Here is a 144179-nt window from a genome sequence, read left to right as displayed (position 1 = left end):
AAACTGCTATCACGCTTCGACGACTAGCATTGAACTTCACCTATAACTCTTAGAGAGGGGAGGCTACTTCGCCTCCTTGATTACCAGCGTGTGTGAAAACTTCCTACAAAAGATAAAAAATTAAGGCAGCACAGGGGATGATCAGCGAGAAAAAGTCAAAAACCAAAAGTTAAAGTGATACCTGACGTACACAAGGTGTGGCATAACCTTAAGAAATAGGAAATAAGTACGATGTCGATGTTGCTTTCTCCGCTCAAAGTAAGCTAGCAAACGGTTGTCCTAACATGACTAAACAGAAGCGTGTTCAATGCTCGAAGAAGTACGTCGCTCAGTACACAGCTTGTGCCTGTAATGTTGTTTACAAGATTCCACTAATGTGCGGGCTGCATGTAGATTGGCTGGGCGATGTTTTAAGGTAAGGGCGCGTGAACATCGTCTAGCAGTGCGTAACGAAGCGGGAGGACACCTTTCAGTACACTGCATTTGGTGCGGGTGTGAGCCCCTGTTAGAATTAACAAAATCACGCCACCTCTCGATGAACTTTGAACTTACCCCTACTGATTGTCTAGGAGATGTTTTGAGCTAAGTACAAACTGTCGCATTTTTCCAAGAGTCTCATTTTACCTCAACTTACCCTAATACCTGCACAATGCCGGACACAAGCACAAGCTCCCTCCCTGCGTTCAATGTCGCTCCGGCTGCACGAGTACTCGTCGGTGCGGGAGCAAAAGTGTGAGCTTAGCGCGGGCGCCACTTGCACATTCCGCGGGCTCGGTGCAAGAGGATTGAGAGTCGGGCTAACAATCTCGAGGTCCTGGGATATAATTCCCATTGAGATTTTGAGAGTTTTGTTCTAATTCTTTCAAGTTATCCACCTACCACTTTTTCACGCATGCGTGCTCACTTCTTGAAACAGAACATACTTTTCTCGAGGGGGCTGTCGAAAGAAGTTCTCTCGCATTTAATATATTGTACGAAATAGGCAATCCAGATTATAATTTAGATATTCGCTTTTCCTGTGCAATTACCTTATTATTTTGCACGGCCGGTAGCCTCGATGCGCCTTACTTAGTCACAGGTTGGCATAGCGGTTGTAAAGAGACAAGAAAGGGACATGCTCGCGGACATGTTATAATATATATTAGCTGATTAGTGCATATTTCCTTGGGACTCACTCACTGGTCTCAAAAAACATGTAATGATTACACAGTGCTTATGGGGTCTGACTTTGTTGCGACCGTGAAAGCTAGAGCGAGATCTAAATTGCCTCCTGCCGAGCGAGCGAAGGTATTGTTCGTAGACGATTTTCTGAAGTGCGAGCGGAAAAGGTGGTTTGGGGGGGGGGGGGGGGGGGGGGGGTACGAAGCGTCATATAGTGCGAAGCGTCATTTGCAATAGGAAATAACACATAAAAACACCGTACATCGTTCGTGAAGAAGAAAAAAAAAAAAAGAAGACGCGTCGTCTACCACAATCCGAGCGCCGTTTCGAAGTGAGATTGGACGGAGGCTGTTTTTGCTCCTTTATGTCGTCTGCTATTTCACGATGGAAGCCACTGACAACCCGCGCTTAATTTACAAATCTCAGGTTGTTTTGCTGCCGTACACAAGCTGATATTTACTGGCTGATGAATAAGTGCTAAAAAGAAACGCATTAGAGGCCTCGAGGTTTATTTTGTTATGTTTTGTGGGTGTGACGCTCCCTCCAAAATATTACCCTATATTACCCTCACGTACATCTCAAAAATGTCCTATTGGCTGATTACGCGTCAGCTGTGCCGCCACGTACAACCAGCAACTGAGAATGCTCTGGCTCCCACTTTGAACAAACTTGGACCCTAGGAGGTTTCTTGGGTCGCCAAATACCTGATACTGTTTCGTCGTACTGAAGAATTTAGCGCTTCCTTCCCCGGTCGAAACATCTCTTATAATAGTGCCACCAAGCCATTCTCTTAAGAACTAATTTTTTTTTTTTTTTTTTTACAGTCCAGAATACAGAGTGTGCATTAGTCCGAGCTTCTAGGTGCCTGCTTCTCGACACCTAGTCGCAAGCCGGCTGGGGCTTCGTATTTGTTTAATAGCGTCCTGAACGAGGCCGATTTAATTGTTAGCCGTTGTGACACATTGTTTTAGTTTGAAGGGCCTGATTAAAGAGGTACTTGTCTGCGTTCCGATGCCCATATATTTCCTTCACATGTTATGTGCGTTGTCCAGAATTACTGAGCGCCGTATGAATATCTTTACCGCTCCCTCGTTACTCGGCGATGAATCTCAAAACTGGAGATACGCTAAAATTGCTTTAGCTAAAAACGAACTTCAAATCGCACGTTTTCTGTCTGGGCCCATAGACGTCAAATCGTGAGTCGCCGGTCATTGTGAATAAACCAACCAGTGATACGGTGGCCATCTCTTAGCCAAGATAAACACCATTACTCCGAAACGTTGCACAATAGGCAGACTCACATAGACACAAAAAGTTAATTTTTGCCCACACTGATCACGCATGAAAACATGATTCGTGTGAGGGGTCTGAACATGCGCCGTACCGACAGCAGAGCCACCGCTGCAGCCTGGTATCAGAGCCGCACGTGCGTGCAAATATTCGAATTTTATCTATTTATTAAACTTCGACCGACACTTTCGGGGAGGGAGACGGGGAAATAGGCGCCGCAACGCAAATTTGATGGCGCACGTTTGCAAGGGGGTCAGAGACTCCACTGCAAATGTACTTATATTGTAACAAAATGTCGGTACTTTTTGTGTACTCCTGGGATCCTTGATTACTTTCTGCACGTGAAGGGAATATAAATGTACGTAAATGACGCTCAAAAAGTTGGGTGAACAGTGTTTCAGTTCCCAGACGAACAAAGTGACATTTCTGAGATAAGTGAGTCAAAGCATTTCTGGGGATCAAGTCCACTTTATGTCTCACCGCGGCCGACGCTAAGATTCGCAATGAAGCCAATCGATGCAGCGCCAGAAGTGTATTGTTGTGGCGCTCATTGTCTTTGTGCGTTTGCCATCACCGACCAGACCAATCACGCACAGCGATTGGACCAGGACTGGGCAGAAATACTCAAAAATGTATTTGGAAATACAAATACTGGGATACATTAAAATAGTAGCTAAAATACTGGTACTGAAATATATCTGTAAAAGTGTATCGCGATACGTATCGGAAATACCTTTTAAATATAGGCAAAGAGTATTTGGAAATACAAATACAGGAATACAAATGTATTCCTGTATTTGTATTGCCAAATACTCTTTGCCTATATTTAAAATGTATTAAAATGTATTAAAATGTTTAATTTAAATTAAAATGTATTAAAATTAAAATTAAAATGTATTAAAATGTTTAGGGAGAGCAGAAATACAAATACAGAAATACTGATACTGCAAAACATTTTTCAAATTTGTTTGAAACGCCAAATAAGATGAAGCTTGAAGTTGGCAGTGGAAGTTTTTGATCTTGAAATTACTTTCCCGTAGGCTTGGCACTTTGCCTTGAAGGTAGTGATTTCGGACGACGAGGAGTCTTCGATGGGCTCAAGAAAACGTTCGATCATGGAATGACCGCGGTCCTTTCCCTGACATCCTGTTTGTCGGATGACGGATTCGAAATTACTTGAACATCTAAATAAATTCTATGTCATCCTAAATCCCATCAAAATGTCACCATGCCCTGTCCAATAAGGACGCCCGTGTCAATATTTATCACATGACGTCACGGTGGAATGAACTGGTATTTCTTAGTCTGTAGGTGTGGCCTTGAACATGAAACTTTACCACGCTGCTGTCTGAAAGGACAATACGTACTTTCGTTGCAGGTTACCCCGTTGAAGATCGTGCAGGCAGTGTCATTTGGAATTTTCGAGAATAGTGAACCACCTGAAGCATCCTGGAACACATGTCTTATATTCTGTTTGTGTTGAAAAAACGATACGGTGGCATCCCTGTTGTGAAGGTCCTTCCGGCCGAACCTCCACCACCGACGCATGGACTGAATCCTCAATTTTCGTCTTGTATTTTCCACATAGAGACCTCGTGGACTGCGACCTGATATTGCCGGCACAGGTACGAGCTCTCCGAAAACAGCGCGCTCGAGACGAGTCGCTGGTGTACGAAGTCTGGGTCGGCACAGCAAGCCACGTCTGCCCTCCTTCCTCGGTTTCAGGTCACCAGAGCAGCGGGTCACTTTCACGTCGACTGATGACGTACCCTTGTGCCGTGCAATATTACGGGCGCAGCCGCAGTCACATTCAAATATGTGTCGAATTTCACTGCGTGAGTCATCCTACTATATTAAGTCAACCACCGCAAGGCTCGTGCTGCAACGGACTGTGAATCAGCTTTGCCGGCTGGGAGGACTGTGTACGCTAAGGCAAGAGAGACGGCTAGCAGCGGGCTTTGGATGCCAGCAAACAATGACTCAAGAAACCTTTACTTAAGGACCTGCGGTACAAGAGGCTCTCACTCCTGGCACGCCGCCTGGTTTGAGTCCCCGACTACGCAACATTTCTCAGAAGAGAGAAGAGGACGCATAGAAAAATAGTTTGGAGAATCGGAAGGAACCTTGGTCAGTATGGTAACAATGCCCCAGGATCTCCTTGACCCCGGTGCCCCCCCCCCCCCCCCAAAAAAAAATGCGTAAGGATTTTCTTTTTTCTATTTCTCAAGAAATGTAACGAAATACATTTCACCCTGATTGTATCGCAATAAAAATGAACATTCAAAATGTATTTCGATACAGGAATACAGATACTGGTGAAGAAAAGGTATCGCAATACAGAAATACAGATACGAAATGTATTTCTGAAATACTATCGCGATACTGCCCAACCCTGGATTGGAGTACGAATCTGTGCTTTCTTCTCTACGTGATTGGCTTTTCCGACGAGAGAAAACCCATTAAAAAGACACGCCCTGTGACGATCACTTTTGATGCTGCTTGATTGGCTCCATGAGACAGTTGCGACTGCAGCGCTCGGACTATAGATACGCTCATACGTATAAATTGGTCGCAGTAGAGATAGGCTCGGCTGCTCTGAACTTACACGAATTTTTGCAGTGCACATCATGTAAACTAACGCTTTTATGGTAATTTAGATGGCCCGAAAAAAATCGGTGTCTCAACCTATCGCGCTGTAAGTTACTACAGATGTGTAAGCAGGTAATTTAAGTTTACACTAAAAATAATTGAATAAACTTACTTTGTTTGGAAAGAAGAAAAAAATATTCAAGGCAATATACGCCGCTACTTCGCAGATGACACACGCATAGAGAAAAGTGCAGCCGTCAGATGGCGCACGCCTCGTCGAGGGAGCGCCGGCCGGTTAGCGTTGATAGCACATGAGCTCGCAAAATAACTGGAATCGGTCGGTGCTCGCTAGACGCGGCGCACGCCACCTGTCGGCATCACGTCTCTCTACGCGTGCTTCGCCTTAGAAGCGTCGACGCGAATTTCCAAAAAATAAATCTGTTTTTCTTTTGTGTTTTTTAATGCAAAATAAAAAAACAAATTTCGCCAAAAATTTTTATTATTTGTTTGCCCATCTGCAGTAAATTGCAGCACCACGCGCTTAGAAACCGCTTTTCTAAATTTCTTTAAAAGCGTTAGTTTACACGCTTTACACGCACAAATAACGCTTATGAAAGCAGCGTGAAAACCTATCTAAAAAACCTACCTGTGTTTGTAGGCCATCTTTGCATGGCTGCACCTGTCGTGCAAGTCATGCCACGGATTGTCTGGCTGGTCACTTGACACCATGATGTGATATTATCCCGTCATCTCACGCTGTCACAGTGTCAGCATGTTCATGTTTCAGCGCGCTTCACTGATGACGTCACCTGAACCCCATGACGTTATAAGCGGAACACCACCATCCAGGATATATAACCCCACGGACAAGAAAGTGTTAAAAGGTGGCCCTAAAATTGTAGTTATTAAAAACCACAAAATGCTAAATTATGCTTTACTTCAGATAGGCGATGCCTCTGTTCACATCCCAACCTTGCGGTGGGGACCGATTCATAGCGACTCTTTAAACGTGACATTTCCAAGTTTACTAAAGTGATGCAATGTTGTCCTCAATAACAGTCAAGATTCGTCTCGATTGCGTGATAGAAAGCCCCGTGCCGCATGAATATAAGTATACGCTTGAAAACCCAAAACGAAAAGGCTCATGACTGGGAACTTCAAAGCGGCAGCGGTCTCGTTTCGAGTCCACTTCAAAGGGCGTCTTTTCGCAATCCACTTAGCGAGTGAGACCTCCTTATTGATTGAACGGGTGTCCCTTCACCGCTCGGTCAACATTGCTCATTCCCTTTTTCTCTTTAGCTCCTTCTCTCTCACTTACTTATGACGTACGCCGAAGAGGTGTGAAGCTCGTTCCAGTGCGAAGCAATTTTGGTCGATAATAAATTTAAGTCTACTTTTATGGTACGCTTCCCTAAAGGGAAGTTCCCTTCGTGAAATAGAGGAACTGAAATCAAATGCTCCTCATGCAGGCAAGCGAAGCTAAGCATGGTTATAATTTCAACGATGCCTAACTCTCTCAACTGGCGGTACTGAAACATGCTTCTGAACATGCGGTAGTTCTTTTTAGAGGTTAACGTTGCTCTTTTTTCGTTATGCACGTGGGACTGTTTTCTAAGTAATATTCATGGCCTGAACTTTGTGACAGGCTCTTCTACTTCACGTATCTGGCTACACTGACGTATTCGCCTTTGGCTTTTATAGCATGGACAAATTATGCGAAAACAAGATGTATGCCGAGCAAAAAAAAAGCATAAAAAATTGTATCTTCTCAGATTAAAAAAAGATAAGATAATGAGTGCCTGGCGATTGCAACCTGCTGGAAAGTTTATCATTCTCCGTTACCATTTCCCGGCGATACTGCGATCGAATGTAGAACGTCACGAATTCTATACGATTTCGCAGAAATTATCGCACACATTTCCATAGTTTTATTGTTGACTTAGAGTTCGATATACTTAAGTAGCTTCGGATATAACTGTCAGCAAGTATAAGTATGAAACATAAGCTATTATGAGTGGTTGATTTTGTACAAGACGTATCTAAGGATAGATTGTCAGATTTTGTATTTGAGGCACATAATCTTTTACTTCTTGATTAATATCTAGTTTGTGCCTGGTAGAATGTTGTCAGCAATATTAAAAACAATAAATTAGAACGAAAAAGAAACGTTTAATGAGAATAACGTGCACTTACAAACTTAAAGAATGGTGGCACGCGTCTTGCGTCGGCGAGGAAACCTGACTCACACGAGGCAGAGCGTTACCGCTACTTTCATACACCCGGCACGCTCAGGAATGTTCTCAACAAGAACACTGCATGACAGCCGTGACAAGTGGTTTTTATTTATGATGCTAAACTTGTACCAACTCGCTCAGCTTATCGCCTTACTACAGCTCATTACTTTGAAGTAGTGCGGGAGAAGAGAATAGAAGAAGACGGTGGCGGAAGGCACGTGACAGGCGGCCGGCCGAGAAGACACGAGCAGGCACCAGACTGCGAGCGGCGCGAGGCTCGAGCCCGGCAGGAACGATGGAGCCGTTCTGGCTGGTCTGGCCTATGGAAATTTCCGGAGCGGTCCACCAGCAAGGTTCAGGCCAGGACTGGGAAGAATGGCGAGCCCTGGCCGTACCGGGCTCGGCCATGACGATCCGGGAGTGGTTCCGCAGCGAGACTCGGGCTATGACACCCCGGGATAGCTAGCCTACGCAGCGCTGGCGTGTGAAGGACGACCCGCAGGCCTGGACAGGGACTTCGACTGGGAGCTCAACACGACGGGAGAAAACCAGGGTCGCCTGGCCCGGACTGCCGTCTCTCAAGGACGGAAAACCAAGAGGTACAGTAAAGCCATTCGCTGTTTTATCGGTGTGTTGTTCCGCTCTCTAGAGAGACGAGAGAGGCAGAAACCGATCGGCCAATCGGGCAGCACTAATTATAAAGCAAACCCTCATAAAAATGGCGCCCAACGCGGAGCCCGGTCGGTATGCCTCTGCTTCTCTTCGTTCCCAAGCAGTCGCAGATTCGTTGAGCGAGTTTTTCACTAACGCTAATGATGCCCATTGAGACAAAGTCTCTTGGAATATTGGCGACGTTTCTCGCAGCAGGGCTCAGCAGGTGTCTCCTCGTGAAGAGTACCGAAAAGACTCGAAAGAATAGGTGACGAACGCGCTCTTTCGAGCACCCCACAATAGCGGTTCGGAAGAGATGATGCAACTGTGGGATTTACAAGGAGTGCGGGTAAGACGTAAGTAAGTCGTCTTCGGAGGCAGAGGAGAAGCACCGCCTGTTCGCTGGAAGGGAGGATAACGACTGGCAGGAGGGGAGACAGCCAGGACTCGTTGCAGATTTAGGATTTGTTTATTGTAGGATTTGGGATTAATAATTTAAGACGAGAAGACAGATTTATGATTTATTTTCATTTGGATTTAGGATTTAGTATTTAAGACGAGAAGACAGATTTAGGATTTAGGCTTGGGGTGATGCGGTGAGCAAGGAAGCGCTTGTTGAGGCCCAGGGTGCACATGGGTGTCTGTCAGTGGGTGTCGGAAAAATTGAGGGAACAGCAGTTGACACCGGGAACGCTGGCGGACGAGATTGTTAGCGGGTGCCGGAAACATTGCGGAGTTGGCAGTTGACACCCGGAAGCGCTGGCGGACGAGAAGGTCTGCGGGTGTCGGAAAAATTGCGGCGATAACAGTTGACACCGGGAACACCGATTGGCGAGTTAATGACCGTTACGATTCGTATGTATTGGACCAAGACGCCTTATTGCTTTGCATCATCCGAACAATCGGTGAACGGCAGAGGGACGACTCTCCCTTCAACGGGTCCATTTCAAGAAAGCTACTGAGGCGATTTGTAGGATGCTTTTTCGACTTAAATCTGGCCGGTCGCGGAAGTGACAGCAAGAGTTTTAATAAGTTATGTCGCGTCACGACCTGGTCGAGGATCAGGTGGGAGACATTTAGGTAAGTTTGTAGCTGTCCTGCTTGCCTTGAGGCACGAACCGTTCAAGCGGACTTGCTCGCTGAGCTGCCGCCCCTTCGAGGGCCGATGATTCCCTAAAGCCCTTATGGAGGTGGACGAAACGGGACGCTGACGCTTACACCGATTCGCACACGGTGTACGCGGCCATTGCGAACGCGGGTATGGTATGGCCATCCCGCCGCGGGCTTCGGATCCCTTCGCTTGCGCAACAGCTGGACTAGGTTCTCGCCATCTTTATTTGTCCTAAAGGAACTTTACGCTTAGAGTAACGCGGCTAGTGGTTTTGCCACATCACTTGCTCCAAGAGAAGAAAGGTTTCCGAGGTGAAGACGCGAGAGCCGCGTCGTACTTCTAGGATTCCTCGACGAGATACAAACGAGGAGTCTGGTCCGGTTCACATTGGTGACTTGAAGGAATGCTACCGTCGCGATAGGGAAAGTGATTAACATGAGGTTGCGGTAGGACACAGTAAATCCCCTGTTCCTGGCGATTCAGGGGTGAGCTCCGGAATGCGGACAAGCCGAGTCAGTCGCGCGGTACACAAACCCGATGGCGAGCAAATGGGCGGTGGAGACTGGCCACTGCCACAATCTGCGGCAGAGTGTTTGTTCGTTGTGTGTTTTTATAACACTTTGTTCTGCGCAGAACGACTTCACGGAAAGGCTGCCAGAAACGGCGACAACCATGAAGTCCATCGGGAGGAAACACGGACCGATCCGTTTTCCCCAAGTGCTCAGGGTGGCTGACACTTGTTCGGCTTGACGAACGGTTCGAGCGGGCAGTTCTACGCCGGCGGCGACCTGTAAGCGGAACGGGGGAGCCCGGACCGCGTCGGTTGACCAGCTTAGAGCAGGTCCCCTGCTGCATCGTGATGAGTGAGACAGCGAGCGACGGACAGGTCGACAGTGTCTGCCGGCTTCGCTAGAAGAGCCAGCTGAGGACGGCACCAAGAAAGACCGATGCCAAGGGGCCCATTACTACCTATGCCGCGTTTGGACGCTACAACATGGTCACTCCGGCAAGTCTAACAACAGCACGCACTCTCCGACACCTCGCACGGCCCACCACAGCTTTCACCTCTCTCTCGAGTCCATCGGCGTGGAAGAACTGCTCCCTGAGTTCCATGGAATCCCGAGTACTGCGAGTCCTCCAGAGTCCGGGCCTCGAAGGGGGGAGAGTGTGGGAAACGAGGGTTGAAGGAGACGGGGCGGAGGGCACGTGACAGGCGGTCGGCCGAGAAGACACGAGCTGGCGTCAGACAGTGCGTGCAGCGCGACGCTGGGGCCGGGCAGGAACGATGGAGCCGTTGTGTCTGGCCTGGCCCATGGCGATTCCCGGATTGGTCCACCAGCGAGGTTCTGACCAGGACCGGAGAAAGCGGCGAGCCCAGGCCATGCCGGGCTGGGCCCTGATGATCCCAGAGTGGCTCCGCAGCGAGACCCTGGCTATGATAGCCCGGGACAGGTGGCCTACGCCGCGCTGGCGTGGGAGGACGATCTGGAGGCCTAGACACAGACTCCGACTGCGAGCTCTGAACGACGGGCGACAACGTCGACTGGCCTGGACTGCCGGCTCTCGAGGACGGGCAACCGGGAGGTACAGCAAACCCATTCGCTGTTTCCTAGGTGTGTTGTGTCGCTCTCAGGGAGCCGACCGAGGCACGAACCGATCGACCGATCGGGACAGTAATGATAAAGCAACTCCAGAGTGTACATAATTAAAAAGTAAAGATCCGGGAAGATCGTGATCAAAACCCCACTCCTCTGCGTGACAGGTGCATTCGTTGCCAACTCCGCCGTGCACGCGGCTTTCTTTTTTTTCCTCGGATTTTGACGATGACACAAGGCTGTGAAACGCAATCGCGATGAAACGCTGTAAGACTACCAACCATTTGCCTAATGTCAAACATGATAAAAGCCTTTGAGGGCAAACAAAAAGTGGCCGCCACTCAGGCGTAGGTTGTTGGTTCCTATGGAATTCGTACGGAAAGCGCATGTGCCCCGGAAAATACTAATGCACGGGGCGAACGTCGATATTCGGGTGGCGCACAGCCATGCGGCACGCAAGATGCTGTACAGGCCCAGCTGTAGAATAATGTCTAAGGGGACGTCGTTTCTATTTTTCCATTCTGCCACTTACAAACGTATTCCAAGGTGCGTTAAGAGGAAGCTTTTTTCTGAGGGTCGTTTGCAGAACGCTTTAAAAGGAGACTGCGTCCCAAAGGTCTAGGAAAACGTTGTCTACCGTTTCATGCTTTCTGCACAATATCCAGTTACCAGACCAAGCTACTGGGGTAAGCTTTTAACTAACGAGGCTTTAACCTGGAGCGTTTGATACGCAACTTGAATCAAAAAGTATTCGTGCTAGCGTGTACCCTTATTCGCTTAGATCGCTTTAGGATATCCCGCTCTGCGATTGCACTGTAGAAAAAGAATATAAATATATAAGAATAGATAATCAATTATGAAATATTTCGTCAGTCGCTTGCTCGAGACAAAAAACATATATTAGTGAGAAATACATGAATAAAAAAAAATAAAAGCCGTTTACAACTCCCTGTAATGCCGGATTAGAGCGCAGCTCTTGAGGAGGAGGAGGGGAAGGGTACTGAGGGGAGGGTATACCCTTCCTCCCTCCTCCTCCCCTCCTCATCCTGTCTGCTACTCCTCCCTCTGAGCGGCGTCGCCGTCGTCTCACGACGGTCACGTAACCTCGCGGGGTCGCATGACGTCACAGGGGTACCGTGATGTCACGGGGGTCACGTGACTCCTATGAGGTCACGTGACGATGACGTCATTAGTTACGTCATCATCACTAGTGACATCAGCAGTGACGTCATGATGACGTCATCAGTGACAATGATGATGCTGACGACGCCATCAGTAACGATAACGATGACGATGCCGATGACGTCATCAGTGACGTCACGCGTCCCATAATGCACCGCGCGGTTACGCCGCGCCGTCGGCGACGCTAACGCCGCTCAAGCCGGAAACCGGCGCCTAAGAGCTGCGCTATAAAAATGAAAGGCGTTTACAAATTCCTGTAAGGCCTAATCGGAGCGCAGCTCTTTGAGGGGGAGGGGGGAGGGCATAGAGGGAAGGATATGCCCTCCTCCACATCCGTACATTCTCCTCCTCCCCTCCTCTTCTTCTCTTGAGGTATTTCGATTTTGCGTTATACCGTGCTAAAGAATCTCTCTCCCTTTCTCTCTTTCCCGCTTTCTCTCTCTATATATATGTGTGGGTATTGTGGTATCCTCGCTCACCGCTTGTCCAGAGAAAGAAAATATAGTTCTCACATCTGCAAACTCCGCTCTGTCTAACCGCTCACTCACACTGGAAGCGGATCCGCGTTCGTAAAGCGGTTGTGAACGCGGTTGTATAAAGATACAGTAGAAAGGCACGCGTACTTGATGTCATCGAGTGCGCGTGCAATTGTACTGAATCCTTATAAACCGCGTTCGCAACCGCTTTGCGAACGCGGATCCGCTTCCAGTGAGAATGAGCGGTAAGTTCTACTGGTGCCCGGAAACAGGAGAGCAGGGGCAGGGCGGGAGAACGAGACAGGGTTAGAGTCAACATTTTGACGAAGATCGTGATACTCTCAATGTCATCCTACTTGCTGTCGGCTCTGCGAAGACTGCTCGGCGTTTCTGATTTTGTTACCATTAGTCTTGAGCGGGATCCCCCGGGATGCACAGCAGAACAGCGAGTGCACGTTCCTCGGGGACAATGGAATGTTTTCCTGCATGACTGGTATGAAGTTCTTTGTCTTGCACGAAATATTTGATAAGTGCCGGAGGCAAGAGATACAGAGCTACCACGAGAATCCGTTGTTGACCTTGGCGGCACATAATTTACCAACTACGTTTGACGTGCTGGAGCAGCTTTAAATGCGGCAAGCACAGACTAAGCCGGCTATGACCACTATGACATCCACCCAAAGGGGAGCGCTAATAATATTAAAAAAAGTAGTCACAATCTAGCACTACAGTCGACATTTGGCGCATTCACTAGTCTTGTTCCTAATTCCATCAGTGTTTTTTTTTATATTGACATTATATTAGTTTTGAACGTAAAATCTTACTCGGACTACCCTCGCAGATCAGCTCAAGTGACCGATCTGTTGAAGATGAAAAGTGACAGGTCTAAACGGAGTTCAAGTCTGAGTTTAGACATGGCAATCCACACCTTGCTATTCCGTTCTGGTATTGCAGAGGTTTATGGAACATGTGTTAAGCTCTGTTTATATACGTTAGAATCTTTGACTGGTTTATTAAATGGTTGGCCTGCAATATGCTCTCACTGAAGAGGTGGTGAAAACGCCTCAATTTATTTTATTGCGGAAAACTATAAATATGGCTGAAAAGTTTTTAAATCCGTGATACTATTAATGTCGCGAAGAGAGAGACATAGTAAATTTACTGCTGATGGAAGCTGTTTAAACCAGAACTGAATTAAAAATATATTATTATATTGAATCACATTTTGCCAATGTGCATTCGTATATTAGTTTTCGATCGCGTTGCATTCTACTCCGGCAATAAAAAGTACAAATATGTGCGTTAATATTTACTTGGTTAAGTTTTGCTGAATTATTCTTAAATAAACATTTTATGATGCATATCTGCATTTTATGCACATTCGTATCTTCGTGCAACTATATTTTATTTGGAGGTGAGTCCTCTACTTGTGTATTTTATGCGCCTCTCATATACCTTGATGTCTGGCTTGGTGGTTGTGCAGTTCTTTTAAGTTTCATTTTAGCAGGATCTTCACGGACCTGCCATCCGACCACCGCAAGTGCAGTTCATTCCATTCAATATGTTTGTGTTTTTCTACATGTGTTACGTCACAGTTCGTCACGGGCCTTTTCGTCACTTTGGAAGGCGATCAAAGTACGCGCCACACGCACGTACGCTGAAAATGACACCGACCAGGACTTTTCTGGAATGGCCTATAGCATTGGCGGCCAAGCTGCGGGAAGAGATCCGCATGCTGCTTTTTGAGTGTTTAAGTGCAGCTCGCGGCTGCTTTAAAACCTCTCTCCTCTCTCCTACACCCAGGTGCACTTCGCCAAAAAGGGAAATGGAACACGACTTAAATTGAAAAACAGGTTGCCGTTTCTTAGTATTGTGTTTACCTATAGTTGAAGTGCTTTTGAATTGGATATATTTGGAGTAGGTCAACTTTTATTTACTACTGTGGACAAACGTTTGCCGTCTCCCACCCCCTCCCCTATTTTTTATTTTTTACTTTCTCCTTCAAGGCGGCTCTTGGAAATTTAGTGGCTTTGTTCGCGCCTCTTAGGCCAGGTCAGTATGGCCACCCCGGGTCTATAGATATTTTGCTAAATTACACCAAGGAGCATATCGATGCTACGGAAATAGTTGCAATTTCTGGCGTCTGCAACAGTAACTTTTCAAAAGAATGCCTAAAACAAACAGCACGTTCATTCAGGTAAGACCAGCGTGTGGAGCCCCGCTATCGGCGTTCCGAGCATTATCCATGGCGCTTGGGTAATTTGTCAGAACATTTATTGCGTGACTCTTCGACATTTCTTCTCCAGCGTAGCATCAAGCTTCTGATAGAAGGAGAACAAAGTTGCTAACAATTTCATAAAACTAGCGAGGCGTGGCTTGAACGAGCGTGCCGAGTTGCAAAAACGTTATTCTAAAAATCTTAGTTGCTTTTGTTTTTGTTTTTTCTACTTCCTCGATAGTTCATCACGCAAGCTAATATCATATTTTGTGCAACTACAGATTATTATGAAATTCGGATAGCACGAACGCCGCATTTTTTTCGTTGCAAGACGCGAAAAAGGTGGGCGCGAGCGAGATCGATTGGCGGGAGCTCACCTTGCTGCCCATACAACGACGTCACGTTTGGATGGCGGGGAAAACTGGGGCGAACCATTTTTTGGTTTTGGCAGTGAACACATTACCACTTTTAAATGAACTAAAGTTAATCTGGGGAAACGAGAAAGCATTTCTGAAAAAACATTCTTCCGCAATGAAATGATGCCTTTGAGTTACGTAGTTAAAAAGACCGCATTTCCACGTGGTGAATGATGTTGATTGGGGCAAAGCTCGGGTGGTGCTTGTCTGCGTAAACGCTGAGCCGCTGCAAGCGGAGCCTTTTGTTCGTTTTCATTCATGTCAGAAAGAGAATGGGTGGTATGGAACGTAGTTATATACGCATGTGAACATTTGACCGCAGGTCCCTCTCGTCTATAAACGTTGAGCCAATGCACGTAAGTTTAACGCTATTATATACGCATTTGACCGCAGCGCCCTCTGCTGCATAGACGTTGAGCGGCTACATGCAACGTTTTAATCCATGACATCCCAGCTCTTGAGTTACTATCACATCTCAGAGCCCCTACTCAGACTTGTACGTAATCCGTTACATGTAACGAAATTACTTGTAATCCGTTACATTTATGGGTAATTTAGTAACGGAATAATTACATATTTTCTAGACTAATTTTAAACTAATTCCCTTACCTATTTTACGTAACGGATCCCTTGTAATTCGTTACATTTTTTTAAGACCAGACCCCCCCCCCCCCCTTCTAAAGAAAAAGTCGTTTTCGTTTATGTAAAATTGAGTGCAGTGACACTGTCACGCGAATTGACCAGCGCAAGGGAGGCTTGGTTCCGCAGAGCCTTTTTTTTTTTTGCAACACGGAGCGTCTGAACCTAACCAACAATGTCAAAAATCCACATAAACATTTCTACAAAAAAAAAAGGGGGGGGGGGAAAGTTATATCAGCTTTTTCTAGTGTCTTTGTTTTTTCTTTGCGATCGAAGGCGGGGAGAGGAAGACACCAAGTGATTGTATGCCTCCTCGAGAAGCTCAAGGCGTTAAGTGCACAGACACGAGACAAAGCGCCGTCTACTCTAAAGTCCACTAAAAGAGATGTGATAATATGTGTAGGTGTTATTGCCAAAAGCATAGTGGTTCGTCGATTCTCACTTATCATCTGCTCTTAGAAAACAGGATGTATTTTTTTTTCTGATTCTTTCACCTTATTTGACCATGTTTTAAAAGCTATTTATTTTTTTTGTAGCCCAACTTTTAGGGTTGGCCCACTTCATTTGTGAATTCCAGCCAGGTTATCTGCATCTCAGTTACTCTTTTTGTGAGTCAGCTTTTTGCGAGCACTTCGAAATGGTAATAGTCTTCCTTTTTTCTTGTTGTTTTTTACCCCAGCAGGACGCATCTTATCTCAAGCAGATAGTTTTACAAATAAAACATAATGGTGGCTAACGTAGGCTCGATATTCTGGGCTTGAGGAGAGAGTGAAATTCGTGAGTGGGGCCATTGCGCGGCTTACTTAGTTCTCTGCTTTTCGCTGCCCATGGCATCAGCGGAGGTCTATCTTGAGAACACTGGAGTAAACTGCAGTCGGTCCGTGCTCCATGCGTTTTTGAACGTCACCAAGAAAGGTACACATGGCAAACGTGCGTTCACATTTCCTTGTTTTAACCAACGTTCTAATTATTTGTTGTTATGAGTGTCCTGTTGTTTTCTTCTTGATTACTTATATTTAAATATTGGAAACTTTTTTCTAATTCACCAACGTCTCAACCGAGGCTCGACCTGTTCAGAACCAAAGGAAGAAGAATATCGAGCCAAACTTTATTTATTATTTAATTATCCCTTTACTGCTACCAACTCTACTAAAACTCTCGTATATCCGGCAACGGCTGCAACGGCGAAGCTTAGCTCTATCTTCGAGCTAAATACTACTTCCATTGCTTCGATGAAACAACTCAATGCAGAGCATAAAACATTCGTGAGGCACAATATGGCACTCACATCCAGTGCCTCAGCTCAAATGGTGTTCAGCGTAGCAGTCGACGTATTGGGTAAGAAATAACGCAAAATGTCTGACGAGACTTTCGAGAGCCAGCTGTTGCTCAAAATACTCAAGGTCATTAAATGGAACACGTTGCAACAATAAGAACTTGAATAACCTTTTTCCCTTTGTTTCTTAATTGAGGAAAATATTGTTGAAAGTAACGCAACGAAAGTAACGGATTACTTTTTGGGGTAACGGTCAGTTACTTTTATGGGAGGGTAATTGTAATTGTAATTAATTACAATTCAGCCTCGAGTAATTGTAAATGTAATTCCTTACTATTTTTCAGTAACGTGTACAAGTCTGCCCCTACTCGTCCCGCAGTCGTGGCCGAGTGGTTAAGACGATGGACTAGAAATCCATTGAGGTCTGTCTCCCCGCACGCGTTCGAATCCTGTCGGCTGCGCACAGATTTCTCTTCATACTTTTTTTGCCTTACATGAGCACGTGAGCACGTGTTCACGTACTCGTGAGCACGTGAGCTAACGAGCGCGATCACAAGCACAAGCACCAGCAAGATCGATGTGAGCACGGACGCCGGATGGACAAGGCTAGACCCTAATGAGCTTCGCCCCTAAACATTGGCCGAGTTCCCCTTTAGGTGCCCATTGATCATTTCGTTAAGTGCTTCATGCAGACAGCTAGTCAGCTGAATGGGTGGTAGATGGTTTGGTCATTTCGATTTTTGCACGTCTTCATGATAAATATTACTGTAGGTGTCCTTCAATCAGCGAAGAAATGGGCCGTCTCCCAGATGCGATTATAAAAAAGAAGCAGCTTGTGTGCGGAGGAAAAGAAAAGATTTTTTAGCCTACTGTAATAAATATTGTCAGGCCAAACTGCAGCCCCAGGAATTGATGGGCGGTTTTTCTTGTGTGGTGGTATAGCGCTGTAAGGTAGCGGAATAGCGTTTGCTCTCTGAAACATTTGTAAACTTTCTGGCAAGTAGTTCAGCTTTTGCCTCAATAGGCGTGTATATGTTTCCTCCGTGGGTCATAATATGTAGAGAAGGTGGGGTGCCACTTCCCTACAATTCTAGACACATTGTACCATAGCTCTGGTGAGCAATCCGCAGTTATAGATCATGTACACTGACCCCAAAATACTTTTTTTTTTCAAATGTCGCGTTATAAACCAGGTTCTTACCTTTGCCGATTTGAAAGCTATTTTATTAGACGGTCTAGAATATCTACGAAAGATGCCCGAAGCACGGTTTCTTTTTGCTTCGTCACATTCGGCATTTTACCAACGTTTGGACCCCTGTTTTGGGACGAGATCAGAACTCAGGGACTGAGTTCACGGCCGCTTTAAAGAGCAATGTAGTGATGTTACTCATGACAATGTCAATAGAGGCATTGAGATAGGTCGATGATAAGCGCTAACAGGGCATAGTTTCTCCAGTCTGCCTTTCTAATTTTAAAGCGTGGCAGTCGATTAGGAAGTTGGGCGTTCTCTTTTTCTCAGAAAATGGGGAAAATGATAACTGCTCAAGGGGAGTCGTGGACAGTTCATGCACATGCTGTATAGCTGCTACAGCTGGTGAGTAGAGTTTTATTTTAATGGATGAGAATGAGTTATTTACCACATTGAGGTGAGTTGGTTAATCATCAATCAGCAAGACAATGTCGTTACACAAGATAAAATTTGTTAGTTTTCGTCGTAGAGAGTTGGGGCCACTTCCCCAAAGAAAATCGGGGAATTCTTGTGTCCCATGATAAGAGATAGATGGTACATTTTTGCTATTAAGGCCTCAAGCGCTTGTAGACTAATGTATAAGCAGAGGGAATGTATAAAGAGCTTAAAGAAAGATGTCGAGGTCGTCCTAAGCGAGCTGCAACTACTTCAAGGTAAGAGCTTAACATTATATGGTGTCTAGGGATGTACGCTCCACCTAATATGGCTACGCCGCCGCCTCGTGCGTCACTACTCCTATCGCTGTTAATCTAGAACTATCTGCGTTTGTTTCCTTGAGCATGAGTTTTTTTTTTTTTTTGCTTATATAATGTTACCTTGAATTGGCAAACGAAAACATATATTATTTGTTAAATACAAAATTAGATGTTTAATATTAAATTACCCCATTTAAACAAACGATAGTGTTTTTGCATGATTCAGTGTCAATTACTTTGAAATATATAGCATCCTTTGTTTGTCTTCTATGACGGACACTTGAGCATGATCTTCGTGCACTAAGTTTTTCTCGGACCAAGAGCGACTTCTTCACGCTCCGCGACCTTACGCGTATAACCAAGATGGCGCCGCCTACGGAAACGTTGCGGAGACGAATGGTGCAGTTGAACTGCTGTCACCTTCAGGTGAATAATACTGAATCCAGCAGGTAAAATTAGTTTGATCTGAAAGGCAGGAAGTAATTACGCAATGTTCTGGAAAAGGTTTGTTCGTAAATCTCGCCTGAAGGAGAATTGAAAGTGGGTTAAAATAATGGTGTGTCGGTGTGACAAATTTGACAGCTTCCTACGTTGACAAGCATGTTAAAGTTTTTTTGCTTTTAATTTAAATTTGAGCGTGATGCTTGGTCGATAAATAAATCGACCGAGGCAACTTTCTGCACATCTGCTGAAAACGAGTCATTCAAGCTTTCATGTGGGTTAAAATAATTGTACAAAATTCATGACGGTGACCAACCCCTACTGAAAGAAAAAGAATGAAATTCTTACGGGTGGCAAACCGGTCGATCCGTTTTAATTCAACGGATGACAAGCTTGTCGACCCGGTTGGATAAAACATGATCATGGGATACGAGTACCCATTTGATAAGGTACCCGTTTGATGCGGGCGCCCGTTCGACGTGGTGCGTGCAAACACCGTTCAACGTGCCGTTGAATATTCAGGCAAATTATTCGTTAGTCCTCAGTGGTTACCGTATGCAAAGTTGGATGTCTCAAACTTATTTAAGACGACTTGAATTTGAATAAACTTTTATTTAAACATGAAAGTAACCCGTAAAGAAAATGTAGTCGCACAGGAGTTTGTAGGCATGCAAAAAAGAAGACACTGAATATTGCTTTCAAATATCCTAGAGGTTTATTTCACACAGCCTTTTCCATGGACAAGTACGAATGTGCAGGCGATCTTCAAAATGTGAAGAGGTAATAGTAAGCGTTTCTAGAGCTGAGAGGACTTCAAAGCAAACGAAAACCGTGGTAATTCTAGGCTATAGCGTCAATTTTCCCTGCAGCTGGAAAAACGATTTTGACAAAATTTTAAGGCAGACGCATTTCATTAGCGGTGGCAATCAGTTCAATGAACAACGTTACATCGACAGATTGTTTCACTGACGCGCTGCTTGATCAACTGATTGTTTTACAAAGAACTATGATTCGCTTTCTTTTTTTTTTTTTTGATAACAAGTCACCCAGACTGTCGCGGCAAATTGCATGTAGGGTGCGCTAGGTGGATTAGCATTTTTATATTGAGCCGCCGCAGAATGTCGCCGTCAAGCTGCCTGGACGAGTCGGCCGGCCAGTGATACACTTGCGACGAAAGGTCCATGCACAGGGTAAGTTTTGCGCAACGAGTGTCAGTGAAGTTTTAGTGTCGACAAAACGTGTTATTGAACCGTGAATCCACAAAATGTTGTCAATGAAGCACGTTTCCATCAAATGCAGGGAGAACAAGAAAGTCAGTATTCCGCCTGCCGATGTCACGTGATTTTAGACAGCTAAGGGGAGGCGACTATTTGTAAACTTCTGGGGAAATTATTCGCCCCGCCGCCGGGAGAATACACACTGCCTAAATCTATGGATAGCAGTGTTGCCTAGTTGCCACTCCGGAGTTGGAATCATTCCGGAACCATTCCGCATTTTCACGACCCCGGAATGGAATGGGAATGGAATGGTGGCAACTTTGAGGGGAATGGAATGGAAATGGAATTATGTGCCTTTTGCGCGGAATGGAATGGGAATGGAATAAAACACGGTCCCTCTTCTTTTTTTTTTTTTTTTTAGTGTTTATGGACAGCTAGTTCGAGCCAGTCAGCGAGTCAGTTGCTCAGAAATAAAATGAGCGGGAAACTGCTAGCCCACGAGGTGCCCTAACAGAATTTTACGCCAAAAAAAAAAATGCAATTGAAAAAAACAAGCGTCAAAGCAAAGGGCAAAGGGGCAAAGGGGGGTAGCGTGGCGCCTTTCACGGACGCGCAGGCGTCGATGCTTCGATGGCGTTACACGATTGCGAAACAAGAAATTAAGCACCAAGCAAAAGAAAACGGAGCGGCAAAGAAAGAAACCGCCATGCACAACTCATCGTCCTTCTAGTCATGCATTTTTTGTTTTGTTGCGACGGTTTGTAGAATGCACGCGCGCGCACAGAGTGAGTCATGGGGGCGGAAGCGACCGTTGACTCGGGCGCCGTCGAAGAATGATCAGGTATTGTTTTCGGGTCCCTATCATTTCGTCGAAATCGTTTCGTAGAATTACGTTTTGTGGACAACTTTTCGTGGACACACGTTTCATGGACACATGTTTCGTCGACACTGTGACGTTTCGTCGACAAACGTTTTTTTTTTTTTTTTTTGTTGTTCCGAAAGAAATGCCGGAAACTTAAGGTACAAGCGGTTGTAACAGATGACAAAGACGATGCCTAGCGCAGTTGCTCTCCAAGGTGAGAAACTGCGCTATCCTCTCGTTCTCATTCGTGTCACATGGAATAAGGAAGAGCGGGCAGGGCTTCGCGCGTGGTTTATTCGGATATGTGCAAGTTCCAATGCCCGTTTATGGAACCGAAAGTTACTGGAAGAAGAAAAGTGGTAAAGAAAAATATACGTAGGCGCAAAACGAAACTTCGATTCAATGGTGAATTGCGGAAAAGGGCGAAAACACTGATTTGTTTTCTTCATATTGGTTATTTTGAAGCAAAAATACAGCTTGCAGTCTTTTATTGAAACATTGCAACCCTAATATGTCACTTGAAATTGAGCGCGCTCATTACCCTTAATTACTCAAAAGGAAAAGTGATGCAGTGTTTTACTGGCTACTGCGACTTATACGCGAAAAAAACTGTTTAGTCGTACTCGTTTCATCGTCATTTATCCTTAAGGGCCGTTTAAAAAGGACATTACATAAGGGGGCTGTAAACAATGTCAAATTAAAATAAATATTTAAATGTAAACATTTCGGCGGAACTCCGTCGTTTCTGAATCAAATGAAATAGCCAAAAGCACGAAAACCAATAACACTCGCAATACCGCGAGCACGCTGCCCGCGAGTAAACCTAAACAAATCTACATTACAATGCAAAAACAGAAAAACACGAGAAGTGGTAACTTATAAATAAAACATTACACCAAGTTTAGTCTTATTACACAAAGTAAACCATAGTTGATATCAAAAGTGCAACTTAAGGCATTATATAGCTTCTCTCGAGCAGCCGCCACATGCAAGGCCTTGGCGGCGGTAGTACCACTAGACGAGATCTGTCGGCAGCAGCCGACTGGTCCTCACACGCAACCATCAATTGTTCTTTTATCGATGCCAGCAGACAGATACCTCGGGCAAGTTCGTAACCCAGCTCTTTGCATAAAGGAGCGGCTTCCAAATCTCATGTTCTTTGGTCACATTTTGGTTTATATGCATGCAAAATTTTAGTACATGCATAACATATGCAGAACTATAATGCTATTTAATATCCAGAAGCTAAATATGCTGAAGTCTAAAAATCGCATGCGGTCTGGTAAGACAGTACGTTGAATACCCGGTGTTTTGAGGAGGAATCAACCGTGTTTTATCACCATAAAGTAAACTACGCGTAGCCGAACGCTCAGTTTCTTACAAAGTTTATTGCTTGCGGCTAAGACCAGATGCCAATTAGCTTAAAAACCGATTTTATGCAATTTCCAACGGTAGAAAGGCTGTGTGCACCGCAAACAGGCCTCGTTTTTTTTTCATTCAAATTTTTTTAAGAGCTTCAGTGTTTTGACGTGTGGACTATCTATGTTATGTTCAGGTGGCTCTTGAGGATTCTACCAAAATACGCGACGCGCGGAATGATAGACTTGCTCTGAAAACGATCCTGCCACTTTTTTTTTCGGAACAGTCGGAGTGCCGGCGGCCAGCCCGCAAAGGGTTGCATTCGATGACGTGCAGACACCTCGATCACGTATGCTGTCGAAAGCGTAGCCCTCAAGAGAAGCGCATAATGTTGAATGTTTTAAGAATCTAATTTGAGAAAGGAGAGTGGTCGAGAACAAAACTTCCCGGCTTTGACAATGCTTCCCCAAAGGTTCGGGCAAAGACACGAGCGAAACCATACAAATCGTAAGTTCCGAAATCAGTGCGATCGGTGCCCAGCCCCCCCCCCCCCCCCCCCCCCAAAAAAAAAAAAAAAAAAAAGAAAAAAAGCAGGAAAACAAATTGCGATAGTTTAAGTCGGTGAGGCAAGATGGCTGTGCATTGGCCCGCCATACTTGGCCCAGTCGGCCATCTTTCATTTATCCAACCATCCATCCATCCAACAGAAGGCAGCGCGCCACGCAGGCGCAGAGGTCGCGAGGAGGTGCAGCTGGCGGAGCTGGGAGAGCGAGCTGTCGACGAAACGTCGCAGCATCTGTCGATGAAACGAGCGGGTGCTCGTTTCCACGAAACGATCTGTCGATGAAACATCGCAGTGTCGACGAAACGATTTGTCCATGAAACGTCGTTCGACGAACTGACTGCCACCAATTGTTTTCTTATAGTTCGAGGCGCGTTGTTTAGCAGGCAGCCAACCCTGCTGCCTTCCACGTTCATTTGTGCGCACTCCTTTGAAGTGCGAAATGTGCGTTTGCTTCGGCATTAAAACAAAGCGAGATTCACTTCCCTCTTCTCCTCTTGCGCTTTGCTCCGAGGCTTGTTTTTTTATGCTGCATTTGTAGTGTAAGTCCGCCGATTACTTGGTCTTTGTTCCGATGCTTGTTTTCTGTGTTATATATTTTAGTGGGTTCGGGTTACAAGCAAGCTAGCGGATTCCCGCTCATTTCCTTTGACTTTAGTCTCTGCATACTTCGTTTCACCTTGCGATGGACCGCTGCAGACGCTACGAGTCACCCTAGGCAATCCAGCACAGTGAGCTGGACTGCAGGGTCACGCGACACTCAGAAAGCACTTTCGATGGCTCTCGTGCTGTCTGTTGAAGTCCATCGTAAGGTGAAGTAGACTATCGTCACCGCTCTTGGTGTGACCGAACTGACTAGGCCTGCAGAAAGATCGTCCCGCGCCAGACGAGGCGCGACCGTTGCTGTGAGGGCAACTGAGAAGGAGAGCTGGGTGCTAGCTGCCACTGAGGTTTTGGCTTCCGCGCGCCTCGGCTGTTCGGTCTGCATTCGTGCTCCTTGTCCTGAACCCTATTTGAGGCGGTGAGAAGTGAGTTGGACGGTGTTGTTGAGGAAACACGGGGTATGTCAATTCGAACGGTGCGGTATTACCCCGTTAATTGTATCTTGATGTGAAGAGCTTTGTCAACGCTGACTTCCCGACCCGTCGCCACAACGCGAACAACCGACAACGAGGTAGAAGAATGAATCGGTTGGTACCGTCTGCCGCCTGAACCCGCCACTCGATCAGCGCGAAGAGGAACATCACAATTCGGACGAGAAGACAAGATAAATACAAATCGAGTCATGGCATCGTAGAAGACATTTTTCTACATTAGTCGCGAAGAAAATAAACCAGCTGCCCGCTGAAAGTTGCGCAACGAAACTATACACGGTGCAGTCGGCGTATATCATCGAACTTTATTCGCCATCTGAAGAGGAAACACGAGAATGAGTATGCGAAGAGTGGAAAAGGGCAGGCGAACCAGCCAAAAAATTAAATTAAATATGATAAGAAATATCGAGATTTGTAAAGCAAGCGTGAACTTATGCGTTTTAAAACATGTTTCGTGACATGGTCTATACGGTCCCTCGTGCTGCGGCGCAGAGGTTTTATTTTGTCAGAGGATGTGTTCTTGCCGCTGTGCATGGAGTCGCTTCCAGCAGTGTACTAGCCGTGTTGCTGTGCAGGTATTTAAAGAATACAGTAATATAGCTTTGTTCTGCGCCACGCACGAACTGGATATTTTTATGCTCTTATCAAACAAACACGGTGGCCGTACGTGTATGTCCTAGAAGACAAATGCCAAAAAGTTTGCCAAACAAATTAGTGTATCTACGTTTTGCTGTTTGTTACGAGCCACGCGGTCGCGTGACTGATGTCTTAAACAAGCGTCGACATATCAAGAGGCTTTCTCGATGTTTGCAGTACATTTTAAATAAACACTTTCTGCCACCAGCGGTCCGCTTAGTAAAAATCGGTGCTTTTTTGGGGGAATTCAGCTTTTTTTTTTGTTGCAATTGTCTCTGCATTTGGTAATGTCAGCTTTATGCTGCTTATGCCGGCAACAAAATGTAGCTGTCAAGTGGCAATTTTTACGTTTAGGAATTAAAGGAATGAAATAAAACGATTCAGCCATTCCAGGAGTGGGAATGAGCTCAGTGTCTCTATTCCTATGATTTGAAAGGAATTGAATTATCGAAAACTCTAATTCCCCGGAATGGAATTGGTATGGAATGGGGGTGCCCATTCCGCAACACTGATGGATAGTCCCGAACAGTAGACGTAAAACAACGTTCACTCGTCGCTAACACGTAGGTTGCAGTGCACTTATAATAAAAATGATGGACTTAAACGTTTCAATCTGAGATACACGTCAACACAGGCACAGCAAAACAATCGTGGAGATTCAACAGAATGCGGCATAAGCTATTTTTTGCCGAACCGAACCTTTAAAGATATCGCTTGTTTCCGGTATACGCGAAGGACACTTCGAACAGTGAAAGCTACAGTACACTCCGAATGTGTTTTCACGTTGACACTCAAATTTACGGCAGAAAGGCTGGGGAGGAGGAAGCAGATAGATTGCAGGAGAGGAGAAGAGGAAACATCCCTCTCGCTCCAGAATTTCGCCTGCCTCCTCCTCCCTAGACCGAAAAGCAGGCGCTTCGTTAAGGTCGGCAAGGAGGATGCGCTTACAAAAACCTTATTTACAAGGGACATCCTAACAATGAGCACGGAAAGAGGATTTGTCACTTGGATCCCTACGTGAGTTCGTCCCAAAGACGGAAGTGCAGTAGATCCTATACGAGTGGTCTACCAAGCAGTGGCCTTCAGGCAGGTGAATTGCTTTGCCTTTTCACTCGCTTGGTGGTTATAGCCATGTGACCATAACCGTAACCGGAGACACGATTGGCCTGAAATGCGCATAGCGTCTATTCTGCTGTCAATACCTAGTAAACACCTTAGCTGCGAAACGGCTAGTTTTGAAGCGCGGCCACGAGGCTCCTATTGGCCGCTGCGCGCGTCAGTTTCAACGACCACCGCCAATTGGCGCTGCGTGATCGTGCCGCCAGTGCGCTAATAAAACTAACCGCCGCAACCCCTTGCCACTAGAGGCCCCGCGCCCGTTAAAACGGACACGTTGGCGCGCACTCGGAGGCTTCTGCTCGTCTCGCCGCCGACGAACATACCGTCGCCTCCATCATCCACATCGTCGGCGGTGCTTCTGCTCGTCTTGCCGCCAACGAACATGGCGCCGCCTCTAGCATCCACATAGTCGGACATTAATGCTTTCGCATTCACAACTCATAAGAAGTGCTTAGGTATCCCTTAGCGAAAACTAATACGTTTGAAATATACCACATTCTAATTTGAGTGTATTTGAAATACAATTCATAATTGTAAGTACACGAAAAATATGCCGAAAATATAAACTTCTTTTTTTGTTACTTAGTACTAAAATATACTTCTAAAAATCATTTTAAAATACCTTTACTTAAACTACATTTGAAGTTCCCTTCATGCGTTTTGAAATATGTAAATACTAAATTAATACTAGGCACAAAATGCCTTTCACATATATTTCTTGAAATATTTATTTAATTCATGCAAAATATACTCCAACACTAAAAAAATGGAGCAATCAAGAATACGTGCAGAATACTCTTAAAATACCTGAAAATCGTAAATACTGTTGTGTTATACTCTAAGTACCTTTTGACTGCAATACTTTGGTAGTTTGACCTAAACTACAAAAATATTTAAAAGCTCCCCTTCTGAAGTTCCCTTCAAGCAGATATGGAGTACACTGAAGCGCCTAAATACATTTGATTAGTTTGGCAATTGAATTGCGCAGCATCGCACTGATAAATCAGCCCAGTTTATGTTGTCGTTTCCTTTTTTCTATCAAGAACACACCTGATCAGTTCCTTGCACACCAATCACAAACGGGGTTCGTGAACTACAACCGCAACATTTGCTGATGCTAGAAAGCTTCAGCAGGTGCTGTGAACAGATACGTTTGGCGTGGTTTTGTTAGCACAATGTTAGTTCACTGAACGTGTATACTCACCATTGTACGTGATGTGAATAGTGACTTTAATACAGTGACATTAACTACCATAATAAATAGTCAACTACTAAAAAGGAAAGGCAAAACAACTACTGTAAAATATTTATTTTTCGCGGGCTCAATATTTCGCGATTTAGGTCAAAGTTGGAGTTTTGGAATAATTCGCAAATTCTACTTTTCGCGACGCGCTGGGATCGCAATATAGATTTTAATGTTTTTACATTTTGCCGGAATTGTTCACGGGACCTATTTTTCGGAATGGTATAGGCGATTCGCCAACTTTGCGAGAATTAGGTCCTCACAAAAATAAAGTCGTTTACAGTATTTTAAAGTGAAGAAACTGCCTTGATTCGCTTCGCCCTGAGTGGTGCTACGCAGAGAAGCAATAACATGTATTTTATGAGCCGTTTGCGTGGATATTGTTTTAGGGACTGTGCCGAATTGTTATTAGTTGTACCAATGCCTTTTAGTAAGAGATATCGTCCACGAACTTCAAAACACTGTTTCCCCTTTGACAGACTCCCGAGGAGAAGATCGAATACTTGGAACCTTAATAAGCGCAGAGGTGGTCACCGAAAAAATTATTACCTTCAATATGTAGGCTATATAAGGCTCTAGAGCAGTCAACGGGACTGTGAATGAGCTGTTCAGTGCGTCATGGTGTTTGTGTTTGTGTTCGTTTATAATGTGGCTTGGTAAGATGTATTTAGTAGTGCCTTCAAATACCACAGGGACACCATTTGCTGACAAAATCGAAAATAAAAAAAAAATTGTGTAACCGGTTTTTAATGCACAAATGGCATCTTGAGTGTGAAGGAATAATACTTTTGGTGTATCTAAAATATTTTTTGATTCATATTTATAATGTATTTTGAATACATTACGCGCGTATTTCGAATGCGGCCAAAATAATACAGAATAAATACAAAATGAATATTCGTACTAAATATATTTCAACTTCGTTTGAAGTACGGCCTCTTTTTGCTAAGGGATCTTTCAACTTTTTTTCACGAACTCCTCTCACAGTGCTTTCTCTTCACAGACTTCCTACATTTTTCGACCCTTTGCTTGCCTTTATTTAATATTGGCAGCGTCCAATCTTGCTCTGCTCCCGTTACGGCGATTCTCTAAATTTAAAGCCCTGTAATAAAAAAAGGGAAAAAATAGTGCATGTTGGCCATAATTTTAAACTGATTTTCCAATTATTGCGAAATCAATAACCTGTCTTCATTTCAGTGTATTTTAGTATGAATATCGTTTTTAAATTTAATGACAAATTATGCGAATATGGAAGAGGCGCGTCCAAATCATTTTTTTTTAAACTTGAATTTCTACCCTCTTAAGAGGGGGCGCACCTCAGAGCCCCATAGAGAATACATGAGGTTTTTCACCAAATTAAAAACATTCTCACATAATAACGGCTGCGCGGATCTTCTTGAAAATTTTGGCTTTAAAGACATTGAGTCATTATCGAGACACTAAACGCAACAGATGTTTCGTCATAAATTTAATTATATTCTTTAAAAAATCATGAAAATGGTCAAAATCGGCTAATTCGGCACTCTTGCGTTCGGAGCGAATTTACAAAATTATCTAAATTCAAACATAAGAAGAATTGCGTTTAATGTCTTCTAAATTTATTACGGAATCGAATAATATTCAAATTATTCATGTAAGTCGATTTGTTCCGTAACTACAGCAAATATAAAGAACCAAGGTGTCGGTGCTTGTTTTCGTCGTTTTTAAGGTACCTCTCTCTCCCGTGCGGTGGCGCTCGCTGTCCACGAAATGCGAAATCGTCCGTTCGGAGATCGGCCGGATCGGCACTGTGCGAGGTGTTCTTCCGCGGCCGTATTCCGCGCCCGCATCCTGTTTCATTCTGCACGCCGAGGCGTCAGTGTGCGTGTCTTGCTTTCCTGGTTCTCGCTGGGTAGGTCTCCGTGTTTTCGCAAGTGGCAAATTCACCTTGGAGCTATGGGTCGAAGACAACCGTCCTGTGGCAAGCGGACCGCGAGGTGTTCCACAACCTCGCGGTCCGTCAACGCGTTGTGCTTGTTTCTACTTTTTTTTTTCTTTTAAAAACGGGCTTTTTTTTTTTTTTGACGCAAAGTTTTATTTTATCGTTATCCTTCACACAAACGTCCTTCGGCCTTGGGGTCGTGGAAATTGGGGATGAAGCGTGCACAGAGTAGATCGTTGTTTTCCTCCTTTTTATTTTTCACGGACGTCCTGTGACCTCCGTACGGTTCGTGGACACCACAATCTAACGCGGGGAAAAACGGGTCGCCTGCTCTGTAGTCAGGGTATTCCTAGGGGAGGGTGATAACTCGCTGTTCTTCTGGAAATTCACATATCACCCAAAAAGGTGACATGGGTAATGATTACGGTATGTTTTTTTCCGGTGTTTATTTTTGAGCGAAAATCGGTGCATGTTTTTCGGTGCTTATTTTTTAATCACCAGTGTATTATGGGTTGAACGTCTTGTGATGACGCTAAAAAGCGTTGATAACCAAAGAAAAATGCGATTGGACAAGAACATTTCAAATTTCCAATTCTATTCACATATCCATTACGCTCTTCTCGTGGGAGCATCTATCCTGACGAAAAATGCCAAAGTCATTGAGCTGTGAACGCATACTCAGTGTACAATCTTTCGGCCTAGAGAGGTATTGCGCACGCTCGAACGCGCTTCACAGCCCAGTAGACGAAGTTGGTGGCACCCAGAAGGCGAGTTCTTGAATGGTCTGTAGTAGGCAAAAGAAACAAATAACAATCAACGCATATCAGCTCTTCAAGCGAAGAAGCGCGTTTCTAAGGTCAATGGTTCCGGACGGCACTAATGTTGTTGGCGTTGTCGTAAGATGACGTCAGTTCATACGAACTGACGTCATCTTACGTGATGACGTGACACAAACACGTCATCTTACATGATCTCGTTACACGAAATGACGTCATCTTACGTGATCACGCTGCACGAAATGACGCCATCTTACGTGACCACGTAACACGTCATCTTGTAAGTCAACCTCTCCCCACAGCAGCGCTTTCCGGGCCCGTGCAGTGCTGTAGTCGAAAGCAAGCTCCCTATGGCAAGCGAAAGCTTCTGAAGTCTCACATTGAGAATACTCGCTAGCGACCGTCTGTGGAAGCTTCGCACGTTGAGGTTTTTGTCGAGATCGAGCCATCGTGTTCCATTAACTATAGTTGAAGTTATCGTTCAATAAAGCCCTAAAAAATATGAATGTAGTTGGTGTAGACATCAAGATCTAATCAAAAATGCGGTTTGACGTCAATTAACGTGCATATACAAGTGTAGAAAAAAATGAGTTATTTGTGCATAGATGTTTAAAAAAGTGTTTATTATTCGACATAGGACTTTGGGAGAAGGATGTGTTCAGATTTTTCTTCATGAGCGCAAATATACCTGACGCAATAAATAGTGACGATTTCATCGTCCCAGTGGTGAGCAGGTGATTTCTTGCTCGAAACAATGATGCCATTTCATAAACCAAGTTCTGTGACATATGCTTTTCCAATGTCTGGTCACTATTTTGTAAACCTTTCAGTCCAAACGAGTATACTTCTGTTTGTTTTTGTTAGCTTAGGAGGGGGTCACAGAGCCTATCTCTTTGTCTTCCTCTAGGACAGACGTACAGAGTTATACCGCAACACGCATCTGTGGAACACACAGAGCTATCGCTCTCCTGTTGGCGGTACAGTAGCAGACGACACAACGCAGCTCCGTAGTCTATCGAGGGCACGGCTAGCCGCGGCCCGTAGCGCGACCGTTCAGACTTGGGAAATGGTTTTGAAAAACCGAGAAATGGTATCTTGTGTACAATAATCACATGTCGTTAGTATACTAGTATTCTACTTGCTAAGCCAAATAAATATTTGCAGATTGTGAGAATATGTTTGCGTGACGATTTACCGTTCACACTCCTGACGGATGTTAGCGAGTCCTTCATGTTCGTGGCTCGCAGTTATCGGTACCCCCTCGGAGTGACTTCACCGTATATATTTTTTTCTTGCTTGCAGGACATCATAAAAATCCCAAACACGCGAGAAAAAAAAAATCTTATGAGTACGCGTGATTTTGAGCTTCGCAGCTCTAAAGATGCCCGGTAAATGTCGTCCAGTCTGTTTTGTCTATACTCCGTTTCACCGTAATTTGGCAACCCTCAGTCGCGGAGCAAAGCACGTGACAGCTACTTTTACGAGCAGTACTATGGCACCTGCAGCGCGTCTCCGACTGGTGTGGTTAGCGTCTTATGCTGGCCATACATCAAAAGTTGTCCCGAAGTGCAACAAATGACGTCACAGAAGACGGAGTGTCACGCTGTTGCATCTCGCGATCCTGGCAATTCATCGTAGAAATGCTGGCGAAAACCACGAGGGAACACGAGTGTCGCTGTCGTCATGGCGTCCCAACGAAAAGCAATTATACAATTTCGACGTTTTTGTAATTCGGTAATTTAAATTACTGTATATAATTTTTAAGAAAGTAAAGACATCATAACCAAATAGGAACTTCCGTGCCAAAACATGCAGTGCGAAGTGAAGACAACTACTATCTTTTTTTTTTTTTCTTGATGTCCACAAAAAAAAAGGCTATGCAGCATCGATCCTACCGTTTTTTTTTTTTTTTTTTTCGCACATTAGGTGATGTCCTCTAACACGAAAGTACCGACGTAAAAGCGCTGTAGAGACAATATAAAAACAAAAATTTAAGGGAATCGAGCTTTGTAGTAAACGGAAAAAAATAAATAATTAACGACTTTTTACGGTAAACACTTCACCTCTAAGTAGAACTTCAAAAAAGTGACGGTTACGCGCTTTCATGCCCATTTCAACAAAGTTGGGAGAACGATGTATTGCATCTTGTGAATAGACATGTGGAGCAGCATGTTTATGTTAGAGGCGTTGTGTGTAATCGCTGCGCAGTACCTGCCAAAAGAAGATATTATTTGGGCTGGGACCGGACATTTCATCGAACGCCGTTTCGTCGAACGCCGTTTCATCGAAGCCGTTTCAACGAATGCCGTTTCATCGAACGCCGTTTCATCGAACACCGTTTCATCGAAGCCGTTTCATCGAACGCCGTTTTATCGAACGCCGTCTTATCGAACGCCAGCGTTGCATTCCCGCTTCCTAAAGCTGGTCGGAGGTGCCCATCCCGAGTTCTGGAAGTTTTTGACTTGCATCGCCGCAGAACATCAACTGACGGAAGACAAGCCGGAGGCGATGCTGAGTTCCCAAGAGCCTCTCGCCAGAAGAAGGCCACAGCGGCAAGAATTGAGAAGGCCCGCCTTTTTTATGAGAACCGACGGAGCGTGGCTGTGGGGGACTTTTTGAGAGCAATTGCTCATCATTACAAACGATGAATAGCTGTCGCACGAACACATGAACCCCCGAAAGTTTTCAAATAAAATTTGAAGTGACGTACTTATTTTTGACTTCATTGAGTCTTAGAACTAAAAATACAATGTTTCGTTGTAGTTCTATAAATAGCACTATAAGTAGCTTTAGCTACTGCACGCTTCGGGCAGTAAAAAAAGTATCAATAGAAAGACATGAGAGGCTATAGGAGGCTCACATGGCTAAAGTTGTTGCGCCTGCGCAAAACCTAAGTCGCCTTCTGGCCTCCATTAGTTGGAGTGCGCTATTACCGGGAGTGCGACTTTTTATTTATTTGTTACAATAGCCTCAAGGCCCATCGGGTAATACAGAGGGGGTGAACAGATAAGCACAATGTTCAAAACAAACATAAAGATCGGTACAAATATCCTCATGGGTTACTTGCATCAAAATAAATTGTAACAGCTACAAGTTTGGACATTAAAAAACCTGACGATGAAATGGGGGAATGACACGAAAATGCACTCGATCCATGCATAAAAGAGCATCTTTCACACTTTTTTTTATATAAAAGACATTCGATGAAACGGCCGTCAGCGATTCGATGAAACGGCGTTCGACGAAACGGCGTTCGATGAAACGTCCATTTTTTCGATGAAACGGTGTTCGACGAAACGGCGTTCGATGAAATGTCCGGGAACCTATTTGGGCAGTCTCAACCGTTTCCGTCTGTGTGTGCTACGAATACAGCAACTCTTTTCGTAGAAGAAGTGATGAGGAAATGGCGTGCCCTTGATGATACGATTGTGATTATGAAATAAAATTTTTAATCAGCCAATAATTGCGACCTGTCCGGTCGCCTGGAACCCCGACAACAACTATCGTTCTCTGGAAAGTTCATTCTAATATTTACACGTTTTGTGGAGTTCATCGAGCGAATAAGAATGTTCCAAGGATGAGCTAAACCTACACGAGTTCCCCAATCCAACTCGGCGCTTTTGAATTTTAGCGCCGTAGATAGTTCTGCGAACAGAGTATACTTCTGTGCAAATATTCGTCTAACAGTTTTGCAATGTTGGAAAGCATCGGAATGATTCAGAATCACTGCGGAGTTGATACTCGGGAAGATAAGACGGGCACTTGGGAGAAACGGACCGTGGCATTTGAGACAGGGGCACAACCGGGGGACAAACGTGCTACAATCGCATACCCTTCCAAGGTCATCGCTTGGGCGACCGCGCGCGCGCCCAAGAAACCTTTCTTTTCTTCTTTTTAGGGGTGGTGGGGGGGGGGGGGGGGGGGAGTGGAGGGGAGTGGTGTAGGCGCTGATTGTCTTCCTCCTTTGTGGCTTTTGACAGACGCACAACGAGACTGGCAGAACAAGCGCATGATTCATTTCTTTCGATGGAGGCGTTCTGTCTGTGTATGCGAACATGATTTTTTTCCCCTTTTAGTAGTTAGTTGTTCTTGCCTTGACTCGGGTCCCAGTGGGTGCGTTGTCGTTGTATGCCCACTATTTTTTTTTTTTTAGTTTATGGTAGTTTTTGCGCTGATGGGGTATCAAGGTAGACAAAAAGTAAAAAAATGAAATAGCGCCTCGACAAAAAAAAAAAAAAAAAGTTTTTGCGATCAGGAACGTTTTCAAAGCCATTTTAGGAGCCTGCGGTGTTACCACAGGTGCAGGATTGAGAGCGTAACCCACGCACTTGAAGAGAAGGGGAAGCTCTCGTCTTATTGGAACTCTCTTTTATAGGTTTCCACGTCGCGATTGTCCTTCAAAATCAACTGTCATTTATTTCTCGCTCGTGGCTTCCAAGTACTGGAAGCCACGACTCGAGCCACAATAGTTTTGCGAAATCAAGGTTTCGCTGAAATGGATAACTCTCACGTACAGTTCGACGCGCAATACCTTTGCCGTATTGACTCGCGAGAGATGCCCCCAACACGGCTGAGTATGGCGGTGCTCCAGACCTAACATCTAAATTTTGTTGCCTTACCTGTTACTATTTCGCGCCCATTTTGAGCCATATCAAAATGAAAGCGCATGATGAAATAAAAGTCACACTCGTTTTCCGCTCGATGGAAATTTCACGCCAGCTCGCTGTCTTTGCTGGTACCTTGAGCGTTTCCCAGCAATGCGGAGAGTTAAAAAAAAAAAAAGAAAAAAAAAACACGCACGATGGCATCCTTTGCGGGATGAGGACGATTCGTCACATGCGCATTCGTCACAGGACGATTGGTCACAGGATGATTCGTCACATAGGAACATTTGTCACAGGATGACTCGTCATGCGGGCAACTGGTCTCATTGATCGAGCAGGGGACGATAGTAAATTGTAAATTTCAACATCTGCCCACATACCCTGATGAGGAGTTTCACAATTTTCCACTGTCACGTAAACCAATGGTTATATAAACTAATATTACAATACTCATCCGCTTTTCCTTTCATTATATTACGGGTCTTCAGCAGGTTGATCTCAGTTGCAGGCTTGAACGAGCAATAATCCGACTGGCAGCCAAATTAGTTTTTAGTTTTGCCTTGCATACACCTATTCGACAAAACCAACAAGTATCGGAATTCCTTCTGCCGAATGTGTACGAGTACCCCTCGTGCAGCATCATGGCTCTCTCTGTTGCGATCACCTCCATCCTTTTGAATGTAGTTCAAAAATAGTCGCTCTTCTATGGCCTCCGCATTCACCGTTCAGGACGGACCCAGATAGCTAGAACGTCTGTTACAAATTCTTTGACCTCGAGAAGCGAAAGACATGCTAAGATAAGAGGTGACCGACTTTCTGAGGCCCAACCAACATTCAATGTTCGGGACCGAATCAGAAGCTAAAACGTTCCTTACAAATTCTTCGCCTTTGTCCGCCCGAACCAAATTGAACAATACATTTTTGGGGGGACGAACTATTGTGAGACCGGTTGGCCGCGTGACGAGTCATCCTATGACGAATGTTCCTGTGACCAATCGTCCTGTGACGAGTGTGCATGTGACGAATGGACCGTATCCCATCCTTTGCACACTCATTACTTCTATAACACTGAGCCACCTCGTATCCTTTTGTTTTTCTTTCATGGTACTAATTTCTTTCTGCGCATTACGGCTGTTACGACGCTAAGTCTGTCTGCCCTTCGAATTTAAACTTAGGCTCAGATCAGGGACGAACCAGTTTAAATCAGGAAAATATAATTAACACTGTGGCAAAGTAAATCTATCATATCGATCGGAAATACGATTTGGCACATTCCATCTGAACACATATTGTGCACAGCGAATGCAATAGCGAGTCAGCGTGCAAAACGCCGCCACACTGAGCTACCATAACATCTCAGCGATTTTTGCATAGCACCGGGCACGGAAAAGAGAAAACAGTTATTCATTCACATAAACGAAGCAAATTTATTTAAAGCCCGGACACTCCGTACGTCCAATCTAGCTAAGGTTATCAATAGACTCGACCATGTCATTTGTCGAAACAGATAAAAGACGTTGGCAAAAATGATTAGACTGAATAAGTGAATCTAACGCACGTATTTTACCAACCGACGGTCGCGCGCCTTCAATACCCTTTCCAATTGTCAATGCGCACCTTGGACACACTTTGGGAAGCAATGCATATTTACATCGCCGCCCGAGGTCTCCATTAAACGTGTAGTGCTGACCCAAATAAAATGCTAACCTGACTCTCAATCGCTCACCGCAAAGGACGATTTCGAACAGGCGGTACTGTAGGTCACTTGAGATAAAAAAAAGAAAAGAAAAACAAGCTATAGAAACGAGCGTCGTAAAAAAGGGGACCGGCATTTTTATTCCTACCTCCGAACAGAAACGAGCGCCACCCACTGCATCACACAGCGCAGAGGCCGGACTCGGTCACCGCGCGTACATACCAAGCGCGCGCGAGGGATGCAGAAACTTCCTCCGCCGGGAGAACACGGCAGATTTCGGGATCTATTTCACGCAGCGGATAACGCGGGCCTTTTCACACCTCGATACTGGCGCCATCTAGAAGTTGCGCGTTCAACCACGTTTCGAGCCGCGCGCCATCTGGTGGCTGAAACGGACGAATAAATAGAGGTTCCGCGCCCTCTTAAGATCCAGATTCATAAAACTTTGAATCTCTTTGTAATAGATAAGGCATGTTTACCTCCTTTTATCTTCTGTAGAGTGTCTGCACAAAAATGTAAAACCTAAAAAAACAACAAACATGGAACGAGGCGTTGCCGTACGTCACCTTTGCCTACAACATGGCCGTGCAAGAGACCACCGGGGTAACACTCTTTCGAATGGATCATGGTCGCAAAGTGACAACAATGCTGGACGTGATGTTACCCCACGAACTGGCTGTCGATAGAAGCGACGACGCCCAGGTGGTTTCACAACGGGCAGAAGAAGTCCGTCAGCTCCCAAGACTCCGGATTGAAGACCGACAACGTCTCGACACTGGCCGCTACAACATTCGTCGTCGGGACGTCCACTTCCAGCCCGGAGAGATGGTGTGGGTGTGTACACCGATCCGCCGCCGTGGTCTCAGCAAAAAACTACTGAAGCGCTACTTTGGACTTTACAAAGTGCTTCGCCGACTCGGAAATCTGAACTACGAGGTGATACCCGATGGAACACGGACGTCATCACGCCGCCCTCCACTACCGGAAGTCGTCCACGTCGTGCGCCTCAAGCTGTATTACAATCAATAGGACTGTGAATTGTGTTTCGTAATACGCTCGATAGGATCGTTTTGCAGAAGTCCACGTAGTTTGCCATTATTTTTGTTTGTTTTGCTGTTTTTGTGTCTCATCGAGACGATGCGCTTTTAAAGGCGGAAGAAATGCCACGCGCACCGGCGAGCAAGCGCGTGGGTGGCCGAGTGGTTACCGCGCTTGACTGTCGCTAGGAATGTGTAGGTTCGATTTCAGTCAGGGGACTGTCCTTTTATTTATTTTTAAAACTCGGTCTTCTCGTAAGGTCGAGAACATTCTCGTCTGATCAAGTTCCGAATCTTCTACGTACCGAAAGTTCTACACCGAATGATCCAGAAACCTACGAGGGTACATAAGGGACCCCGCATGGCGAGCGGAGTCAGTTTCGCCCCAGCGTTTGACACTGCTGTTACGCAGACTTCGACGCCCGCGACGCTCTGTTATTATCGTTTGTACCCTTTTATTTTTGGCACAAGTTCGCCGCATTAAACGTTTAGTTTCCTCCTGTTTATTTACTTTTTTGGTCAACACCCGTGACAATATCCAAAAGGACGGTTTCCCGCAAGTGGCGAAAACGTGCCCGTATACCGACAGTGACTTTGTGATTTTCTTTTTTCTGAAGAGAAATTGTATTTTGAGCAAAAAAGTTTGAATATGTTTGCGCTTGCACAACTAGTAAAAAAATATATCTTTTGGTAAAAATAACTAATGTCTTCCGGACATGGTCGTTCGATCCTATCTCGAAACGCCCAATACAAACAATCTCAAGCATTCTGAACTTTTATAACTTATCTTTTATATTCTATGCGTTGTGCGGCCCTCCATGGCGGCGGATCTATTGGCGATCACAGGCGGCGCAGGTTCAGGTTCAGCAGCGCCCTACCTCCTATATCATGTTACCGCCAAGGTTCTAGCCGATCTGATTGCAAAGTCGTTCCGGTTGCTTCCTTTACGTCGCGTATACGGGGACGCTACACGCCGGCTGTTGAAACAGGCACCGTGAAGCATGTTAAAGGGTTTCACATCGATCGCAGTGGCCCCCGGGCATTTTTGGGTCGGTTGTACGAAAATGTATTAGGAATGTTCCCTTTAAAAATACCGTCCATCTCTGTGCTGTCAATTTGTCTTTTCCTGACCACCCCGTAGCATCTTTACGCTTCTCAATAATAATTAAACTGTAAAGAACGGGTATGTGAACGCCCCTTTATGGCAACCTTGTTAGCGTCAATTTGGCCATGCTTCTCGCTTTATAACTTAAAAAAAAAAACACAAATGTTGCATTATATTTTTGCACTCTTTTAGTACATATACTAAACGTCAATTTAGAGAGTTAAAAGAATCTTGAAAGTGGCCTTTTTCTTAAATGATTATAAAAAGAATGCATTTTTAGTTAAGTGCCCCTGTGTGAGCGATTCTAGTAAAGGTCTCCCGCTAACCAGGGGTGCTATTCTTTTCACAAACGGTCACGTTCGTGTTTCTCGAAAACTCCTCCCCCCTACGAACCGCGCGCTCCTATTGGTCACAGCCCGCGTGATAATTCCACGCGGTTCCAATGGGGATGTTCGCGAAACACGAAAGCAACCGTTTGCCATAACTGTCGCTCTTGGAGTTCGGACCGTGAAGACAAAGTGACGTATGACCACGTCCGACCTATGTAGCACATAGCGAAAGTAGCGTAGCTAGATTAACTGCGGTAGTACTCGACACACCCTACTTTCTGTTTCACTATGAGTGCGAGCTAGTGCGGGTGTAGGAGCTACAAGAACGTGCTCCGGGCTTTCAACGTTCCTGTCGAGCAGGCGCGCTTTCGCAGTGCAAGCCAACGTTCGTGCAAGCATCGTTCGGGGTGATGTGCTCGTGCTTTTAACTTCTGTTTCTATTGCACGAATGGGAACAAGCTTTGGGCAGGATTCTAGAGCGTAAAAAATGGCGGCGATGCTTGTTGCGCAACGATGGCTCGACCAACGCGTACAATGACGGGTTTTCCGCGAGCACCCGGTTGCCTTCGCGGTGCACGACGACTGTTTCTGACGACAGTACCGCGTGTCGAAAAGCACCATGTGATCGCAGTTTGACCAGCTGCGCGACGAGAGACGGCAACGATGAGAGATGATGACCGTCGGTCAGGAGCTACTAATTGAATCGCACTGACATCTTTCGCAGCGGGGAACTACAAGAGCGCGGTTGCCACCGATGATCACATAGCTAATGCCCAGTGGATGGTGATCAGAGCCGTGACTGCCGTCGCGAGTATCGCTGCCAACCGGCTGGGAAGAGACGGCTGGGTCGACAAAACTCCGGACCGGGGCAGCTGAGGCATGTGCGAAAGAAGGCTTTCGTCGCCACCACGACAAGCACACCGACGTCGTGGGGTGCGTTGACGGGACTTAGAATCTAACAGAACCTTCGTCACCATCATCATCGGTCTGAAGGAGATCGTCACCGTTCTGAAGGACTCGAACACTTTGCCGCAAACACCACTTTGCCATTAACAACTTGGTGGTAAGTTGACGTTAAAACTTCAGGGTTTCTACCGCTTCGAAGTTAGTGCACGCTTAGTACCTATGTCTTCAGTTGACCATTTGTTGCGGTTTGTAGCTACTGTCAATTACGCAATAAAATATGAATGGGTTGCTGATGGTATTTTTTTGTATCAATTAGATATATTACCTTTTCACGCCAATCTTCTGGAATTGCATGTCATTCATCGGACAGTCATAAGAAACATTTTTCGATGCCCTGCAATGAACTACGAACAGCTGTGTCCTAAAATAAATCGTGAGTTGTTTAGACAGCAGGAGTTTAGTCTGAGAGAGTATGGTAACATTGTAACGCACTGTAGACGAGAAATTTAGCCAGTGCAATCTTGTGGATGGTCGTCATCTCCATGACCAAGAAAAATAATAATGACACAATTGTCCTACATTCAACACGCTTGTGTTTAATGTAAAGGTTATCATACCAATTAAATAGATTGTCGTTTCACAAGTGACAGTAACTAATTGAAATTAAAGAGTAGTGTGAGCTGGATTTTTGTTTTTTTTAATCTGCCTGTAATGCAGAGCAAATACGCGCTGTTGACTTATCACCATGAAGCATAAACGACAAGCGGAAGCAGAGTAGATGTGTGAAGGAAAAGCGAGCATATGTGCTAAAGAAAGAACCGCTACGTAATCTGAAGATTGTCAGTAACTATCTTGCCATTGTGGTACGAGCTCAGTGGCTATGCACATGCTTATGGCTGCCTGCGAATGTAAGATGCTCCCGTTATGGTATCATCCAGTGGCAAAGCCAGGGGGAGGGGGCGAGGGGAGGGCTTATGGGGCTGCGCCCCCCCCCCCCCCTTCCCCAAATCCGGCGGGCCCTAGGATATACACACAAATTTCGACACCATTCCCCCTTCTCCCGCACCCCAAGTCATGAGCATCCCAGCCACCTGAACCCCCTCCACCCTCACCCCCTTAAAAGTTCCTTGCTACGCCACTACTATCAACAGCACTCAAAAGATAGTCTACATTATCAAGATATGCGAAATTTTCTTTATTTTATGCACCATAAAGGCAGTGTTTCTGTCTTTATATGCGTGCAGGCAAAGCACACACTGTAGAAAACACTTGTGTGAAGCCTGCGTTCAAAATGCAGTCCCCGTCAAACTTTCAAGGCGTTAGCGAATTCCACAAATTAAATTTTCAACGAAACGCATTAGTTTTGCAAAACGCTGGCAAACTTACGTTGCGTTTTGCATCATTCACCTTTGTCGTCCGATGAATGATCAGTCAGCACTACACAAACCTCAATGAGCTTGTCGTTCGGCTTCTTGTCGTTGGGGCGATCGCTGGCGGTCGTGGCGGCGGCACGATTCTTTCTCAGACCGTTGGCTGCTGCCTCCGTGCTCGCGGAAACGTGGTTCCCTTTGTGTCAAGGTGAGGTTTTGAACCTTGATGCATTGCAACGCGGAATGAAGGCCTATTACCGTCTTCATAATCTCAGCAAGGCTACCGTACGAGCCACAACAGCACCATCACTTTTAAGCTTCATAACACCGGCAGAAATAGAAGCCCAGTCTTGCATTTCGCCAAGTGTTATATCGAAGAGGTTAAACGCCAGCTCACTGTGCTCTTCGACCCGGTCCTGCCGCCGAATGGGCTCATCCAACAGCACGAAATCATTCGTGTGCGCGTTGATCAAGTGACCGATCGCTTGTGAAACCCCAGCCGCGGTCGATCCGACGAGCACCGCGGCCATGTTCTTTCAAGTTTAACTCGCCGGTGGTACGGCTGTCGAGTTAAAACAATGCAAGTAGTCCGGTGCATTCTTGTTCTTACGTCATTTTTTCGTCACAACCCGAACTTGAAAAATGACTGTTAGCGGCAAACAGAGGCTTTCTAGTTTCACGAACGTTTCCATGGCAAATAGCGTTGAATTGTCATGCGCAATGGAGCCAATGGGATAGCGAGGTACCTATGTAGGGATGTGAAAAAAGGTAAAAACCGTTTTCTTTTCTTTTTTTTTGCACGAGCTTTTTTGCAATTAAAAAATCAGTAAAAAAAGACTGCCCGAGATTAAGCGGTCGCGTCCATTTCTTCAGCGCCGAAAGATAAGAGCATAACTTATGGGGACTAACATCGTAATCACTGCAGTGAGCAAAGGCAGCAAAGCATTATTAAAACCGCCCGAAAAAACTTTCCTGCATTCTCCACAGCATGTTCACAACCTATGCACTCTGCGTCGATCTCATGACTTGTCATATGTTACCACAGATTCGTCGTCAGCTGTGTATCCCTTTGGAGTCTCCTTCACAGGCAAACAGGAAATTTCATTTGCAGCTTATGTTCACGGCGGCCTCACAAAGGGTGATCGGTGTCGCAGCGTAGCTTCACATAATATTTTCTTCTCGTATTGCCATCTATCGTACAGAAACAGGGAAAGCAACGACGCAAACGTGACACAAACACCACAAGGTCGTTACCGCGGTTTTCGCCATGTTTGTTTTCAAAGACCGTACCGAAAGACTTCGAGAAAACAGGCTGAGATATCTTAGCTAGATTTACTTTACATCGAAATTATTGAAATAATCTTTCGTATTTTATAAAAGGATAATATGATTTTTCTCCGTTTCCTTCCATTTTCCGGAAGGTAGCCTTTTTTCCGCTATTCGCTCCTTCTAACTCCCGGAGGAAAGAAAGAAGATAACAAAAAGAACAGGGGGAAATGCGGATATTTCTGCGCCCCAACTGCGTGGACACGTCATCGCGACGTAGGGGCATCGTCAGATTCTAGCTGACCGCGTGCGTGAACCCGAACGTTGGGGCGGAACCTCAAAAAAGAATCATTCTAGTTTGAGGCTCCGCTCCTTCTTTCTCGATACGTTACAACTCGAAAGGTGCCCGTTTGCAATATTTCATGCAATATTTCATGCAAAGATTAGATATATACAGGGAAACAGACTGGCAAAGTTTCAAGACCTTAGCCTCTATCGATACGGAGAAACATTTTCTTTAATCCAGAGGGTGATTGCGTAATCTGTCGTTCTCCGATTTTTTTTTTCAAACTACCCTAATACTCGGTAATTAATCATTTTTGTCAATCCTTCCTATGCATAATTTGTCCGCGAATATTTCAAGGTTTGTAGCCAGAACTGTTGTTTGGGGGAAGCCGCCCGAAATGTCAATATCGCGCGATACGCGAAACGCGCACGTGCATAATAGGGTGCATACACATTTTTTTCGCAGACAAAAAGTTTCTTTTCCCAAAATAATTATTGGCTGTTTTCTTCTGGGCATAAAGCCAGCAAATAATATTTTTTTCGTCGAAACTAAAAATGATCACCGGGCATGGTTGTTCGATCTTATCTGAAAACGCCTACAGTGAAAATGAGTTCGTGGATCACGTGTCCGAAGCGAAGGTGTACGCCCTTATCCTGTGAAAACATCTGCCGTAGCCGAATTTCCCCATTCATAGAATAAAAGGCGGTTCAAAAATATCTTGGATTTTGTGCGCACTATTTATGCTTCGCTAAATATTTCGCCGAAATTCCGACTCTGCTGATACACCTCCCAAAAGATGCCGCAAAGTTTGAGTGGGAGGAAGAGCAGCAGCAGGCTTTCCACGACCTTAAGTGACACCTCTCTAGAGGTGTCACTTGATGTGTCACTTGAGACAACTCCAATCATCGGCCGCTTCAACCAGTCTGCGAAGACGAAAAATCACACGGCGACAGTAATACTGGACTGGGTACGGTACTCTTCCAGTGGCACGCTGGAAGAGTACCGTTCCCTGTCAAAGGTGGAAAGCAATGATTCCACGACGGGGAAGGAATGTCCTGAAATCGTCTGGGCAATAAAAAAGTTTTGTCCATACCTTTAGGGAAGACCTTTTCGCATGATTACAGACCACCACTTGATCTGCTGACTCGTGAACCTGAAGGACCCATCAAAATGTCTTGTGCGGTGGAGTCTCCGATTCCAAGAATTTTACGTGGTTGCGGCTTACAAGTGTGGCCGCAAGCCCTGTGGCGCCGACTGTTCATCGAGGACTCGTGCCTAGCTGGCGTCCGAGCGCACCAACGACGACGACGGCGTCGAGGACGTTTTCCTTGGTGCGGTGAACGTCAGAGACATGGCAGCCTTCATTGAAATGATCCTAACCCAAGCAGCACCAGAAAGTGAATTTCGATCGGCCGACGGTTGGCCAGTGTCTGGACAGCTTGGCCACTTTAAGTGCTTGGCCACCGGAGGCATAAACAAGGCTGGCAAGGATCCGGCCACAAACTAGTTGTTTTTAGCTTGTCCGCCGGAGACATAAACACTGCCGGCAAGCGCCTGGCCAAAAGTGCTCATTTTCAGCTTGGCCGCCGGAGACATAAACACGGCCGGCAAGTGTTTGGCCAGCAGTGGTGATTTTCAGCTTGGCCGCCGGGGACATAAACACGGCCGGCAAGTGTTTGGCCAGAAGTGCTTATTTTCAGCTTGGCCGCCGGGGACATAAACACGCCCGGCAAGTGTTTGGTCACAGGTGCTGATTTTCAGCTTGGCCGCCGGAGGCATAAACACGGCCGGCAAGTGTTTGGCCAGCAGTGCTGATTTTCAGCTTGGCCGCCGGAGACATAAACACGGCCGGCGAGTGTTTGGCCAGCAGTGCTGATTTTCAGCTTGGCCGCCGGAAACATAAACACGGCCGGCGAGTGTTTGGCCAGAAGTGCTGATTCTCAGCTTGGCCGCAGTGGACATAAACATGGTCGACAAGTGTTCGGCCAAAAGGGCTGATTTTCAGTTTCGCCGCAGGTACACCCATAATCTAAACTTTCATCGCGTTGACGAAACTTTGGCATAACGACGGGCACCGAGAGAAGCATCATGAGCGAGTGGTTGGCAGGATATTAGTGCGTGCATCGCGCGAACACTGTTCGCGCGATGGAACATTACTAGAAGTGGGAAAATATTGTGCCCGTCGTCGTTCTATGAAAATAAAATACGAAAGCAGCTCCGACGTCATCTTCGCGCTAACAATACCGCTCTGTCGCTGCGCGGCACTCTTAGCGCGAATACCACATCCGCGATTTTTCGGTTAGCGCTCCACATATATACTTCCCAACTGCACTCGAAGAAAAAAAAAAGTTGTAGTCGGGTGCATCGGGCGCACATGCTCCCCTTTCCTGGAAGACGCACCCTCCGTTACCCAGCCAGTGTACCTGTATACCGACCATAAGCCCCCTTTTCTACCTTAAAAACCTATAGATGTATCAATGCACTCAGCTTAGTAAACCACCACGCTAGCCACGCACCCCGATCAGCTTGTGCTTGAATCGGATAAGATTGGATATTTCAGGCTTTGTGTTTTGGAAGAGCCTAAACAAGACGTCCCTCATATATTGATTAAACTTAAGCTAGTCTCAGTAATGTTTTAATTAGGTGCTAGGATATTGATTTTCTGATCCAAGGAAAGCTAACAGCTTCGGTTAAAACCACAACGGAAACGTTCAAAATCGAACCACACGTAAAAGAAAAAGAAAATGAACATCTCGACCTAGATGTGCAGGACGCTGGTTTTGTTGTTAACAACGTGGTTGTTGGCGGGTGGTGGGCAACGCCGTGACGCTATCGACGCTATCGTGGTGATTGACGCCAGTGATGCTCGGCCGTACTACACAGTAAAAGCTTTTACACCTTTAAGTGTGTAACAGGGGCGTTGTAGCAGCTTACACCCTCGGCTACACCCTTTTAACACCCTAAAAACTAGGAATACAACCTCATATTTTACCGAAAATTTGCTGTTTCGTGTTACACCCTACATTTAGTGAACAATGTGAGAAGGGTGTAGAGGAGGGTGCTAAATAAATAATGTGAAATGGTTTTGAAAAGCTTATACATGGCTCTGTACATAATGTACAGGTAAGATTTCTGCTTGAAAAGCAACAGTTGTTAGCAGTCTAGTTTCTTATAATGTCAGTTGTAATTCATGCAAATAGCTGATAATAAAGTGCTTGTTTTGCATACAATTTTTATGTTTGCAAACAAAATTTTATATATGAGTTTATATTTAATTTTCTTACAAATCATTCCATGCTCAGAAATTGGAAAGTAGGGTGAAATGCTCTATACTAGCATTTTTTACAAATATTTATTGATGGAAGTGTACAGTAAGAAAATCAGTTAGTCTCGAGTTAATATCTGGCAACATGAAATCAAAATTTCGTGAAAATGTTTGACAAATATTCATGACATGCTGCTAGAACCTGTCCCATGACCATGTCAACCCCAGTAAACTATTCATTTGAGAGTATGGTGACATGCGCAAAAACTCACACACATAAAGAGGCAAATCCCATAATAAACCAGTCCGAGACATCCCATAAAAAATGGCCTATGGTCGTCTATGAGAAATTCAATGGGAGGCTATCACCCCCTGTAGCTTTGCATGGTCGTACTTAAAAATTTATAGATACAGCTACAGCCAGCTATAGAAAAGTTTAGGGCCTTGTGTCTAAAGTCTCAGGGCTATGTTTCAATAACAACAACAACAATAATAATAATAATAATCAATAAGTTAGTGTTTTAACAGTGTCCAGGGACATCCAATTGTTCTTCTTGCGGGCGCAGTGCCATAGAACGCACAAACAGACGCTTGCGCGCTCGCAGTCGCACACATACACGCGCTCACGCACGTACACACGCATGCACACGCGCAATTCCACGCCCGCGCGCAGAGGCACACGCACGCACAACCAGAAACGCACACGCGCATGCACGGGGACGTATCCACACGCGCGCGCACCAACACACGCACGGGCATGCACACACACACACACACGCAAACAATTACGACGAAGGAAACGTTGCTTAAGTTAGTTTTGGTTTCGGTTTACACAAAAAAGAAACAACCTGAAGTTTAAATAAAACCTAAGATTTACTCACTTTTTGTAATATTTTACATTATTATTTTAGTGACATTCTTATTGTTACTAATATAATAATACTTTGCTTAGTATCGTTCTAAAAAATTTAACAATAAATAAAAAGGAAAAGAGACTCTTAAAGGCTGCGCAAGACCATCGCTATCGCAATCAGCTTCCGTTGGGCTCGGTTGAATGATTGTTTTGGCTTCGGAAATTTCCTTTTTTTTACGTTTTAGCCGTTTTCGTGGATATTTTAAATATCTTCCTTACGAATACCGTGTTCAAGAATAACAATCGGTGACTGAGAGCTGAGAGACGCTGCCTCTTGCCAAGGCCCGTAAGTTCAGAACCGCCCATGCACGACTCGTTCAAACGCCGGTTAGCAACTTTCTTTTGTTTCTGCGAAGTGGGCTGCTGTCTCAAACTTTGTCGTGTACCGTGCGCTTGCTAAGCTATGCTTGATTCTAACTATGCTTCTGCCCTGTGTTATTTCGTTATTTGAAAAGAGCGTATCTTCTTCAAAATCTGTGGCTCGCTCCGCAGTGTGAGAAAGATTCCCGCGCGGCGGAACCTTGAGCATGTTCTTTGCGCCGTTGTGCGGCGCTCGTCCGACGACGCTTGTGCGGCGCGTTCAAGTGCCGTCTGACGGCAGTTCAAGCATTCAGTCGCCGTCCCAAAGTGTTAATCACAGGTCATGCTAGTTCTGACATCTTGTCCTAACAGCCGCTCGCCACCGATTTGTTTCATAAAGCGGGAGCGAGAAAAACGTTACAAGAGCGAGCATGCAGCATGCTTTTTGCATATGCTAATGCCTGTGCGTTGAGACGCGCGGTCTCTTCGTCATATTTCCGAGGGTAAAAGCGCTAAAAACAAAGGACAAACAACGCCCTGTGTTGTTTGTTTCTTTTACTTGTCCGTTGTTTTTAGAGGTTTCACCCTCGGAAATTAGGTCTCTTCAAATTTACCGAACCGGCACACTTTTTAAGTTTACGATTGTGTGATGCAAAAAATAAAAGGAGTTTAGATGTCACGTTTTTTAGTAGTGGCGAAAGCCCTTACAAAAATCGGAGCAGCTAGAAAAAGCAAAAACATGAAAAAAAGGCGGAAAAAATTAACTAATGTCAAACCTGAATATTTCATGGAGTTCAAAGACTACCACCGCACCAACTCGCCCGGTTATTCTTTCTGTCAAAGAATAATAGCCAATAGTAATAAACAAATAAATGCCAACTATTAATTAGTTACAAAGTCGTAATTGGTGCAGTGCAGCCCTACCCTACTCCACTCTTTTGGTGATATCAGGTAATGTGTAAATGTATAGGGCAGTTCATAGCAACCATTTATGCCCGACCCATTATATTGAGATTTTTCTTTATATAAAAGTTATATGAAAAAAGGTGCTCTTCCTAAATTAAGCCGCACCACTGAATGTACAATAGCGTGTAACGTTTATGTATGTTCTCAGGAAAAGGAAAGGATGCATTAAAAAAAGGCCAATCATTTTGTTTCCTCTCTGTTGGAGCTTCTTTCACGTACACGCAAAATGTGGGTGTCTACGTCTAAAAGAGTGGAATTGACATTTCCCGCAGGGCTGGAAGGCCTGACTCAGTTTGGCTACCAGCTTGAAACCTATGGGAACCTGGGGAACTGAACCACAAGAGTGAGAGTGACACCCGCCTTGCACTTCCTGAACGATGGCACCATGAGGAAGGGGGAGCTGCCCTAAAGTGAATGCAATAGCACATGGGTCGTTCCAGCGAACCCCTATACAGATGATACCAAGCAGAAAATTATTAATAAATGTGTTATTAAAAACATGGAATGTGAATGGCACGGACAAGAAGGAGGAGATCAACACAGCGCTGTGTTGTGTTCATATCCTCTGTTCCGATATTCTTCATGATTTCTTTTCAATAATTGGCTACTAACTAGTCTAATCATCAGCACTAGTCAATAAAAGTATGCTGCTATTTATTAGTATGCATTAACACGGTGCTTGAATCCTACAGTCATCCTACAGTTGAATCCTACAGTCATTTATTAATAAACAAAACCGAGGGTGCAAGCTAGCCAAACAGGCAAACAAATAATTTATTAAAGACGGGTTCTCTGAAGGATGACACAAACGCAGAGAAGTATCAAACACAGATGAGTATTAATGGGCAAAAAATGAATAGGCGACCCAAAAAAGAAAACGTAGGGGAAGACATGAAGTCAGTCTTTACAATTTCTCTTCTGCTTGCCACCACTTTACAATGGGAATTCCTTCCTGTGCCTTACAGCGTTTTACTGTTCACGACCCCTGACATACCCAAGGACAGTAAACATAAAAAAGCAACCTACTAACATTTGGGTAAATGTGATTGAACAAACAACGAGGAATGCCTTGAGCTTTCAACCTAGGAAATAAAAAATATGCACAACATCAAGATTTAAAAAGACGGACGCATCACACCTGTTTCTAACAAACATATAGGTCAAGAAACTTCTTCCACTCAATGGCGAAACACAGGGAAGGCACTAATAGATATCTAGGTTTCATCATTGTTAGTGATTCTTTCAGTATACCTTTGTGGTCACTCTCTTTCGTCAAAATTATTTCATCATCATCATTCATTAAATCATCATCACAGTTGTGTTCTTTAAGGGGTACGGAAACAAAAATTGAAATATTCAAATTTTGTTCGGAAGTGAATCAAGTATGAGGGATAATAACCGTAAATGATAATCGCACGTTTGTATTTTGAACGACTGGTTATATTTTTCGTTCCAAACGGTGCACTCGAGCAAGCGCTCGAAGAGAAGCGAACGGAGAGCGCGATGCGTCATGGGATATCCGGCGCAAACAAAACCAGAAAGAAAAGATTCCCCGCGTTCGTGGAGTAGCTAGGCAGGCGTGGTTATCAGCTTTGCCCTGGGTGGCGCTGGCAGCGTTGTGGTGGTGTCAATAGCGTCAGCGCGTTACAACCGAGCCGTTCGAAGTACCCGTGGCGTGACGAGCGTGTGGCTGGCCCACGTGGGCTGGCCCAAGGAGCACGTAGCTTTCACAACACTATCAGCTTAGGGCTGAACGGGGTGGGGAAAGCAACTTTTGTTCGAGTTTTGAGCGACGGGCAAATCTTCTAGGGGGAGAATGACTGTTTCCGGTTGCACGAACGAGGGTCCGAGAATGAGGGGAGTCCTTCCTTTCCGCCTTCTTGGACCGTTTGGTACAATGCGCGATTTGTGTGTTGAGCCAGATGCGCGTAGGAGACAAGTGATAAGCGAAGCGTGGGTTGCCTGCAATCCTCTGAGACAAACAAAACATGTCACTTGATCTCCAAAGAGGAAAGCTTTACATGCTTCGTTTGTGGCAGACCATGATGTTCACAATGGTTCAGCCATGCAGTGCGATGCTTGGGGCCATTGCTTGCTCACTTAGAGTTCGAGAAAGGGGGGTGCCGTAGCACTTCCCAATTGCCCACGGGGTTATGATGTGGCTTGCAAGGAGCTCTTTTGTATTACTTCATGAAGTGAGTTGTGTTTAGTGTGACTCAATATTTCTTTATCACATGCCTCGTATGTGGTGATGTGGCAATCCCTCTAAGTGAAAAAAGTGTAAATGTGTTCAGTAAACATGATAAGCTGTAGATCACGTAATAATAATATAAGAATGTGCAATACCATATATGATTTTTGTACAATTTACAAGTTCTGATATGTGTATTGGACACATTCCAATGAAATGTTCACTGGGGTCTATACTTCATTTCACCCTTCGTCCGAGCGCGGCGGACGCTACCAGCCAATCCAGCGTCGAGAGAGCGTCATGTGACCTTGTACTCCACATAACCAAAACGTCGCATGACACCCTCCCGGCGCCAGATTGGCTGGGGTGGCCCAGCATCCACTGGGCCACCCCAGCAGGTGCTCATTTCATGCCAAGCACCCTTTACCAAGGGTGTTAGCAAGCAGCCTTCATGAAGGGTGCTTGCCTGAACGCCATAAGGGTGTTAGCCCAGGGACAAACTGATTTACACCCTTAAGTGCGTAAGACCTTTTACTGTGTACTCAAGGCTTCTCTTTCCCATTAGTGCCAGTAAGCTTGTGTAAAGTGAAAAGTATTGTAACCGAACAGTAGAGAGTTTTAGTAGATCGCTCCCATGACTCCGATAACGATACCCGATACTCCGCTACCGCCTCCCTTGCGCATCCATAGTACCGTTATCGGGGCTATCGGAGGTATCGGAACGATCTACTAAAACTCTCTATTGTTGCACTGTCCCTTCACCTAAAGTTACTTCTTTTTATTTTTTTTTTACTGCTGCACTACCGGGGGATCTTAATGGTGGGACAACATAGCATCCCTGAACCCACGACGACTGGAATGGTGGTCGCAACCAGCGTCGTAAGACTTAGTACTCAAAAAGTCCAATAAATATTGAGCAGCCTTGCATCAGCTTCGCGTGTCATTATTATGTAAAAGTTTCTGGGGTTGAGTTCTCAAACTTGACCTCCCGAAACTCTTGACAGTCTTCTGAGCAACACCCAAATTTTCTGGCGGTCTGTGATAAATTATGTATTAAGTGTATAACTACAGCCACTTTCGGCCAGTGACTGGCCGGAAGTCAATGGCTAGTGACTGGCCAAACGTGAATGGCCAGTGGCTGGCCGAAAGTGACTGGTCTTAGGTGAATGGCAAGTCACTGGCCTAAAGTGAATGGCCAGTCACTGGCCAAATATGAATGGCCAGTCATGGCCAAAGGTGAATGGCCAGTCTCTGGCCTAAAGTGAATGGCCAGCCACTGGACAAAGGTGAATGGCCAGTCACTGGACAAAGGTGAATGGCCAGTCACTGGCCTAAAGTGAATGGACAGTCACTGGCCTAAAGTGAATGGCCATCGACTGGCATAAAGTGAATGGCAAGTCACCAGACGAGGACGAAAACACTGCTATTGCCGAGCACTTTGGCCAAGCTTGAGCCATCGAAAATCTGGTTGGCCATATAGTACACTTGCCAGCGATGGCCCATTCACAACGTGCTGCTTGGGAAGCTACGAGTTCTCATCGAGCACCTGGAGAAACAAGGAAATACAGTTCCACGAGTATTTTTGCGAGCTGTGACAACCTTTCCGTGCATCAAGGTACACTCTACAAATAAAAATTCGGTGAGAACAACTCAAGCAGGCTGCCAGTTATTCTTCCAAGTCTTCGAGCGGAAGACTTCCAAGCCTGTCATGACGACCCGACGGCTGCACACCTAGGATACAACAGATCAGTCTCAAGGATTCGCTAAAATTACTACTGTCCCAAGCTCTCGTATACCCTCCATCTCTACACTCTAAAACCGGTCTCTCCTAAAAAACGCTGTCCCTTTGATTTGAGTAGGGACAACGATGCTTTCAGGGGGACAGTTCTTTTTAAGAGAGAAATGAAAAAAAAAAAAAATAGGAACATCTAGAGTGACACCAACATATTAAGGGAGGCCAAGAAAACCGTTTCCTTAATCCCTCTGAGTAGGAAAGACCGACAGAAATATTCACACGTGTCTTTTTATTTTAGGAGGGGACTGATCCCTTTTAAGTGGACCAATGTAGTTCGGTCAAGAGGAGAGCTGCGACTCTCCGGCCACAGTCGTGGCCGGAGAGTCGCAAGCGTTATTGGGTGAGTAATCCTGTTATATTGACGCTTTTGTTTTGAGTACATTGCAGGTGGGAATAGCGAGCAATCAATATTTTCACGCTGGCTGTGAAATGCAAGAGCTTTGCACGTAGAGTGAGAGCTTTCAGCTGTAGTCCGCGGTCGCTTCCTGGATCTGCTCGTTCAGCTATGACAAAGAGTCGCTAATCGTTTGCTCTGTCGTGAGCCGCAGGGCTGTCTTTAGCACAAAACACATTTAGCAGGCTAGGTTTTCCCAATGTGTACGCGTCTCTCTTAGGCTGGTGATATGAGACCAATTTCTGACCGACGCTTTTGACTACTTTTAGTTTCGAACGCGCGTTCCTTCTGCTCCCAGCTCGAGCAGCTAGCTTTGGCGCTGTTTCGCCGGCATTTTATTACCGGCAATTTCCTTGTATTTTATCCGTGAGCGTGCACTGTCAGCATCGGGTACTACAAAGGATGGCATCACCCTCCCTAAGGCAAAGCGAACATAAAGGCACCCTAGTTCGGGCAGTCAATGTTCGTAAGCTTGGCTCACCGATTTCTTTCTCGGTGTGTACTCTAAATGCTTGCGGTAGACCGCCCGAGAGCGTTGATTGACGGAGACAATCTTGGCGATTTTGCGTTTGTTTGCCCTTAGAATTCATTATAGCAATTTAGACCGCAGGGCTGTATTGTAGACATCGTTAGCGTTGCACTGATTATGAACTTTTGCTTCAGGTGGGAAACTAGCAAAAAGCCATAGTGTGTGTATGTGTGTGAGGGAAGGGGGGAGGCGGGGGGACGAGCTTCTAATTCAAACTAAACAAAAAAGAAAAGACTTTTTCCTCAGCGCGTTCGCGTTACGTCGGCGTCGCTACAATCGCACTGTATGCGGAAAGACGGGAAGGGTGCAGCGGTGGCCCGGGAGTGCCTTTTGTTTTTCCTCTGGCGTACTGTTTTGTTCGTTCGTTGTACTCTGTGGGTCGCGCCAGCAAAGCTACGGTCCATTTTGTTTTTTCGGCGCCGATTATGCTTTTTTTTTTTCAGATTTTGTTTATGTTGTTTATTATCCTCTTTGTTTTCTGTGGCTGGTTGAATTTCTTTTTTCTGTGTTGCACACCTGCGAAAAATATATAAACAGAAGCTTGCTTCTTTTTTTTTTTTTAATTTACAGGCGTTTTAGGCTAGGTAGATTATGGGCGTTCAACGACCGTAAAAGTTCTTGCTTTCAGAGGGAGGCAATGGATACGAACGTTGACATGAAGGGAATCAGACGGGTGTTCTGCACGGATTGCTCGTGAAAAAGCTCTACCGGGACCCTCTGCACGGTGACACGCACCACCCTGGCCACCCGCACACCATCCAAAACAAACTCGGTAATTACGAACTTTTTGTATTCTGGTATGTAGGTAGGCTCTACTTACGTTCTGTTGGCATATGCGTTGCTTCTGAAAAAAAGAATAAATGAACGGCTTGCGCTGGAATGTCTACAGAAATATATTTTTTCGGTGATTATGTTGCTTTCTAAAACATGATCAGATCTCTTCTGCAGCTTCAAGCCACAAATGGAATCCATGTTTCCGAAAGCACATAGGGCTTCTAATGTTCCGCTACTACTAAGTGCGTTCTCGTTTTGTCTTGGTAATACAAAAAACCATTCTCCTAAATGAATTAAAACAGCAGTCAATTCTCGTGTCAAATATTAACAGTCGCAGAAGTTACATCATAATCTAATATCACTCGCTATTTCATTCTATACAGATTGGATTTCGAATGTTTTAACTGTTTGCATTTTATTTTCGCATTTGTTTCCTACCGCCTGCTTAAAAACAGGTGAAAGCGCTTTATTACCTTCATTGTAATTCCCTCTCTGTATCTATAGGAAAATAATATGGTCTCTCATTCTGCTAAAGGTGGATGCACAGCTTTGGTTCCAAAACACAATGGTCACTATGCTGGGAAAAATGCAGGAGGTAAAAGGGGCCTTCTATGGAGACAACCCAACAACATTCTTCAACATCGAAGACCATCCTCCTGTTTCGATTGGTCAGACGTTCTCTCATCACCTATGGTACGTGATAAAGCGGATGCAAAAATAGAAATGTAATTTTGCCGCTGACGGAATTTTGAACAATTGCTGCTTGCAGGAGGACCCTACCCCTGACTAAAGAGTTCCAGGACCCAAGACTTTCTTCGGTTCGAAGAAACAGATCGTTTCTTGGAACCGGTCAGTGAAACTCTCCGCTAGCAGGACTCTGGAGGAGGCACTAGTTATGTTGTTATGGGTGTATTACTTAACGGAACTGTCCTACTTTGCGGCCTATGGACAAACAGTTCGACTCCTCCAGTGCCTGCTCATTGAAAACGACGAGTTTCGATTCAGTTCATGTCGAAGAAGCTCAGAAAATGTGCTCATGGCCGTTCAAAAACAACAGAAATTCTGAGCTCCTGCTGATGGCAAGGCACATCGATTAATTTGTTTTTAGTGCTATGAAGCAGGTAACTACCCTAAAAAAAGCACAGGAATCTACTTTCCCGAGCAGCACTTGGATAGCCAATCACAGTAACTTACGGAGGCAGCTCAGCGAATCACGATTCCGAAGCATAAGATTACACCAAAAAACACAGTCTGAGTTGCGACATTAAGTAATGCAAAACATCACGCTCGTCTTGTTTAGTGTTTAGGCTTTCATTTTTTATATCTTTTTGTTTGTATCGAGTTTTTTTTCGAATGGCTGATTGAAGAAGTGTACTGCTCTCAAAACGGTCTTTTTATTTTGTCAACTTTATTGCCTTTATCTCTAGAAGAAGAAGAAAACGATGGCGTGAGTCAGCGCTGCGTTAGTCTTTTGTGCGCTGTTTTTTTTGTTTTTTTTCTCTTAACAATATAAACCGACTAGCCCAACTTCAAACTCTATTATAGAAAAATTTCAGTCACCTACATGCATCTTTACGTTTTAACTTATGCCTCTGCCTAGCCTTCAGATCTTGATCAAGATGGCGGCGCAGGCGGACGCCTGCGCGCGCTGCTTCGAGCCTATTCGTGGCAGACAGCAATTTTTGCCGTGCGTGTCCTGTGGGCAGCGGTTCCACTGCAAATACTTGGGCATGCGGTCCGATGAATACAATTTCCTCATGCAGTCTGGGTCCAGCAGCTACAAATGTATGAAGTGTGTGAAACGGCCCGACCCGTCGACAGTCCAGCTTGCTTCCGCTGTCGACACTGCGGACAGACCCGCCGAGGGACCCGAGGCTTTCTCGGAGCTTGCAGGCGGTGCCTGCGGCTCCGTATCTCCGAACGTCATGACGTTAATGCAGAAGATGGCAACTCAGATAGACGCTCTGACGTTTGAAGTGCGACAGCTACGGGCCGAAAATGTGACCCTCCGTGTGGAAATACGCGATTTGCGCGAGTGTGTGGTGGGGCAAACGGATTTTCCGCCGCTCCGCTACGCCAAACAGCCGGCAGCGCTGGCACCGCCAACGCAAAGCTTCGCCTGCGTCGCTGCGACGGGTCCGGGTTTCTCGGGTGACGGGACGCGGTCCCAGTCATCTACTACTCGTCCTCTGCGCAAGGTCACCCACCCCTCAGCAAATCCGGTGAGCAATCCAGCGAGGCCCCCAGCCACGTTCGGTACTGCTAAACATTGCACGCTCCAGGTCGCGCCAAAATCGCTGGCGGCCAGAGGCCTTTTCATTTCTCATCTGGCTCCCAGCACCAAGGCGTCCGACGTGCAGGAAATGCTGGCGGGGCGCGTTGGGGACAGAACGGTGTCGTGTACGAGACTGAAGACAAGGCATCACTCGTACAATTCATTCCACGTTGCCCTAGACGAAGGACTGCTTGATATTGTTAACAAACCCGAGGTGTGGCCTTCCGGCTGCGTCTTCCGTCCCTTTTACGGTAGCCTGTCGCCCTCGCGGTTTTTCGAAGAGTCTGACGTCACCCTAACCACTACCAATGATGTCGCGGAAAACTAACCTTTATTAACAAAACGCGAGGGGCCTCAGAACGAAAAGTGAGGCGTTCTTTGCTAATGTTTGCGAATCCGAATATGATGTAATCTGCTTGACTGAAACCTGGTTAAATGCCTCCTGCACCAATCAGTCATACTTCTCAAATCAGTATTCCGTTTTCAGGAAGGACCGGAGTTACACAGAGAAGATTAAAAATGGGGGCGGTGTCCTCATAGCGTGTAAATCATCATTTCGGGCGGTCAGAAGGGGAGACCGTGAAACGTATGAAGAGTGTGTCTGGGTTGAGGTTCCAGCGTCTGATGGCTCAAATTGCCTTCTTGGCTGTTACTACTTCCCGCCTAATTCTGATACTCGCGTTTTTGTAGAGCATTTCACAGATCTTGACAGCAAGGTTCACTTTTCTAACTACAAGGTACGTACATATTGATGGCGACTTCAATCTTCCGAAGGTCGATTGGTCAGCTGACTTAATCCAGAGTGACTGTACTGGCACTCATGATAAGGCACAACGCCTATTTGAGTTTATCAATTTCAATCGACTCTTTCAGCATAATACGATAAAAAATGTGTCCGGAAACATTTTAGATTTGATAATAACAAATGCGTTCGATATCGATCAGGCATGCGACACGCTTGTGCCAGTCGACAAGTTTCACCCACCGTTTTCCCTACATTGTTTCCTGTCATTCCAAGTGCACAACACACAACCAGTGGCGAAGTTCAGATATGCTTATGGACGAGGGGTTATACGGTCGTCTGCTCAGCCATGACTGGTCTGGCTTCTTCAGCATTACGAATGGCGACTCTTCCAGGATGCTATGAATGAATTTATACCCAAATGTTGCCCAAAAAGGTCAAAATTCCCTAATTGGTTTTCTGCAGATTTGAAATATTACATAAGCAAAAAGCGACGTTACCATAATCTCTATAACAAACTAAATTGCGAGTATTGGTATTACAGATTCTCAATCTGTAGAGCAATAGTTAAAAAACTTCTTGGACGAGACGAAAGGCTTTACCAGGATCGTCTGGAGCATGACTTCAAAGGACAACCGCATCGTTTTTGGCGTTACGTACGAACAAGTAAAGACAGTGTCAGCGCATCGGTGTTAAAAGCGGACGGCAAGCTTTGTTGCACACCGCAAGAAGTATCCGGGATGTTCGCTCGGCATTTCAGTTCCACTTTTCTGCAGTCGGATAGCACGCCTCCGGTTTTTAACATCGAAGAAAGTTTTGACGGTTTAGCTTATGAAAGTATAACAGAAGATGAGGTATTACTTTCTGTACGTAGGCTCAAGTAAAAACTTTCCACAGGCTGTGATGGTGTTCCAAATGTTATTATCAAGGGATGCGCTAAATACCTTGTTCCCGCTTTAACTCATGTGTACAATTTGTCGCTACGGCGCGCGGAGTTTCCTTCTCGATGGAAAATGTCTGTGGTCGTACCAATATTCGAATCTGGCGACCCCTGCGATGTCAACAAGTTTCGCCCAGTGTCACTGTGGTGTGGTTTTTCAAAAGTTTTCGAAATGGTTATTTATGAACGTCTCTATTTTTATTTTAAACGAAAAATATCACCATTACAGCGTGGCTTCCTGAAAGGTAGATCGATCGAGACTAATATGAGTGTCTTCCTTGGATATACCGGCCCTTTAGTAGCCAACCGTGGTCAAGTAGACACTATTTATTTTGACATGTCAAATGCTTTCGACAGGGTTTCGCACAACATACTTTTGTCAAAATTAAAAAAATATGGCTTATGCCCTACTTACTGTTCATGGTTTTCCAGCTACCTGGGAAACCGCCAGAATCAAGTCAGTTTCTCAGATTGTTTGTCCGGGCCATTTTTATCATTATCTGGGGACCTATGTTGGACAAATGTTTCGTTTCTCCTAAAAGAAACGGAAGTGACGACATCGCGTCTGATTGGTTGAGGCTCGAATGACGAAAGTTCCCTACGAAAATGTGGGCGGAGACGGCGAACCGCCCCCACCGGAAGTGACAACACTTTAATGTATTGTTTCCTCGGTGTTTCGTCTGAAAAGGGAACGAGTCTGTCGATGGTCTCTTCGCGGTAGCGAAATTGGAAACACGGCGTCTCGGAGGCAGAGCGACAGTCTTTCTATTGTTCAACTTTTTTTTTCCCTCCGGAAAGGCTCCACCGGCAGCACCGCGACACCGCGATGCCTTTGAACTACCGGAGGAAGCTTTTCGGAGGCAGGACCGTCTCACCAAGAATGTGGTCCGTTGATTGTGCGACGAACTGCGCGAAGAGCCAGAGCTGAGGCTGCGAAATTCGTAGACGGTGATGTCTGTGGAACAGCAAGTGTTGTGCGCACTTCGCTTTTAGCCACGGGGAGCAAACTGTGCGGGGAGCTTTCCGAGCATGGGTAGCGAGCGACAAGCACATAACAAGGAATCAGGCTACAGTCGGCATCGTTGTGCGGGCTGTGTCCCTTGCTATTGTGCAGCCTCTGGGGATCCGGCGCGGCTGGATCGACTTTTCCCAGACAACCGGCAAGAGGGAAGACGTCGAGAGGGGCTTCCAACTGGCTCGGCAGGATACCCGGCGTCATCGGTTGCGTCGACGGGACGATGATCGCCATAGTCGGTCCGTCACAGAACGACCCCACCGTCACGAAGGCGGCGTATTGGTGCCGCAAACAATTCTACGCTCTGAACGCGATGGAGGTACGTATGATCACATATATACTACGTCTCACCTTAGCATGAACTAACTAAGATGACTGCGAGCGCGAACGGCTTGACTGGAGCACTCGGTGCACGAGCGCTCGTGCAGCCGCCGGGGCTTTATCCAAAGCAGCTAGCTCGCGCTTTTAGTTATAGGTCAATGCCCGTTCTGAATGGGTTTGAAAAAGAACGTCACGCTAATACGGTGTGGATATGCCATTTTAGAGAGTTATGAATTGTTAGTACTCGTTCATCCTCCGCACAAGCATTTGTTCGACGAAGGAAGGGAGGGTTTGTTAGCTGAAAAGCTTTCGATCTCGTTTGTTTTCATGTCGTGTTAGGCTTTTAAGCATTAGTCCCTGTCCTGCATGATAAAGTGTAAACTCTCCTTTGAAGAAAAAAAACCGAATTTGCCTAAACTATTATGTGGATCACAGGTAGTGGCTATTTATCATATAATTTTAATCTTTGTAACAAAGGCAGCGCTCTGTCTGCGTCCTCCTTCATCCAATATTCCGTCGTTTTTTTTGCGCTGTCTTAATATTTTAAGTTTGTAAACCATATAATTTATGGTGGTGAGTTGTTCAACATGTAAATAGTGTTTGACAGGGCCCCATGACAATGAGTGCAATCAACTGTTTGTGGATTCAGTTGAACTAATGTCTACATATGTCTCACTATTGCAGGTGTGTAACGCCGACTGCCGGGTGATGAGCATCGACCCACGGTATCCTGGGTCGGTGCACAACTCCTTCGCGTGGCGCTACTCCTGGCTCCGGAGAAACTTCGAGCAAGGCCGGCTGATAGACGATGGCAGGCTCCTGCTCGGTAAGCATACTCCATTTGTTGGTTCTGTACATGATAGCTCTGCACCACTTATAAGCTACAATATCACACATATTGTTCCTAATTAGATAACTGGCATGCGCTCTGGCCATACCTGTGACACGTCTCCTTGGAAACACTCCGACGCAGCTGTCAACTACAGGGGGGAGAGGTTGCAAACAGCAGTTTTACCTGCGTAGTTGTGAGCAATTTTAAAGGGATACTACAACGAAATTTCGGTGCTTATTTTTGGTCTATATACGTGTTCAAAAGAGCAATATCACATCGAACTCATCAATATCTTGTTAAAAAAGGCACTAAAAGACATTTAAATAAATTAGGCAATTAGCAAAGAGCATTTTCTAGATGTCGCTAAAGCAGTAATGCCCTTCTAGGAACCTTGACAGGTAGGGATGATAACTGTCTTACCTAGAACTATACATGCTTTGAACCTGACGCCATCCCGACAGCTCTACGGCCAGCAGAAGAGAAAAGGGGAGGGAGGAATTCCACACTCGACGGGACTCTCTTTTGTGTGTCCCAAGATGATAGAAGATTAACCCGTCACTCAAAATTCACACAAAAGCAGCTTTGGGGTTAGCTGCGGTGGCCCGATCGCTGGCGTGCTTCGAACGCTTTGGTTGCTGGAACAGCTAGGGCATCCTGACGACGTCTGCCTTGCCGCAGCTTTGCTCATCCCGAGATAAACTACATCACAATTGCTCTGGATGCGACGTCCTCTCAGCTGGCTGCTCTCCGAGCGCTTGCCAGTGTGGGCTGTTTATAACGAAAAATACAGCCATCAAGCTCAAAATACAAATGTGCAATTGTCATTTACGGGTATTGTGGATCATATTCTGCCTATTTCTGAACACGACGGGTATATTTCAACTGTCGTTGAAGTATTCTTTAAAAAAAAAAAGCCTTAATATCATACATTTCCTTCTCCGACTCTGCAGGTGACAGCGGCTATGCCTTGGAACCTTGGCTCATCACCCCTGTCCCTGGATTCCACGCGACCTCCACCGCTTGCGGCCGGTTTAATAAGGCACATTCTTCGATAAGGTCCATTGTGGAGCGCTGCATTGGGCTGTTGAAAAGCAGATTCCAGTGTCTGCAAAGACACCGGACTCTGTATTATCATCCAACAACAGCCACCGTCATTATATCGTCTTGTGCAGTGCTCCACAATATGTGCCTTTCATCGAGGGAGGCAGAACCGGACCCTCAAGAGCCAGGGTTGGAGTCTGGGCCGAGCTCGGAGGGGTCAGTGGCGGATGACGAGAGGCTAGCTCCTGCCCACCCTCGGGTCAGCCTCTCGGACAGGGGCAGGACTCTGAGGCATGGCCTTGTTGCCCAGTTCCGAACCCGCCACAGCCGTGCCTCCCCGGAGCCCCACGCAAGCCACGATGGCAGTCGCGCCCACCAGGGACACCACCAGTGCCAAGGAGTCCGTCGCCACAATGGAGGTCCCGCCCATCAGGGACACCATCGTCGACAGGGAGCCCCTCATCGTCCTCGCCACGGTGGCACTCCCGCACACCAGGGACGCCACCGGCGACAGCGCACCCCTCGTCGTCCTCACCTCGACTGACACCCTCGCCACCAGAGAAGCCCCCCGTGGCGTTATGTGCCTCACGTGTTGTTCCACAGTCAAGGCCGTCCATAAGCTCCACAGTGTCAACTCCAATGCCTTGCGCAGTTCGTCGCACAACCACCGTGTTACCTTTACGGACATGTAGTACCGCCTCCGAAATGCTAATCGGTGCATCACGGTGATGTTGATAGAGCTTTTTTTAATTTGCAAGCAGGGTGCATAAAATGCCTGGAACTATAACAGAATGTTTTGCGGGTTATGTAGCTAGCCAACAGGGCACCTGGCTCGCCCTTGCAGGAAACGGATAACTCAATGAGGCTACTGGTGAGACCCGTTTTGCTTCTTTTACTGCAATATATTGTTTGTATCGGGTTTGGACATCGATTCATTTTCTCTACACTTCCATTGCCCTGTTCCATTTTACAATCTATTATGGTTACCACAGGGCCAGGTGTATTACTCGATAATCGCATATTGGATTTGTGTCAGTTTGAATGTATAAAGAAGACAACAAACAGTGTCTTTGAAAGTGCTTTCTTTTTTTTACAACAATGCCGTAACATGAAAAATAAATATGTTTGAAAGCACAGGTTGCAATACTTTCTTTAAAATTGAGCATGGACTATTAAACATCGTATAAATTCTTTGTCATTATCCAGGATATATCACAGACATTATTTCACACTACACTTCACTTAATTCAGCACACTGCCATTTCGTGTGTGTTTTGTCACACATGGAAGCATGATTGATTCCATAGTAGAGGAATGTTGAGATCAACAATGATATAAGAAAACAAGCAAACGAAAAACACAGGGACACAGACGAAGGAAACAGGACAAAATGCACTCTTAACTGAAGTTTATTGAAAATTTAACTTCAGTTGAGAGTGCACCTTGTCCTGTTTTCCTTCGGCTGCGTCCCTGTCTTTTTTTCGGCGCTTTTTCTGTTTGCAATGAACGAGCTGGCCGAAATCTCCACTTTATTTCGATAAAAGAAAAATGGCAAACCCGGAGGCCAGTTTCAGGCGGGTGGCAAGTTGTGGCTAGAGGGCATACCTCTTGGTTTCAAATAAAGAAAACCCGGGAGCGCCCAGGGCCGAGTCCTCGCCCACCAGCGCCAAAATATGTGAGTATACGATGACGCCAGCGAGCGCACCCGGGCGCCTCCGCCCCCTGTTTGCCTGCGGGTATAGGAAGTGATTCAATAGCTTGGTCCACACTATGAGTAAACTACGCAAATTACCTCGCCTGTTTCGCCACCTCCGTAGCCCGCGCCCGCGCCTTCGACACCCGCATGGTTCAGTAACGTTTCCAACCTTCCGCCTCCTTCCTTGGAGGCCCGAGGAAGTTGAGCCGGGAGGTTAGCTCGTTCCAGAGACGAACTTTGTCGTCTCTGGACAGCGCCGGGCTCAGCTTAGTTGCGCCGCGTACCAGAGAGGCCACATATCCTCCTGTTTCTTGAGCAGTCATTAGCGCCAGTAATTTGAACTAGGCGCTCATCCGCGTCCCGCATGCTGTTCTAGCCTTCTATGCGAGTTTACTCTATCTAATATTTTCTGGAACGGCTACAAAATCAATTGTTTATTTCAATAGAACACGTGTATTTTTTTAGTTTGACAAGTTTCTTTAATATAGAGCCGATGTGAAGGTCGCCGCCGCAAGGGATTGGCTGCCATCGCTTGACTAAAAGCAGAAAATGCTCCTCCGGTTGCCAGAGAAACGGACGCTTGCGTAGGGACTAGGTTCCAGATAGGTACCACCGAGAAAGCGTAGGTACGGCAGGGGGACAGCGTAGCTACTTCCGCTCTGCGGGGGTTGGATCTTGACGCCTCTCAAGTGAGTGACAGACGCCAATCTTGCAATGTCGTCACGGCGTCAAAGAGGGCGGTTACGCGGTGCGCGCCGTTGCTTGGTTACGCTCCTCCTGCCGGTACGTCACTTCTGTTTCTAGTTTCTCGAAAGTCCAACATAGGTGCCCGAGGGCTCTAACCTTGGGCCGTTGTTATTTTTAGTGTTCATCAACGACTTGCCGTCGCAGGTGCTGCACTTTAAAGCATTATTGTACGCAGATGACTTGAAGCTGTTCAGGAGGGTGGAGAATGTACAGGATTGTCTGTTGTTACAAAACGACGTATGTTCAATTGAGCAGTGGTGCATAACAAATAGACTACAACTTAATCTCAAGAAGACTTCAGTCATGTCAATCAGCAGGAAACACGAGAGCATAGTGTTCAGCTACAACCTTTCCGGAGGGCACATAAAACGTGTATCTCTTGTACGGGATCTTGGTGTTCAAGTGGACTCCAGGCTATTTTTTCATCAACATGTGTCACAGATAGTTAATCAAGGCCAGCGATGTCTTGGTGCGGTGTCACGGATAACTAGAAAATTTAGAAGCCCTCATTGTGTTCTCTCTTTATATTGTTCACTTGTCCGGCCGCGTTTAGAGTTCGCATCCGTAATATATGGAACTCTGTTTCTCTCGGCTACAGCAATGTAATCGAAGAGGTACAGCGGAAATTTATTCATATTGTATACGATAGGCACATTGGTCGTCGGCGTTTTTACAGCTATAGCTCGGTATTAGCAGACATAGACCTCCACTCTCTTCACGACAGGAGGCTTGCACATGATATGAACTTTTTGAGAAAAGTTGTGCATGGCACTCTTGATTGCGACGAGTTGTAGTCATCATTGTGCTTCCGTGTCCCATCTGGGAAGGCGTGTAAATGTATTCACACATTTTATACAGATATTCATTCAAAGTGTCCAATGACTCGGCTACAAGAGACATACAATTCAATGTTTTTACAAGATGACATATTCACTTGACTTTATCTTAGTGTGCCCGTGGCAACCACTTTTATTTTTAACTAACTAGGATTTGATGACGCGTCAGACTGATTTCTATTGTGCTCCTCGGCAACCACACTGTCCTATGTAATACCCTTTTTATTGTTAGCGCCACTGTGCGAAACATGACAAAGCGTACTGTCCTGTAGGCCTCATGGCTGTTGACCGGCACTAAATAAACTATCTATCTATCTATCTAACTCAGAGTGCATTGTTTCGGCATCTACATCTTCTGAGCTGCCTTCGTGGGTTATGGTGATTGCCTTTTCAAGTGTTGCGCGGTAAAGTAGGCGTACGGCCTTTTTTCTTTATTGTACTCTTATTTTTTGTGCTATCCGCTGAAAGAAAAAATTAGCACGGTTCTATTGTTATTGCTTATGATAGGCAAGAGGAGTAACTTTGCACCACGAAATCGTTTGTGTGATATTTCCATGAAACGCCAATTTCTGGCGTCGCTCCAACGTCTTTTTTATCCATAAAAGCTACCGAAATTTCGTTATAAAACTACTATTTTCATGCAGACATTTCAATACATTTTCTTGTGTCATGCCAAATAAAACACATGTTCACTTTTAAAGATTGTTACTGTTTTATTTGACATATTGATTCCGTTTATCAAACATGATGCAGATCAATTTTCAATTCCGTTACGCAGCACATAATAACTTTGATTAAACAATAGTAGGGAAAGTGCGAGAACCGCATCACTGCAGTGCAGCATGTCAGCTGACAGTCAAAACACGAAGGAGCAGAAATTCTACGATACAATAAGACAGATCACCTAAAGCCGGAGTCACACTGCTTATACATCATACAAAATACAGGGTGTCACAAAAGAAAATTTACACGGTCTTCTTTACCACAAAAACTAAACTAGGCATCGCCGAACGCTCATTTTCCGCCCAAAGGTAGAGCTAGAGGTCACAACCATATGCCAAAGTTTCAGCCCGATCCGATAACTTAATCAAAAGTTATAAGTGATTTTCTCAAAATTTCAATGGGAAAATGGCGGCCGACGGAGTTTTCAAACACATGGGGTTCTATTGCACCCGAAACCGAAAATGGGCAAAAATGGGCTCCATTTTCCCATTGAAATTTTCAGAAAATCACTTATAACTTTCGATTAAGTTATCGGATCGGGCTGAAACTTTGGCATATGGTTGTGACCTCTAGCTCTACCTTTGGGCGGAGAATGAGCGTTCGGCCATGCCTGGTTTATTTTTGCGGTAAAAAAGACCGTGTAAATTTTCTTTTGTGACACCCTGTACACTGCGCAGACATGTTCCGAAACGAGCCACCGCGACATTCGTGCTTCGTATGCTATGTGACAAAGCTACGTCTTGAATTGGTTGCCTCGTGGCGACCAATTCAAGGCACGGATGCACGGATGTTGTGATGACTCGTCTTGGAACATGTCTCGTAATGTATTTTGTATGATGTATAAGCAGTGCGACTTCGACTTAAAGGGGACTATACCCCTGCATTTTAAGCGGGCCACCGTCCCTCCAAATTTGAGGGGGAAAATATCTCAAAAATGCCCCTCTTACTAAGTGGGACAGACCTCGAATTTAAGGGAGGCGCCGTATCGCTTACCTTAAGAGGGGTGGTGTCTCACTTAATTAAGAGGGAGCATCCCCATGTAATATTAAGAGGTCTGTCGACCCCCTTAAAGCTAAGTGGTAAAAAATCGAAGAAATTTCCCTCTTACTAATAGGGAACGGGCTTTGAGTGTACGTCACATCATGCCACGAGTGTCAGTAATGAGGTAAGAAACCACCGACGCAACCAGCAGGACTCTTGCAACCAACTACTCCCCCAACTTTGCCTTTCAAGCAGATCGAAATGAATTTGCTTGGTCCCTTTCCAACGTTGGCGATGAGAAGCCGCTGGACAATCGTCGCAACCGATTATGTCGCACCGTACGCCGAGACAAAATACCTTGCGTCAGATGCTGCTTGCAAAATTGTCAAGCTCTTTGGTAAATCCATCGTCCTTCGGTATCGTGCTCTCGAAGTGCTGATAACAGGTTGAGGGTCGTTATTCTTGGCGCCACTGACGCTAAACTTCTAAAACTTCTCCACACAATCCACCGTCGAACGGCTATGTACCACCGACGAACTAACGGGCTGACGAAGCAGCTAAAGAAGACCGTCGCCGACATGATCTCGATCGACGTAGAGCGCAAAACATGGCATGAAATTATACCGTACATCACGTTCGCCTAGAACATCGTAGTTCAAAAGACTAGTGTAGCTGCACCTTTGCAGCTGGTGTATGAGCGGGAGCTAAGGAGCATGCTCGGCGCGATGCTGCACCATGATCCAGCTGACGATGGGAGCGGCAACGCCCCGGTGGTTCCTCAACGTGCCGAGGAAGTTCCCCACCTCGCTTGACTCCGGATCAGCACGTGTCGGCGCTTGCCGCTACAACATTCCTCGTCGGAACGCTTGCTTCGAACCCGGAGACAGGGTGCAGGTGCGAACACCCATCTTTCGGCGCGGCCTTAGCGAGAACCTGTTAAAAGGGTACTTCGGACCTTCAAGGTGCTTCGTCGCCTTGGGCAGCTCAACTACGAAGTGGTGCCTGACGAAATGCAAGCACCATCACGACGCCGACCACGACCCCGCGTGGTTTACGTCTTTCGACTCGAACCATTCTACACTCTATGGAACTAAGGTATTTATTTACTATTTATAAACTATTTACGGCGTGGTCAAAACCGCAGTTTACTGATTGCTGATTTAGCTTCGTGTTAATTTACTTAAGTTTGCATCGGAGCAATGCGCTTTTAAAGGGGTGAATAATGCCGCGTTCATGAACAGAAAGAAAAGTTTCTGCGTGCATCTATAAGTTTCTTGTTTATTCCTATTCGGAGTGTAAACGATAAAGAAGGTAGAATGACCTTGCCTATTCAGTCTCACTCTAGCTTACTTCCGGATATTCTAAGCCAAATGTTCAAGATCACGAGTATGGTATATAAGAAGCCGAGTGAGATAATACCCATTCCTTCATTGGGTCCCTCTCCCTATGGCGAACTCGCAGCGACGCTCGCTGCGGTGAAAGAAAATAAATAACGTTTGTTCTTCCTTTTGTTTATGGCAGAAGTTCGCCGATTAAACCTTTATTTTCACTTCATCATTCATCGTCTCGTCGCATTCATCTTTGACATAATATTTGTTGAAAACGTTCGAACCTGCAAAAATTTTAGACACTCGTAAATGAGGGTAGAAGAATTTGTTAATAGTACCAAAAAGAAAGAAAATTTAAAAAAAATGGCACCACTGAGCGAGCTAGCGGTTGTTATGAAGGCTGACCACAGGGCCGAGATAAGGCTGCAGTGCAACTATTTTTTTTTGTCAATATCTTTATCTATAATGGTAGCATGAATCCTGCACTTTCGATTGGTGAGAGGTGCGGAACCGGCCAATCGCAGCATGCGACAATAACCCGATCCCTTGGTCCCACCAGGTCCTGCCATGCAGATTAATGCCCTTGAACACGGCGGGTGCCTAAGAATGTTAAGTGCTTCACTTATTCACGGCCTAAAGAAGAAAGGTGGCTTCCTAATTAGCATTTGAAAAACATACTAAATGTATCCCTCCGATTCTTTTCTTTCTCTTTCTGTTGCGTGCGTATTTGTATTTCAGTTAATTTATTCTTATGTTGCTCTCCATTAAGCCATAGCAGCCCTTTCTATATGTTTTGAATACGCACGAAAATTGGTCCAGTTATCCATCCAACCATCCAATACAGCGCCTAGAACACAATAGGACACAGTGGGAAGTCTTTTGTGAAAAGCCGGCGCCGCGCGGCACAGAGGAGTTACATATTATGCTCCAGATAAAAAGACGACTCAGGAAAGAAAGAAATGTTATTCATGATGCCAGCCAGACAAAACCCATTCTATGCGACTTCCAGACGGACGGAATACGTTTCGGATCACGAATGAAAACTCGATACAAAAGCAAATTACTTCGCTCCGCGCGTCTACGCATATGATGGGAAATATCTTCCTTTGTGTCTGCACGCCATTATCTTTTCTTTTTCGAAGCTCTACTTTGCAAGGACCGAACAACAAACTCAACATTGAAAATTTGTTTTCGCTTTCTTCCTTTGTCCTCCGTGAATCCGTCGAATGGCAGTTGACAACATTGAAAACCTTTCTGAAACATCGCTGAATAGACAAACAAATAAAACGTATAGAACCCTCGAAGCAAAAAGCAATATAAACGGCTAAAATGCAGTAAAAAATATGGCAAATTAAATCCAGAAGAGGATTTACAAATACATTTTTTTTGGAGCATCATACATTCTATAGGCGCGCTTATCCCGTCTAATACAAGAAGCTCGCTAAGCGTGCGTGCATTCATTCATATATATGTAAATAGTCAGCCTTAAATAAAATAGCAGGGGATCCTTTCACAGCTTAGTTCTGTGGGGCTACGGAAGCAGAACACCATTGATGGACCGACATTGGCCGCCACTGGCGAAAATTGGCTTCAGTATTGGCCTAACGTTGGTTTCGTTGAAAGCGCTACCCCGATCCAATGTTGGATCATTCACTACTGCCAATTTGGAACACGATTCGACTAATATTTAAACCAATATTGGACCGTAATTCATGCCATCGTAGAACCGCTTTTTAACCAACATTTAAGCCAATGTTAGGCCACAATTCTACCAACTAAGCCATCATTCGATCAATATTGGTTGTGGTTCTTACAACAAAAATTTCGAACCAAGTTTAATCATTGGCTCATCCAATAGTCGCTCCCAACCTGCTCCGTGTATTTAAATTTCGGCATCCGGTTTTAAGCGCGGGCTGCACTGTTTTCGGAAGCCATTTTAGCGGGCATGCAGCTCTCTTTCCAGATGCATTTATAGTGTTCAGTAGAACCCTATACTATATATATATATATATATATATATATATATATATATATACATACATACATCTGAAAAAAGCTGCAGTAGTCAAGCGGCATTTACTGTTGAAAACCTTAAACGTAGAAAATGTATGAACAGCAGTAGAGGCTTTATTACACGACGTTTCGGGAAGAGATTTCCCGTCTTCAAGTGTGCCGGATATACAGTTGGGTGGTTTCAACTCAAATCGAGCAGGCTAAAAGAGTCAAATTTTTAATTTTGACAAAAAAAGTTATGTTTCGGGGGCATTCCTCAAATCGACGAGAGCACAAACTGCATGTACCCCCACTTTTTTGCTTTTGAATTACGAAGCGTAGAAGCCGCAGTGGCAGAAACTAGTGTTTTTGCCCGTCGTCACATGTCGCATGTTTGACACCCTCTGCTGGCACTAGTGTTTTTTTTAATACTTTTTTTAACCTTTTCCCTTCATTTGATAGGTACTATCGTAGGGGTTGGGAAAGACGTCCGTCGACGCAAATCAACAAACTTTATAACCACACACACAAAAAAAAAAAAAACTGAAAAAAAACACATAAAAAGTGGGGCTTCGTTGAGACCGCCCTGCTACACCATCGAACGCTGCCAGTCTCGTGCTGTTCTGTTCGAGCCCGGAGCTCGGTCCCGTCAGTGCTTCTCGTGCGCGCGCTAGTAACGTCATTAGCTCTTGACGTTTCCTGAGCCACCGCTCTAACTGCTCATTCACACTGGAAGCGGATCCGTGTTCGCGACCCGGTTGCGAACGCGGTTGTATAAAGATCCAGTACAATTGCACGCGCACTTGACGACATAGAATGCGCGTGCAATTGTACTGGATCTTTATACAACCGCGTTCACAACCGATTTTCGAACGCGGATCCGCTTCCAGTGTGAATTAGCGGTTAGTTTCGCGCTTCGGCGCAACGAGGGCTGCCCCCCCCCCCCCCCCCCCCCCCCCCCCCCCCCCCCCCCAGAGGAGTCGCTGGGGCGGTGTTGTGCCCAAGAGACGGAGCGATGATGCTGACAATCCGTGGCTGGTAAGGATAGTGCCGATGGCTGGCATGAAGGCCGCCAATGGACCTTTTGGCTAGAGTGCCTTCATACACACGCGCGCTTTTGCTTGAGTGGTGACATCTCAGCCATTTTTCCGCCCAATCGTTTTTTTATGCATTTTGAAGTGCGCGCAATCCGGTGTCACTCAGCTCGAGCCCGTAGCTTTGGTTGATGCATAGACGCCATCTTACCGCCCAAGTCACGCACCGAGTGCGCGAGAGCGTCACGCGCTGACACATTCCGGACAACAATGAATGTCTTCACCCTGAGACAGACAGACATCTAGGCACCCTACTTTTGGCGAATATGTGCTGCCACCTATGGGACGAACCTGAGGCGCATTGGTTTGGAGAGTATTTGTAGAGAAAACAACGTCCACGTTAGGCTTCTTGTGTGCTACTGGTTCGTTTTCTTTTTGCTGCTCTTAGTTTTCTTTCGCTGCTCGCATTTATGCATCGGCCAAACTGGCCGATGTATAAATTATAGAGCAAGGGAGCACGCAACCTCGGTGAGAAGCACATCAGCAAGACATTTGTCAGCTCATTGCCGGACCTGTGGATGCGATGCCGAGCTCACCAGCATAACCGTCCTTCATAGGAACAAGAACTCCTTCGCGCGTGAAGTGCTGGAGGCCTTGGCCATCGAAGAAAAAGGAGAAGATTGCGGTCTGCCACGCCCCGTTGAATACTAGGCTAAAAGGTTTTTATAAGTGTTTATTCTGCCGTTAGACGAAGAAAAAGAAAAAAAGAAAGGGCGTAGGCCGGGAAGAAGACAAAGTAAAATTCAGTTGATAGCGTTGTCTTTGTCCAGTTCTTTCCTTCGTGCCCTTGTTTCTTCGTGTTCACCTGACCTGATTGCCAACAAAAGGTTCTCACCTTGGGTTGATGATCTGGAGGACCAGCGTTGAAACCGACCGAGGGCTGACGGCCGTGGACGCGGGTAGCTAAACAGTGTAGGAACATGGTCCGGGTGTGCCTTGTCTAACACCGGCTGTGATCATCGCCGCACTCCGCAAAGCTCTATCGCTTGCAAAAATTACAAGTCAACTTACCTGTAATAAAATACATAGTCTGGACAGCTGACTCGGCTTCCAGTTCTTCGAGGGGTCGGACTTGTCAACTCTCCTGACGGCACGAATCCAGGCTGCCCGCTTAACGGGATGGAGCTTAGCACACGGGAAGCGAAAAAAGCTAGTTTCACAACCCGGGCGATAATAGTTCTGACAGCCGAAGGCTACACAGTTCACCGGCATGATTGCGGTGCCCGTCGTAATCTAGAACGGGCGTCGTCAGTACGATGACTCGTGTTCACCTTGTTCGCAACATCAAAACTTGAGTCTCGATGGTCTCCAAGGCGCGCAAAGGCGAGAAAAGCAAGATGGCGGATTGTTTAGAACTAGATACTCTCGAACCCAGGCGCATCAAATACTCCGCGCATGCGCACCGCGTATCTCTACAAAAGGTCCATTTAGGGGGTGTAGGCTCGATGCGGACGACAGTTCAATGTGAGCAGGCTTCAGGCTGTCGACGCGGATGGTCTCTTGCCGCCCGTTCAACTCCAGAACGAAATACTTGTCGCGCCTTTCCAGGACCTTGAAAGGGCCATCGTAAGGATGTTGCAGAGGTTTCCTGACTGCGTCTCGACGCAAGAAAACATATGTGGCCGAGGTTAACTCGTCGCATACATACGTCGGATGACGGTCATGATGCCTTGTTGGTGTGACACGCAGGTTGTCATAACTTCTCGAAGCTGAGTGGCATAGCTGAAAGGATCGGGCACGGTAGAAGTAGGAAACGTCACGAACATGTCTCCTGGGAGGCGAAGTGACGGCCCGTAGACTAGGTTTGCGGCAGTGCATCCCAAGTCTGGCTTGAGTGTTGTGCGGAGGCCTAGAAGCACGATGGGAAGAAGTGTGCTCCAGTTGTTCGGGTCATTGTGCGCTCTAAGTGCGGCCTTTAGGGTACGATGAAATCTTTCCACAAGGCCGTTAGCAACGGGATGGTACGCTGTTGTTCGAATTCGGAAGGACCCCATAAGAGTTATGATCTCGTTAAACAAACGAGATTCGAATTGTGCGCCTCTGTCGGTGGAAATAGGTGACGGAACGCCAAATCGTTATATCCAACCACTGACGACTGTCTTCGCTATGGTTTCCGCGCGAATGCTGCGATAGAGAAAACTTCTGGCCAGCGAGTAAATCTATCTATGCAAGTGAGCATGTAAATGGCTCCCTCGGATGGTAGCGAAGGACCGACGATGTCCACGTGGATGTTGTCGAAGCGAGCGGTGGGTGTCTGTATTGTGGCGAAAGGTGGAATGGTATGTCGATGAACCTTAGACAGCTGACAATGCCGACACGTGCGAGCCCGTTCACGCACATCTTTGTTCATCCCGTGCCAAACGAAGCATTGGGCGATGAGTTGTTGGGTCGCCCGAATGCCGAGATGAGAAAGGTTGTGCAGTGAGTTGGAAATGAATCGCCGAAACGTTAAAGGTACCACCGGTCGGGATGAACCCGTGGAGATGTCACAAATTATTGTTCTGTCGCAGCCTGGCAGTAACACGTCACGCAGATCAAGGTTGCTAGATGCGGATCGTAGCTTCGGGATATCTTGGTTGCCTTTCTGTGCTGCTGCTAGAGCGGCGAAATCCGCAGCGGCGGGAATGGCTCAGCAGCAAGGTATCCGTGACAACGCATCAGCAGCCGAGTTGTCTGTGCCTTTGATGTGGCGGATGTCACTTGTGAACTCCACAATATATCAAACGTGCCGAGTTTCTCAAGAAGAGAGACAGTTGCTCGTTGTTTGAACTGCGTAAGTTATCGGCTTGTGGTCGGGGAGGATGTGAAATTCCCGACCCTCGAAATAATGCCGAAAATGTTTGATGGTGAGGTATATGACTAGTAGTTCCCGTCCAAAAGAGGTGTACCGGGACTCGGCTGGCGTAAACTTCTTGGAAAAATACCCAAGGGGTTGCCAGTTTCCGTCAGCGAACTGTTGCAGTACTCCTCCGACAGCGACGTCCGAGGCATCCGTAATGATAGAGAGCGATGCACCAGCGTGCGGGTGCGCCAACATTGCGGCTTCTGCGAGCGATGACTTGGCCTATGCTGCCTCTGGAGACCATGGTAGAGATGTGGTGTCCCACTGAGTTCCCTTTAAGACATCGGTCAGGGTTCGGAAGACAGTAACGCAATGCGGCAGGAAATGGCGATAGAAATTCACGAGGCCAAATAAACCGCGAAGCTTCCTGCGTGATGTAGGCGTGGGAAAGTTCTTGACTGCGCCGACTTTGAATGGAAGAGGGCGAACACCCTTGGAGTCGAACCTGTGGCCAAGAAAATTCAGTTGTGAAACGCCAAACTCGCACTTGGGCTTGTTGATGATGAGTCCGTGTTGCGCCATCAGCTGGAAAAAAATCTCCAGGTGTTCGAGATGTTGTTCGGCGTTAGCGCTGGATACCAGGATGTTGTTGACAAAGGCAACACATGAGGTAAGCCCACGGGTGACGCTGTCGACAAACCGTTTAAATGTCTGGGCCGCGTTACGAAGGCCGAGAGGCATCCTCACACACTCGAAAAGTCAAAAAGGTGTCGTGATGTCTGTTTTTGGTATGTCACTTGGTTCCACGGGGATCTGATGGTACGCTTTGACCAGGTAAAGTTTTGAAAGGATGGTTGCTTCCGCCAGGGACACCGTGAAATCCGTGCTGTAGGGAAGGGGATAGCGGTCTGGTACGGTGGAGTTGTTTAGAACGCGGTAGTCTCTGGAAGGCCGCCAATCACCAGGGGGTTTCTTTTGCAACATATGGAGGGGTGATGCTATTGGAGTGGACGATGGTCTGATGATGCCGAGTTCTAACATGTGCTGGAACTCGGCTTTCGCTATCTTCAACCGCTCGTCCAAGAGGCGTCGTGAACGAGCATGAGTGAGAGGCCTAAATGTTACGATGTGATGTGTCACGTCGTGCTTTACTGGTTGTAGAAAGTTGCCGGGACGTGTGAGCGACGGGAATCGTTGAAGTAGGTCTTCAGACTTTGTACTGGATGGAATTTAATGTTGTGGGAGCGGTGAGATAGATGCTATGCCTTGGACAGTTAGGTGAGTTGTGCAATCTACAGGGCGTAACCGTTGCATGTCCACTAGCAGGTTATAGTTGTGGAGAAAATATGCTCCAAGAATCGGATCCGTCACGTCGGAAACCAGGAAAATCCATCTTAGTAGTCTTCTCAACCCGATGTTGAGGGTGAGAGCTCGCTCACCATAGGTCGCGATGACGGACTTGTTTGCGGCCTGCAAGTTGACGTTAGCGCGTTGTGGCTTGGTTGTCATGAACGTCACGGGTAGTACGCTTACTGCGGCGCCGGTGTCGACTAAGAACCGAAGGCCAGTATTCCTGTCTAGTATAAAAAAGAGACGGCTGGTTTTGGAACCGGAACCACTCGCCGCCTCTAGTGGTGGCGAGTGGTGCCGGTTCCAAAGCGTTCACCTTGCAAAAGGAAATGCGTTCACTTTGCACAGCCGAGGCTGTGCAAGGTAAACGCATTTCCTTGCTTGCGTGCCGAAAGTGCGATGGTACCAGCACCTACCTCGAGAGAGCGAGGGATGTCGAGGCCTACGCTGTCGGGAAGATGACCTTGGTCGTTGGCCTGCTGGAATGCGATCGGAGAGAGCGGCGATCTGTGCAGAAAGTCGTCGAATCTTCCTGTGGAACTCCTTGCGAAGGTTGTTGACGTCGCATGGAGGTGTCACTGCTTCGACCGAAGGAGTCGTGGGAAGCGGTAGTTCGAACTGATTTTGGATGTGTGCGATGGAGGGCACTGTGACATCTATTACGGAGTCTGCGAGCTTTGCCAGTTCTTCGAGGTGAAGTCCAGACGCACACGCCAGGACCATGCGGACGTTAGTCGGCAGCCTCTGAAGGAAAAGCTCCCGAAGCAACGCGACGTCGAAGGTAAGTGCCTTCTCACCCAGAAGTTATAGGCACCGCAGCAGCTGTGAAGGCTTGCGGTCGCCCAATTCTTCTGAAATGAGGAGCTGTTGGAGTCGGCGCTGTTCCGACAACGTGGTCCTCCGTATGAGCTCCGCCTTGAGGGTGTCGTAAGGATCGTTCGCAGGCGGTGTAAGGAGCAGGTCCCGAATTTCCGCTGCGATGTTTGGCGAAAGTGTTGCAATAACGTGGTGTAACTCCTGGGTTTGTGATGTTATCCGCGCCATGGCGAACTGGCTTTCCACCTGAGCGAACCAGATCTGAGGGTCTGCTGACCAGAATTGAGGCAGTCTAAGGTGGAACGCTGATAGTCCACCAGTGGCGGGTTCACCAGACTGCGCCATGACAACGGCAAGCGGTTAATGACCTTGGCGTAGCAAGGAAAGGGCTTCGGAGGTGCGGCGTTCCTCAGGTCACCAATTTGTGATAGTCAGGAAAGACGTCCGTCGATGCAAATCAACAAACTGATCTTTATAAGCACAAAAAAAAACAACTGAAACGAACATTAAAAGGGGGCTCAACTGAGACCACCCTGCTACGCCGTCGCCGAGGGGGCTAAAGCGCACACCCAGCCCGACGCGCGTGGAGCGAAAGATCGCGCTGCAGAACCCAGGGATCCTAGTTTCGAGCCCCACCCCTGCCCGTTTTCGATCTGGATGGGCATCGTACCGGCGTCCGGCCGTGTATCACTACTGCGTGGTGCACGTTAAAGACCCCAGGCTAGCGGTTGTACGGCACTGGCTAAATTGCTCATCTACAGCGAGTGACTCGTCGCAACTTTAAATGGCTGACCAACTACACGCTGTATAAATATCCCCATAACCCAATTTTTTTTTTTCGAACGCTGCCAGTCTCGCGCTGTTGTGTTCGAGCCCGGAGCTCGGTCCCGTCAGTGCTGCTCGTGCCGCGCGCTTAAAACGTCATTAGCTCCTGACGTTGCGTGAGCCACAGCTCTAAGTATCGCGCTTTGGCGCTACACTATAAAGATACTTCGACGTGTTGACATACTTTTAGAAATTTTATTGTTTTCCAAAAAAATATCGCACTCGTCACTCAGGTCTATTTTTGGTCAACCTTGACTGGTTATTACTTTGTCCGTACTTAATGTACATTTTCTTTTTTTAGCTCTATCAAAAGCGCTATCAAAATCGGCTCTGTCGAGCCATATTCCTCTTCGCTGGGCGCGTCTGATGAATTGGGGAGTGTATTTTTTTTTTGTCCAAGTTGGAAACTCCATTTTTTTAGACCACCTGAGACTGGGTGGAAGAAACACGACGAACGTCTCAAACACAGCTAACCACTTAGCTGTGTTACTCGTTACAGAAATCCCAGAAGATTTATGTACGCAATTGAAGGATGCAAAAATCTATTATTAAATACTAATAGGCTGTATAATGAGTGTTCATCCTCGTTTACTTTGAGCCGCTCTTTATAAAAACAATTTTTTTACATGTTGCATTGCTTTTTTATTTGTAGATACTTGCTACTCATTGTTTTGTAGTGTGCTTATGTGGTTTCTCTCTTGTTTCAAGTTTTAAGCTACAATGAAAATCACAAGGTTGCCTACTTTACGTTGCTTTTGGAAAAAGTAAACAAAAATAAAAACATATATTCGAACCGTAGAGGCGCACAATGCCGGTAAGGTTGCTGTGTATTAGTCAAATGAGCTTGCATTTCACGCGATTGCGGCTGAAATTGAAATCATACAACCAATATATAACATTTATAGTTTTTGTTTTCTTGTAGTCAAGTAAGATATCTAAAATATTCTAAAAAAAATAAAAATTTACAAAAATGGGGTTTTAGAGAAAATTGATTTCAAACTTTCAACTTTTGTTAATTCTTACAACGGTTATGTGAAGGTAGCGGAGCGGCTAGTCGAGAGATTATAATGATATTATAATATCTATAATGGGCTTGCGTTGGGATTTTTATAGAGCTCAAAGATAATATTTACCTTAAGCACGGACAAATAATGACCTTTCAAATTTGATCAAAAATCGACCTGAGAGACGAGTTTGACATTTTTTTTTAGAAAATAATCGAATTCCTAAATATATTTGAATACGTCAAGGTATCCTTATAGAGTACTTACTAAATGAGAGGAAAAAGTTAAAAGGGTGTCGGAAAAACAATAGCTCCAGCAGAGGGTGTCAATCACGGGATCTGCACCGGCAGGCAAAAGCACTAGTTTCCGCCCTTTCGGCTTCTACGCTTTGAACTCGAGAACAAAAAATCTGGGGAAGATGCGGCTTGCACCCTCAATCGTTTGACAAATAGCCCCAAATTATATATTTTTCTCGTCAAAAGAAAAAATGTCGACTTTTTTAGCCGGCCCGATTTGAGTTGAAACCACCCAGTTGCAAAGCGTTCTGAGAAACCAAAAGAAAGAAGGAACATTAGAAAAAGCGAAAGCAAAAATCATATATATATATATAATGGTACAAGTAAAAACACTTGAGCATAAAAAAACTACATTCTAACGAAACACAAACAACAGCATTTTTAAGGGGAATATGGTCGCGGCACTCGTTAGCGAAACTAAGAAAATATATCACAAGCAACGGTTTCCGTCACGTTAGAGATAGAGCTCCAGATCCAGAAAAATAAAATAAAATAAAATTTAAAAAAAACAAGTCGAGAGGGCGAAAGCCAGTATAAGGCCGAAGGAAACTAAGATCATAAATAAGCCCGAGGTGTGTGTAAACGGACACCAGAAACGTCACACGTGGATGGCACTGCTCTACAGAATACCAAAAATACTCCCTTAAACGCCTCCCTGCTCAACCTCCCCCTCCCCGCAAAAAAAAAAATAAAAAAAAAATAATAATAATAAAAAAAAAATAAAAGAGAATAGGGAAGTGCATTTTCTGCGCACTTGAAAAAGGGAAGTCTCTCCCCGAAAGATCGTGTAATAAAGACTCTACTGCTGTTCAAATATTTTTCTACGTTTAGGACTTTCTTGGTGAAGACGTGTTCATTAATATACAAAACCTTAAGTCAATTTTACATGCTGGTAAATATAAATGTATGCAATACAAAGTGTACCGTCAATTCATTTTATTCAGAAATTCGATAGAAAAAAAAAAGTTAAAACAAAAATGTGAGCCACGATCTATCACTGCAAGTTGTGAACCGGACAGGAACTTCATGGGAATTCACGTAGGCGCCTAGCCACAGGTTTCTGAAAGACACAAAAGAGGGGGTTTAGATTCAGGGGAAGGGTTTTAGAGGCCGCATCCCTACCAGTTCCCAATAGGCCACCTCATACTACTGTAATTTGAAAAATTCCTATACCTTTTATCTTCAGTCACTCTTAGTTCTCTCTTACGCGTGTCAATAATGAATATCAAAATAAAACATAGGTTTATTAATCGCCTCCCTGTAATTAACAATTCGATTAGTCGTGTCAGTTGTTCTTCAAGTATAAGATCTCGGAAAAGCCTACCGACTTTTTTATGTTTACATATTTATATTATAAACTTTATTGTCCAGTGAATTATTTTGCGTTATTTTGTATGTAATAAAGCTAGTACTGCCTTCTAAAGTAAGTATATGCGCAGGTAAGACACCTAGGCCGACTTGCTGGAATCAGCGTTTTAGCTGAGACTGGGTAAAAAAAGCACTGCAGAGTCTGGGGCGCGCGAGCGATTAAGGTCGAGGTTTGAATTCCACTCAGCTCGTGCGCTGGCTTAGAGGGTGCTTTCTTTTCCCCCGTCTCAACTGAGACCGTGTTTCTAGCAAGACGGCCCAGGTGTTTACGGTTTTCTTGTTCGTCCCACATGTCCTCACTCAGAGATCAACCTATCTAGGTTGGAATATTTATAGTGATTAAAAAATATATTCAATTGTAGGAAAGGTTAATCCATAAATTGTTTAGCAATATCATGTTCAACCCTTCATCTAGCGTTAAGACCTATTAATTGCAACCTCGCCCTTTAAGCTTACACCTATATTTCTACGTTGATTTAAAAAAAATGTTTTAAGACTTACAGTTTTTGCGGCACGGAAATATGTAGTTATAAATGTGCCGATATTGCCTCCATATTATTTACGAATTATAAATCAGATCGATGGCCAGATATACTACTAAATTAACAGTTCAGTAAATACTCTATTATACGAAAGAACATGACAGTTGAACAGAACCTGACGCTTATTGAATATATCAAGAATTTAAAAGAAATCACACACATAAGAAAAGCTGGGCGCGTAAAGACAATTACTGAAAAATACACTCACTCAGGGCTCATTCACACTGGAAGCGGATCCGCGTTCGCAAAGCGGTTGCGAACGCGGTTGTATAAGGATTCAGTACAATTGCACGCGCACACGATGACATCAAATGCGCGTGCAATTGCACTGGATCTTTATACAACCGCTTTCGCAACCGCTTCGCGAACGCGGATCCGCTTCCAGTGTGAATGGGGGGATAGTGTGGTGGCATAATAGACACTCCCCTCTCACCCAACAAGTTTAATTTTTTGCAAATAAGGACTATTCAACGCTCTGTGGTATTCGGCTTGGAACATACTGAGAGGACTTTACTACAGCACGCATCTACCGCCAACAAGACAGCCATATTTTAACAGCAAAAATGAAATAAAAATTACTTCGAACAAAAAAATAACCAATCAGTACGTCTCTCACAGCCTATTAGAATAAAAAGCACTTACAAATACGCGCTGTACAGAGCCCTACGGGCCAAGCGATGTGGATTACACGCGGGACTCGTGTGAGATTCCTTACCCATAGTTGACACGGTCAAAACTCATCGTATCATGACAAAACGTACATTGTGTAGCAAGAACACCTATCCCTGATGGTCAACAGGTCCTCACCATGTCAGTCACATGGAAGAGAAGGGAGTCCGCCGTGTCTTCAGTCCATCGAAGCTAGTGGTCACATGTATGCCCAAACAAAGGAAGGTTATCGGTGTGTAGGTGCTGCCGACAGAATATTGCCGCGAGTGCAGCTGACCAAGCAGGCGGCGTGCTCGTGGCCTAAAGGTTATCGCGCGTGCCTTCCGCGCAGAAAGCCAGGGCTCGATTCCGGGCCCCGGGGACGCATTTTTGTTGACTCTAACGTAATGTTCTGGAAAATTCGAGAACCGTGTTGGGGGGCTTGTTCGAGGTCAGAATGTTCTGCACGCCGAACGTTCTACGCCGATTATTCTAGGAGCCCACGCGTGTACATAGGGGGCTCCGCGGGGCCAGCCGCAATCAGTCTCGCCCCAGCGTACAATCCTGCTGTTACGCGGCCATCGACGCCCGCGGCGCTCTATTGTTATCGTCAGTTTGCTTTTTGTTTTGGGCACAAGTTAGCCCCATTAAACGTCTCGTTTGTTCAGTTATCATCGCCTGATCAATTGTCATTCGCGACATTTTGGTGGAGGTGCTGGGTAACGCATGTCCGTGCAGCGTTCCCCTCCGAGGTCCCGCAGTGCAAGTCCAAACCAAGAGTTCGAAGACCCAACGAAGACCAGACCGATACCCCACGAAGTCGCCACAACCCTGGCCTACCCCCGGAATTAGGACTCTTGCCACCCAAGACCAAGCAACCAACGAGGCCGACGATGGACCACCAGTAGTCGCAGGCCCCGACCGCCACCGGCGTCGTCTACTTGCCTGTCGCCCAGCGAACCCCGACGACCTTCTAGGGCGAGACTCATAAAGACTTGGAGGACTGGCTTCTGTACTACGAGCGTGTAGCACGCCATAATGGATAGACCACTGAGCAGCGCCTCCGAAACCTCTACTTCTCTTTGAGGGTACCGCGAGGCAGTGGTTCGAGAACCGCAAGGCGTCACTTACGTCGCGAGACCCTGTATAGCCGGCCTGAAGAAGAAATTCACGAACCAGACACGACGACAGCGAGCGGAAGACCTCCTGCAAGTACGAACCCAAGGGCCCAACGAAAGGGTCACCAGCTTTGTTGAATACGTCCTCCGCCTGAGCAGCCGCGCCAACCCTCAGTCCACCGAGGAGAAGAAGCTGCTCCTGATGAGAGGAGTGAGGAGTGACATGTTCGGTTGCCTCCTTCGAAACCCACCAAGTACTATGGATGAATCGGCTTTCGAGGCAACTAACATCGAGCGTGCCCTGTCAATCCGAGCCAGCAACTACAACCGACCCGCCGGCACGCCTGTTGCTTCGACGCTGCCATCTTCCCGACTCGACGAGGGCGGCACCACCGCTGATAATCTTCCTGCAATTGTCCGCCCCATCGTCCGGGAAGAGCTCCGGAAAATTCTACCCGACGCTGATCGCCCCGCCTCGATCTCCATCGCCACAGTCGTTCGGGAAGCAGTCCAGAATGCTGTCCAACCAGAGGCTCTCATCAGCGTGCCAGTCCCCGAAGAACCCACGCCAACTTACGCCGCAGTGGTTCGACGGCTACCGCCTCCTCCTCACGCCTATGTGGCGCTTCGCCGACGTCAGTCTCCTGCGCCGCAGCACGACCGACGCCACGACGACGAGGTCCGGTATGCCTGCCAGGAGCCCCGTGCACCTCCGAAGACTGACGTGTGGCGAATGCCCGACCGACGCCCTCTGTGCTTCCACTGCGGGAAGCAGACCACACCTATTGCCGATGCCCATACCGACGACTCGGTCTGCGCGCGTTTCACCCGAACGACCCACGCCCCCGTTATGGTGAATACCCTCAGAAGATCGACGAGTACCTGCGACGACCTCAGACCCCCGAGCCTGCGTCCCGCCGAGAGTACCGGTCGCCGCCGCCACGAAGTCTAGCTTCGCCGATGCACCGACCCCAACATGAAAGCCTGTTGCCCCCTCGCTCCTGGCCGGGGAAACTAGGCGTGGCAACCCCTGGAGGTGGAGTTGCAGAAGGCGACCGACGCGAAGATCCTCCACCGAACGTCGGTTCGCCCCACTCAAACACCACCAGAGACTGAAACGACGCTCCGCAACGGCAATGAATGACCTAAAAATGACCTAAACATAGTTATCGGTGGTCACGATGCGTCAGCTTTCGTCGAAACCGGAGCAGACTACTCCGTCCTGAGTGGAAGGCTCACCAACGCCTTCAGAAAGTGACGACGCCGTGGGGTGGCCCGCAGATACGGACCGAGGGAGGACATCTCATCACGCAAGTCGGAAGATGTACTGCTCGTGTCGAGATTCACGGCGAGACGTGTCCGGTAATGTTCGTCGTTTTACGAGACTGTGCGAGAGACGTTATACTCGGAATGAACTTCTTGTGCGAATGCGGCGCCGTCATCGACCTGGAAGCCAACGAGTTGAGGGTGCCGAAACCTGTCGTGATGCCCGAGGATCACAAAACTACGGCAGCCACATCAGCTACAGTGCGTGTACTCTCCGACCACGTGAAGTTGCCACCACGCTTGAGTGTACCTGTGCATGTCGCAACCGAAAAATGCATCTGCGGAGAAGCTTTGCTAGAAGGTAGCGTCCAACTACTCCTTGAAAGAGGGCTTTGCGTCGCAAGACGCATCGCGGAGCTCCAACACGGACGTATTGTTGCACTCGTAACGAACTTCCTACAGGAGGCTCAGTACCTTACGAAAGGCACCGCCGTGGGTCAAGCCGAGGAACTCGCAGACTCACCCGCAATCGCCGGAGTATCAGAAGACCTCTCTTCGTGGCCACAAGAGACAACGCCGTCTTCGCAGTTCGGCATCGATCCCACCCTTCCAACCTCACAACGGCGACAACTCAGTAACCTTCTCGCCGAGTGCAGTGAACGCCGTCAAAGGTACGCCAAACGAAGGTTGCGAAACATTGAAATGTTACTGATGACGCCGCGCTCCCAGTTCATCGGTCGCCGTACCGTGCCTCGGTGAAAAAAAGAGAAGTCATCCAGAAGCAAGTTGAAGAAATACTCAACGACGACATCACCAAGCCCTCAAACAGTCCGTGGGCTTTACCGGTAGTGCTCGTGAAAAAGAAAGACGGGACCCTTCGGTTCTGCGTGGATTATCGTCGACTGAACGCCGTAACGAGTAAGGGTGCCTACCCGCTGCCCCGCATCGACGACACTCTGGACCGGCTGAGCCACGCCCGATACTTTTCGTCGATGGAACTGAAGAGTGGGTACTAGCAGATTGAGGTCGACGAAGGGGATCGTGAGACGACTGCCTTCGTCATGCCGGACGGACTGTACGAATTTAAAGTAATGCCGTTTGGACTACGCACAGAACCTGCGACCTTCCAGCGCGTAATGGATAGCGTCCTTTCAGACTTAAAATGGCATAGCTTTCTCTTCTACCTCGACGACGTCGTGGTATTCGCAAGCGACCTCGACGATCACCTGAGACGTCCGGGAGCCGTGCTACAGGCTATCCAGAATGCTTGACCGGCACTGAAGCCGTTGATATGTCAGTTCGGTTACGGCGAGCTCCAATTCCTTGGCCATGTCGTGAATGCTCAGGACGTAAGCACTGACCCGGCAAAGGCATCCGCTGTCGCCTAATTTCCGAAGCCATCAGACAAGAGAGCCGTACGAAGATTTCTCGGGCTATACGCTTACTACAGACGTTTCGTTCGCGATTTTGCAAAGTTTTGTGCACCACTCCCGAATCTGACGAAGGACAACGTGAACTTTTAGTGGGGAGAGGAGCAAGAACAAGCGTTCAACGAACTGAAGGAAAGACTCTAGTCGTCCCCTATCCTCGGACACTTCGACCCATCAGCAGAAACGGAAGTTCACACGCACGCCAGCAACGCCGGATTCGGCGCGGCACTCGTTTAAAGTCAAGACGGAGCAGAGAGGGTGATCGCTTGCGGAATACGAGAACTGTTCAAGGCAGAGCAAAATTACTGAACGACCCACAAGGAATGTTTTCCTGTCGTCATGGCGTTAACCATGTTCCGCCCTTACCTGTACGGGACCCCGTTCCACGTTGTCACGGACCACCACGCTCTCTGTTAGCTCACCAACCTCAAGGACCCGTTAGGACGCCTCGCTCGCTGGAGTCTCCGACAGCAATTATTCGACATAACCATTGTGCATAAGTCTGACCGCAAGCATAATAACGCCGACTGTTTGTCTAGGGCCCCAGTCGAATCTCTTTCCGACAGCACCGACGACGACGATGACGGCCGTTTTTTCGGCGCAGTTACAGATGCCGACATGGGAGCTCTTCAACAGGACCACCCGGAACTTCGCGCGGTGATTGTCCACCTCAAAAATGAAGGAACTTCAGTTCCGGGAGTCTTGGCTCGAGACAAGTCAAGCTTCGTTCTGTGGCGAGGAGGGCTTTTCAAAAAGAACTTCGGAAGCAGCAACCCTGACTGGCTGCTGGCTGACTTCGAGAAGAAATCTTTCAAGCATGCGACGACGACCAGACGGCTGGACACCTCGGCTACAGCAGGGCGCTTGCCCGGATTCTTGACAAGCACTACTGGCCGAGTACTTCTGGCTCCCGAAAACCGTGCATCTGCATACACGGTCCTGCCATGTGTGCGAACGACGTAAAAAGCCTCCAACGAAGCCAGCAGGACTTCTTCAGCCGATACCTGCCCCTACAACTCCCTTCCAGCAGGCTGGAATGGATATACTTGGGCCGTTCCCAACATCGACGCAAGAAAACCGGTGGATTATCGTGGCGACTGGTTATCTTACAATATACGCCGAGACGAAAGCCCTTCCATGCGGAACAGCGGTTGACGTCGCCACGTGTTTCGTCGAGTCCATTCTTCATCGACACGGCGCACCTGAACTGCTGATCACTGATCGCGGGTCATCTTTCATGGCACAGCTTACTCAAGAAGTTCCTCGGCTGTGTCACACCAGCCATCGACGAACCACCGCTTATCATCCACAGGCCAACGGGCTAATGAAGTGGCTCAACAAGACGATAGCCGACATAATCTACATGTACGTCGACGTAGAGCACAAGACGTGGGACGAGGTGTTGCCGTACGTCACGTTAGCGTACAGCACAGCGGTTCAAGAAACCACGGGAGTGACAACGTTCCAACTTCTACACGGCCGGACGGTTACCACGATGCTCGACGCCATGCTCCCTCACGTGCCGGTCGACGATGGGAACGACGACGCTGAACTGATCTCGCAACGCGCTGAAGAAGCCCGCCAACTATCAAGAATCACGATCCATGATCAACAGCAAGTCAACGCACGCCGGTATAACCTTCGTCGACGGGACGTCCACTTTCAACCCGGAAACCGCGTATGGGTGTGGACACCGGTACGGCGCCGCGGTCTCAGCGAGAAGCTTCTCAAACGCTATTTCGGACCCCACATAATCATCCGACGTCTCGGCGTGCGTTTTACAAAAAATAAACCCATATTGATAAAAAAAAATGGTAGCAAATTGTTTTTGGCTTTGAGTGTACTCCGCAACAAACACTCCTAACGCGGAGTGAGCTATTCGATCCTAGTATCGTGAAGAAACACAATGCGATAAGATTTCTAATAGCGAGCTTGACTAGGGCATCTTTTTATGACAATATTCATGATATCAATGTAAAAGCAACGAACGCCATGCGTATTTTTGGACGGTATCAGAGGCCCTACGCGACTGCGTGTGCGACCAACCCACTTCGCATGCATTCTCATTGCCTCTGATAGGGTTCAGCTTATGATAAGTACCACCGAATGTAAGTTACTATATCTAACTCAAATATATCTACTTCATAAGCACCGCACACAGCGCGTGACATCTTAATTAGTACAATTTAAAAAAAAAACTCGACATTAATACCAGCTGTACGTACATACGGTGTGTTTATTCGGGTTGGCAGTTGATATAACGTAGACGAGCAGTGGCAGTTAGTCTCTCTGAATGCATTTCCAGAATCAGCTGATGCAAAAGCTAGAATGGTCAAACCCCATTAATTTTCGCAAGTTTTATTAATTGGCTTTGCCAATAAAAAACAAAATAAACTGCCTCGAAGTTTGGCAATATTTACGGTAAATTTTCAAATATCCATGACTGTGATCCATCCGTATGGCACCCACGAGCCCCAGAACCACACGTTGAAGGTAGTATATATGCCCAGAGCACGAGGCATAGCATGAGGAGTAATACACGGCTATTTCTGTTTGGGTCACGTATACTTGAATGTCTTACGAATCTACTAGCTTTGTGTAAGGTGTTAGTTTGGGGAACCACATAATAGGTAACCTTTGCTGCTTTTTACACGTAGCATTTTGAGCAAATTGCGCAAAGTATCCTTATCATGTTCGCGCTGAATGTATCGCGTAGTGTATGCAATGGTCACCCTGAACAAAAAATATTGAAGCAAACGCCCCATGTATTGAGTTTTCTACATAAAGCACGTGTACGCGGTGCATGGAGACACATATTCAAAAGTACACGGTCACAACCCACTGAGGAAAACATGTAGTTTAAACCACACACGATACTGGGATATTTGCAGGATATCTCTATATCTTAAAACAAAAACAGAAAACACAGTTCTGTGCGGCGTACACGCTTGACAAGCACAATTTCATTTACTGCTGCAACCCTTGACTGCCGACTGTTTGTTAAAGGCAGACGAGCGGTTATTGAGCAAACAGTCGGGAATAATCAGAGGAGTAAGAGATTAAGAAATTGCTCCTCGCGCACCGCTGAAGTTTTGACAAAAGTGATTGTCTCGCCGCTTCAGACTACACTACCACTCTTGTTCGAGAGTTTGCTTTCTTTACACGTGAAACATTCACGACATTTGTTTGAGGTTCAACTGCCTGCCTACCTGAGTAACTCAATTTCCGTCCAGACACGAAGCCGCCCATGTCGTTCTTTCTTCTTTGTTCATAATCGTGTCCCTAGACGACCAACTTAATATAAAAACTTACACATGATAGCGCGCATTAAAATACCCTAAATAATGATGCGTTCGTTAAAGAGAATAAACACCCCTCGTCTTGCATATTAGCTTCGCCAAGCGCGTTCGCCGGAGATTGTCCTACGTAATTCGACTACAGCATCCAGTCTCGCCCTTGCGGATTTTAATGACGTTCATCTTTCCGCGGGTTAATGTAAATTGATGCGGCTCTTTCCCTGGCACCTCTCTAGAACACCATAGATACAAGTGTGGATAATTCGTACTTTTCTCGCTCCTATTTAATCTGCGCAAATATCGTTTGAACGAAGGTTTCAATAACAATCACAGCAGTTACCAAAGATAAGAGCTACGTGCGTTGCATTTCAGGGTCGACGTGGTTATCTGCTTTGTGTAATGCTTTTAGCCTTTTGTTTATGCTTGTTTTGTAAAATCAGAAGTGTCTAAAACCACCCAAACGTAAATAAACATTTGCGAGGAATTCAAAGTGACCCGATGACGGGCACAATATACCGCTGAAAATGAATGAATACCACTAAAAAATGAGTACCACAAAATGTTTTCATGACTGTGGATAATAGATCCACTCTACTGCGATTTGGTTACCACATTGAGGAGAATCCGCACAAAAAGGCATAAGGTAAAAAAAATCACTTTATTGTCCAATTTTGTCGTGCAAAATTTATGTTCATGAATTATTTCGTCAACCTGGTAACATTTTTTTTAAATCTACGGTAAACTGAAGAGAATTGTCGCCCTAAGTAGAGGTAACCGTATTTAGAAGTGTGATCCTGCTAGTCATGACTTATGCAAACGCTCTTAAGAACCGATACACAACAGAACATACTAAGCTTGCAAATAATACAGTATGAGGCACTGTATTGTTCTTGTAACGACTATAGAACAACTAGCCGATTTAGACCAAAGCAGAGTTGGTCTCCAGACATTCAAAATAAGCATGAAAATATATTGTCTAAAACAGCTATTTTTTATTAAGAATTTCGAATTATGAAAAGCATGCAAATTGTGCATTTTGATATAGATAGTTATCGGATGTTCTTTTTTTTTTAGGTATATTTTAGCCGCCTCCCTGAAATTGTTATTTTTTCAAGCACCGTATAATTTATGAAAATTATTGCATCCTAATGTTAAAATTGCAGTATAGTTTTTAAAACTATATGAGTAAATAATAAGCACAACCTATTTTAGTATGTAACCAGTCAGTCCCTGAAACATTTAAGAATGTATTTCACCCTAAAGGTGAAAGTAGCACATTTGCTCACGAGGAAAACTCAGAAAGTGCTACACGCTGATAAAATAGTAGTGATTCTTAAATTCAGTTATGTTTTGTTATGGCTAATTGTAAGACTATCTTAGGTCAGTACTTCGACCGAAGGCTAACTTTGGAGCAATCAACCGTGAGTTATGTTTTTTTCTAGACGAGTTTCTACAGGGATTTAACGACAGGACTTTGGATATTACTTGGAATTTATTTAAAGATAAAGTCACTTCTCTCACAGATAACTTCGTACCGTTGAGAACGGTAACATCAAACCGAAACTCACCTTGGTTTAACAGTTCATTGAAAAAGTGTCGAATAAGAAAAAACCGCATGTTTCGTTCCGCTAAGTCATCCAATTCCCAGTCCCGTTGGGATATGTACTTCTCTGCAACAAATGATTAAAAAATTGCACTAAAAGAAGTTGAAGATTATTTTTTAATCAAACATTTCCTCCCAGGCTTATAAATAACCCGAAACCATTTTGGAATGTTGCTAACAAAAATGATGAGTGCGTTAGAGCAGTTCGAGATTTTGACGGCACAGCCATTCCCATTGATGAAGGTGCTAGTATAATTAACACTGTGTTTGCTTTGGCGTTTTCTGCCAATACAGTTACTAGATATCCTGACTGTTCTTCTTTGTACGTTACAATGATGGACCCAATGTTTACAGGCTAAATTGGAATATGCAGATTCCGTTTACGATCCAGGTCAGGAATTGCTTTTTTTAAGAATTAGAATCAGTTCAAAACCGAGCATCTCGTTTTATTCTCTCCAACTACCATTGTACATCTAGTGTGACTGCAATGAAATCATGCTTATAATTACCTCTCCATTCGCAGCGTAGAAAATCGTTTCGACTATGTCTGTTTCATAAGTTTTATTGTTACAACCCGATTCTGAAAGAAAGGCCAAAAACAGTACCTTATTATGTTTCAGCACGCGTAGATAATCATCACAAAGTAGGCATTCCATCTGGTGACGCGAAACATTTTCATGACTCTTTTATTCCTAGCACCTCAACAATGTGGAATCACCTTCCTGAAGCCATCGCCGAAATTCGTGATTGCACACGTTTATATAAAAAGATTAGCCATAGCTAATCTTTTCATATAAAAAGCCCTACAAGCTTTGTAATATATTTTTGCTTTATGTTGTTTTTTGGACTTTTGTACGCCACTCCCCTCTATAACGCCTCTGGCCTAGAGGGCGAATAAATAAATAAATAAATTGCTTATAAATGATACTTCGTCAGCGCATATATCAACCCCGTTTAGCATTGTTCAACATTTCCGGACACGAAATTCCCAAGTAACATCGGCTTTCTTGCTAACTGAGACTTTCAGGCAAACCCCCAAAAATATTTTCCTCATAGCAGCGTCCGCCAAGACAGAACTTTCAGACAACCCAGGCCCTTAGCAAACGTTTGATTTTACTCCACTTTCCGTCAGAGTACGGCTTTGATCACTAGATTTCAATGGCTGTCTGATATGAGCAAGTCCTCTCAACTCGCAAGTCGTAAGGAGGAAGGGTAACATAACGAGTGAGGAAGGGCGACATACCCCCCCCCCCCCCCCCCCCCCCCATTCCCGGCTAGGTTAGCTTGCCAATGGCAACATTTTTATGGAACAAGCAACATACGCCAGTCTCTATTTAAAAAGAAATACAATATCTGGTGAAATGACGATCAGTTCAACAATACAGAGCATGGCAACGCTGCTTTCTTGACGCCCCATTCGTCCGTAATGTCATATTTATGCGAACTCCAAAAATTCATCCGCCCCCGCCCCGCACTCTTCCCCACGCATGACCCATAAATACGCCCCTGTGTTGAGGAGGCATGAATCAACAAACGAATAGTCCAAAACATTGCTGTTTGCAAAATCTGGCATGTAACAATTTTATGAAAAGGGATTACGACATTACAAGTTTTGCATATAACCTTCTCTCCATTTCTCAATCAGACACTGACTGCGAGACTTCCAGGTACCTAATCCTAGACACAGCCGAACTCGTCGTTTTGAGGATTTACGGACCCCACGGACAGATAGCGACCCCGGGTTTGCGCAGGAATGGCGAGTAGTTATTTTCTCAAAATTAACATTGGCCTTCTCTCGTTGTTGTCGATGTTTCTCTAGCTGTAAACCACGAGCTTTGATGTCTTTCTTCCCGTCTTCATTTCATCCGCAATAGATGGTTTAAAACTCGGTCCCAATCTGCAAATTGAGAAGTCGAACTTTCGGGTTGCTGTCCCCCCCCCTCAGCCCTCGCTTGATTAACGACATTGCAAACAGGGAACAAACCGAGAAAAGGCTCTAGTTAATTAGAGACCTTGCGGCGCAAAACAGCTGTTGACGTAACCGTCGGGCTCCAACTGACCTTTCCCAGATCCGGGAGATGTGTGACCGCCCGACCACAAAAGAAACATCCGCGCTCCTTGTAATGTACGGAATAATGAATTAGTTGTTTTCCTAATTTTTCTGCGCGTGCCTTTGTGCAATATAAAATCCACGGGCGGGTTTTTCAAATGTGATCAGGGAGGTTCAAAGTAGATACTGAATATGACTGCACAAACGAGGGAGTTAATGAAGGGAGAATCAGCAAGCGTAAAAAAGAAAGAGAAATAAAAAGAAAGCTAAGCGAGAGCGTGCATTAAAAAAAAGCTACTAGAGGGTGTTATATGGTATGATTTTACAAAAGGTTTGTTGTCGTTTTAATGAACAGCAAACTTTGCCGTAATGTCTGTCTCCGAAACAGATATATACAATGTTTTATTAATTAAAAACGTTTAAAAATATTCGCTTCGTGAATGCTCCGTTTCCACCCAAAATATAACGTTAGAGCTGCGGGTTAGATGCCAAAGTTTGTGAACAAACCGTTCTCTTAATTAACGGTAATCAATGAAATTATTAAATTATAAATAAAAAAACATACTGGCGTCAAAGCTCCCCAACGCACACGGAGGAAAGGCGCACATAGCCCGGAATGGGTTCCATGCTCGGATTGAAAGTTTTAGAAAATCACTCAAACTTATTAATAAAAAAACTGTTAGCTCTGAAGCTGTAGCATCAGGCCCAGACGGCTCGCGCTAGAGTTGTAAAAATACTAAAAGTTCAGCGATGCCTAGTTTGTATTTGCTGAAAAAAAAGTGTTTGGGGGGGGGGGGGGCCTCTACATTATTTACATACTAACAAGAAATATGAAATATTATGGCCAGGTGAAACGGTCGAAGCTGGATGCTCCGTCGCTCGTGACCGTGATCTCTCCGGTTTTTTCGCTGTGATTTGCTCGCGCCACTGACCTTGTTAAAGAGCGGCTTCCTCCTCGTCTTGTTGTCCATGAAATTTTTAAGTCCTTCAGAGGTTCAGTACCTCTAAACATATACTATTTTATTCAATATATCGTAAATCACACCTAACAGAGTTTATGACGAAATAAAACAAGTGTCTGATTTCAGCCATGGGTTGACAGCGCTATGTGTTGTATTATATTCTCTTCCTAACTACCTCTGTGCTGTTTCAATATGAGGGCTCACATATATTGAATTTTGATGAGGACGCTAATTCGTCTGAATAATATTTTTTGCACTAAACTTCGCGATGTGTTTGCACATCTATGCAAATTAAGAAAGGGGTGTTCACTTTAGAGCATTATGCGTCATTAAAATAAATGTTCGCTAAAAATTTTTGTTCCGACGACGTTTTAGTGAATTGTAGTGTTTACTTCGTCAAACTTGTGTATTAATAATAATATTAATAATAAGGTTATTCACAAAGAAAGCATACATACAATTTACTCAATCTCACAAACGCACTTGCGCGCTTTTGCGTGAGTACTTACAGTCCAGCATGGGATGAATTTAACAAATCGGAAGTATGTAAAACTAAATTGATACACTGATTGAAGTTATATTTATGCGGAACTCAACATAAGTAAAAAATAAAAACATATAGTTCATCGCCTTAACAGTATACAAGCACACACTTTTAGGCCAGTAAGCATGAAACGAAATTACCTATTTTATAAAATACTAACAATGATTTACGTAGACTTTGTAGTACTACAAATGACACAGAATAATAAACTCTAGCTTTTAAAATCATGGCAATAAAAACAGTCGCGAATAGAACAACAGTGAACGCAGGCGTGCAAAAGGAATGCGGCAATGCAGTGGGGACGTAAAAAAAAAAAAGGCATGGGTCTGGGAGCTCTCTATTGTTCTCCTGGCGTACTACGCCATTTACGCATTTCTTTTTTCACCTGTGCTGAGGATTGCAGATTAAGTAAACTATCGCGAAGATTATTAAAATATGTTGGTACATAATACTTCCTCAAACTTTTCCCATACTTTGTGTATATACTTGGTATCTGAAATCCTCCTGTGTGCCTTAGTTGTTTTTCTTTAGCGGATGGTATTTTGAAATCGTGTGTGAAATAATATTTTGTAAGGACCATGAATTTATGCATGTCATCCACTGTTAACCATTGGAGTTCTGACAGCCCTATTGAAAATTCCATCAAGATACGTAATTTGGGACACTGACTGCCGGTCAGCAGCCTTGGTCGAACGTGCCCTCCCGAAGGAAAAATCCATCAATGTAACGCTCTTTGGCAGTCAATGTTTTCTAGTGGACCGCTGACTGTGCCTGACTGTACGTCAAGCATGTCTGATTGGCCAACAAGTTACTCTGACCGACAGTCAAACTCCAGTCAGACCCCGCTTGTCGGCTTTCTGATGGTTTCCTGGTGGCAGTCGGCCGCCGCGAAATGCCATCAGGATGTCCTGGTGGTGATTCTGACTGTACATCGATTGTCTCTGACTGTACGTCAGAAAGCTTTGACGTGCAGACAGAAGTACGGTCAAAGGACGTGAAGTTCGTTCGGATACCACTATTTCGTCAAATCTATGAATACGAAAAGTAATCTATGCACGAGAAAACGATTTCGGGACGTGAGCCCATAAAACCGCTGACGTTAGAGATATGACACGCAACCGACCGACAACCTTGATCAGAAGCCCGCCGAAGCGCCGAACACGACACTTCGCACTTCGCTTCGCCCATAGAGGCTTCGCCAAACTTTCATGAACGATCGCTCTCGACTCGTTTTTTTTGCCCGCTTGCTCCAACCTGTCGATCCTGCCCGGGCTCTACAATGTCTTATGTTTTAGTAGAATTTGTACTCGACAAGACCCAGCCTGGTCTGAGTTCCGACGATGTAAGGGACTTTAGCGGTGTAGTTGAAGAAATAGGAAAAAAAATAAGAAAAAAAAGCAGGTCACCACGGATCGAACCCGCGTCCACTTGCGTACAAAGCGGACACCTTAACCCCTATGCTATGCCATCGCTTAGGAAACATGGTTTGACCATTCGTTTTATAGGAGTTTAGCGGAGTGCGTATAGCCATTTCCGTCCGAAGTGCACTCCAGAGTGCGTATAGCTTTACTCTTTATATAATGCTCAAATTCCGAGGTTGCAATCTAGGATGGCTATGAAACGGTTCACAAGCCGAGGTGGCCATCTTGCATGGCTGTGAAACGGTTCACAAATCCTTAAAATGAATGTAATTGATGACATCGAAAATCAGGAAAAGTGTGTACCCGTCCTTTGATTTTTGTCCCCCTTTTGAAATTTGCGTTTTTCGGGCAAAAGGGACATTAGTTTACAAACGGGACCACATGCACCGTAACCATGTTTCAAAGAAACGCCCTCGATGTCTGAACCTTTCGGGACGACCGTATACACTTTAATTCAAAAAACCTATGCGACTCCGTTGAAGCTAGAGAGCAAGCATGCATGCTACGACAGACAGCCCTGGCTTCCACGGACGAACACGAGCAGCAGACACATCTGAACTACGCTCGCGGATGCTTTTTGTCTGCACTCTTCAATAAACAATAATAATGATGTGCGACACAACGGTAAGGCCAATAGCCCAGGCCAGATAGAAAGGTATAAACTTTATAGCCCACACCTCTCGGACCGAGTCAGGAGCATTTTAGTATTGAAGCGCGAGTTTCCGACAATGAGCGCATCGCTCTAAAGATTGCTTCAGCTGCAAATGCAGTTGAGCCTGCAGCATGTTATGCAAAGCACTCGTACATCACTCGCCGTACTTCAGTTCTACTCACCTGCCATGTAGAGTACTTTCGCGTCGTAGAACGATCCTTTTGATCGCGCGTCTCCGGCCCAGTAGACCTGGTACACCTCGTCGTCTTCAACTACACCGCTAAAGTCCCTTACGTCGTCGGAACCCACAACAGGCTGGGGCTTGTAGAGTAGAAATTCTACTAAAACATAAGACACTGTAGAGCCCGGGCAGGTTCGACCGGCTAGAGCAAGCGGGCAAACAAAACGAGTCGAGAGCGAGTTCATGGAAGCTCGGCGATGCCTGTATGGGCGAAGCGAAGGTGGCGTTTTCGGCGTTTCGGCGGGCTTCTGATCAAGGTTGTCCGTCGGTTGCGCGTCATATCTTTAACATCAGCGGTTTTATGGGCTCACGTCCCGAGATCGTTTTCTCAAGCATAGATTATTTATCGTATTCATAGATTTGACGAAATAGTGGTATCCGAACGAACTCTACGTCCTTTGACCGTACGTCTGTCTGCACGTCAAAGCTTTTTGACGTACAGTCAGAGACAATCGATGTACAATCAGAATCGCCACCAAGACATCTTGACGGCATTTCGCGGCGGCCGACTGCCACCAGGAAACCATCAGAGAGCCGACAAGCGGAGTCTGACTGGAGTTTGACTGTCGGTAAGAGTAACTTGTTGGCCAATCAGACATGCTTGACGTACAGTCAGGCACAGTCAGCGGTTCCCTAGAAAATATTGACAGCAAAACAGGGTTACATTGATGGATTTTTCATTAGCAAGCTGTTATTGAAACGAAAGACTTTCTAAGTGTGTACCATACGTCATGTTTTGTATCACTTTTTTAATTAGGTTATTTATTTTCTGTAGTTTGTATTTGGATGAAAGTGCATATATGTGGATACCATATCTTAGTTTTGATTCACCTAACCTCTGGTAAATCAATCGCCTTAGATTAATACTTGCAGAACTTCGGAGTTTATAGAGGAAGGAAGAAATTATTCGCAGGTGTTTAAGTAGGTAGTCAATATGATGATTCCAAGATAAATACTCGTCAAAGTGTATACCAAGGTACCTAGTTTCACTGGCGTAAGGTAGTGGTGAGCAAGAGCATTGTCTACATTCCCATGAATGCAAAAAGATGGGTTGATTAAGGTTAATGCGTTTCTGGTAAGTTCAAAAGCACACGAGGTTCGATTTATCATTGTTCACAAAAATATAGTTTCTTGAAAACCAATCAATAAATCAACGCTAACTGAACTTGATTCGGAAAGACGCGTAAAATTAATAATTTGCCTTTTCCTTGAAACGCAATACAAAAAAGAATAACAAGTGTCCCTTTCTCCAAAGCAAAGTCTTAACCCTGCCTATAGAATCGCGTCGCCACACAATTTACTTTAATTTATATGCAAGCAAAACAAAAAAAAATGGAAGAATAATAAAATTTTCACTTGATAGAATAGCATAATGTGCAGTATCGAGCGGCTTAAGGAGTGTGCATAAGATGACACCACACAAAGCCCATCTTTAACGTCTACTACCGAAGAAAGCTACCCTATTCACTATTCATACGTAAAGAGTGACATGCTCTCATTGTCCCTCAAGTTTCCGCCGAACGCGTCGACACCCTCCAGGGGTCATTAGTCCAAGCTATGTGGAGAGCTTACAAAATAACTAGACCGATAGACGCGATAAATCCGCAAGCTGCCATCGATCAGCCCTGGCGGACATTAAAATAAACGCGTTATCGACTGCAGCCGGCCGTCTTCAGCAGCCGTCTCGAAATCAAAGAAAGCAGGGAGTGGGAACAAAGGGTTCTCTAATGAGAACGACCATTGTTTCGTTTGGTTTCATCGATGGCAGCCTAACCAGCGGTGTCTTTCCTCCTGGCCGACCGCAATCGATCGTTCGGAACGCCTTGCGTGCCTTCCAGTTTCTGCTCTTTTTTCTCTCGAGCGTTCGGAAGCCTGGGTGCCCGGTTTCGACATTTCCTGCAGTCGTCGGACAGTCGTTTTGCTCCACTAGAAATTATCGAAAGAACGGCGCTGGGAGATTGCTTATCACATCATTTTGCCATTAAAATTCCCTCTTGGGCGCTGCCTGCATTTTATCATCTCGCCATCTTCAAACTCCAGTTCCGGATCGCAATTTTTTTAGAATTACCTTCGGCGATTTTGACGCAAGCCACGCTGAAAGTTTTTGTAAACACATTTTGTTTTAATTTTTTTAGTTTTAAACATTCTGCACCAGACTGGGGCAGTTACAGGAGTGGAGCATAGGTGAAAACAAACATAAACCCTAAAGTACAACTACACTGTCTCGCATTATGTCACAGACAAAAAAACAAGAAAATTGGGAAATGTTGGGATTATAACAGGCAAATAATAGAAAGAACCAACAGTTTAATAAAATTCCACTGGAAAATTTAGTGAAGATTTTTATTGTATGAAAATTTGCAATATATTCAAGAGCATGTTCCAAGGCTCTACTTTTCTAACAAAAAATAAAAAAAGAAATATTTCTAGGTAATAACAACTCCCAATATTAAAAAAAGCCCTATTGTGCACACTCCTTGGATCTCTCGTAAGGAGTGATTGTAGGAAACGAGAAGTGTCGATATTCATTGAGTTCCTTCAAAGCAAGAACAGAATTATTGGACTGGCTAATTGGCGGCGTGTCTACAGGGGAGGCAGCATGCACCTTTCAAGCATACCTGTGATCGAGTTCATTCGACTATGGTGGGGTAGAATAAACCGAGCAACATCTGTACGAGTTTTTTTTTTTTTTTTTTACAATTTATTGATTTGGTTTTTGTGGTATGGGTTCTATACCGAGCAAGCATATTCAAGGATTAGTCTTATAGTTGATGTGGGAGCTGTTAGCTTCACCTGACTTGTAGCATGCTTTAGATTTTGCTTTAAGAACCACACGTTTTTCGTGAGAATATTGAACAAATGATCGATGAGGTGTTCCCACGTTAAATCCACCTATATAGCAACTACCAAGTACTTAAATTGGTCCGCTGATGCTCCGGGGTCATTCCAACTTTTCTGAACGTACGGATTATTTTTATTCTACCGTTGGATATGACGGACGTGCTGCTCTCGAAGTTTATTTTAACTTCCCATCACTAATATCTTTTACACGGCCAAGTTATAAATTTAAGTTATACTGATTTAAATGGCACTCTAATTTAGTGTACAGCAATATGTTATCTGTGAACGTTCTCACAGTGACATCAATGCATACTTCATTGGTTATATTTTTAATATAACAAAACGAATCAGGTATGAAGGCTAATCCTTGTGTGACCCCCGGCGGAACACTGCAAGCGGCTGAAACATTTCCATTGATAGTCACAACTGTGTCCTGTTAGCTGGAAATGGTAGACTTTATAATAATAATAATAATAATAATAATAATAATAATAATAGTAATCATAATAACGCTACTAATAGTATTGATAAGAATAAAAATGTATTATCAGCCATAGTTATGAATAAAAAATCTAGAATCAAGACTAATTTTCATTATGTGTCCAGGTACGACAATGCGGTCTTGGTACATACACACCGAAACTTACACACTACAAAAAAGTGAGAGAAAATAAACATAAAAAAACATTAAAAAACTCGAAGAATTGAGTGAAATACACGGTACATATACCGCATGCTGACACAAAGAAACGATCTACACAACAAGCAAAGAACCGAACACAGGGTAGAAGACTGGCACAAAACGAATATATCTTATTAAATTAATATATATTAACATCACAATCCCGAGAGGTTCAGCGAGACTCATACAAGACTCTGAGAGGTCTGACAAAATCAGTCACACAACAAATATCAAGACGGCTTGCAATGGTAATATATGTCCGACGCGTACGAAACATAAGGCCCATGATGTTTAACGTCCGATGAGAGTAAAAAGACATTGTCAAACGGATCGCTGTCTGAGGTACTCGTAAAGATATTGATGAAAACAGTTCTGAACAGTCGGCCATGCCATGAAGGACTTGAAAAGCAAAAGATGATCTGCTTTTTCTGGCCGAGAATATTAGCTGTTCATATGTAGGACGTCCGATACACGGTTACTCTGTGATAGAGATGCTTCATCCCGCAGAAATTGATATCAGTAAATTGATAAAGTTTTGCATTTGCTCTAGCCTTAGAAGGGTAGTGTTACAACTACCATTGCATAAAGGAGATGCGTGCTCAAGTTGAGACCTTGTCAAAGAACGGTACAAGGCTACAAACGTTGCGGGGTTTCTAATTACTCTAGTCGTTCGACAGACAAAACCCAGCACTCGCAAGCTGCAGGTACTCATACAAGACACATGGCTATCAAATCTCAAGAAGGAGCCAAAGAGCACTCCCAAGCCCCGCACTTCACTAGCACGGCACAATACGTCTGAGCGAACACTGTAGGGGAAACACGTTTATTGCGTTTTGCGACTATAGGACATGACCTTGGTTTTCGAGCTGTTTAGTAGAAGACTGTTCAGTGAATACCATTTGCTAAATGAGTTTATGTCATCTCGTACAAAAATGAAATCTGAGATAATAATAATAATAAAAGCAATAATAACCAATCAATCATTCAATCAATTAACCAATTTTATTGGGCGTCCCAGAACAACTTGTTCTCGGACACCCCATAAATCGGATGATTCATTCATTGGTTGGTTATTATTATTTTATTTTATTATTATTATTATAAAGCGGAAATTCAAATACTTAAACATAAGGAGCACACTCACATTAAAATATAAAACATTAAAATTTTAACTAGACAAAAACGCAAACATCAGAATCAGCGACTTATAAAATTAGAAGGTAAATATTTATGTTGTAAGTGCATACATTGGTGCGCCCTGGAGATGGTGTACATAGTCGAGAGAGTACATCCCGCAGCAAGAAAAAAAGAAAGTTTAAACTGGCAAAGTTATTGCAAATATTTGTGGCCATGTATCCCTCATATTATTTATAACGATAATAGCGCAGTTCAGAAGTGATAGTAAAATATTGGTTATATGAGCTACAGGAGTAAAACAACGCGTCTGTAAAGTCACAAGAAAGAAAGAAGAATCGTGTGAGATTGACTACCATCTGAGTATATTTCAGGTTTGTCTAAATAAGAACAGGTTTTTGATTAAGTGGTCGAAATTCTTTTGGCTGGAGTCAATATCTCCAGTTTTTCAGCGTAACCGTTGTAATATTCCAATGACCTGGGAGTTGGACAGAAATTACTAAAGTCTCTAGATCTATAAAACTATGATTTGAGTATTTTAGGTTCTCTATGAGTTATCATATTGACTTCAAATAAGAGATCTGGGTGTTAATTAGGCTGCGAAGGGTTCTAATAAAAAATGCCAAATCCGATTTTTCTTTACGTCGATGTAGGTCAGGTAATCCAACCGGTTAGAAAAAAAGCTTCATAATCTGAAGTTTGCTCATCTATAGTCAAATTACTTAAAATTTAGATGAATTTGTGCTGCACCCGCTCAATTCTTAGCGAAGTAGTTTTACATATTCCGTTCCACACCACAGACGGATAGCCTCGCTGCAAGCGGCACAGTGAACAGTAAAATGTGAAAATCGTGCGTGGATTGCTGAATTCTCCAGTCAGGTAACCCAGAAAGCCAATCACTCGTAACAATGCACAAACCATTTTACCCAGGTGAACATCAAACCTTAGGGTCGAATCAAACACAAGGCCGAGGTCTCTAATTTCGGTTACACTCAATAAGGCCCCTGAATTCGATAAAGAAAATAGACATTTTGAGTGTTCCGAAAAAATGTGAATACTTTGGTTTTTGAACGGTTCAGACGAAGCCAGCTTTGCCTACACCAATGGCTGAATATATTCTCGCCTGCCTGTAGTTTTACGCTCTGCTCAAAAGTTCAAATTTCCCGGAATGTTTTAATATAATCTGAATACTCGAGGAAAATTGATTGTAAGATAACAAGAGGGATATCATTGACACTTGTAGACAAGAGAAGACGGTTTAAAACAGATCCCTGAGGCACTCCAGACCAAATGTTAAAAATTGTAGATGTCATATATTTAACTCGTACACTATCTACTCAGCAGATAATTTCCAAACCGCTCGATAACGTATTCTCCAATACCGTACAATGTAAAAAAATGTACCGTCGAAATTGCGCTCAATTGACTGGCACTCTGGCTGCCAACAATTTCTCGTAATTTATACGGAAAACGGTGTTTTAAAATTTACTTCCTAATCGTCATCTCCCAGTGAATAAAAGGGTCACAGTAAAGAAAAGTACCGTTAATTTTACTGGATGATGCTGATCAGACCATAAACAAGATTTATTGACTGCCGCGGAGATCACGGCATGGTGCCAGTTTATACTGTTGGTAAACTGAATTTAATCGTCACCTCACAAATGTTGACCGTTGAATTGGCTGCCTGTTTACCATTGTAAGAAATAAGTCGAATGTTCAAAATGGTGCACAATAGAGCGCTCATAACTTCGTACAACACGTCAGGATGATTGCAGAATTCAACCAAATTAGCCATGTTCGGATTCTTTCATCTTCCACCGCATTGTACGACAGGCTTAGGGTCTCATCGCACATAATTCGCTGCTTCAATTGACTTCCTCCTACAGGTCAACAGACAGTGAATTAAACAGTGGGTCATTAAGTCTCCTTAGGTTAGCCATTTCGTCCCTCTAAAATATGAGGCATGCTTCATTGTGTAATTGGAGAGTGGTCTTCATGTCTGAAATGCGGTCGTTGAGTATGTACATGCTAATGCAGTTAAGCCCGAACACTGCATAAATAATGTGTGGATAGAAATAAAATAGCTACATTTATTTACTTGTATGGTAACACCCCAGGCCTACCTATATTTGATCTGGAAAAAAAAACATTTATCTATGTGACGTATGCAAATGTGTCGAGATAGAACCAAATTGATAGGTTATATAATGTCAGCCCCGCTTTAGTCGCTGTGCGAAGTAACTCTTGATGTCCAATAGTGCTTACAATGTTTAAAAAACGTCTTACGGGATAACTGAACACTATACTTAGCTTCACCTAATCAAGTCAAACCTCATTATATCTCAAGCTTTATGTTAGCCGTGCAGTGCATGTATTCTCGTGGTCACGAATATCGTTTCAGTTTCACTGCATAGCCCTGATATACCTGGGAAAAGAAATCATCGAATTTGGACAACGTTTGGCAGAGAGCGCTGCACTAAAGTACAACTATTCGATGGGAAAGTTTAATATTCACTTACTCGACATATCTAAACTTAAGAGCGAAGTCAGTTTGTTTTCAAGATCAGCGGTAGACATTAATTACACAGCTCACATAAAAATTTAATTATCTTGTTCAACTAGTTAAGCTAGTTGACTGTCAAGAGTTACCCATTACGGCAGTGATGCTGTTCTAACAAAGAAGTAGTGTTTGCCCATCATCAAAGAATGCAATGCTTTTGCCACTGCCACTGCGTACTTATGAAAACCCATCATCAACCTTTCTCTTATATGCTCACTCCATAATAGATATGAATTGTCCTAGCCGGTTGCGTTAGAGCGAGCAGGAATTCTCCGGCTTAGCTTGCAATAGAATCTCTGTACACAGTGCCGGGGTGTCACTGCAGACCAACAAATGGTGACAGCGGTGTGCTCACCACTTCAGTTTGAGATGATATTCAAAGTAAATTTGTACACCTTGTGATGCAGCCGCCGCTTACATAGTTCTCATATCATCAGCCTATATTTTCCATGTACAAAATCAATTATAATTACAATGTGCCTCATTTCTCGAAAAATATGTGACTACATGCTAACCGTGTCTAATCTTTAGAATCACATAGACATTGCTTTATGTAATTGTAGACAACGTGGTAAAGCTATACTCAAGTTGCAGTTGAGGCTATGTTAGGTTATATTATAACACAGAAAAAGATTCCGCGTCTAGCATCGGAGCGTCGAAAAACTGAACGATGTCTTGCACCTATAGGGAATGCCATGCAATTTCATGATTTCTTGTGCATAAAAGGAATTATAGGATTCCCCGCCCCGCTCTACTGCTTCAATCTTCTCTTCACTGCTGCCCTCCCCTCCATGCCCCTTCCCCCGCCTCCCCTCGCCTCCCGCACCCCCTGCCGTCCCACAATCGCGTCATAGGCTAAGGCAGAACATACGTGCCACCCAATGTTTTTTTTTTTTTTTTTAGCAACAGCATCTAGGTGCTTAATTACTGCCATACTTACCAAATTTAGACCCAAGTGCCATTGCTTATGGCTACTGAAATCTTTCTGCTGCCAAGACCTTGTGTTGAATGAGCCCGAGCCCATATTGCGTGCCTTGTTTAACCGTAGGGTGACCGGCCTTGTGACAGCACACATGATTCAAACAGGACAGAATTAGTAGAGAAACACGGATTGAAACAAAATCATGGAAAGTGCCTTCAAGCTACTGCTGAAGTGGTGTGAAAGGTCCGAGTAACTTGGGAGCACCTTATGAACCTGCAAAGAATCTATTTTCAAGCATCAAAATTAACTTTTGGAGCCCGAACGCACATTTCGTTCTCATTCATTCCGTTGTGAATACTACAATAAGATTAATCTCTTCGCGTGTCAAAACTAGAATACAATGTCTTCTTTTCCTTCCCACAGCTAAGCCACCACCAGCAGTGTCGAGGTTCAAAAACGAAAATTGTGTACTTTAGCTATGCACATCAATTGCATTTAACATAAAGGTGTTTATGTTTATTCTAACATGTAAACCTAACTTGTAATATATTCGTTGGGTACATATTACAATTGGATAGGTCCTCACTGTTATTGACAGTGATAACATATTTATCATTTAATTCATGTATTAAATAATATATATGTCCATGTTTGTGGACCATTGCAGTGCGTGAACGTTTTTGGGAGACCCTTTTCTGGCGAACTGCTAGGTTTTGTTTTTAATTTTTACGGCAACTTCGAATTTTACAGTCAGCATTTTTCAACTTTCCCGTTTATATGAAGACCTGTGAACCATACGTTCAAATGAGAACTTCCCCCCAACCATGGGGCTCTCCTACAGTTGAACTAGATATGCAGAATCGCAGCGTGAAACCTCAGGCTTTGGTGCACAAGCTTATTGTATTTAATAGTAAAATTTTGGGATCGGTTTGTCTATCATGCCAATAAAAATTTTTGATGCATCAATAGTTTAGTGTCTTCCATGCCCACCGCGTATCATCCATTTCGGTCCACCTTTGTTCAAATTTCACCTTACTAATTACCTTTCTGCTCTCAAAAGGCGACCAGCCCATGTTCCATTGTATTTTCTCATTTGGTACCTTTTAATGTACTCACACTGCTGATCTGCATGCACTTCCTTATCGAATTTATAATCCTGATTCAACCTCTGATTTCATGCTTTACCGCATTCACAAAAGCAGTCTTGGTACCATCCCTCCTTTCCATATACCTCTGACCACTTCATATATAATATAGTTCCATAGTGTCTTGAGCTTTATATTAAATACATTTTTTTCATTTTCTAATTATATTCTCCTCATGTTCCTCTAGATATATACTTCCCTCATTGAGCCGGGCACCCAGATATTCGTATCTTGTATCATCATAGGTTCCCTCTTTTCGTCGTCATACACGACTACTCCTTATTTGTCACTGCTAAAACTCATGCCCAATATGTTTCCTCCTCTCCACATATTCCACCTAGTTCCTCTAAAGTATCCTGGTTAGCTGCCATAAGTAATATGTAGTCCGCATACATCAGTCCTGCTACTACCTGTGCTACCCTCCTCCCTCCTTCCATATAACTCGCATCAAAACCAAAATTGCTCTGCTGTAAGATCTGTCCCATTTCGTTTATATATATCATGAAGAGCAAAGGGGAGAGTGGACAGCCTGCCTGAGCCCTCTTTTTAATGCTTCAGGTTCTGTACCCTATTGGAAAACCCCAATATAAACAGCGTATTATGGATATTGGTAAACAATATCTTTTTATTGTATTGCAATACAATATAGACAGTGTATTGGAAAACATTACATTTATTGTATTGTATTACAATAAGGATTTGTTATGGGATTCCAATATCCATAATACGCTGAAAATATTGGAATCCAATACCGTATAAACCCTTATTGGATCCCCATGTGTCGTATGGGGATCCAATAAGGGTTTACGATTCCAATATACTCAGCGTATTATGGATATTGGAATCCAATATATTATATCGGCTACCAAGAAAACTATATACGAGTTGGAATATCACGTTCAGCGCAACATTTCTCTGCAACGCAGTCTCTTCTTGTGTGTATTTCTGGGTGATAAATTAAAAAAATGTTGCTGTTGTGAAATTGTGAATAAAGAAGCAAAACACTGGACTTATCAATACCAAATATATTTAACATATTCCTGAACTGGAGGATCTGGCATTTACTGCAAAAGAAAGTTAATTGTTTAGGACTCTCATTCAAAAACTGGATGTTTGAAAACAGAATGTGAAATCCTCACCTTAATGAAAACAGCACCTGCTAGCTGTAGTTATATAGAAACTGCAAAATAAAAATTTGTGATTAGTTCGCGACAAGTAGCAATCCTTCACCAAGCGGGTAGATTCAAAATTATGTCTGCGTTTGATTGTGGAAAAATAAGCTTCAATGCCACTGCCACAGGTCATTCTGAGCTCAATCAATTAAATATACGTATCCTCTCTTCTGGCTTCACTATTCCTGCTTCGCACCTAACTAGAGTATCTGGAATGCTCACCTTTGAGGAAAAACGAACTGGTGCTTGCTTGCTTGTAGGCCGTGGAAACTGGAAGAGAGATTTGCGGTTAGTTGCGTCCAAGTAGCAGTTACTTTGAGTAGCCACGTAAAGTACACAAAGTCTGAAAGATTCAAAATTACATGCGCGGGACATAGATATCCTCTTGCGACGTAACTGGGCATGTGTCAATGTCGCCGCTTGTATCACAGAAAAATAAGCTTCAATGCAGGAGCTCCCAGTCATCCTGAGCTCCGTCAATTAAAAATGCTGTACGGTCGTATGGCTTCAGTATTCCTGTTTCGGGAATCTGGAATTCTCACCTTTGAAAAAAAAGCAAACTGGGACCTGCTGGCTCTTAGGCTGTGGAAACTGCCAGAAAGATTTGCGATTAGCTGCGTCCAAGTATCAATTTCTTTGACCAGCCACCTACAGCACACTAAGCCGGATAAATTCAAAATTACATGTGCGTGACATAATATGCCTCTTGTGACAAAACTGGGCACACGTTTTGTTGCCTACAGCAACACTGAAGCAAGACAGACAAGCGGTACGGCACCTTTAATTGACGGAGCTCAGAACGAGTAGGGACGCTTTCACTGAAGCTTGTTTTGCTGCATTACACACGTGCATTGCAGCAAAACAAGCTTCAGTGAAAGCGTCCCCAGTCGTTCTGTCAATTAAATATGCCGTACCGCTTGTCTGGCTTCAGTATTGCTGCTTCAGAGCAATCTAGAAAATCTAGAATCCTCACCTTTGAACGAGAACGAACTGGCGCCGGCTGGCTTGTGGGCCATGGAAACTGCAAGAGAGATTTGCGATTAGTTACGTCCAAGTAACAATTCTTTTGGGTAGCCACCTACAGCACACTCAAAATTACATGCACGGGACACAGATGCCTCATGCGACGGAACTCCCTTCGTCCTTGTTTTCTGTTAACTCTGCTCACCTTCACCACTTGCTTCCAATTTCTGCGCTACTTCTTTAATCTCGATTCCCTGGTTCCCCAAGGCCATGCCATGGCTTGCGCCACTCACGGATCTGTCAGCTCTGCGACTGGCGCTATTGTGGCAAAGACGCCACAGCACCTGGCGCTTGATGTGCTCTTTCAATATTTTGAGCATGGCTGAAAACAGGTGGATGGGTGTCTGGTATGCCCTTTGCTTATTTGCGGATCGTTCCGAATCAGAGGGTAGGCGCTTCTGCGACCTGGGCGCATGCTCGGTATTTTACAATAGTTGAAACCGAACTCTGCAGGGATCTTGAAACATAACAAACATAATGTGCACGCCAAAAGGCATAGCAAATGAAACACCCACCATCTATCTATTTTCGTTTCTGGTCCGCAAGAAGCTGTCGTATATGTAGCCTCCCTTGCTTAAGCCGTTCCTCCCTAGTGTCCCGGTCGGGTCTCGTCCTGATGAATCGTTGGTGGAGACCTGAGGAGCGGTCAACATCAGATTAGACGTTTTTGAGACAGAACCATATACTTGCTGAGAGGAAGTGCACCCAAACGAATCTCAGGCATGTCATTTATAGTGCGTTTTAAATTGAGACGAATGATGTAAAATGAGATGTCAATACTGACGCACCCCTTTTGCGAACCCAAAATTTTGAAGGCCTTGTCCCCCTCGCTAGGGGGACAAGGCACATGAATCCCGGCATGTGGATGAAATTTTTACCTTAACATCCCGACTCAATGCCCATCCCTGAATATTCGACCACCACACTTTTAGAAAAAGAAATATTTTTTTTAGAAAACACCGAATCATCTACCGCCCCTACAAACGCCTGAACCAAGCATACTCGTACCGTGGCTTGTTTGCTCAGTGCCGCCCCCGAGTTAATTCGGGCTGACAATGTTGTTTTTGTTTTTTTTCAAATGGAACCCACATTCTTAGTTTTGGTTTGTCTTGTAGAAGCAGGTGGATACTTTTATAAAGCTTCCTCCCTATGCGCTTCCGAGTCAACATTTTTGCAATGGCCAACCCCTGGGCTTTGATTTTGTGCTCCTTGATGAATGCTGAAACTCATATAGGCGGGCAATAGCTCGCCTTGAAAATACTTGCTTTTGGTGGCCGAGAACAAACTCGTGTTCCTGATTGGCAGCCACTTGCTGGCAAGAATTGCTGCACATATCCTAAAGATTAGTCTAACACAGATGCTTTGGCCGGACAGAGACACAAAAGCCTGAAACAAGGCCACTATACAGACAGGAAATAGAGTGTCTGTGAGGAATGAAACGCACAACTCAGATAGGCGTGAATCACTCGCCTTGAAAACACTTGCCATGCGCGGCAAAGAGCAAACTTCTGGCCTTGATTGGCTGGTGCTTGCCACCAAGACCTGCATGTATAAGAAAGAACCTGGTCTTAGTCAAACTTGGGTGTTTTTGCAGAAGAGAGACAACAAAATACTAATGCAAGACCACTACACATAAGTTATGGCATTCAAGAGGAATGAAATACAAAACTCATAGGCGGGCAATAGCTCACCTTGAAAATACTTGCTCTCGGTGGCCGAGAACGAACTCGTGTTCCTGATTGGAAGCCATTTGCTGCGAAGAATACCTGTAGATATCCTAAAGAACCCAGTCTTAGTGTAACACAGATGCTTTGGCCGGACAGAATACAAAAGTCTGATACAAACCACAAAAAGCAGGAAATAGTGTCTGCGAGAGATGAAAAAAGACCCAAGTGGAGAGGCTCGTTCTGTTTCACGTTAGTCAAATAGTGTAGCTCATTTTGCTAAAACGATGCATATTTGCTAAAAAAAGTATCTATATTTTGCCCCATTTAGCAGAGTTTACTGCCAAGGGTACCTGCACACCAGAATAAGTCAGAATTAGTCAGTCTTTTTTTTCTTCTTTTGATGAGCGACAACAGAATCCTAAACAGATGATGAAACAAAATATGAACACAGCAAGACAGGCTAGTTTGCCTTCATGCAAGCACAGTGCCTCGGCCAACCAAATGAGGTTCTATTCTTTATCACTTGTCATATTTGGTGGGAATAGTAAAGTAAATGAAAATAAGGCAATCTCTCTTGCAGCCGACAGCTGCAAACAAAATTCATATACCTCAATGAACGACCTGGAAATGAAATTGGGTGGTGGCCAAGTGGTTTAAGGTGTCGAATTTCAAACTTACAGACTGTAGTTTTGGTTTAGGTCCTATATTTACATTGTTTTTTTTTGTATTTTTGAGGCACAAGTACTTAATTTATACGCTAATTCACCTTTAGAAGCGTTTTAATTACACTCCATGCCTTTCTAGTGCTCGTAATTGATTCTTGGTGAAAGCGGTCTTAAATTTTTCTTTTCTTGCTGTCGCTGCTGCTTGCTTTCTCACCTTTAGAATGCTGACAACTCGACACAAAAGTAATGAAAAATGTGTTTAAAATGTCATGAAGATCAGCATTTCCAAGCTGCACCCCTGCTTCATGCCCCGACCATGCCACCATACCATAGCTGAGTGCAGTGACAAATGGTCCCAGGTTTGTCACCCAACCGTTTTTTGGGCTTACGGTGTGGCGCGACTCATGAAGCACCTATGCTTCGCGATGGAGCCAGTGAGCGAGGTGTGACACACTAGAGCTGTGCAAACCACAGCTTTACAGCCTGCAAAGCGTGGGAAGATCCCTCTCCCTTTGCAGAGCTGGCATTAGCTCACCGAGAAGATATTGCAAGCACTAGAAAGCCACAGAGTGTGAATAAAAGCGCTTCTGAAAATGAATTAGTGTGTAAATTATGCATCTATATGTTAAAACTTAAAAAAAGTATATATGTATATATATATCTATTTAAATATTAAAAAAGGCAAAAAAGAAAAAAAAATGTTTCCAGGTGGGCTTGCCCCCAGAGCTCCACGGCCCTTGAATTCAGTTCCCTAAAGCCCGCTTCAGACGGAACAATTTCGCCCAGCAACTTCATGTCGCAACACCAGCAACACGGGCCGCCCGCGTTCACATGCAGCAACCGAATTGCTACGACTTGCCATCATCATCATGAAATTTTATTTTTCTTACAGTATTTAGACACACAGTTATATCCTAAAAACATGTTTTTATATCTTTAAATTGGGCTGAGAATACTAACTCGTCTTTTTGAAACAGTTTATTTTCAAAAATGATCCATTTCAAACCAGAACTAAGTCCTCAGTTCTCATCATCACGACCACAAGGGTGTCACGTGAAAATATTGCATTCCTGATTGGCTGCTGCCGCTTCAAACATCTCCGAGTAGTCAGAGTTGCTCGTCCGCTTCGAGCCGGACCCAATCTCAGCAATTCGTGTCGATCTAGGGAAAACCAGGGAACAACCCACCAGCAGCCCCAAAATTGCTGGAAAGGTTGCCCCGTCTGAAGCGATCCTATACTCTGTTTCATACATAGAGTGCAACGCAGCCAAAGCTAGCGCACCGGTTTGAATTGCTGACCGTGCCTACGTTCGCCCCGTAAGGTAGTGCGTCCCCTGCAGAAAAATTTTAAAAAGTCGGAAAATGTGCCTCCTCGGGGCTAGTAACTGATATTGGCGTTATGATTTCAACGGAGCACAAATGTTTTTCAAGAAAAAGGAAAAGATAATGTAAACCACCTTAAATTGTTTTCGTGTTCATCCGTGTGGCAGCCGCTGGTTTTAAGAAGATGGCGTCTTACGCAGCAAGCTCAAGTACCTTTCCTGCTCGGATGTTTTCGAAGATTCGTTGTGCGAAAATCTTGAAAGAGTGCAAGCAGATGATCGCCAATGTGTACGGGAGTATAAGAACACATTCCCCAGAGAATTCGGTCGTGAAGTCCTGTAGACGGCCAGTAACGACACTGGAGTGTGCCCTGTACTGTCGCGAAGTGCAAGGCACAGTGCCTATCTGGCAAGGTGGCGTCCCCGAAGCAAAGACCTCGCAACAAGAAAGTTTCGAGCACGGGGACCGTCAAGCATGACGAGTTCACACAGAACGCCATTCGCCTGAAGGTGCATTGCAAGTGCTCCGAGAGGGAGATTCCTACCCTTGACAGCTATTTCAAAATAAACTGTACAGGCCACAACTATTGTCGTTAATGTTTTATTATAAATTTTGGGACAAGGCCGCTATCAGGGCGATTCCTCATTCCACGCTGCACGAAAGAAAAATATAACTCGGTGCTGGAGGCAAATAACACTTGCAAAGCGGCAGACCAGATGGTAGAAATCTGGCCTCTCGGCGACTTATAAATAAAAATCAAGAAGGAGGAACTGAAATATGCACTTCGTCAATGCGCACAATCTTGCAGAAAAAGAATGTCTAAAAAAAAAAAGAAAAAAAAAAAAATCTTTGCGCGTAAAATGGGTTCGAACCACGGCCACCGAGACGTCAATATCGCCAGAGCAGCGCCTTCTACCACTCGTCCACGAAACGCGCGGAGTAACACTTTTTCTATTTTTTCATGCGCGCCACTTTAGTACCTTTGACAGCGTTGCAGGCTAAGTATGAAACAGAGTATAAGACACTCTATTGTCTGGTACAGAGACCATTTATGAACGCTTGGGTGTTTAAACGATGTACTACACATTTTACAAAAAGAAAAAAAAATTGGGTGTTTAAACGTTGTACTACCCTTTTTTCAATAGAAAAAAGCAACAATAAAAAAAAAATAACACATTTCAGAAGAAAAAGTTAAGGAAACGGAATGTACCATTATGTTCAGTGAAGTTTGGTGACAAGACTCGGGACTCGAGCAGGAATGCAGTCATCCTTGGTGTGACCCCATGAGACGGTCTTGCTGCCTTTGCTGGGGTTTATCTAACTGAAGTACCTGTACGAAAAGTAGAACACATGTGCATAACACTCATTATTCACAAGAAAATTTGTCAATGTCCAAAATGACCCATGAAGAAAATTAGGCGAGGAATTTTCAGGCTGCGTTGGCCGAGTCACCTCTCGTGGCCAGGGTTTCATGGCGCCTCCTTCAGATACCTGATGTTGAACATGAAATATGTGCACCAAGGAGTGAGCAAACAGCGACTTCAGATTTGTCTCTAACACCAGCGACATGTCGACAAGGAGTGCAACGTGTAGAAGGTCGTCTAGAAGTGTGCCAAGATGAAAAAGCAAGATGTAACGATATCAGAATAAGATCACACCAACGAGGCACCAGTGTGGTGAGACAATCTACGATGTAGAGACAGTAATCGGGAGTCAACCGACGTACGGCCGCGATTTACTTTGCAGCGACTAAAATGAAAGATGGCAAAAAAAAAAATTTGAAAATAAAAAAAACGCGTTTTTTTTTTGTTTTTTTTTTACTTTATTTGTTGAGCGCAGCCGGTAGCAGAGCAGTTGGGCGGCGTCACGAAAATCTGACAGACTCGCTAGCTTTTCTCAACTTCGTACGGCGCCAGTCGGCACCACAGATGAATGGTCGGCACTCTTAGTCTACCAGGGAAGAAAAAAGTACGAGCTCAGAGCCCAGCGTCGATCGCGACTTTCGTAAAGAGAAGCTCCGGTAACACTTCGGCGACTCGCGAGCGCTAAACAACGCCTCTCCGAACGAGCCCACGAATCCAACACGTCGAACGGTTTGCGCCGGTAAGCACGCTGGGAGCCAGGGGGCTGGAGGTTGAATATCCGAAAGAGACGAGGCGCTGGTTTCTACGTCTATTTCGCACATGAGATAACAAGCCGAGTGATAGCTTGCCGGGTGTAAACACTGACTGACGTTACATCAGAGTACACGCAGTCGAAATGACGTCTGCAACAGAGCACAGCCAGACGCTTTTAGCGGGGGACGCATGCGTTCAAATAAGCTGCGATTTCAAAACATCATGTCTCCCTTCTGTCCTTCAGTGTTCACTTTGATCTGTGTATACCAAAGCACTCAATGCTGCAAGTAATAAAGTCGTCTATACGTACCTTTCGAAGCGATTGAAAGTGCGTTGGTTTCACTTGGAACCCACAAGCAAAGTGCGCGACGAACTTGACGAGCTGTTATCCGTCGGTTCCGCCGGGTTGGCGCGGTCGCGGTCGTTGCGCAATGGCGGCGCAATCTCGGCGGCTCGCTCAGCCGCTTGTCTGGCAGCGCATGCGCGCAGGCTCGCCTCCCTTCGGAGTTCGAACTGCCTCCGAAGCTCGAGCGCTCGAGCTTTCGCGCGCGCGGGTTGACGATGGAAACTTTTCTCATAAAACGAGTCTGTAACGTATCGTTTGATGGCGCAAATGCACGTATTTTTCCCGTCGTTTTTTACAGTGTGTGAATCTTGCGAAACAGGCGACGAAGAGTGGTGGGTGAAATGTGCTCGCGTGTGGTTGTGGATTTTTTGTACGACGTAGGATTACCCAGAAAGGTGGGTCAATATCGATAAATGTGCGGGTAAGAAGTACGTGACCTGTCAAGCCCATTAATCCTCATTATTTTATCGTGCGAACTGACATTGTCACGTATCGCGTTCGATTTGGGTTCCAACATCGGTAACCTAACTTTTGTTGCATTAAAACTGCAATAAACATTTGTTTGAAAACGATCACTCCAATGAGCACGTCGTTATTGGGCTTTCTCATTGAAAGGTAGGTCGCGGGTGTCCCAGGTAGTTATTCTGAATGGTTTGGTGGTTGTCCAGCATTTCAAGCGCTCGAGGCTGTGTGTACTGTGTGCCGTACGTACACTTGCGCTTTCGATCAATGTGAATGTGTTTGCAACGCGGAACGTTTGTGTTCTGTGTGTATCCACCTCCAATATCGTTCTCTCTCGTATTGCCGTATGGTAACTCCTGCTGTTCTACGATATAATTCACGCGATGTCGTATATGTGGGCGTACCGATATCCACATGTTGCTTCACGGGCGATCAATATTGTGTTACGTATCCTCTTAGTCCGCGGTATATGCCGACGTAATTCATGTTGGTAACTTGGAATTCGTTCTGAGATTTATCCACGCGATATTGTATTCTCCTTTGGGCCCGTGATCGACGACCGATATTTATATATCGTGTGGCCGCACAGTACGTCCATGTCGGTCACCAATATGCACGCGGTGTCGTATTCTATTCCAATAACCGTAAGTTCTGTCGGGATATTGTGCTTCGATATCGTGTTGTATACCAATAACCGCAAGTTATATCGGGATATTGTGCTCCAATATCCTGTTGTATACCAATAACCGCATACAATATCGGGATATTGTGCTCCGATATGAATTCCCATCGTGCGTATTGGGTTAATCGGATAACAATAAGTTTTTATTGGTTTCCATCGACTTCATTGGAATACAATATTTCCAATAAGCCGACTTCATATTGGCCTTTTTCAATAGGGTAGTTTCTTCTTCCCATTTTATAACTTTCTTATCGTCTGTGCACACCAGCTTAAGGACCCTAAACAAATATGTATCTAAGGTAAGCTCCTTCAGCTGACCCCAGAATTTTTCCTGGCTCAAATTATCGTATTTCCCTTGATGTCCAAAAAAACTAACCATAAAGAAGTTCAGTTCTTTTTTGACATTTCTACACATTGTGCCGCGACGAGAAAGTTATCCTCCAGTTTTCTATCTCTTCGGAATCCTTCTCGGAGTTCACCCAGTATTTGCATACATTCTGCCCATTTCCTAATTATCCGCTTTGCTATCTGCATAGCTAACCTGCATAGCACGATATTAGCGAACTAACACAGATCAGGTTCAAAATAGACTTACCCACAGATTACTACGTCTTCATCACAGGTAGATGAAGCATTTCAAGTGCGTGTTTCCTTCACCTTTCATCCTAAACCGGAGTCTTTACGGTTGTCATCTATAAAAGAAGTGCCAGCGAAGAGGACCTCGTCCGGAAATTCTTCCTGAAAAAATGTACTCAAAGAAACATGTTCGCTAAGCGTGTGGGGCCTGTACATATTAAGAATATGCCGACCATTGATAAACTGACACCTTCATACAGACGCTTATAAATGTGGAATGCTGCAGCTCATGTCTCGATGGAAAATACAGATATTTTCGGAGTGAGATCAGGCGAAGGGGCGTGCTACAGAAATTCACAAAGCAGTATTGTTTCAGTAATATCAATCATCTTTGAAAAATTAGTACAAACTGCAGAGCTCTATTATAGAAAGAAACAATTCTGTAAAGCGCGTGCATAATTTTACCATAAATACTGAAACTGAAGCACTGTAGCTTACCACTCGCCAGCTCCAGTCGTCATCTTGATTTATAGTTGCTAAAAAAGGAGATTAAATTTGTGAATAAGGTCTTATAATATGTCAAGAAACGTTAATAAATCCAGCCCACACAAACACCTTCCGTACATGTCACGGTATTTACAAGCACAAATCGGAAGCACAGTATGCAGCATAAATTGCCACACAAATCGCGACTTCGGCATCATTTCACAGGTGTTTGTTTCTACACAAGGTTCACCGCCAATTGTCACTGAACTTTTTAATCCTTTTGGACTTTACTTTTGACTTTCGCGTTTCGTATTTTATTCTTGTTATTAATCTCAGACAGATAAGGTTTTTGTGAGAAGTTGTATTTGCCGAATAAAACATTGTTTTATTTCTTACCGTTGCAAGCTGTGGGAGAGAAAAAGAGCTCGAGGTACACATTGCGAGACTGTTAGCGGGAACACGACATCGGCGCATTTCCGCATTTTACTTCTAAATAGTATTAGCGAACACGAAATTTCTTCAATTACATTATAGAACTAAATGAGCTCTTTCTGTAGCAATCATAACTTGTATGACATCCATTGATTTCAAAGAGAAAAAACTGAAAAAACCGGCGATCGCTTGTTTGTGCTAACAGTGCCACGCTATTAACACCTAAGCACTTATGAGTTGTGAATGCGAAAGCATGCACGTCATTTTCCCGCTCCCTTATTTAGCCTGCAGCATATTGCGTCGACGGCAGAGCGCGCCCTTTCCTCGCCGCTCTGACCTAAGATGTTTTGTGTTCCCGGCCCGCTGACGCACGCGCCATGGGGTGAGCGGTCGTTAAAACTGACAAGCAGCGGCGAATGGGAGCTTCGTCGACGTTCGCCAGCCAATAGGACCGTAGCCGAAATCCAACAGCTTTACTCCGCTCCTTTGCGTTCGGGGGAACTAGGTGCCGATGGGCTAGGCTTTTTGCGTGAAAAGATTTAAGGGGCCGTTTGGCGCGGCTTCAAAGCTAATGACGTCAGCTCGCTCCATTGGACAGTTAATGCTTTCGCATTAATAAATATGCTACTGGAAGTCTACTTGAGCACGATATAGTGTGACGTCTTTCTGCTATTAATTCCCGCCAAACCCTGTGACTACAACGTGCCAGCTGACAGAAGCACATGTTACTGCGCCGCGGCTAATCACACAAGCAAGTCGAGTGATTTGAAGATATCAGTATAATTACCTGTGAGTCCCTGCGAAACATTATTTTAAAAAAATATGCGCAAAGCTCGACAAGTGATAAAGACCAGATTCTGTGTTCTATAGTAAGTTCACAACTAGGAACAGACAACGCCGGACAGAACCAAAAGCAAGCAAACAAATAAGTGTAAACAGGTAATCGCCCTAGACACAAACACCAAGCTAAAGCCGTGACATATACTATTATGTTCTCGCAGATCAATATGTGCACCCGAGAATCTTGAAAAAAAACTTAACATGAGGAAGGGACAAAGTGACGGACAAGAACGACAAACAACTTACAAATAGGAACGAACAATTATTAACCCGAAGTCTTTTTATATAGGGATAGAAAACAGGAGGGGGAGGAAGAAAGGAAGCACTAAACCAGAAGAAGGAAACGAAAAGGAACAGGGTTGCCAGGCTGTGTTAATAATAGACAAATGTTGCTACTTTCGTTTAACTTTTGGCGTCGAAATTTGCCAGTTGGCCATATGGCTATTTTGGGGCTATTTGAAATCCTTATGTGGCACTTTTTAGTGCAGAGGGGCAAGAGACACAAAGATTCACTCCACCCTTTTCGGATTACTACTTTCAGAGTTTGCGTGAGCGTGACGCCGAGTATTGTTAGCTCGACTGATCTACGGTGACCTAGATTCAGCTCGGAGGGAATCATTTTTGTATTCATTATGGCTTATCTTCTGCTTTCAAGTTAGTGCAAACAAGTTCTGCCCTCTTTTTCCAACTGGCGTGTTTTGAGACATCTAGCAGAATTTGAGATCGTCCAATGACCCATCCGGCACCCAAGGCGCTACCGGATATAACGAAGGAGGCTTTTCCACAAAACATGAACGCTTCTTAAAGCAACCATAACAAAGGCAACAATAAATAGTTTGAACAAGCTAAAGATCAAAGTTCTAACCCGGATCTTTCCTAGTGAATGCGAAACAGGTGTAGATGCTATAAAAATGCTCGGAAACAGAAGTCGCTCGTCACTTACGTGTTGCCCCTCCCTCGCCAGTCTGCCGCAGTTCACCAGCATGGGAAAGTGGGCCAAATATCCGCGCTCCTACCGAAGTGAATGGAAAAAATATCCGGACTTTAAAAGTATAAATTGCGCTTATTTTTATTACTTTTTTACTGTTATGTAAACATTAACAGTTAATGTTTATTGCTGCAGCAGTAAGAATAATATATTTTTCAATTATTTTGTCATCCGCAAACTTCTGCACTGCTTTCTTCTCAAGTTCACGAAGTACGGCACCTACTGTACCATGTGATTAAGTGCCATCCTTAGTTTGTCATTCTTTTGTTTACAGGTTGGCTTTGTCTTCCCAGACTGGTGAAATGGCCTACTGCAAATTGTTCAAGACAGAGCTGGGGCCCCACATCCAGGACCTGAAGCTTCATAGAACAATGTTAAAGCATTGATATAACGTTTTGCTGCTCGCTCAACCGGCTGCTGGACGAATGGAGAGCTTCCTGACGGCCCGGACAAAATACACTTACCCCGTCATTATCTACGCCAAGGAAATTGAAGCCACCGAACTACGTTTGGCTGCTCACGTCGCCGGTTATGGGTTCTTCTCCGCAGCGGTTTATTTGGCGCATCTGGTGAGATATTGTTTCAAGGATTCGACAATTGCATCATTGATGACTCTGCCGAACAAAGTGTACCGCACTTGAAACGCGAGTACCAGAGCCAACTTTTAAGGATCTTTTTTCATCCGGATTCAAAGAATGCGCAGTTTCGTTGATTCTTGGTGAAAATACTTATGTGACATGCACGAAAGAAATCGCTGTGTGGTGAGGTGCGTTTACCTTAAATCTTGCAAGTTTTGCACAGCAATCTTACGTCTCATGCCGATCTTTGGTGCTTTGTCGAGCGGTCTCTTTTCGCACTTAAAAGAGCTTTCTAGATGACCTTGGTTTAGGTCTAGCTAATTGTTTGGCGTCGGGACGGAAGGAGCAAGTGTGATCTGTGGAAAGCACACCAGCCTTTTTAGTAAAATGCAGGATGTCAACCCTCGCTTCGTCTTTGTAAAATGTTCGCTTCATTCTCTGCACCTTCCATGCAATGAAGCGGTAGATGTGCTGCCGACAAATATGTATTATCTCGTTCGAGAGACCTTTACTTGGCTCTTACACCCCCCAAAGCGGCAACAGATGAACAAGGCCATCCACGTGGCTATCAATTTTGGGAAAGCCCCCAAGGTTTTTGCACCGCACGACATGGAAATAGAGTAAACGCCCTGCTGTAAAGACTGCTTTTACTCCATTCCCATGCCGTGCAGTACAATATTCATTGGACAAACGGGGCGCTCCGTCCACGACCGCTTGCTAGAGCACGCAAATGGGGTAATTAAGGCTGCAAACAACGTCACTAAGTCTACTTTTCACCCGATCGAGAAGCACACTTCGGAATGCGCACCTTGTTCTGTCGACTTTCCTTCGACCGAAAAAATCGGTGGTCGCAGTTCGCGGTACGGGCGCAAAATAGTAGAAGCCTTCGCGATGCACCGCAGCAAGGTCAACATTCGTTCCCCCTCCATCGACCTATCTGCAAACAAGAAAAGCTTCCTCACTCCGGAACTTCTTCGTGAGGTGGCATCCAGAACGGTGACATGTCTTAGAATGCTGGGTCGCCTCCTTTCCGTTACCCTTTTCTGGTTAAGTTCCTCCTCTCTTCGGGTTAACAAATGTTAATTTATATATGGAAGTTGTCGCTTTTCATTGTTGGCCGTCCACTTGTCTCTTCCTCATTATTCCCCGCAGGGGGCACCTGTGAAAACAGGTGTTTGGAGAGCGGCGTCTCCACGGACCCCGACCCATGCGGGTTCGCCCGCCCACGTCTGGCTGTGCGTGGCTTTCCCGTGTCTGGGGAAAAGGGCATCCTGGTGGTTGAGCCGAGCCCGGGGTAGGTTTGGACCCTTCGGGGCCCCCCGGGCGAGGCAATACACCACTTCGGCCCCCGCTTCTCATAGACGGGAGTCCTGGTAAGGCCCGGCCAGGATGATTCAGTCTAGTCGCCACTTCTACTATCCCCTCTCTACTTTCACCCTTGTCTTCTCCTCATTTTCACTCTTCTCATTTCTCTTCTTTCCTTTTTCAACTTCTCTGGCGGCAAGGGCTAACCTTGGGTGGCGACAGACCCCTTGTCCAGAACCACACTTGGGTATAGTTCCTGGGCAGTGCTAATAGCATAACGTTTCCAGCAAAGCCGTTTTTGTTATGGTGCGTTATCTATTTCCTTGTTGGGCTCCGTGGTGGGCGGCACACCACAGGTTCCGAACAAACTTCGCCTCCTATGGCAACCCCCCAAACCAAAACCCCAGTTCTGGACGTGCCGCTAAGAGGCATCGTCCCGAACGAACTGTCATAGTAAAAGATAAAGATGATGAAACATTTTCCACATTCATGGTGATTCACTCCGAGGTTCCTGACAAACCTCTCTCTAAGATGTCACCGTTTCTTGTAGCGAAGGTTCTTTACAGTCAAATTGGTGCTGATTACAAGGCAAAGAAACTGCATTCTGGTGATCTTCTTGTAGAAGTTGCCAAAAAGTCCCAGAGCATTACGCTTCTAAAATTGACATCCCTAGGTGAGATACAGGTAACAGTGAGCACACATAGAACCCTCAACACCATTCGAGGGGTGATTTCAGAAGATGATCTTCTTTCCAGTAGTGAAGATGAGATCTAGGAAGGCCTGCGGGCATCCAGAGTAGTGGCGGTCAAACGCATTATGACGAGGCGTGACGGTGCAGAGGTGAGAACTAAACACCTTATCCTGACGTTCGAACGTCACACGCTTCCTGCACTCGTCAAAGCTGGCTACTTGAATTGTCGTGTCAGACCGTACGTCCCGAACCCACAGCGATGCTTCCGTTGCCAGCGTTTTGGTCACGGGTAGCGCAGCTGTCGGGGGAGGGAGACGTGTGCAAAGTGTGGGAGCCACGACCATGTGGCCGACGTCTGTGAAGATCCAGTTGCCTGCGCGAACTGCAAGGGTTCTCACCCTGCTTACTCTCGGTCCTGCCCGCTATGGCGACAAGAAAAGGAGATCCTTACCTTACGAGCCAAAGAGAACTTATCGTACCCTGAAGCAAAACAAAGGTTTTCCTTCATTTCTAAAGGTACCTACTCCGACGCGGTGCGCATGGGCCCTGCACCACGTACGGAGTCCAGGGCTACTCAGTTCTTTCTTGAGGACTTGGCAGGCCCCTCTCAGGCCCCGAAACAACCTGCGGGGAAGCAGGGTGCCCCAGGTAACGCTGGGAGCACACAGACTCCCCAGTCGATTCAGGCACGACCTCCGGCTGACCGGCAGCCTCGTGCCAGTAGCTCTTCTCAAGGTGGAGAGCAAGGCCGTCGTTCCAATCCCTCGGAGGCGGCCCGCCTTGTTTCGGAGCAACAGGGCCCACCTGCTGCTTCATCAATGTCAAAAGACGTTGAAAGCGTGAATGTAGGAGGGTCTCGGCCTGGTACGTCGAAGACTTCTTTGGCGGGGTCTGGCCGTGGCCGGAAACTCGTGGTCCAGGTCTCCGACCACGTCGGAACTGGCAAACCTGCGTCCAAGGTTCAGGATGCAGAGGGAGCTGTTGACATTGCCGACTCTTCAGCTCCTTCCTCGGATCAGGAGAACATGGGATGGCAAACTGCTAAATCAAAACAAAAAGGAAAAAAGCCGGTGGTTCCTCCTTAGTGTGTAGCACATGTAGGATTGCTTTAATTCATTTATGACATCTTTTATCCTTTAAAATGGGCTCTGTAATTCTTCAGTGGAACTGCCGTGGCTTATTCACTAACCTTGCAGATGTTGAGGTCCTTTTAGAAGAGTATAAGGCATCTGCCTTATGCTTGCAGGAAACACACTTAAATACATCTCACACTAACTTTCTGAGACGCTACAGTGTGTTTCGTAAAGACCGCCCTAGCACGTCCATTTCTTCTGGCGGCGTTGCGGTGGTGCTTCCAAAACATATTCCATGTGCAGAGGTTCCGCTTCAGACGCCACTCGAAGTTGTCGCTGTTCGTCTCTTGTTGCATAAAGCCATAACTCTATGTTCAGTGTATTTGCCACCCTCTCTTTCTCTGAAGCGACAAGATCTCGACTCTCTTTTAAGCCAGCTTCCAGAGCCCTTTCTTTTACTCGGTGATTTTAACGCACATAGTACCCTCTGGGGAAGTGATCATACAGATACACGTGGAAAGATAATCGAATCCATATTATTTTCACAGTCATTATGTATTTTTAATACTGCCCATCCTACATATTTTAGTCCTTCATCCTTGTCATCTACATGCATCGATCTTTCTATTGGCAGCGCAAATCTGCTACCCGATTTTTCATGGACTGTTGATCAGAATCCCCATGGAAGTGACCACTTCCCCATTATATTAAAATGTAACGACACTCCGCAGTCTTCACCTACGCGCCATCCACGCTGGAAGTTTGAAAAAGCAGACTGGAGCCTTTTTAAGCAGTCATCAGTCCTGGCCTGTTCTCGCCTCGATCAGCTTTTGATTGAAGAGCTCAGCCATCTTTTAACACCTCATATTCTCACTGCAGCGTCACTATCAATACCTCGGTCATCTGGACAGCTCGCTAGACGACCGAAGCCATGGTGGAATGAAGCCTGTAAAGAGAGTCGCAAACAGCAAAACAAAGCTTGGAGTGTTCTAAGACGTTATCCAACTCGGGACAACCTGATATCTTTCCGAAAAATGAAAGCTCGTGCTAGGTACATTCGTCGGAAAGCGAAACGCGAGAGCTGGCAAAAATATGCGTCCTCTATCAATAGTAGTACTTCTTCCAAGGAAGTATGGGACAGGATTCATAAAGTAAATGGCTCATATCATGCTTTCACTATTCCACTTCTTTCCAGAAATGGAAAATGCCCAGCAATCTTGAAGAGCAGGGCAACATCCTTGGCGAGCATTTTGAATTTATTTCCAGCTCGCAGCATTACTCGCCTGCTTTTCTGCAATATAAAAGGAAAGCTGAAAGTATGGTACTCAAAACATCTGGTGGTGAACGCGAAGCTTATAATGCCCCCTTTACCTTACACGAACTGAACATAGTGCTCCAAAACTCTAAGTCATCGGCTCCTGGTCCAGATGGTATTCATTATTATATGCTTCAACATCTCCATCCTTCCACACTTAATATTGTTTTATACCTTTTTAATCGTATTTGGGTTGAGGGCTACTTTCCATTGGATTGGAGAATGGCAACAATCATACCCATACTCAAGCCCGGTAAGGATCCATCCTGTGCAGCTAGTTATAGGCCTATCGCTTTGACTAGCTGCTTTGGAAAGACTCTTGAACGAATAATTAATAAAAGATTGATGTATTTCCTTGAACTAAATAGACATCTAGATGTGAACCAATGCGGCTATCGTTCGTCTCGGTCCACTCTTGACCATTTAGTACGGCTGGAGACAGTCGTGCGTGAGGCCTTCGTTCATAGACAACATTGCCTATCTGTATTTTTTGACCTCAAAAAAGCCTACGATACAGCCTGTCGTTTTGGTACACTGAGGGACTTGTATGATATGGGTATCCGTGGTCGAATGCTTCGTACCATTGAGAGCTACCTCAGCAGGCGCACTTTTCGTGTTCAGATAGGAACAGCTTTATCTGTATGATATGGGTATCCGTGGTCGAATGCTTCGTACCATTGAGAGCTACTTCAGCAGGCGCACTTTTCGTGTTCAGATAGGAACAGCTTTATCTAAAGTGTTTGTCCAGGAAAATGGCGTCCCTCAGAGAGGCGTTCTTAGTGTCACTTTGTTTATTGTCAAAATGAACTCCCTTGCGTTGGCTATCCCCCCATCGGTGCAATATTCACTCTATGTAGATGACCTTCAGATCTCAGTGTCGTCTTGCAATCTGTCACTGTGTGAGCGATGAATTCAGCTAACTATCAATAAGCTATCAACCTGGGCCAATCAAAATGGGTTTAAGTTTTCCTCAGATAAAACAGTTTGTGTGTGCTTTTCTCGGAAACGCGGACTACTTCCAGAACCTGTTCTTGCACTAAACAACTCCACAATTTCTGTGAAGCGTGAGTGCAGGTTTCTGGGTCTTACATTTGACAGCAAACTAACCTTTGGTGCCCATATTAAGAATCTAAGATTAAAAGCTTACAAATCACTTAATATTCTTAAAGTCCTGTCCCACCGATCCTGGGGTTCTGACCGGACGTGCCTTTTGAGGATATATCGCTCGATAGTGCGATCACGACTGGACTATGGCAGTAATGTTTACGGTTCAGCTAGGCCTTCCATTCTAAAAATGCTCGACCCTATTCATCATCTTGGGTTGCGATTGGCGACGGGTGCCTTTCGAACGCTCCTGTGCCAAGTCTGTATGCAGAGGCCAGCAAGCTGTCTCTTGAGAAGAGAAGATTTTCTCTGGGCTTTATTTATTCCCTGAGAGTCAGGTTCATCTCTGATCACCCTGCGCGAATGGCTGTGGAAGACATAGGCTCTGAAAGGGGTTTCAAAACAAAACCACAATTGTGCCTCCCTTCTCTTTGAGATTGAAAAGTGCCAGTGTGAACATGGGACTCGACTGGAAGCCCCCGGTAGTGCAGTCTACTGTTGCGGGAGCACCTTGGGAGCACCCTGTCATTAAGTGTGACCTTTCACTCACGCGATACAAGAAAGCTGATACTCCTAACAGTGTGTTTCTTCTGGAATTGTTAGCACTGCAATGTCAGCATTCCGAATATGTAAGCTTCTACACAGATGGTACAAAGACGGAATCTGCTGCTGGGTGTTCCATGATTGGCCCAACAGTTCAGCTTGTTAGGCGAATCAACTCCTCTGCTTCTATTTTTAAAGCGGAGCTCTATGGTCTGCTTCTTACCATAGGCTTCATACTTGATAAAAAGCTCTCTCGCTTCATTGTATACACAGACTCCCTCAGTGCATTGCATGCACTGTCTTCACTAACACCACTCAAGCACTTTCTGCTCCTTGAACTGCGAAATAAGGTTGTTGCTGCCTCAAGGCAGGGATACGAGATGGTATTTTGCTGGATTCCCAGCCACGTGGGCATTCCGGGCAATGAGGCAGCAGATCGCGCAGCAAGTACTTGTGTAAAACGAACAGTTGACCTCCACAGCATTCCTTATACAGACTACAAAGGCCTTCTCAGGCGTCACGTTAAGTGCAAATGGCAGGCTGAATGGGACCTAGAAATCGGCAACAAGTTTCACATGATCAAACCTCTTTCGAGCGAATGGCAGAGTGCACGCCACCAGGAACGCTTTTTTGAGGTTGTCCTTTGCCGGCTCAGGATTGGTCACACTCATCTGACTCATGGCTACCTCCTTCGTGGGGAAGATGCCCCCACTTGTGAGCAGTGTGACAATGCCTTAAGCATTCTTCATATTCTAGTTGAATCTCCTGCTTATCATGAAGAACGGCTTTTGTATTTTTCGCAGCTGTATCAAGAACAAGTCCCACTACACCCAGCTCTGCTCTTAAGTGATGATTCTCTTGTGACACATACTAATGTTTTCAAATTTTTAGATATCGGCCTTCTACACCGATTGTAGCTTTCTTAACCTACAAATCATGCCCATCACCCTTTTACCTTTTGGTACCCCATTACCATATTTTATCTAATCACTGGCTACTAAAGCCTCTTTTTTCTCTCCAAACCTTTTCTAGCAATGGTCTCGTTTTTGGCGCTCTATGGCCTTAGTAGCTTTTGCGCCATAAACACCAAATCAACCAACCAACCAATCCTCATATTTAGTACCCTCAACAGCACGCTTGACTTTTACTTCAAAGCAACTTCAGCCTATCGCATCTTACAAGAAAATGGAGAATCCACTCATTCAAGATGCCCTAATTTGCGTGCGCCGATAGTCTAGGTCGACAGCGACAATATTTCAGCAGTAGGGAACGAGTTGCCAACGACGCAACTTCCCCGATGGGTCCCAAGCATTCAGATGCTTCAGATGTTCTTGTTTGCTAGTGCCGCCCTGGCGAACCTCAGGAGCGCATGGTATGAAAGAGGATAACTGCAATAATACTTTAAAAAACAAGAGAGCTGGTGATGATTCATGGTAATAAAACCCGAGACTCAGGAACACAGATTCGTCGGCGGGGGGCAAGGAAGCGTTGCGAGGGAGGGGGGGATTAGCAGTGGTGACAGTGGAGGGTGATAAGTCAACTGCGTGGGCGTTCTCATCGACTCTGTGGCGCCTAGGGCATGTGGATGGCTGGGTGTGCGAAAAGGGCTGCTGACGTGGACTGGACGGGAGGAAGCGGCTTGACCTTCGGGACTGTGGATGTCGGGTGGGGGCACCGGGGGGCTCGCCTTTTTAAACGAGTGTCTGAAAAATAAACGTTCAGCTGTGTTTGAGACGTTGTGTTGTGTTCGTCCGCTTCTGTGTTCCTGAGTCTCGGGTTTTATTACCATGAAAGAGGACCTCCCAAACGACCGAAGTATCGCAAGCGTCGCCACCACCACGACCGCGCGAGCCTGCCGAAGCCAACGGTACCATGATCAACTCGTCAAAGCTCTGACCGCGACTCCGTCAAGGTTGGTTGTGGAAGGCGAAGTTACCTGCGTGGTGATGTGACCATAGTTTCGGAATTTGGTGAACTCACCTTCCTTCTTATGCTCCTTCCCCTATTGGAAAACCCCAATATAAACAGCGTATTATGGATATTGGTAAACAATATCTTTTTATTGTATTGCAATACAATATAGACAGTGTATTGGAAAACATTACATTTATTGTATTGTATTACAATAAGGATTTGTTATGGGATTCCAATATTCATAATACGCTGAAAATATTGGAATCCAATACCGTATAAACCCTTATTGGATCCCCATGTGTCGTATGGGGATCCAATAAGGGTTTACGATTCCAATATACTACCGGCTATCAATAAAACTATATGCGAGTTGTAATATCATGTTCAGCACGACATTTCTTTGCAACGCAGTCTCTTCTTGTGTGTATTTCTGAGTGATAAAATAAAAAGTGTTGTTGTCAAATTATGAATAAAGAAGCAAAACACTGGGCTTATCCATACCAAATATATTTAACATATTCCTGAACTGGAGGATCTGGCATTTACTGCAAAAGAAAGTTAATTGTTTAGGACCCTCATTAAAAACTTGCTGTTTGAAAACAGAATGTGAAATCCTCACCTTTTAATGAAAGCAGCACCTGCTAGCTGTAGCCATATAGAAACTGCAAAATAAAACTTTGTGATTAGTTCGCCACAAGTAGCAATCCTTCACTAAGCCGGATCGATTCAAAATTATGTCTGCGTTTGATTGTGGAAAAATAAGCTTCCATTCCACTGCCACGGATCATTCTGAGCTCCGTCAATTAAATAAACCTATCGGCTCGTCTGGCTTCACAGTTCCTGCTTTACACCTAACTAAAGTATCTCGAATGCTCACCTTTGAGGAAAAACAAACTGGTGCTTGCTTGCTTGTAGGCCATGGAAACTGGAAGAGAGATTTGCGATTAGTTGCGTTCAAGTAGCAATTACATTGAGTAGCCCCATAAAGTACACTAAGTCGAAAAGATTAAAACAATTACATGCGCAGGACATAGATAACCTCTTGCAACGTAACTGGGCATACGTCAATGTCGCTCGCGTGTATTACAGAAAAATAAGCTTCAATGCACGAGCCCCCAGTCGTTCCGAGCTCTGTCAATTAAAAATGCTGTACCGGTCGTCTGGCTTCAGTATTCCTGCTTCGGGAATCTGGAATTCTCGCCTCTGAGGAGAAACAAACTGGGACCTGCTGGCTCTTAAGCCTTGGAAACTGTCAGAAAGATTTGCGATTAGCTGCGTCCAAGTACCAATTTCTATGACCAGCCACCTACAGCACACTAAGCCAGATAAAATCAAAATTACATGTGAATGACATAATATGCCTCTTGTGACAAAACTGGGCACATGTTCTGTCGCCTACAGCAACACTGAAGCCAGACAGACAAGCGATACGGCATATTTAACTGACGGAGCTCAGAACGACTGGGGACGCTTTCACTGAAGCTTGTTTTGCTACAATACACGCGTGTACTGCAGCAAAACAAGCTTCAGTGAAAGCGTCCCCAGTCATTCTGGGCTCCGCCAATTAAATATGCCGTACCGCTTGTTTGGCTTCAGTATTGCTGCTTCAGAGCAAACTAGAAAATCTGGAATCCTCACCTTTGAACGAGAGCGAACTGGCACCTGCTGGCTTGTGGGCCGTGGAAACTGCAACAGAGATTTTTGATTAGTTACGTACAAGTAACAATTTTTTCCGAGTAGCTGCCTACAGCACATTCAAATTACATGCACGGGACATAGATGCCTCATGCGACGGACCCCCTTCATCCTTGTTTTCCATTAACTCTGCTCACCCTCACCACCCGCCTCCAATTTCTGCGCTACTTCTTTAATCTCGATTCCCTGGTTCCCAAAGGCCATGCCATGGCTAGTGCCAGTCACAGGTCTGTCAGCTCTGCAACTGGCGCCATTGTGACAAAGACGCCACAGCAGCTGGCGCTTGATGTGCTCTTTTAATATTTTGAGCATTGCTGAAAACAGGTGGATGGGTGTCTGGTATGTCCTTTGATTAGTTGCGGATCGTTTCGAATCAGAGGGTAGGAACTTCTGCGATCTGAGCGCATGCTCGGTATTTAACAATAGTTGAAATTGAACTCTGCAGGAATCTTCAATCATAACAAACAGAATGTGCATGCCAAAACGCTTAGCAATTGAAACACTCACCATCTATCTATTTTCGTTTCTTGTCCGCAAGAAGCTGTCGTATATGTAGCCTCCCTTGCTTAAGCCGCTCCTCCCTAGTGTCCCGGTTAGGTCTCGTCCTGATGAATCGTCGGTAAAGACCTGAGGTGCAGTCAACATCAGATTAGACCTTTTGAGACAGAACCATATACTTGCTGGGAGGAAGTACACCCAAACGAATTTTAGCCATGTCATTCATAGGGAGTTTTAAAATGAAAGGCCTGACGTAAAATGAGACGTCAATACTGACGCACCCCTTTTGCGAACCTAAAATTTTGAAGGCCTTGTCCCCCTAGCTAGGGGGACAAGGCACATGAATCCCGGCATGTGGATGAAATTTTTACCTTAAAGGCCGACCTACAAAACCATTTTCCGCGGGAGAAGAGGTTTCCCCCTTGCCACCCAGAAAAGAGGAAGCCCCTTCTCCTTTCCACGGAGACTAGCTTCCGAACCCGCCCTTTTCAGGGGAGGAGGAGGAAGGAGTGGGAGAGGGGAGGGAGCGAAGGTCGTTGGGGAGCACTTTCCTACCCTGCGGAAAATTGTTTCGTAAGTCGGCCTTTAAGATCCTGACTCAATGCCCATCCCCGAATATTCGACCACCACACTTTTAGAAAAAGATAACTTTTTAGAAAACACGAAGTCATCGACCACCCCTACAAAAGCCTGAACCAAGCCTACTCGTACCATGGCTTGTTTGCTCCGTGCCGCCTTGAGTTAATTCGGGCTGACAATTTTTTTTTTCAAATGGAACCCAGATTCTTAGTTTTGGTTTCACTTGTAGAGGCAGGTGGATACTTTTGTAAAGCTTCCTCCCTATGCGCTTCTGAGTCAACATTTTTGCAATGGCCAACCCCCGGGCTGTGATTTTTGCGCTCCTTGACAAATGCTGAAACTCATATAGCAGTGATGTGATTGGCCTAAGCCGTTTGGGAGCAGAAAAAGTGGCTTTTGGAGCAGCCAAAACAGTGTTTTGGAGCAGCAAAAGTAGCTTTTAAAGCAGATATTCTAATAAAAATAAAAATATTTGTTTTAAATGCTGGACACACGAAGAGAATCATGCTCGCCGAAATAAAGCAATTATGGTGAAGTTCGGCCACCTGGGAGTCTTTCAAGATGTAACTGAAATGCCAATAACATGACACATTTCTTTTTGCTTTTCGAAACATTCTGCAAGGCTGGAGCAAGCTTTGCTTTAGCTTAGGGTAGTAATGAATGTCCAATTTCAATGTCTCCAAAGAAATATTGCGGCATCCCACAAGTGTACAGTGCTGTAGGCATTGCCAAGCAATTCCGAAAAACTGCTTGCCACCGTTTTACTGGTTGCCGACGTGCCAGATTTTCGTCAAAACTAATTAAATGTAAAACAATGAATTGCAAGCGTCCCGGCTGGTGCCTCTGTTGTGCAATTATGTTCCCATCGTTGGTTCACATGCACGTGAGGGCAACTCCTGCAGGCTTGCAGGTCACGTGCTTCGTCGCGCGAGCGAAACGGCTGTTCGATCGAAACCGAAACCATGCCTCTCCGCTCTGCCGCCAACTGGTTGCCAAAAGTCTATGCAAAATGTAACTGCCCAGCATGCGACAAAAAAGAGTCCAGCGCCGCGTGCTTGCAAGGCCGGCAGGTGAGGTATGAGATAAACACAGAAAAAAAGAACCTCAGCGCATTGATGCAAGACATGGCGAGCCAGGGTCGCTTTGTGCAACGACTGAACTCGAGACAAACAAGCGCGCTCTGTGGGTTCAGCGTGCAGACATTCCCTTCTTTGCTTCAGCTCACTTCAACTTTTCTTCGCGACACATTTTTCACGTACCGGGGTCCCTGTCGAAAGAAAGCCCACCAAGAGAAACCTAGGTAATCAATACTTCGACACAGCTGTCTTTGAGCTAGAGAGAGATTTTGTAGCAGCGTATGTTTTAAACAAGAACATGAATGTTGATGAACATGCGGCGGTCCTTATGTTTCAGTTTAGGAAGCTCCATATCTCCAACGTCTTGCGGCCGTTGATTTCAGGAGCGAGAGCTTCAGCTCAAAAAGTAACTCCCGCCGCGCCGAAACATAGTTTCGTTTGACAGCGTCACGTCATGGCTGGTACCCAGCACGCTAGCGTCGCAGCACACACACACACGCCGGCATCTATCGTAAAAAAAAAAAAAAAAACGCGAGACGAGATTTACGTTTACGAGACGACGAGACATGAAAGGAGAGACGGCATGGCGGAAAAAAACATGCAAAAAACCATGGACGATTGATGCAGGGTATTTTGTGTCGGGCGGCCGATTGTGCCGCCTAGCTCATGCATGCTCAGTTACGGTACTTAGTTTAGTTTCGGTTTTGAAATCGACCAAAATTGGCCCTTTGGCGCAGGCTTGGCGCAGATTTCCCATATTTTGACAAAATGTAGCAGGGTTAGCCCCTTGTCGCAGTTTGGCGCAATTGGCGCAGCCATCACATCACTGATATAGGCGGGAAATAGCTCGCCTTGAAAATACTTGCTCTTGGTGGCCGAGAACAAACTCGTGTTCCTGATTGGCAGCCATTTGCTGCGAAGAATACCTGCACATATCCTAAAGAACCCAGTCTTAGTCTAACACAGAGGCTTTGGCCAGACAGAGACACAAAAGCCTGACACAAGACCACTATAAAGACAGGAAATAGAGTGTCTGTGAGGAATAAAACACAAAACTCAGATAGGCATCAATCACTCACCTTGAAAAGATTTGCCATGAGCGGCAAAGAGCAAACTTCTGGCCTTGATTGGCTGCTGCTCGCCACCAAGACCTGCATGTATAAGAAAGACCCGGTCTTAGTCAAACTTGGGTGTTTTTGCAGAAGAGACACAACAAAATACTAATGCAAGACCAGAACACATAGGAAATGGCATCCAAAAGGAATGAAACACAAAACTCATACAGGCGGGTAATAGCTCACCTTGAAAATACTTGCTCTTGGTGGCCGAGAACAAACTCGTGTTCCTGATTGGCAGCCATTTGCTGCGAAGAATACCTGCACATATCCTAAAGAACCCAGTCTTAGTCTAACACAGAGGCTTTGGCCAGACAGAGACACAAAAGCCTGACACAAGACCACTATAAAGACAGGAAATAGAGTGTCTGTGAGGAATAAAACACAAAACTCAGATAGGCATCAATCACTCACCTTGAAAAGATTTGCCATGAGCGGCAAAGAGCAAACTTCTGGCCTTGATTGGCTGCTGCTCGCCACCAAGACCTGCATGTATAAGAAAGACCCGGTCTTAGTCAAACTTGGGTGTTTTTGCAGAAGAGACACAACAAAATACTAATGCAAGACCAGAACACATAGGAAATGGCATCCAAGAGGAATGAAACACAAAACTCATACAGGCGGGTAATAGCTCACCTTGAAAATACTTGCTCTTGGTGGCCGAGAACAAACTCGGTTCCTGATTGGCAGCCATTTGCTGCGAAGAATACCTGCACATATCCTAAAGAACCCAGTCTTAGTCTAACACAGAGGCTTTGGCCAGACAGAGACACAAAAGCCTGACACAAGACCACTATAAAGACAGGAAATAGAGTGTCTGTGAGGAATAAAACACAAAACTCAGATAGGCATCAATCACTCACCTTGAAAAGATTTGCCATGAGCGGCAAAGAGCAAACTTCTGGCCTTGATTGGCTGCTGCTCGCCACCAAGACCTGCATGTATAAGAAAGACCCGGTCTTAGTCAAACTTGGGTGTTTTTGCAGAAGAGACACAACAAAATACTAATGCAAGACCAGAACACATAGGAAATGGCATCCAAGAGGAATGAAACACAAAACTCATACAGGCGGGTAATAGCTCACCTTGAAAATACTTGCTCTTGGTGGCCGAGAACGAACCTGTGTTCCTGATTGGCAGCCATTTGCTGCGAAGATTACCTGCACATATCCTAAAGAAACCAGTCTGAGTCTAACACAGATGCTTTGGCCGGACAGAGACACAAAAGTCTGATACAAACCACAAAAAGCAGGAAATAGTGTCTGCGAGAGATGAAAACAGACCGAGGTGGAGAGGCTCGTTCTGTTTCACCTTAGTCAAAAAGTGTAGCTCATTTTGCTAAAACAATGCATATTTGATAAAAAATGTATAATATATATTTTGCCCCACTTAGCAGAGTTTACTGCCAAGGGTACCTGCAAACCCGAATAAGTCAGACTTAGTCAGTTTTTTTTTTTCTTTTGATGAGCGACAACAGAATCGTAAACGGGTGATGAAACAAAATATAAGCCTACCAAGCCAGACTAGTTTGCCTTGATGCAATTACAGTGCCTCGGCCGACAAATGAGTTTCTATTCTTGGTCACTTGTCATATTTGATGGGAATAGTAAAGTAAATGAAAATAAGGCTATCTCTCTTGCAGCCGACAGCTGCAAACGAAATTCATATACCTCAATAAACGACCTAAAAATAAAATTGGGTGGTGGCCAAGTGGTTTATGGTGTCAAATTTCAAATTTACAGACTGTGTAGTTCTGGTTTAAGTCCTCCTGGTGTATATTTTTATCCTCATTAATTTTATTTAAAATTTTTTTTATTTTTTTTTAGGCACTAGCACATACTTTATATGCTAATTCAACTTTAGAAGCGTTTTAAGTATACTCCACGGCTTAATAGTGCTCGTAATAATTTCTCATGAAGAGCGGCTTTCAATTTTTTTCTTGCTCTCGCTGCTGCTTGCTTCCTCACCCTTAAAATGCTGACAAATCGACACAAAAGTAATAAAAAAATGTGCTTCAAATGTGATGAAGATGAGCATTTCCAAGTTGTACACCTGCTTCATGCCCTGACCATGCTACCATACCATAGCTGAGCACAGCGACGAATGGTCCCAGGTGCTGTGACCCGACCGTATATAGCCTTACGGTGTGGCACAACTCATGCAGCCCCTATGCTTGATGATGGAGCCAGTGTGCGAGGTGCGACCTGCTTGAGCTGTGCAAGCCACAGCTTTACAGCCTGCAAAGGGTGGGAAGATGCCCCTCCCCTTGCAGAGCTTGCAATAGCTCAGCAAGAAGCTATTGCAAGCACTAGGGAGCCAGTGTGTGAATAAAAGCACTTCTGAATGTGAATTAGCGTGTAAATTATGCGTCTATACGTTAAAACTTAAAAAAAGTATTATTTATAAATATAAATATATATATATATATATATATATATATATATATATATATATATATATATATATATATATATATACTGTAAACGACTAAATTTTCGCGAGGAACTAATTTTCGCGAATTTCGCGAATCGCCTACAAACGCGAAAAATACGTCCCGCGAACAACTCGGGCAATATGTGAACACTACGGAAGCTAAGCTCGGTTCGCGAAAATTAGAACCCGCGAATAATTTCAAATTTTCAGCTTTGGCCCGATTCGCAAAAATTTGAGCCCGCGAAAATGAAGTCGTTAACAGTATACTAAAAAAAGGCAAAAAGAAAAGAAACGTCTCCAGGTGGGATTGAACCCAGAGCTCCACTGCCCTTGATTTCAGTTCCCTAAGGACCACTTCAGACGGGGCAACGTTTCTGGCCATTCTGAGGTTGCTGGCGGGTTTTTCCCTAGATTTTCCCAGATCAGCACGAATTTCTGAGATCAGGTTCGGCTCAAAACAGACAAGCAACTCTAACAAACTGGAGAAGTTTGAAGCGGCAGCAGCCAATCAGGGACGCAATATTTTCACGTGACACCCCTGTGGTGGTGAGGAGGACAGCTGAAAACTTGGTCCTGGTTTGAAATGGATCATTTTGGAAATAAACTTTTTCAGAAACATGAGTGAGTATTAATGCCAGTCAAAGATATAAAAACACGTTTTTAGCACGTAGTAATTCGGTTGCAGCGTGTGAACGCAGGCGGCCCGTGTTGCTGGTGTTGCGACGTTAAGTTGCTGGGGGAAATTGCCCCGTCTGAAGTGGGCCTTAGGCTCGCTTCCACCGTTCACGCTCAGCGAGCAAGCCTGCTTCAACCATTCACACCTCAAGGCAAGCTGGACAGCTACAAGCCACCTAAATGTCTACCGCCGCATCCCCGGCCAGGTCGTGACGCGACATAACTTATTAAAAGTCTTGCTGTGACTGCCACGACCGGCCAGAGTGAAGTCGAGAAAGAATCATATAAATCATTTCGTAGCTTTCTTGGAACGACCCCCCTCAAGGGAGAGTCGTCCCTCCGCCCTTCGTCGATTGTTGGACTGACGCAAAGCAACTAGCCGTCTTGGCCCAGCAGTTACAAATAATAGTGCTCATTAACTCGCCTGCCAGCATTCCAGGTTCCAACCGCAATTTCCGCCAGTTTACCCGACACCCGCTGACAATCTTGTCTGCCAGTGTTTCCGGTGTGAACTGCCATTTCTGCAATCTTTCCAACACCCACTGACAAAAACCCATCTGTACTCCAGACCTCGACAAGCGTTTACTTGCCTACCGCATCACCCCAAGCCTAAATCCTAAATCTGCAATGAGTCCTGGCTGTTTCCCCTCCTGCCACTCGTTACCGTGCCTGCCAGCGAACATGCCGTGACTCTCCTCTGCCTCTGAAGACAACTTTCTTACATCTTAAACGCGCTCCCCGTCTCTTGCCAACCACTAATCTGGGGTACCCGAGAAAGCGGGTCTGCAACCTCGTTCTTCGAGCCCTTTAGGTACTCGATTCGAGGAGACACTTGCTGAGCTCTGCCGTGAGACAAGTCGCCAAAATTCCAACATATTTGTCTCAATGGGCATCGTTAGCGTTAGTGAACAACCCGCTTAACGAATCCGTGAGACTCCCTGGGGACGACTAGAAGCAGAGGCATACCGAACGAGCCCCACGTTGGATTTTCCATTTTAATGTTGGTTTCTTTATGGAGTTCGCTTAGCTACTAATAATCACCGCCCAATTGGTATGCGCTCCGCCTGTCACCCAGGGAGTGACATACAGCAACGAGAAGACAGCGAATAAGTTGACTACCTCACGGTTGCCCGTCGTTCGGAGCCGGCAGTCCAGGCACGCCGACCCTTGTTGTCGCCCGTCGATCAGAGCTCACAGTCGGAGTCAGTGTACAGGCCTACGGATCGTCCTTGTCACGCCAGCGCTGCGTAGACAGGCTGTCCCAGGCCATCACTGCCCGAGTCTCGCTGTGGAATCACCCCGGGATCGTCATGGCCTAGGCTAAATGGCCAGGACTCGCCGTTTCTACCGGTCCGGACTTCAAACCTCGCTGGTGGACCGCTCCGGGGTTCGGCATGGGCCAGGCCAGGCAGCCCGGGTCCGATGTTCCTGCCCAGCTCCAGCCTCGCTCAGCACTCACTGTCTCGCGCCAGCTCGTGACTTCTCCGCCGACCGCCTGTCATGCCCTCTGCCTAGTCTTTCACCCTTGGCTCCCAGAAAGTTAAGTAAAGCAAAGGTACCATTATGTTCAGTGAAGTTCGGTGAGAAGACCCAGGACTCGAGCAGGAATGCCGTTATCCCTGGTGTGACCCTATGAGACCCTCTTGCTGCCTTTGCTGGGGTTTATCTAACTGATGTACCTGTCTGAAAATTAGAATAAACGTATGTGCATAACACTCATTATACACAAGAAAATTTGTCAACATCCAAAATGACCCACGGAGAAAATTATGCGAGGAATTTGTCGGCTACGTTGGCCGACTTACCCCTCGTGGCCAATGCTTCATTGCAACTTTAATTGTAGTAAACAGTCATAAGGTATATTACAAAGTGCAATTTGGTTTTGTACGAACCTACAACACACAAAACAGCACTTGAATACAGTATGTAGAGGTACCTCTAAACAAATTCCAGGGTTTCATGGAGCCTCCTTCAGATAACTGATGTTGAACATAAAATATGTGCACCAAGCAGTGAGCAAACAGGGACTTCCAATTAGTCTCAAGCACCAGCGACATGTCGACAAGGAGTGCAATGTGTAGAATGTCGTCTAGAAATGTGCAGCCAAGATGAAAAGGCGAGATATAACGATATCAGAATAAGATCACACCAAAAAGGTTCCGTTACAATCTAGGCACACTAATGAGTCAACCGACGTTCAGCCGCGATTCACTTTGCGTTGAAGTGAAACATGGCCAACAAAATATAAAAAACGCGTTTTTTTTGTTTTTTGTTTTCTGTACATTATTTGCTTTGAGCCGTTGATAGAAGCACAGTTGGGCGGCGTCACAAAGTCACTCGCTAGCGTTTTTCAAATTCGTTCATCGGCACTCATGGTCTACCCGGGAGGAGAAAAGTACGAGCTCAGAGCCGAGCCGCCGAGCGTCGATTGCGACTTTCCTAAAGAGAAGCTCCGGTAACAACACTTCGGCGACTCGTCAGTTTCAAACAACGCCTCTTCGAACCAGCTTCGAACGAGCCTGACGCGCCCGCGAATCCAATGCGCCGAACGGTCGCGGCAGAAAGCACGCCGGGAGGAAGGGGGCTGGAGGCTGAGTATCCGAAAGAGACGCGGCGCTGGTTTCTACGTCTATTTCGCACATAAGATAACAAACTGGCAAAGCTAGCCGAGTGTGAACAGTGACTGACGTTACACTGGAGCACACGCAGTCGAAATGACGCCTGCAACAGAGCATAGCTAGAGGTTTTCAACAGGGGACACATGCGTTCAAAAAGGCCGCGATTTAAAAACTTCACGTCTCCTTTCTGGCCTTCGGTGTTTACTTTGATCCGCGTACACCAAAGCACTCAATGGTGCAAGTAATAAAGTCGTGTATACGTACCTTTCGAAGCAATTGAAAGTGTGTAGGTTTCGCTCGATGCCCACGAGCACAGAGTGCGACGAACGCCAATCCCGCCGGCAGCGCGACGGCGCCGGCTGGCCGGGTCGCCGGGTCAGCCGGGTCAGCCGGGTCGCGCAACCGACGCCCGCCCAGCCCGCCCGCTGCGCACTGCGCATGCTCGGCTTCTCGGCTCTCTCAGCTCTCTCGGCCGCTCTGCTGGCTCGGCAGCACGCGGACTCGCGGGCATCGCGGGCTCGCCGGGCTCGCTCCCTTCGAAGTTCGAACAGTTCGAACAGTTCGAAGTTCAAACTGCTTCCAAAGCACGAGCTTGCGCGCGTGCGCGCGGGTTGGCGATGGAAACTATTTTCTCGAAAAACGAGGCTGTAACGCAGGGGTGGCCAGGCTGGCCTGGCATAAGGGCCGCAAACAATACCACGGAACTTCTAAGAGCCGCGGGGGGGGGGGGGGGCGCAAACTTAACTTTTGTTCAGAGTCCGACTGTACGTATGGGGACACAAAGCGACTGTACGTATGAGAGTAAGGGCTGTCAAACTGCAAGCTGCAGTGTGCTTTATTCTGGAATCCTTTGTACTTTTTTTTTCTTGGGGAAACCGGAAAGGGGCGAAGGGGGACGGGGGGGGGGGGGGGGGGGTCCCCTTACGAGGAATCCACGAGCCGCACTTGGACCAGCAAAGAGCCGCATGCGTCTCGCGAGCCGCGGTTTGGCCACCCATGCTGTAACGTATCGTTTGATGGCGCAAATGCACGTATTTTCACGTCGTTTTTTGTACAGTGTGTGAATCTCGCGAAACAGGCGACGAAAAGTGGTGGGTGAAATGTGCTCGCATGTCGTCGTGGATTTTGTGTACCACGTAGGATTACCCAGAAAGGTGGGTCAATATCGATAAATGTGCGCGTAAGAAGCAACTACATGCACGTGACCTGTCAAACCTATTCACCCTCATTATTTTATCGTGCGAACCGACATTGCCACGTATCGTGTTCGATTTCGGTCCCAACACCGGTAACTTCGAACATATTGTGTTTGATGTTGTGTTTCTCGCCGTCGGTAAATTCGTATTGATATCGTATTCGGCTGGTGGTTGTGTCTCAACACCGATGGTTTCTTGTTGTATTGCGATGTTGTGTTGCAACATCGAATTGTATCCCGGTACGTTGGGTTTATCGTTTGGCGATCAACTTTTCTTGCATTACAACTGCAATAAACATTTGTTGGAAAACAATCACTCCAATAAGCACGTCGTTATTGGGCTTTGTCATTAAAAGGTAGGTCGCGGCGGGTGTTCCGGCAATAGTTATTCTGAATGGTTTGGTCATTGTCTAGTTTCAAACGCGCGAGGCTGTGTGTACTGTGTGCCGTACTAACAGCTGTACATACTTGCACTGTCGATCAATGTTAATGTGTTCGCAACGCAGAACGTTTATACTATGTGTGTATCCACACCCAATATATTTCTCGCGTATTCCCGTGTGGATATGCCAACATAATTCATGTTGGTAACTTGGTATCCGCGTTCTGAGATTTATGCGTGCGATATCATATTGTATTCTCCTTTGGTCCCATGATCGACGACCGATATTTGTATATCGTGCGGCCGTACAGTATGTCCATGTCGGTCACCAATATGCACGCGATGTCGTATTCTATACCAATAACCGTGTATTATATCGGGGTATTGTGCTCCGATATCGTGTTGTATACCAATAACCGCAAGTTATATCGGGATATTGTGCTCCAATATCCTGTTGTATACCAATAACCGCATACTATATCGGGATATTGTGCTCCGATATGAATTCCCATCGTGCTTATTGGGTTAATCGGATAACATTACGTTTTTATTGGTTTCCATCATCTTCATTGGAATACAATATTTCCAATAAGCCGACTTCATATTGGCCTTTTTCAATAGCGTTCTCCAAGTTTTTTTTTGTTTGTTTTTGTTTTTTTTACCTGGGTAGAAAATACAAAGTCTCGCGTAAAGGTTACAGTGAGGGTTATGATAGTTTAACGCGTTTTTAATAGGTATAGGTTATAAGCCGGTTGCCATTTAAAAAATCTTGAGATCTGCTTTGCGGCTTTCAAGTTGGGCATTGTATATTAAAGTTTTTACGAAAATAATTTGAACATCAAGACGACTGCCTTTGTAACGTTTATTTTATAGGTTATTCTGATTAAAAAATCCCATTATAAGTTACCGAGCTTAGGCTGTATAGAATTGAACGTATAACTCCGATCAAGTTTGTAATGAATTAATTTAAAACGGAAACATAATTTTTAGTCGCCAAGTTACGTCAACTGTTTCAAACTCGTGACAGCTGCACGAGGCCCACACGCACACGAGTGCTTTATAAATATCGTTTATACAGCGGGCTAGCTCTAATCTGTGGTGTAGCTTTGGGAAATAAGAAAAAAGACGCTGTAGTGCGACTCTGGCAATAAAGAAAAAAAAACTGCTGGAGTTTTGTGGTAAGGCACGCGCTTCAGGCTCAACTTCATTGAGCGAATATGCGAGAAGTAACCGACGAACTTCTTCCCGGAGGCATTAACTATTGCCGCGCCGTAAAAAAAAAAAAAAAAAAAAAAAAAAGTACGTGGCTGCTAGCCGGATATCCAGCGGAACTAGATATTGTTCGCCCGGCAAACGCCACCACCGGAAGCGTCCGACGCGCCGCGGAGGACACGGGCCAACGTTACTAAAACACTAAGTTGGGAAACTCGCCGTCGAAACCTGGGCCGCTGGCGTCCACCGAGACCGAGCTAAATGCGACAACAGCGCCACTCTTTGTCATTTGTCTGTACTGTGGCCACCTCGAGCTTTTTGAAAGCCTGTTTTTGCGTAAAAACAAACGGAAAAGACTCTTTTTGTATGAAATTTATTGGAGTTTAGTACCAAATGACGGGCGCGTGATGTTTTTATCATCTTTAGTGCGCAAGGTTTGGCGGAACAATTATTATTGTTTTTATAAAACCATTCCTCAGCGGGCCTTTCAGGTAGCACGTCCCGCCCTAGGTGCATTTTAACTTCAGTAGCTCAACGCGGCGCGTCCGCCGGGGAGACGGGGGTGGCACCCCTGTAACCTCTATCGCTGTATCTGTTCTTATAGCCAAAGTACAAGTCACGTGCAGTTCCTCGAGTGGCCGCTGCGGGAGAAATGGTGGCGTTGTGTTCGTCATCAGCTCGGTGCTCGGAGACAGTTTGGGGCCACTTTTTCAAAGCTGTCTCTATGGGAGTTACCCAACTGAGTGTTTTAGTAACGTTGACACGGGCCAACCAGCTCGTAGTGCGCGTTTGGGCTCCCGCATACTACCGATGGACTGTTACAGACCAAGCATGCTCCCCGCTGCATCAGCACAATCTCTTTCCCAAGAAACACTTGAAGGCTTATTCAGAGTCAAAATTATATTATTATAGATTACTTCCTCGTTCCTCGAATTTGCTTTGCTCCTTTTACGAATGTGTCGTGTTTAAACAAATATTTTAAGTCATTGGTTTGAGTGGATATTCACTTTCAAAACTGATAGTCGCGTTTTTGGCATCGGCGGCGTTCGCAAATTGTTCGCACCATGGAGTTGAGTGGTGAAAGAATACGCGGCGGCGCGTCGTGGTATATTTTTGGCTCATGAATTTCGTCATGAAAGATGGCTCAATGGAGTCCAGCCTTTAGAACAGAGCTGCCGGAAGCGATCTTTCGCGAGGATATAGCGATATCGACCACGGACGCCCTACACCCTGCTGCTGCAACTACTACGACAACTACCAGAACGACAATGGACGTTATTTCCACACTCTAAAAAAAATGTATTACCTTACACCCTATTGTCCCATACGATGCACCCAAAACTTTAGCTCGACATAGAGCGCACTATAGGCGAACAGATGCCCCCAAAGTTTACGAGGGGCTTGATAACGGTGCGATATCTTATTAAATAGCTAAAGCACGTATCAAAGACCACAGAAAGAAAACACTGAGGTTGTGCAATAGGACGAAGAAAACTCCGATTATTGTTTTTTTGTAGTCAATAACACTTTCATTAACTATTTTAATAAGTTGTACCACACGGCTGTCAAGCCTCTCGTGAAATTTACTACCGACAGATCGACGTCAGTGGGCTGGAAGTCCAACTGAAGTTTTGGGGTGTACTGTATTGGACAAAGAATGTAAGGATACACCCTTTTTTAGGATTCAGTGGTGATAACTTTCAATGGTGGGAAGAGCCCGTCGCTATTGCTCTAGTCTAAACAAAACAACCCTATTTTGATTTTGCGAGGGCATAGAAAACGTGTGGACATTTGAGTGAGTGTACTCGTTGCAATGATAGTTGCAAACTAAGCGTGCATTATCACTGTAAGCAAGAATTTGTCCATAACAATTTTAAACGAAAAATCAGGCGCTATATTTTTATCATCGTTGAAATACATTTCACCGACTAAATCACATTATTTTCCTAATATACAGGAATTTTATAAAGCCGTATTTAGCACGATAGGTGGGACGTTCTTAACGTTTATATTATCGGCCCCAATAATTAGAAAGAGGGAACAAAACAGGCATCAACACGAGCGCGCGTCCCTGTTCGACACAATGTAAACACAGTTCGCAGCAGTATCGCGGAAGGTCGCTAAGGCGTGTAAAGAGAATGGTACTGCCCGGTGGAAAAGTCAAAGCACATGCCGTGATTTGTTTTGTTCATTAACGGAAGCATTGCCAAGGAGATTAATATCGAGTTGCTTACGGTGTTGGGGTACATCGCTAGCAGCTTCTGACAAAGTGGCTTCTAAAAAAAGTGCATTTACTGCATTTGCTTTTCAATTTCCAATGAGCTAGAAGCTTCCAAAATGTCTTAATAACCAAAAATACTATTATCCCAACCAATGTGAAGTGAATACCGTATTTGTTTGCAAAATTTGAAACTCCTGAATTAGGCTTCGATAGTGATTTGCGTCTTGTTTTTAAACTTTTTCCGCATAGCAGCCGGTTGCGATGAGCTAAAAATCTCTTTCACAGAATGCAACTCGCCATAAAAAAACACTACCTAAAATTCAGGAGATCCATGCCATATTTGCATCGCTTATTACAGATCGTATGGTCCATATTTCTCACCAAAACGCAAGCATTGTAGTTCTTTGCTCGAAAGACATTGATATTTTTACGGCACCGTAATCATGATAGGAATAAAATGACAAGGTCATATTCGAATAAGAATTCCTTCACTTGTAACTGATAGTCGACTCTACTTTGTTACCAGTGACATCTCGACAGCTTGATCCGGACTTGATATTGTAAATAAATATTATATATATTTTCGGCTTGCAATGATTCTCATAAAGGCCGCGTAAATGTTTGGTGATCTGGGCGAGTCTTAATGTTTGTTTACTAAAGTTTACACAGGTACATTTATTGCTAAATGTTTAATTATATGAAACAAAAAGGTTTGTGGCAAACAATTTGCAATACGATTTTAGAAGATGAAGAATAATTATTTACTACTGAAACATTGGCTAATTACGCGCAAAAAAATGTGGATAATTCAATAATTAAAGATTGAATTTTGTTGAAAAAAAAACAAAAAAACGTGACGATGATGAATGGTTTACGACACAAATTAAAATATGACGGATCACTGTTCCGGTGATTCGAATCAAGCTGAAGAATTATGATCGATAATGGTGTAAGCCGCCAGAGGGCCGAACGGCCTGCCAATACAATATTTTTTTTTATTTTTTCTCATTTGTCGTTTCGGCAGAGTTACTCCGATAATTGCATGGTCCTATTATCACAGTGGGGAAGCTTGGTGCCTTAGAGAGAACGGGCTGTGCAGGGTAGATGTCCACCGACAGTCCCGAGGCACCCTGAACAATGGACCTCCGTGTTTTCCACTGGACGAGCCTCACTGATTCCTTTACTTCCCAGATCCCTGCGGAGCCCCAATATAGGTTTCCAGTGCTCCCTCGAATACTTCGCTGCTGGAATCGCTCGCTCGTTACAATCCGCTCCCCGATTTTCGGTCAGTGTGGAAACAATCTTGGGTCGTCGAATTTCATTAGGGCTAAACCCACCTCTGGACGCTGTCCTTTATCTATTCACTGTAATCCTTTTTTTTTCCTTTTTTTTTTTTGGGGGGGGGGGGGGGGGGGGAGGGGGGTGGGGGGATATTACTTCATTATTACTTCTTTTCTTCCTTGCGACATACTTTGTAAGTCCCATTTTAAGAAACATTTCTGCCGATCTTTGAAGACGCCTTTCTTCGCCAGGAGTCGTCAGAGCGGCGCATTCCAATGATTCAAAGGAAAATAAACTCTGCACTTTGCTTTGTGGCGCTGTTTCGTTTTTTTCGGAATAATTTTTTGTAAACAAAATGCATGGGCTCAAGTAAGCTGGTGTACATTAAACATCTCGAAGCACTCCGCAAGTGAGCTGTGTTTACTACGTTCTACTTTTCTTCTCTACGTGTCAACTATCGAATTTCCTCAGTTTCAGGTTGCTTCCATAATCTCGTTTCATACTTTCTCCTCCAGTTCTTGATCAAGTCGTAGCATTGCATGAGAGATCACGCTGCTGGAATAAGTCATCGGAGGGATAGGAAGTCGCAGTTCCCAAATGTATTCGAAGAGATGCTCAAAATTCTTAAAAGAAAAATAGTTCTACACTATGCTCTACGTAGATTTTGTGTTATTTCTTGTTGTTTGCGCATACTCCGTACTTCCGAACTATTTCCCGAACTTTTCCATTAGATTTGCGTAATATTTCCATATCGCTTCCTCGAAGGCTTCTATTGCTTTTTCTTCGAATTTTCTTGTCACTTTCTGGCTTTTGAAATACGGCTTCCTTGAAGTTTTCATTCTCCACACATTTCTCAGGAAACATTTTCTTAAAATGTTCCTAATATTCTTCGCACATTTCCATAATACTTCCCAGGACTTTTTGGGACATTAGCCTGTCGGCTTCTTTCCCGCTCCTATTGATTTTTTGTAGCTTTCTCTACTTTTCACCTTGGCTCGTTTTCTTGGCTCCTATATTCAACGCTACTACATCTGCGAATCGCTACACCTAACATGAATAACAATAGGGGCGCAGTGCCTGTTTAGCATGATGGTAAATCCTGACTAGAGTCCTTTTCACGATAACTTGGCGAACTGTGGAGGCTATATGGTCCGGCTACCCAATAAGGTCGTCGGAGCGAGGCACGTGCCCCGACGGGACGGGAGCATTTGTTTCACCACGCCAAATACGAGGTGCGAGACCCGGAAGAATCGGCTGTCGTCTCCTAGCCAAGAGTCGTCTGCTCCGAAACCAACCAACTTCGGATGTACGTCCACCGCAGCAACATTTCCGTCCGCTAGAATAGCGAACCCTTTAGAAGCAGTTTATGAGACAACCGTACTCTCAATTTAGACGCGAGTTTCTCACGGGTGCTAATGGGGGGGCACAGTGGGATGTTTTGAGCGGAAACGGCCGATTACACGGCTCCGATCGCCGGCGATCGCCAAGGGACACGGCACAACAAGGCAAAAAAATACGCGCGGACACGGATGTGGCGTCAGGTGTTCAGTTTAGATATAATTGAAACTCATAAATTTGTGATATTTATTAATTAATTTTTATATCTCCTCCTTATAGTATGGTGCCTGGAACGCATCTCCGACTGGTGTGCTTAGCGCGCCCAAAAAAGTGGTCCCTTGATTTCCGCCTGATGACGTCATGCAAGTGTCATGCTGTCGCCGGTCGCGATCCTGGCGGCGTCCCAACAGCGGTGGTGTTTGTAGCCAATTCCTGATCTGCTCCAAGTCGCCCTCAAGTGTGACGGTCCACGGAAGTTTCGGCAGCCAAAAGTTGGGACGCCATCACAACAGCAACACTCGTGTTCGGTTGTGCTACTCGCAGCCTTCTCGTTAGCATTTCTACGACCAGCCGCCAGGATCGCGACATGCAACAGCATGACACTTCGGCTTCTATGACGTCATTTCTTGCCACTTTGGGACCACGTTTCATGTATGAGCGGCATAGGACGCTAAACACACCAGTCGAAGACGCGCTCAGGCACCATAGTTATAGATGGACTCGCCCAAGTTCAATTGCCGTGAAGAGAAAAAAGAAGCCT

Source organism: Ixodes scapularis, unplaced genomic scaffold, assembly GCF_016920785.2.
Source record: "Ixodes scapularis isolate PalLabHiFi unplaced genomic scaffold, ASM1692078v2 PGA_scaffold10__122_contigs__length_95168666, whole genome shotgun sequence".
Taxonomy (NCBI): domain Eukaryota; kingdom Metazoa; phylum Arthropoda; class Arachnida; order Ixodida; family Ixodidae; genus Ixodes; species Ixodes scapularis.
Note: the sequence above shows the minus strand (reverse complement) of the source record.